Consider the following 133,473-nt stretch of genomic DNA (forward strand, 5'->3'; position numbering starts at 1 on the left):
GGGTTCTTAAGCATCATGGTGACAGCTGTTGGTCTCACTTGAATATGTAGCCTTGAAAAACTACTTGAAAATCTGCTCTGTGATTCATAAACAGCATGTTGAAATCACTGTCAGTGGAGTTGAAGAGCCAATGTGTGGATCACTGCAAGAAGAGTCAGGCTACAGAAAGGAAATTCCTGGTTTTGTAACTCCTGTAATAGCTTTGCCATTAATTACAACTCAAAAGAGTAATTGTTTTTGCCACTTTTAGAGACATAGGAAGTGTCTTCTCAAAGGAAAAGATGGTAATGCCACACTATGTTTAAAAGCTAAATAAGTTCTTGAAGCCTTGTTTCATGGATCACATGTTAGAAGTTTGTACACATTAAAAAAATACAGATGGTATCTTCTGATTCACAGCTGCATTAAAAAAAGCAAATACCCAATATTGTCAAAATAGTATTTTGTCTGTTAACAGTTCTTGATTCCATTACTGGAATGGTATAATTCTGTAACTGGGAGTTTATTATCCATGATGGTGAAAGGGGTGACAAATGTCACAAAGGGCTACATGAATCACACACCAAAAATCAAGGTAAGGCTGCAAAAGACACATTATGCAATGACTCACTCTTAAGGACTATGTTAATTAAATATTAGTCAGGGCCTGAAGTGTCACATTGAGAGCTCACTTCAATTTGTGGCCCCAGTTACAGCTACAAACAGTTGGAAATGAGCCCAGTGAGACACAAAACACACTGCTGAAGTACTTGGGCACAGCTCTTCAAGTTGTGCATGCTATTGCACGAAGGAAGAGAAAATGAGGAAGAAAAATAAGGGTGGAGAAAAACAGTAGAGCCAGAAGCATTTGTACCACAGAGAGATGCTGCTGAAAGAGGAATAGTGAGTTGCAGGTAGGTGTGGAGAAACAAGAGAGGAGGCCACTGTTATTAGGGAAGATGCCAAGAGAAATGGTGGGCTCAGGATGAAGGAAGCCCACCCCTGCCTTGCACTGCAGTAGTCTACCCTTGCCCCTACCCCAGTGCTCCCAATGCAGTGCCAGCCACTTAGATTGGATATCCTCCAGTGAGGCTGGGATTTGCTCTCAGCCTAAAGAGGAGTTCTAAACTAAGTCAGCTGTTGGAGTTGCAACTGGGAAGCTGAACCTAAGGATCTTCTCTGAAGTGGGGTGTTGTACTGATGCAGCTGTGGCTGCTTGGTGGGTGTTCAGGAAGTCCCGCCTGGGCTCTTTATCTCACCAGGGAAAGAAAGGTTTCATTTCTGATTCGCAATTCTCATTCTGTAAAATGAGATTGTCTCCCCTCCACCCTAAAGGATTTTGTGACAGTAAATACATGCCTGGATATTCTGGTTATAAAAAAAACACATGGAAAGTTGCAAAAGGAAATTAATATCTTTTTGTTTTCAGAGTAGGCTTTAAAATTTTAAAGCTATAAATAATATTGGTCATTCACTGAATGAGGGAAAAGTTGATGATAAAAGACAGCCTGCAGATAAAGTATTTGATAATGCATGTGATAATTAAAAACCATGAATTAATGCAGCTGGACAAGAAGTCTGACATAGAATTGTGCAGGGCTAACCTTGCAATTTTAATAACATTCATTTACTCCTGACTGGGTAGCACACATCAGAGATATCTCAGACCACCAAATGATAGAGCATTCACTCCTTAATTGCTCTAAAATATGCAGTAGGTCTTTGCATGTAGTAAGATGCGCTTTTTTGAAAGTATCTTTTTTCTAAGGTGCTATCAAATACTTCAGAGATTAGAATCTCAGAAAGCACATAAGGAACTGAAATTACTATTTGCTTCATTGTAGCTTTGTGCATTAGCTTGCTCACAAGCACAATGGTAAAGCTGATGAATCCATATTAACTTTTCTGATATGCTGTCATACATCTACAAATAGACACACACATGCACACCCCTACCTCTCTCATTATAAGTTTACATTTGTCTGAGTCTCTCTCATTGAGGGTATTTTAGAGTTTCAAAACAACCTGTTTTGTTCTCCTGCACTGTATTTTTCTTCAAAAATGTTTTCCAGTGTTTTCCATTTCCTCCTGGTTTGGTGGCCTCTGCAAATCTGACAAGAGGGCACATTCTCCAGACTGTTGGTAAGATGCTAAATGGGACAGGTCCCAGGACAGACCCATGCAGTATCCCATGTGTTAATGGTCTCCAAGGTAGAGTGTTACATTAAATGTGACCCTTTAAGCCAAATCATGCCACCATGATTTTCTGATTTTGTTTTATCCCCCTGCAGCTCACAGTGCCCTAACTTGAATAATGCTTTTTAAATCTATTTTCCTGTCCACATCCCCTGGTGGTACAAACATTGATAAGGTGTATAAAGGAATTCGTGTTCTCCTGGGAGACAAAGGAAGTTGCATCCTAATAAACATCCTTACAATAACACTAAGCAGTCTTATTAATGCAATGATTGTGAAAATGCTGCAAGACAGACAAAAATCCAGGTTCACATGGTGCAGGAACACAACAGTCATTAGTAGAGACATTGAAAAAAAGAAAATGCCTTAGGAAAAAGGCACTGGATGCTAATTCTCTGCTGCTTGTCATTATTTCAGGGAAACTGGACTCTTTCCAAAGTCAGGCACTTTGTGCATTGCTGTGCAACAATGAAAGAGCCATTTGGGGTCAGCAGTAACTGTAAAATGAATGGACAGCAAAGGAGTGCCTCATTACTCAGCTTGACTGAAGACAGAAGAATATTTGATGATCACTTTTATGTTCTGTCTCCGAAGCTGACCACAATTAAGCCGAGCCAAAATGTTGATGGCTAATGGGATGCCACTGAGATTCAAATGTTAAGTTGAATCCCATGGTATGTGAAGAGCCAGTAACATATTTCTGTGGTCTAATTGAAAACAATTACAGAAATGTAATGAACACCATGTTAGTGCAAAACATTGTCCTAACAAGAGAAGATGGGACACTTGTGAGAGCTGAAAAAAAAGCCCAGCTGGCTGAAGGATCAAAAGGTCAAACATATTTCACCATTGTTTGAAGTTTCCTGCAAGAATTATAAACAGAAGGATATTTGAGAAACTTAAGCGAGAAAAATAACAGCAGCACCTGAAACTACAGTGGGCAGAGGAATATCAATGGCATTCATTGTAGCCTGAAAGAAGAAATTGCTCACTTCACTGAGTGAAATGTATTAACCTCTAAAAGGCAGTGAGTCAATAAAAATGATTTAAGACTTCTTTCTGGTCTGAAATTCCATGAATCTATGAATACCAGATGACACCTGTGCAAAGGCAACTGCTTATCATTCGCACCATGATCTGCTTTGTTTCCTCAAGTATTAAAAGGACAATGTTCTTCTTCACTATCTGCCTACTTGCACATCTTAAAAGAGTTTGTAATCATATACCAGAGACTCTGACTTGTTGCTGCCCTTCATGTGACCTACTTGGAAGCTGTGAACTTGGGATACATGCACAGAATCACAGCTGTGCTGCCACCAGCATGTGATAAAAGTGAGAAAACGACTAGTCCCTGGTTCTTTTATTTTTACCAAATTCTTCATTCCAAACTATGGATTTCCCATAAATCCCATAGCTCTCACAACACTGCCAGGTCATAAACGGCAACAGTGACCTTAGATTGTGACCCCTGGTCTAGTCCTACCAAAGACACAGAAGAAGACAAGGGCATCTTTGAGTGGAACAATTCCTGAGCCATAAAGTTTTGAAAATATTTTCCATGAGCCAGGGAAGAAAATATGAGTGCCTCTTAGGAACTTGAGGAGACTTAGGGAGAATGAATGGTTTTCCAAATGTCAGATGGATGGGAAGAGTGGCAGGCAGAGAAGGGGTTGTTTGGGAATCCTCTCTTGGTGCTCAGACTTTGGTTTTATGGAAAGCACTGCATGCCTCTCCCTGGCTGCAACAATCAGCTGTTTCCCTGGAAGATCAGAGGAGATTTTATCACCCCGTGCCACAGCCCAATCAGAGGAGTCAGTCTGCACCTTGTGAAATGCCAAGAGTTTTCTGTTTTCAACTCTGCTGCTTTGCCCTCGCTTTTTACAGTACAATCTGACAGTCACCTTCCTGTGCAACTGTGCACCCTCATATCTCAAGGGTGCTGGGGTAGAGTTATGTACCCCTCTAACCAACGTGTTGTCATCCTCCCAGCTTTGCGCTCCGTACTCTGGACCACAGCCATAGTCATTGCATTGAATTTCTTATGAGAAGCAATTGCTACCACTGTGTGAATCACTCTTTTTGTCCTTCTCTTCCTCTTCACCATTTTGTTTTGTGGCTTTCAATGTATAACATTATGTTAGGGAACATGAATTGCCCAGTAGCTGCCAATAGGAGATAGCAGTGATTTAGGCAGCCAACCAACATTATCCAGCGATACATTTGCAAAAAGCTGAGGAGACCATTGGCATGGGCAATGTGTGTGTAATCAAACCATGCTCTGAGCAGTATGATTAGCACAAGAAATAAGGAAGATTAATAAAGAGGTGGAGTGAATCAGGATGAAACCATGTAGTTACTGTAGAAAGAATATCTGGGAGAGAGCAGACAGAGCACCAGAGACAACTCACAGGGAGTGCCCACCACTACCACCAGTACCAGAACTACCACTTCACCTCCCAGCTAGCTGCCATGGAAGATTCCCTTTTCTGTATCCCTTTCCCTTTTTTCTTTCTCATATTCAATTTCTCCTTTCTCTTTTTCCTTTCCCATAGCCTTTCTCCTTTCTTAAATTTGTGGATCTTTTAATCTTTCCTTGAAAATGGCTATTCCTGCCCAAGCTGATGTCCCTCAGCTTTTTTATATCATCAATGCTATTTTGCAGGAGGTTTCTAACATGGCACTCTTTCAGTTGCTCTCGAAATTGGTTACCTTAGTCTCCCACCGAGAGCAACCTTTCTACGTTATGCATGTGAGGTCGCATACCGACCTTCCAGGGTTCATTGCGGAGGGCAATCGGCGAGCCGATGCTCTAGCCGCACCGGTTGAAATGGCCCCACTCCCTGATGTCTTCCAACAGGCAAAGATCAGCCATCAACTTTTCCATCAAAACGCACCTGGCTTGGTCCGTCAATTCCATCTAACCAGAGACCAAGCCAAGGCAATTGTGGCCACATGTCCCCAGTGCCAGTCATTCCAACTTCCATCTATTAGCACTAGCGCCAATCCCCGCGGGTTGAACAGTTGTGAAGTGTGGCAGATGGATGTCACACACATCCCAAGCTTTGGCAGACTTCAGTTTGTACACGTTTCCGTGGATACTTTTTCTAGTGCCATTTATGCCTCCGCCCACACAGGGGAGAAGGCAGCAGACATCAAGAGACACCTCATGATGGCCTTCTCTGTTTTGGGCGTTCCAAAAGAAATAAAAACTGATAATGGGCCGGGGTACAAATCCAAGGAATTCAGGGCTTTCCTGCAGCAGTGGGGAATAGGACACAAAACTGGCATCCCATATTCCCCAACAGGCCAAGCCGTGGTGGAGAGGGCCCACCAGAGCCTCAAGAAAATTCTTCAGCGACAACAGGGGGTGACGAAGGTGGAATCCCCTCAGGTTCAGCTCTCAAGGGCACTTTTTACACTTAATTTTCTAAATTGTACGTTTGAGAGTTTGAACCCACCCATCACGAGGCATTTCCAGCAACATCAGGATCTGCAGCTGAAGGCAAGGCCACCCGTGCTAATCAAAGACCCAGAAACCTGGAAGGTCGAGGGCCCATTTGACCTGGTAACGTGGGGAAGGGGATACGCTTGCGTATCCACCCCCACGGGGTTGAAATGGGTCCCCTCGAAGTGGGTCAAGCCATTCCTTCCAGGTAAAGCACATGTGACAGGTGTTGTAGCACAGGTAGAGGAAGTAGCTTGGAGAAGGAAGAGGAAAGGTGTCTCACTGTCTGGTCCCCCTAGGCAGAACCAAGAACTTCCCCATTAATTTCTCTCTTATTCGTTTCTTTCAGTCAATACCGGCCTGAGAGTGTTCCACCTCCCCATCATGCTACTGTGCACGCTCATCCTGATTTCCCTGTTCCATCCCTCCACCTTGTGGATCGTTCCCCAACCAAAGGCCAACGTGTGGAAGACTCTTGCTCGAGCCCTCGGCCAAGACCACCTTTGCCTCACCACCGCATCAGCAGCAGACCCCTTGTCGACCTGTCTCGTGGGGATCCCATTCAAACCCGGTGATGTTCCCCCTTCCCTTGCTTCTCCCTTCAGATCATTCCTTCCCCGGAGTGTTGTCAATTCCCCCAGTTCCGACCCTAAAATCCTTTGGAGGGACACTTTAGCTGGCCTTCAGCCTGCTGATAAGGAACCCACAGAATTCGAATTGCTTGGCTCTGCTTTCCTTGAAAATGGCTATTCCTGCCCAAGCTGATGTCCCTCAGCTTTTTTATATCATCAGTCATATACAGACACACTCTGTAAACCATCTGTGTGGATGTTGTTGGATTAAACAGCTGGGTAATGAATCACTTCAGTGATTTATTGCTGCTGCCTGGGGTGCATAGGTTTTCCATTTAGAAGTTTTGTAACAATTTCCTATGAATTAATACAAATTAATACCTAACAAGCCTCTTGATTCTTCTGGTCTGGTCTTTCTGCATATAAAAACTCTTGTCCACAAAGTTCTGCATCTTTGTCTCTCAGCCAAACATTTCTTTCAAAGAACTGCGCTCTCTGCCTCTCTCGCTTTCCTCTAACAGCCTGGAAGAATTCCTGCTGGATAGTTACTGTCTCAAGAGTCCTACAGGTCATCTCTGAAAACTGTTTTGTTACTCATTTGTGGGAGGCAGCAGGCACAGTAGACAGGCAGTAGACAAGGCAGTATATAGAGACTCAAGTCTGCTGGGGTCTGTTTCTGTGCATGACTCCCTTTTCCATGTTTTTTGGCAAGCTATGCCACCTTTGGGCCTTAGTTTCATTATCTGTGGTAAACAGAGCATTGATACAAGGTTCTGACAGTTATCTGCAAAGTGCCTTGACTCTAAAGATGAGAAGGGGCTTAAATAAGTATAGGTGTTTTTTGCAAGATTGAGCATGTTGGCAATTTAATCTTTATGAACAAATAGGTCCTAAAATTAGACCATTGTGAGGTCAGCATATTTAATTTCACCAAATCTAGGAGCTTGATGACAAAGGAGAAAGGAAGCTCCTGGAAAATGCATGGAGAGGTCCTTGGTCTGGCTCTTCTTCTGTTCTTTTATACAACCTGTTCAAATGAAAAATCTCTCATTCACAGCTTATTATTAGAAGTGTGGCTTTTTTCACCTGATTTATCCATACAGAAAGTAGGAATCTAATTCAGACATCTAATTTCCCCGCTATAGTTGAGAGGGTGACACTCCCAGATGAGCAGTCCCTCCAGCTGTGAGGATACTACCCTGCACAATGGCTTCTTCATCTGGCATCTGCTTTTCTACTAAACCTACTGTAACTGCAATGCCCTGGCATTATTTGTAGTTTTGTAGTTGCATTTCTTTGGTTGCCCATAATCTTTTTGTGAAAAAGATACCTGCTGAAATCTCCCTTCTCAGTCTATTTTTCAAGACATGTCTTATTCAGTGACTCCAGAAATTCTTTTTACTATTCATCAAATTCATTATTTGACTTTTTTTTTCCACATATGTGGATTTTTTTTCCCATTTCAAGTTCTCTGAATCTGAAGATCACCTATTTATTGTTTGTGTGATAGCCTGAAATGCTTCTATATTAATCATGTCCCATAAGACAATGTCATAAGCAATTTCTGTCAGCATGTTTTCATTTAACCCTAAAAGCGTGAAAATAGTTAAGACATCAGTCACCGGACTACTCCTTAAGGAACTCCACTCCTGACTTTCCTCTGCATAGTGCATTCCCCTTCAAAGGGGACCTATTGCTGTCTCTCCTCCATCTAATTCCTATTCACCTGAAATTTCTTCCACTAATTTGCATATTTTCCAATTTCCCATATGGCTGGTAGGCCAGACAGATGACATTGATGCCATTTCTTTTGTCTAGAAAATAAGTTAGCAAAGAAGGATGTCAGGCTATTCAAATGCGATTCACATTCAGTAAACTCAAGCTGCAATTTATCTCATTCTCCATTTTTTCATTGTCTTTGGTTTCTTATTCCATGGAAATATGTGTCAGGGCCCTGAGGGCACTCAGAGCACTTAATTGCCTGATCAGCCTTGCCTGAGGCCTCCACCCACCCCTGCCAGCTCCTCCGAAACTGCCAGCCCTTCTTGTTCCCTGACAGTATTTTCTTAAACTTCTCATACCTTTGGGATCAGAATAATGGGCCTGTAGCTACACAAAGAACCATCCCTAAATAACATCACTGGGTTTTCATGCTTTCCCTGACCCGAGGTCTGTGGAGACACACTGCTATTTGACCAACAGCTTTGTGTATTCTCGGGTTTCTTTGTAGCGGAATCTGTAAAGATCACACTCTCCTGAACTCATCAATTTCACTGCCATTTTTGTGTTTGCCTCAGTTCTGGTAATTTTTACTCGTACATTTTTAATCACAGAGCTATCTTGCCTTTGCCCATATGTTGAGTATGATCATCTATCTTTACTTACAAGTGAGAAGTTGTTAGTAAACAATAACAATTAATGCTTCATCAGAAAACTTTGTGTAGGCCCTCCCTCAGACAGGTTGTTAGGTACATGCCAAACTTACAGGCTATTAAGAAAATTTGAATGCTTAAACACTTCAATCTACTGGAAACCTGCACCCAGTTGCCAAGGTTGCTGTCACAAGATTAGTGACATTCTGCACTTCAGCTCACATAATGCAGTCTTCAGGCATCTCAAGGAGCTGACACAGGTGTCAAGAGACAATTTCCAAGGCTAAATATTGGAGCTTGCATTTTAATACAGTACATTATTACCAGCAAATATTCTCATCTAGCAGCCATGCACCATATGGTTATCTAGTCTGAAGCAGACTGGTAACCCCAGACTGCCTTAATTCAAATAAATCATGGCATTCTCTTAATATATTGGAGACTGCATCTGTTATCCTGCACCTGTCACTCCTGCAGCAATAGAATGATTTATGGTTCTCAACTTCAGGGTGTTATGAAGTGGCAGATGGATAGATGCACGTGTCACCATCAGTTTGGGGACAGATGGAAGTGTAACAGGGTCATAAACTTCAGACATTTCCTGACAATATCAAAGCTCTCTTTTTTTTGGGGATACACACCTAGAAACTGGTTACTCGCCAACATTTCCATGATTGTTTGATAACTGGAAATGTGCTTAATATCTGGTTTAACTCGTCATATATTACATGAAGTTTGCTTAAAAAATTTGTCCACCCTGGAGAAATGAAGATCAGTACATAGCTTTGAAGTACAAACAAACAAAAAAAACAAACAACAACAACAACAACAACAACAAAAAACCCTCTGTAAATATTTGTTGTTTGCAGCTCAATTTAAAGGTGATTTTGGTGGAATTGAGCATGTGTGTGTGTGTGTGTATGTATTACATTACCTTAGAGAAAACAGACCTCCTACTTATTCAAAAACCAGCAATGAAAATATTCATAACTTGGCAAATAAAAACAACAGCAATCTTATTTTTTAAGTTGCTCTTTCTTAAAGATAGAATTAATTACACCTACCCTTAAAAATCTAATAAAACATATGTGTATGTTGTGGCCCAATGAAGAATGGAGGGCAGTTCCACTCAGGTTAATAATACATGCCAAAGAGAACTACCTTTTAAGTAAAAGCAGAATACTTTTTTTTTAATTGTACGCCGAAATTTCATCACTTAAAAGAAGATCAACCCCAAGACTTTTCTAAACCTTAAGATTAGGAATATATTAAGGTTAGGACATAGTGTGACTTGCTCAGTTTAAATTGCTAATTAATCTATTTACCATATTTTTTTTCACAAGGTCCTTGCCCTAGCTTTCATCTACCAGTTGATTGAATACTCATATATTATCAAGAACTTCTTGTTGATGTCTGCTCTTTTCAAGGTATTTAAAAATAGCTGTTAATATTTTTGATTACAGACTGTTTGAACACCATGAAAATAATTCCTGTAGCTTGAAGTATTTCCAAACATCTTGAAGACATTTACTTTGAAGAGTCTTGTTGTTTTTACTTTATTATTTCAGCTTTCATAATTATCCCATTGTATGCTTGGAGAGCAGCAGAGCATGGTTTTCTCCATTATCACATAAGCATAATACCTTGACAACAAGGTGAGGCAGATCAGAAATACATTTCTATATAGTCTTTCTTCTCTTTCATGACCAAATTAGAGCAACTGAATTTCACAGAATCACAGAAGCACTGAATCACTAGGCTGGAAGAGACCTTCAAGATTATCAAGTCCAACCCATGCCCTAACACCTCAACTAAATCAAGGCACCAAGTGCCACATCCAGTCTTTTATTTAACACATCCAGGGATGGTGACTCCACCACCTCCCTGGGCAGACCATTCCAGGACTTAATCACTCTTTCTGTAAAAAACTTATTCCTAGTATCCAACCTATATTTCCCTTGTCACAGCTTAGGATGTGCTTAAGATTAATTTCTAATGCCATGTAATGTTACATATTAGTACAGGCACATTATTTTTGATTGTGCTTTTCATTCATGCCAAGAATCTGTAAATGACACCTGAACTGGTCTGAAATTTTCTGTAACAAATGGTTATATGAGAGTCTTTCATTCACATTACTTTTTTGATGGTTGCTTACCTGGTTGGTTCCATGGTTGCTTACGTGCTTTCTCAGCAGCTACCAAGGGACCTAGAAAAATTTCAGATTCCTCAGCTTTTGAGCTCTGAGGATTCTGACTACAGAGGACTAAACATGATAGCTAAATTCATCGATTCTTCAGAAAAATATTGGCCGAATAATGAAAAAGCACTTGATAAGTTACCTCTACATTTTGGTTCTTAAGAGCTTCATAGTGTCCTAAACAAAAACCCCTGTTAGAGCTCCAACTGCAAAACTCCCAGACTCTTCTACAGGCCACCAGGCAGGATACTGTGGAACAGGAGACCTCTAGATTCCTGGAGTATATCTGCAGCTAAATATTGAGGAATTTTGACTCCATGAAAAGTTATGGAGTATTAATTACTCACCCCTGTTCTTGAAACTACTTTTTAAGATGCAGAATTTGCTTTTTCAGCAAGCTATGAACCAGACACCATGCACTAACAGATGTTACTAAACATCTCAGTAGATATCTCACAGCTCACTAGAGTTTTCTTATTTGTTTGATGCCATGCTGCAAGATTTTCAAGGTTTTTACAACGCAAATTTTCAGCTAGAGTACTTTAAAGGCTGTACAGAACGGCCTATAGACATCTCATTCCAGTGACTTCAAACGTGCTTTTGCATTCTCTGTAATGAAAACAAACATTTCTGAAGTTATCATTATTGCCTCTGTGGCAATTACTCTGCAACAGGAGACCATGTTCTGCAAAGTAGAAATTTCTCTATATATTATGAGAATTACTGATGTTCTACCATTGGGCTTTAGAGCCCAGAAGGTATTCAAAACACAAAACTATTGCCAAACTGTGAAGCCAATTAGCATTGTTTTCTAAAAATTGCATGTATGAATTTCCATTTCTGAATGGAAACTGGTCTTTAATATAACATAAATAAACTTTAGGACAGCTAGACAAATTCTGCCTTGACAGAAACACAGTAAATTCTCTGTATTTTCCTGACAATGACTAGATTGCAAATCAAGACAGATTTTCACCAGTACTGAGCAATGGAAAAGTACCAGTCTCGGAGGAGGTATAAGTTATTTTTTCTATTAAATTGAGCTGGCACAGAAAAACCACAATCCTCAGTCAACAGCTTTACCCATACGAGAAACAAAATACTATGCCAACCTTATGCTTTCAAGTGAAAATACATTCTCAATGTTATTAGTTATTTAAGGATGGATCCAAAACCTGTGGAAGCCTGCCATGTATTTTAATAGACTTTGGAAAAAGCCTTTCAGAATCATTAACAGATTAATAGTAAATAGAAAATACTACAGAAAGCAATCTCAATGATCGTTCATTATTTTAGAATGCCTATTGTTGGAAAACTACCTATAGAATGGAACTACCTATAGAAGTTATAAACATATTTCTGATTTATGAAACTACATGTGCAGAGAAACCTGCACACAGAAATAAACATTCTTCATGTTTTAGCTTTTCTTTTCTGCATTGTATACATAGGCTATTTGAACCTGAAACTCAGCAGCCTGAAGAAAGCTATATAGTTGGTAAAAATTTGAATAAAATAGAAAAGGCAAAGAAATCATATGTCTGAAATGCTGAGAGAAAGCTTTGTTGAAGTTAAAATGTTTCTGTAGATTACCAAAAATTATATACAAATGGCCTTATTTAAGAAATCAATGGCTGTCAGATTGATATTCTTGAATGAAATTACTAATGTCACCAATTTTCTAAATTTTCATGATTTTTTTTTTATATTTACTGCTATTCTAATAGTTCTGGATTCTTTGAATACAGTAATAATGTAGTAATTCCAGGCTTCATGAGAAGCTGAAAATTAAGTTTCTAATCCCTAGAGCTAAAGAGAAAGCAGCATGCCAAGGCACAAAACCAAATAACTGACAAAAGGATCAATTAAATCTACAGGGGCGTTTTATCCCAAATCATACTTCTTAGAACTACTAGGACTTAGCAGCTGTTAGGAACTACTGTTAAGAATACAAAAAAATGCTAATCTTGCATAACTTGGGGTCTTATATTCTCATTATATCATTATATGATTATATCCTCATTCAGGCTTTGTTAATCAATGTCATTTTGGGGCTGGAAGTAGGATTTTCTTAGTGAGCCAATTTTTCTTATGCTACTGCCAGTCCCTTTATTTCCCTCCTGAGATGTATACCTGTCTCAAAAGAAGACTAGAATCCCAGGCAGTGCCCCCAAAGGAGTTATTTGAGCAGAGTCAGTCAAAGAGAGAGCAGTAGCAAATGTTAATACTTATTTCAGAAAGTGTGACCAGCTGGGGGAAGTTGAAATAATCAGGATTGCTTAGACTAAATGAAAGAAAGGACACCATGTTTGTATGCTGTTACATAAAATAATGCCAAAAAGCAGAAAAGTCATCCTGCATTCCTCTGATGGACAGGATGAGTCACAGGATTAAGCTGCAAGAAGGCTCATTTAGGTTAGATATTTAGTGAATGTAATTTGACGTGGTTTTACAATAGCCCTTTAACGTGTCCCTCACAAACCCTATCACTGAACATGTGTTGGGGGAAAAGTAGACACAGAGAGGATATTCCTTGTATTACTGGTAACAGAAAAAAAATACAGCATTCAACTTTGAGATGAGTATCTTCCTAGGTTCTTTAAAATGTGGAAAGGAAAAAGACCAAGAAGGCTGAAGAGCAGAAATTAAGAGGTATCTTACAGATGCTTTTTCTGTACCCTTCAAGTGTACATTTTATCATAATGAATTCATAATTATAATTATAATAATGCAGGATTCCCCACATGCTAGAAGAATTGTCCCATCATTCCCATCCAATTAACAAAAACTAATCATTCTTTTCTTGAGCCACACTAATCCTGTCCCTTTTAAGACATTAAGATCTAATATATACACTCAATCACAAGTTTCATATAGCAAGTGTAGGACATAAAGGGCTCATTACGCCAGCCCCTGAAATTATAAATTAACTTCTGCCAATTGCAACTTCTTTTTTTAATCCACTAGAAAAATTAGGTAGTTACATATATTTACTCTTTTTACCTGGAGATATCAAACACTTGAGAAATTTTAATTATCCTCACAACAATCCAAGAAGATAGCAAAGTTTTAGTGTGACCTATGTAAATCATAAGAAAATTGAATGAAAAAGACTAAGTCATTTTCCTCAGATCATGCAGAAAATAAGTGGCTATCATTAGAGCATATTAAATAATTCTTCTGTTCTATTTACTAGATAGCACTTCCTCTCTAACCATGATAATGTCATGATTGCTTATTTATGGCAGAATCATGCAGAAGTAATTCCACTACATTGTAATAACTGATGGAAATAAAATGAGAATCTGGTCCATCAGGTATGGCATTTCTACTTCTGCTGTCATTTGGTCTTTCTGTCAATTTTAACATAGAAATTTGGTGTTCCATAACAGCATCTGAACAGATCAAGCTTTCAGAACATCCAATTCACTGAAGCTGAAAGTGGAATACTTCACAAGGGAGAACAGACTCAATGCAAGTGGTTAAAGGTCAGCTGCAAGGTATTCTGCTTTCTAAACTGCATGTGGAAATCGTATCACTTGTGCAGTACCATATTAGAATAGCTGTCCATTAGACAAAAGCAGCAATGCAGAAACCTCATTGTGATAACACTGTCTTTCAATAATTACTGTATTCAGTAATTACTTCATTTACCTTACAGCTTCATTTAGGTTGGAAAAGATCAAGTCCACCCATTAACCCAACACTGTAAGTTCACCACTAAGCATGTCCCTAAACTCCCCATCTACATATTTTACACAGCTCCAGCAATGGTGATTCTACTATTTCCCTGGGCAGCTTGTTCCAGTGCTTGACAACCCTTTCATTGAAGTCATTTTTCCTAACATTTAATCTAAAAGTCCCCTACTATGAGGCCATTTCTTCTGTTGTTTGTCACCTGGGACAAGAGACTGACCCCAACCTCTCTACAACCTCCTTTCAGGCAGTTGTAGAGAGCAATCAAGTCCCCCCGGAGCCTTTTTTCTCCAGGTTAAGCACCCCCCACTCCTCATTGAACTTGTGCTCCAGACCCTTATCCAGCTCCGTTGCTCTTCTCTGGACACCCTCCAGCCCCTCAATGTCTCTCTTGCAGTGAGGGGCCAGAACTGGACACAGGATTGGAGGTGTGGCCTCACCAGTGCTGAGTACAGGGGGACAGTCACTGCTGGCCACACCATTACATCTAGAATGCCATTGGCCTTCTTGGCCACCTAGACAACAAGCACAGCTCATGTTGAGCCACTGTTGACCAGCACCCCAGGTCTTTTTCCACCAGGCAGTTTTCCAGCCATTCTGACCCAAGCGTGCAGCGCTGCCTGTGGTTGTTGTGAGTCCAGTGCAGGACTCAGCACCTGGCCTTGTTGAACTTCATACAATTGGCCTCAGCCCATCAATCCAGTCTGTCCAGATCCCTCTACCGAGCCTTCCAGCCCTCCAGCAGACCAATGCCACGGCTGTCTGTAAACTGACCAAGGGTGCACTTAATCAAGATTTCATTTTGGTGAATCACAATGAATCAGTCTTTGCTAAGTTTACATTTAGTTGTCTTCAATATGTTTTTGTCTCTTGAAGAGTTTTAAAGCTATATTAAGTGCCTGAATTACTGTTTCTAGGCTTCATCCATACCTATTATAGCATAGAAACCAAAAAATAATAAATGCCTTACACTTCTAATTGACATTCAATAACTCTAATTTTTTCTTGTCATCCTGGAGTGATTCTTAGATGTTTCTGAATGCTTTGAGAACTCCAGTTCCAGATTACCCTAGCAATGAGTATATACCAACATACAACATCTTCAACTACACCAGATTTCTCAGAGCCCTGTCCAATCTCACCTTGAATGTTTCTAGGGATGGGGCATCAGCTCCAATCTGGGCAACCAGTTCCAATGTTTCACAGCTCTCATAAAAAATTGCTTTCTTTTACCTACTCTGACCTGACCTCTTCCAGTTTAAAAACATTACCCCTTGTCCTATTACTTTGTACAGGTCCTATTAAAAAGTGTCTCTCCATCTTTCTCCTTTCAAGTACTCAAAGGCCTCAATGAGTACTTCTCAGAGTACTCTCTGAGAAATGGCCTTCTCTTCTCCAGGCTGACCAACCCCAAGCTCTCTCACCCTGTCTTCATATGAGGGGTGCTTCACCCTCTGGTCATCTTCATGTCTCTCCTGTGCACTGGTCCTGACAGGTCCATGTCTTTCCCATACTAAGGACCCCAGAGCCAGGCACAACACTGCAGGTGGAGTCTCATCAGAGTGGAGAAGAGGGGCAGATTCATCTTCCTTGGCCTGGTGGCCAGGCTGCTTCTGATGGAGCCCAGGATACGCTTGGCTTTCTGGGATCCAAGCACACATTGCCACGTCATCTCCTTCTCATTCACCAGTAGCCCCAAGTCCCTCTCTTCAGGGCTGCTCTTGATCTGGTCATCCCCCAGCCTGAGCTGATACTTGGGCTTGCCCCAAACCAGGTGCAGCACCTTTTACTTGGCCTCTCGTGAGATTCCCTTGGGCACACTTGTTGAGCTTGTCCTGGTCCCTCCGACACACCTCTCAGGTGTGTCAGCTGCACCATGCAGCTTGATGTCTGCAAAATTCCTGAGGGTGCACTCGATCCTACTGTCTGTGTCCATCCATCAAATCCATATCTCTCTAATTTTGACAGAAGGATGTTGTGGGCGGCCATGTCAAAGGTTTAGCAGAAGTCCAGGTAGATTACACCAGCAGCTCTTCCCTTGTCCACTGATACACTCACTCCATTGTAGAAGGCCACTAGTTTACTCAGGTTCCTCCCTGTCCTCCATGTGCCCCTATGTGTCTTGCTGACACTTGAACCTTTATGCTTCATCCTATTAAGCCCTTCAGATTATTGCAGATAGAAACATATCTACAGCAGATGGGAACAGACTCCAGTTCTTCAAATGAATGGGTTTTGTCCACCTAGCAGAATGCATGCAGTTGATTTTGTCCAGCTCTGCTTTGCTTCTTCTGAAATACTGTGCAAAGTAGTTGTGTAGTGTTACATTAATAGCCCAGTGGCTTTCATTGAGTGCTCACTTAGCCATCTCTGCACTACTTCTCAGAGGCACACTTAATATGGTTAGGCAAATAATTCTAAAATGTCCTAAAATTCCTTCAGTGAAAAGCTTTCAACAAAAAACCATTATTATAAAATTCATAAATTTCTTTGCCAAAAACCACAACAAATCAAACAAAAGAACTGAGTTAGTTCTGTGATATTTTTCAAAAAAACTATATCTTTAAGAACACAAAGATGTTTGTTATTTTATTTCTGAGCTCTTCACAATGATTTTTTGATATTGAGGTGTCCATAACTGTTCATTGCTGTGACAGCCTCTAATATCTAATAGCCCTTTAACACCTCTGTGCAAGCCAGTCTCCCATATCTTTTCAAAGTAGAATCTATATATTCTCCCTGCCCCAAGGGCACTAACAAGTCTATAGTTCTCTTTTTCTCTTATTTTGCTTACTTTTTCTAGGAAGACAGTATGATTAATGTCTCCCTGGAAAATGTCAGGCAGCATTCCCTCCACTCTAAGTCAGCCAAACCAGTTCCCTTCTAGATTTATTAAACAAATCAGTCCTTCTATTACTACCAGCACTATTATTACTCATTAGTTGTACTGCAGGAACACTGCAGCACCACAGTTCATCTTGTTAAGGCACTCCAGCAACATATAGCAAATAACTGAACCTGCTCTCATGAAAAAAAAAAAAAAGGAGAAACAATGGATATGACTAATACACGAAAGGAAATGCAAACTTATCATAGGAAGTATTTAATACCAAATTGATTACAGAGGAGAAAACAGAAACAATGAATGTAATTTTGGTGACAGGTAGGCAAGCTACTCATTATATGTAATTACAAACAAATGCTGTCTTCTCCAAAATATGAACATGCCAGTCTGGAAAAGGCAGTGCATCCTGGAGGAAAGGGAGAGTTCTGTTTTTCTTCTCCAGGCAGGAAGGCTTATAGCAAAGCAGACACAGAACCTGCAACACATTTGTAAATTCCTTCCATCCTATATTGTGATTTTAATTACCAGATGTCCATGCTCTCCCAGCTCTTCATAACCAGCTTGGTATTTCGATACTGTGATCTCCTTAAGGGGATAAACAGACCCTTGAATCCTTAAAAGTCCCTGTTGAAAGAGAACTTCACTGATATTACTTCTTTTCAGGAGTTCTTATTTTTTTTGATATCCAATATCATCTGCCCTCTGGTGCATTCACATCCTGAACAGTGAGTATGGTCATAGTGCTCAAATGGCAGTGATATTCTGAAAAATAATATTCAGAAAAGAAACCTCAAATGGCACTGTATGGATGCAGCTTTCACTTTCTCCTTGGTGCTTCTAATGCAAGCTGTTTACTTTGGCATATTTGAAAGACCACGCTGTTATTTGTCCTAAAACTTGCTACAGATTGATTTGATAATCATTCCAAGTTTTTTCTGTTTCTTTCTGTCTTCAGTCCTAATAATTCAATTCATTTATCAATGGCAATGAAGGAATGCAATGCCTCTTGCTGTGCAGCACTTGCAGAAGTATGAGTCAAAGAACTTTATCAATTTACGTGTCCAGAAAGTGCTATGAAACACTCAGCATGGTTCCTATATGTTGTGTTTCTGAATTCACACAACTGTAACTACTCTATTTTGCCCACTTTTCTGACTTTCACTGTGTTTTTCAGAGCAGTCCTTGACACAGATGCATTCAGCCTCCTAAGGATACCCTGCCCTAATATCTGCACTGAAGAGCAGATCACCAGAAACAGAAAGGTTAGCTTCAATCCTTTGTCAATTATAAACTTATATTTTGTTGTTAAGAATTTAAGTTTGAGGAACACTCAGAACCGTGTGATCTAGATCTACCTGCACCTATTTCCTGCAACATTTAACTGAATTTTCAGGTGAAATCATCACAAATGTAAATTAAAAGGATCAGTGTTCATCTGGAAAAACTCTGCTCATTGGTTACCATTTTTATGCACTTTCAAACCTCATAGCTCCTTGAAGAATGACTCTTTATATTGCACTGGACACAATCGGAACCAGTGTGAGTCATTTGCCTGTGCTGGAGATCTTGACATATCACAACACAAAAGCTCCTAATCTCAGAGTCAATATACAGTTAATTCAGAATAGGAAATCAGTTTTCCATGCCACAAACTTAATGGGAGATGTGGATGAACTCTGAAGTGTCTGAAAGACCCACAGAAAATAGCACTTTATCAACAAGGGTGGGTGATCAGAAAGAAGGTGTGCAAAAATGAGCCACTAACACTGGAGTTTGTATTTCTGGAATTTGATGTCACAAGGACATCATTATTGTTTAAGTTAATCATAATAGAAAATATTTGGTTTAACACATGACAAATAAAGCAGCTAGCAAGGCAGCAAATGCTCTTCTATAATTTCGCTGCCTTTATATAGATACTGCATCTTACAAACCTGTGTAGCAACACAAATTCTGCTCTGCAGCTGTGGTAAAATCTACAGTAAATACATTTTTATTTTCTTTGCAGCTTCAACAAAACTAAAAAACTGAGAGAAAGATTGCAAATAATGCATAATTGTCTTTATTTTGTATCTTATCTTATAAATATCTTGTTTATTGAATAGAAGGAATGGATTTTTTTCTCTATTCCCTTTCAAGTCTGTATGTTCATTAAATTACAAAGTGGATACAAGTTTTACAATCCTCTTAATTTTACAGTGATTAGTATGCATTTCATTGTAAGTATTTGTTCATTTTTTCCTTCCAGTCCTACTTCAGTGCTGAAGAATCTCATGTACTGATATACTGTTGGGTCCACTACAAACCAGTTAACAGGGCACTCACATATTTTGATCCTTTTGGTCTCAGTGAAGCGAAAATATAAATGCATATGAAAGTTATGGGCTTGAGTTTAGATGTTTCAAAGGAAAGGGGAAAAAAGGGGCACTATCTTAGGCAGCAAGACAGCTGTTGTGTTAAAGTACAATGTCCCATAGGATAAGGATTGCCACAGCCTCTGGGTCCTTTGAGGAAGTTCTCTCTCTTTACAAGTTCAGACTGTGCCTATTAATGCTACAAATGCCCTGTTTTCATCCTTCCTGTTGCAGTCTGTTCATGCTTTCTGCAGCAAATAAAGCATACCCTGTAATCTTTTTCTTGAGCAGAAGTAAAGGCAATATATCCAAGCCCTGCAACATCCTAGTTTCTTTGATCACAGCTGGGTGGCAATATAGACTAGAAAGACTAATGACTTAGAATGAAAAAATATTCCCCACACATTCAAACACATTTACCTACCATTTGTACACCTTCCTCAAGTAACATGAAGACATTCAGACAGTCTTTTTGGATAAAACAGGAGTTAAAAGCAGTGGGTACCAGATATTCATGGTACTAATTAGCTGTGATTTTCTTTCAAGCCTTTGTCTACCTCAGCTATTTAGATTGCACTTAATCATTAGACTGCCTTTTCTTTTCATGGGTATACTTACATTGTGGGCTCTGTAAACCAATTGTAACAATGTTTTTGAAAGTCATTTAGTCTTTAAGTCTATTAGGTAACAAGGTCCAGGATACAAGACTCTTTTCCTGTTATCAAAGCATGTCCTCTTCCTACCAGTCTGTAGAATTCATCTCCCATTAGTTTTTCCCTCTGGTTTTGAATTCTTGTACGCACAGTAGCTTGGTTTAGCTCCCACAAAAGTGATAGAAAGTACACCCTAACAGAGACCCTCCAGACTTTGAGGGGTCAGTTTACCACAACTATTTTTTCTGAAGGTTTTTAACCTCAAGGCTATGATGCAAGAAATATCCCAAGTCTAAAAACTTTTTCTAAAGTTTTTTAGCCTCAAGGGTATGATGCAAGAAATATCTCACAGCATTAGTGACAAAGTCCAACATTTGGCCTTCTGATTTCTGAAAGACAGAGAAATCAGACATAAAAAAGATACACACTGTGGTAAAGCCAGGTTATGATTCAAAAATAGCTCTGCATCTTGTGTTTCCTATTGCTTTCTCCAGTTGGACCCTTCAATGTGATATGGAAAGTCAGAACACTGTCAATATAGTGTAAAGGTACAGTGTAAGAGAATTTTCATGTTAATACTTCTGGCAATGAACACAGGAAAGCAATAGCAACATTATGTAAACTGTAATAATTTCTAAATACTTATAAAATCCTTTAGTCATTATAACAGTCAGTCTTTTTGTACATAGAATTTGTTCATCAGAAAGAGCAATAAACTGAATCAAAAGCTTCAAAATGTACTTAAAATGTAGCAGCCATTGAATACAATGTGAGACAATGGGAGAGAAAAAGGGGTGCAGCAAAGTTGGTTGCTATTTAAGGATCACTTTCTCCAGGCTCAAAAAAGATCCACCCCAACAATTTAGAAGTAAAGCAAAGGTGGCAGCTGGCCAGTACAGGTGAGAAAGAAACTCAGACATAAAAAGAAGTGTACAAGTGGCGGAAGCAGGGGTGGGTTACGAATGCCAAGGCCAAGCCAGAGTTGAATCTGGTGAGGGATATGCAGAGCAACAAGAAAGGTTTCCACAAGTACATTTGCAGCACAAGAAAAACTAAGAAAAACTAGGAAAAAACATGGTCCCACTGCTGAATGGGGCAGAGGAACTGATGACAAATTACATGAGAAAGGATGAGGCTCTCAATTCCTGTGCCTCAGTCTCTACTGGTGAGTCTTCAGGAATCCCAGGCCAGATGAAAAGTCTGAGACTTGAGGGAAGACACCTTCAGAAGAGGAGGATCAGATGAGGAGCCATTGAACAAATTGGAAGTACAGAAGTCCATGGGGCCAATGGGCTGTCCCCACAACTACTGAAGGGGCCAGCTGATGTCACTGCAAGGCTACCCTTGGTTATCTCTGAAGGTGAAGGCAGCTGGAAGAGGTTCCTGAAGACAGGAATAGAACAAATGACACTTCACAAAGAGTACTGAGAGAGATTTGGAGAAATACAGGCCAGTCAGGCTGGCCTGAAATCCCAATAAGATGATGGAGCAAACAATCCTGAAGAACATTTCCAAACTCATGAAGGACAAGAAAGTGACTGGGACTAGTCAGCATGGATTTACAAAGGGGACGTCATGCTTAGCCTACCTGATAGTAACCTAACTTGATGGATGAGGCAAGAGAAGTGAATGTTGCTTAGCTTAACTTTCATATGGCTTTTGATGCTGTCTCCCTTAATATCCTCAACAACAACCTGACAAAGTACAAGTTATTCAAACAGACAGAAAGATGGATTAAAACCTGATTGAACAGCCAGGTCCAGAGTGTTGTGACCAGCTGCAAGAAGTCCAGCTGAAAGCAAGTCACTAGTGGTGTGCTCCAGAAATCAATACAGGGGCCTATGCTTCTTTAATGGCTGGGTGGTGGGACAGAGTGCACCTTCATAGAGTTTAAAAATAATATAAAACTGGGAGGACTGGCTGATAGTCCTGATTGGTGTGCTGTCAGAACAGATTGGATACATTGGATGAGAGTAACTTCCTGAAGTTCAGAAGAGGGAAAAGTCCTTCCCCTGGGGAGGAATAAGGCAGTGGCTCAGTTCGTGCTGACAGGGCAGACAAGGACCTGGGGGCTGCAGCAGACAACAGCTCTGACCGTGAGGCAGGAAATGTGTTGGGGCAAAAAAAGTCAGCAGCTTCTAGGGCTGCATTAGGAAAAGTGCTGCCAGCAGGTGGAGGTCCACTCAGGGCTGGTGAGGCCAGATCTGGAGTACCGAGTCCAGCGCTTCCCAGTACAAGACAGATACAAACTTACCAGAGTGAGTCAGAGTGGGGCCACAAAATTGATTAAGGGAATGGAACTTGTTTCATAACAGGAGAGACTGAGAGAGACGGACTGTTCAGCATGGAGAAGAGATGCCTCAGGGAAATCTCATCAATAAATAAATATAAATACCTGGTGAGAGGGAATGAAGAAGAGGCAGTCAGACTTTTCACACTTGTGCCCATTGAGAAGACAAGAGGCAATGGGCACAAATTAAAAAACATGAACTTCCATTTGCTTTTGTGCAGTCTGCTTGAATAGTGGGATTGGACTTGATAACTAAGGAGATTCTTTCCAGACTAAACAATTCTGTGATACTGTGACAAAACAACAATGAAAAATCAACTAATTTATCCTAAAGTGATGCTGTTCATAAATTAAGACACAGTAAAGCATGCGGAATGCCTCATTCTCAGGAAATAAAATAATAATTTGGTCTAACAGAAAACCTAGTATTGCAAATGACTGAAAGAAAAGCACAGTGTTTCTACAGAAACACTATGTAGCTCTGGAAACCAAAATCCTCTGTAGAATTATGAGTATCAGTCATTTTGAATTATATTAGAATACATTATTGTGAGGAAAGATAGCAGAATTCTAAATCAAAGGAAATACAAATTCTGCTCTCTTTTAAAAGCCCTGCTTTTCTCATTAAGACAGCCTTAAGAAAATTCAAAGCTTACAGAACTTACTATTATCGAAACACAAGATATCTAATGGTAACTGCCAAATTAAGATGGTCAGGTTGAACAATTCAGTAAAAAAGAATACATTTTTAATATATCATACCTCCTATGATGTTTGTCCTATTTAAGCAAAGGGAAAAAAAATCTGAATTTTGAACTGGGAATATAGTCCATGCCTTCTGGTTCTGTTTTCTCTGTTTCTTGATTTAAGTTTTAGAACAGGCATCCCTGTATAATGTCTGATAAATGAGGCTTGAGATCCTGTGTACATTCTTAGGAGTCACTACAATGCAAATAAATAGCACGGGGGGCACAAGGTGAAAAAGAGATAGAAAAAAAAAGAAATTAATTTAAAGCATAGTCCTTGTTTCTGGTTGGAAAAGGAATGTAAGGCTGTTGCCTGAGCTATGAGAGAGTCATAGCATGCTGGAAAATCTGGCTAATCCATGGGTTCCCAAAACCATGAATCAGAAAGCCAAAACTATCTTTTTCTCTCATTTCCAAAAGAGAAAAAAATCTGTTGGTTCTGAGGTCGGGCAGAAGAAGGCAGGGTTTGGCTGCCTCAGCACTGATGTCTGGTACTAGAGTAGACGCTGTAAGGTAACTAAAATACCCAGTATGTATGAAACATAAAGGAAAGTATTCAGGAAGCTCAGGAGACCATCCAGATGAGAAAGAAATAATTTAGGGGCACATACCGTTGCATTATTCACAGTTACAGGCCTTCAAAAGATAATACAAAGCTCCCTAGATTTCAGTATGCAGTCACAGAGAAATAATCATCTGAGAAAGCAGCATACACTCACATTAACTTTGTGCCCAAACTAAAAGCTAATCCATAGTAGTGCACAAGATAATGACTGTTCAAGATGTTAGAAAAATACTCACATGTAATCTATGGATTCTGGAAAAAAACCCTATGGATTAGGACAGAATTACTTAAGCCACTAATTATTGGTATGATTGAAACCTTCACAAAAGATCTGCCAATAATAGAACAGAAAAAGCCTGAGTTAGTGATCCTACTGGCAGAATTATTGTTGAAAATTCACAAGTTAAGACATATACATTACAGTGAACTGTAGAACTCTCAGATGGGTTTGTTTCCATACTTCCTTTCATCCAAAATTATAAAATAAGAATAAAACCTTCAGCTTCCAAAGCAAAGTATAATGAATAAAAAAGCCAAAAGTTATTTTTACTTGAAGAGGAAATATGCCTCTCCCAGAATGAAATCACTGTTCTCTGAGACTAAATTATATTCTAGAACCAGTGATGTCTGAGCATGATCTATACAATGCAAAGCAACCAAGTTTGTCAAACGCTTCAGAGCTAACTAGCTGCGAAGATTCTGAAAAGCATCAGAAAAGAGAATGAAAATAAGGGAATGTAACACCAAAAAGGTCACACAACCCTAACTACAGTACTATCTTCTTAATCAAAATTAGTTATGGGTAACTCATCTAAAAAGCCAGTAACTTCCAAGGGAGGAAACCTTCTCCTTCATTAACTGCTGTTTAGAAACACTCCATTTGGACCTCAAAATAAAATGTGCATAAATACACTGTCAATAATCTGGCTTTGGGGTTCTCTGAGAGGTTGCAGTTTTCTACTGGTAAACCAAATAAACAACACTTGAACAACTACTCTTAGAAAAATGTCATGCTTTTCAAACAGGTCTTAAGTACATATCACTTCCAGTTCCCCCACATTCAAAACTGTATTCAAAAAGCAGTCTTTTCAAAAAGAAAACAGCAAGTCAAGGAATCAAAATTCTATTAAATAACATCTTTCACTTTCTGAGACATTGTTTTGACAAGCTTCTCTATATCATTTCATTAGCAGAAGCATTTTAAAAGAAAGAAATGTCACATTAAGTAATAGGACTACATATTCAAGCCACCTGTGTATTTTCTTCTATAGTAATTTCTCTAGATGGTGGAAAGTATTACATTGATGTGAAAGGTGTTTCCTGACTTTAAGATTCAGTTCACTTAGCTTTAGACATATAATATACAGTTTTCTATGTAAACTAGGCATTGTAACTTTCCTTCATAGTCACTGGACAGAAATAAGGATTTTGAAGGCAATTTTCAACAATCTCATTTTAGTTATAAACATAGGAAGAGACTAATTGGGCCTAATAAGCCTTAAGAATGCTTATTTGTGTTCACAGACAGAAAGTCAAAAATTTCAGCAGTGGACAACACTGTAGATCTTTCCAGGTCTTGAAACTTAGTTTAACTTCATTAGACCAAAAATCATAGAAAAGCAGCATGATTTATTACAAATTTAGCAATTTAGCAATAGCAAATTTATAGATTTTGAGGAATTTGTTGCATACCTAAATGACATCTTCACAGAGTAGGTAGACAAAACAATTCCTTCTCTAGCTGAGGACCAAGGACAAATGATCCAGATTTCATGCCCAAGAACATAAACAATGGTGGACTGAAGAGAGAAAAGCAAGAAGGATGGGACTTCATGGGTTAAAGCTATTGGACAATTAACTCCAATATGCTAATGGTTCAGAACTTATAGAAGTGTGAGACCCCATGACCGGTCGTCCATTTTGTTTCTGGTATCCCAGGTGGGACACAAATCCACAATCCCTGGCTTAGGAAGCCAATGCCTTATCCGTTGGGCCACTGGGACCTGTCAGGTCTGAGCGTTCATGTCCCTTTGTGGTTGCCAGAAACTAGGCCTTGTGAAGGCTGACCTAGAACAGAGACTAGACGGAGTTAAAGAATAAAGCAGGTATTTATTAGGAGGCCTCAATGGATACACCTTGGGCAGCACAAGAGCCCAGGCTGGGCTATACCCAAGATAAACCCAAAATGGTCACAAAATGGACGACCTGTCACGAGGTCTCTCACTTTTATAAGTTCTGGTCCATTAGCATATTGGAACTAATTGTCCAATTATAACTTTAACCCATGAAGTCCCATCCTTCTTGTTTTTCTCTCTTCAGTCCACCATTGTTTATGCTCTTTGGCCTGAAATTTGGATCATTTGTCCTTGGTCCCCAGCTAGAGAAGGAATTGTTTTGTCTACCTACTCTGTGAAGAGACCTTACTATCCCCTAATATGAATCTCAGAACTACACACTAAAGCAGTACAGAATCTGAGAAACAAAAGCTAAAACCTGAGGCATCACTTTCCCCAAACTATGCACATACCAAACATATACCAACAATAACTGGCTTTGCAGACAGTGAGAAGGATGCAAAATTATAAGCCTGAGTGCACACTAAAAATGATAGAAGGTATTTCCAAATTCATCATTTGTATAACATCATGTCAAGTTTCATAACTAAGAAAAATAACCTACCAGACCCTGAAAAATTACAGAAGGCAGAAGCAGAAACATTCACAGGTTTGGCTCCATGTGGCAGGAACAGATGACTGGGGCCATGTGGCTCTTTGGGAAAAAAAAAAAAAGTAACATTCACTTCCCAAAACTCAAGGAAAGGACAGCAGTGTTGTGAATCTGTTTAGACAGCACTCTCTAATGCTGAAAATATGGTTACTCTCTTTGCACTGATAAAGAATTCAACACCTCACAAGGACACATGCTTTTTTTTTCCCCCAAAAGGTCTGAAAAAATACAAGAAGAACATAAAAAAAATCTTTATCAGCATGTCAGTTGGTGCTTTGATCTATGGAATTCTTTTCAGCAGAAAACTCGGTGGGAAAAATCCTTTGCACTCTATAACAAGAACCATCACAGCAGCTTAATTTTGAATTGTCAGAACTGTACGATGTTTAACACAAAGATGCTAAACTGCAACAAAGACGTTTACAATGTTTCTAAACAAATAAACTATTATTTCAATAAATATATTAAAAATTGTATTAAAGACCTAATTTTCAGACGTAGTAGTGCTTAAAAGCCATATAAAAAATTTTAATATCCCACTGATTCTGAAAATCTGAATGCAACTCCACTGATTTCAATGCAACCCTAACAGTCATTTTATAAAATAATCAATGATATGTGTTGAACCACACTGGAAAACAGGATGAAAATGCAAAACACTTTTTCATTACAACATATTAACAGCAACATTAGTTTGCTTAGATTTATTTTTCTCTGTCAAGAGAAGGCAAGATGAAATTGCATTAAACTACTTTTAGCTAAAGTGAGTAAGAAGAACAATCTCTGAATGAAGAATGTATATGAATAATTAATGTCATGGCCACTGAGTTATTGAATCCCAGACAAGAGAATTATTGGATGAGATGACTTTTTAACCAAGCCAAGACTGTTTCTTTCATATTCCAGGCACAACAAACAGGAAATGGTCATTGCTGCAACAGCTGAAGATAAAGGATAGATAAACAAATGAGAATATAATTAATAGTATATCAAATGTCTGTGTCTGGAAATTAACCCAAATAGTTTGCTGAAAAGTGTATGAAGCCTATGACAAATTTCAGAGTTGAGTCCAGAATTCATGAGTTCAAAGAACCACACTTTTTCTCTAATTGTTAAAAAGTTACCACCATAAATTTGGCCTAGATAGGTTCTTTTTTTTTTTTTTTTTGCAGTAACCATACATAAGATGGCCAAAAATCCATTGCTCTCAAGCATCCTCAGATATTTCAGGTGATCTGTTATCCTAGTGAGTAGCTACATTGACATAAGTGCATGGTTTCGGCGGGCAGCATGAAATGTTTCACAAAACTTGCCACCATGTAAGTGTGGCTAGCCCCATCTGACTGGTCTATATACTCCATAGAAATAGGAATTTTGGGGTTGGATAAATGAAACTAAGAAAATCTTGGGCACCACCACTGGTGATGTTCCAGATGGCTGGAAGCTGTCCCATGTGACACTCATTCACAAAAATGGTGGGAAGGAGGATCTTGGTGACTATAGGCCAGTTAGCCTGACCTCAGTACCCGGTAAGGTAATGGAACATTTTATATTGTGTGTCATCACACAGCACTTACAGGATGGCCAGGGTATCAGACCCAGCCAGCACGGGTTGAGGAGGGGGAGGTCATGTTTGACCAAGCTGATCCCCTTTTATGACCAGGTGACCCGCCTGGTGGATGTGGGAGAGGCTGGAGGTGTTGTGTACCTGGACTTCAGCACAGCCTTTGACACTGTCTCCCACAGCACAATCCTGCAAAAGCTGGCAGCCCATGGCTTGGGCAGGAGCACTCTTTGCTGCGTTCAGAACTGGCTGGATGGCCAGGCCCAGAGAGTGGTGGTGAACAGTGCTTGCATCCAGCTGGTGGCTGCTCACCAGTGGTGTCCCTCAAGGGTCTGTGCTGGCACCACTTGTGTTTAATATCTTTATTGATGACATGGATGAGGGGATTGGGTCTTTCATTAGTAAATTTGCAGACAACACTAAGCTAGGATAGTGTGTCAATCTGTTGGAAGGTAGGAGGGCTATGCAGAGAGACCTGGAATGGTTGGATGGATGGGCAGAGTCTAACAAGATGAAGTTTAATAAATCCAAGTGCCAAGTCCTGCATTTTGGCCACAATAACCCCCTGCAGCATTATAGGCTGGGGACGGTGTGGCTAGACAGTGCCCAGGCAGAAAGGGACCTGGGGCTACTGGTCAACAGCCAGCTGAACATGAGCCAGCAGTGTGCCCTGGTGGCCAAGAAGGCCAAGGGCATCCTGGCCTCCATCAGGAATAGTTTGGCCAGCAGGAGCAGGGAGGGCATTCTCCCCCAGTACTCAGCACTGGTGAGGCCACACCTTGAGTGCTGTGTCCATTTCTGGGCCTTCAGTGTGGAAAGGACATTGAGACACTCGAGCGTGTCGAATGGAGGAGGCAATGAGGCTGGAGAGGGACTTGGAACACAAGCCCTGTGAAGAACGACTGAAGGAGGTGGTGTTTAGCCTGGAGAAAAGGAGACTCAGGGGTGACCATATCACTCTCTACAACTCCCTGAAAGGTGGTTGTAGCCAGGTGGGGGTTGGTGTCTTTCTCCAGGCAGCAACTGACAGAACCAGAGGACACAGCCTCAAGCTGCACCAAGGGAAATATAGGTTGGATACTAGGAGAAAGTTTTTTATTGAAAGAGTGATAAAGTACTGGAATGGTTTGCCTGAGGAGGAGGTGTAGTCACCACCTCTGGATGTGCTTAAAAGAATATTGGATGTGGCACTGGTTCCATGGTTTAGTTGAGGTATTAGGACATGAGTTGGACTCAATGACCTTGAAGGTCTCTTCCAACTTAGGGATCCTGTGATTCTGTGAAATACCCAAATATCACATCAGTGAGGTCTATCTGCCTGTTGAAGAAACCCTCCTGAAGAGTGATACTGTTTCAGTCAGAAGAATCTAGACTGGATAAAAAGATGATTAGAACTGGCCTTTAAAGATCATTATGACTTTGAGAGAAGTAGGTAAGGTAGAAGGTTCTTAATAATACCATGAATTGAGTGGGGAAAGCTATTTTTAGTCCTCAATTTTATATTTGGGTTTCCAATTTAAACTACTGGGAATGTGGAGAGCTGAAAATATTGCTTTAATATCTCCCCAGCTGTGAACTTTCTCTGATAAGATGGAAAATACTAATATCACCTTATATGTATGCAGCTGCCTTTGTCCCAGAGGATCCTAGGACATCAACAAGCTATTCATGAAGGAAAGTATATTCACTCAATCATAGATTGCAGCAATCAGGTAATAGTCAGGAATACAAAACAAGTTAAAATAGGAGACTAAACAAGGACATTTTGAGCACTGATCTTTTACAAATCCCTATGCTTATAGCTCGTGATTAGACAACCCTATAAGATAATAACTTAATTACTCAACAGTTGAATTTGAAAAGTAAGCAGCATCAGAAAGGGAATAAAAATTGAGCCTTTGGGATGTAGAGGATGCAGAATATAGCATTTCTAGTCAAAGGTAATTTTTTAGCTCAGTGCTCCTAAACATGTGCAAAGATGTGCAAGATAACTGTGGAGCATATGGAAAGTTTAAAAGAGATGGAACAGAAATTGTTTTAAGGCAGAAGAAGAATATTCAAGATTGTGAAAGGATCACTATAGAACAAATCCATGGTGGCTCTAACATTACTAAATAACCATGTTATTTAACAACAAGGTAATAACCATGTTATTTAGTAGTTGGTAATAAGTAATTAGAAATTGATACCTAATAATAATTTAGTATTAGTAATAACCATGTTATTTATTTATTTAGAAAACAATTAACTTTTTAATGAACCAAGATCTTTTCTGCAGACCTTTGTTCACAGTATATCTGGTTTTATGCAACATTATGAGAGTAGCTAATGAAGTTCTGGAAATTCCATTCAAATCTTCTTCTTCATAACTGGTGCAAAACTTTGCAAGGATTGATTCTTGATTTAGTATTTGTTCACTTCTCTGTATCAGATAACCTGTAAGCCTTTCCTGCTCCAGTAGCACGACAGTGCTCCATGAATGGCAGTGTCCACAATGGACTTGACAATTAAGTAGCACGGGTACATCATAAAATTGCACCAAAAAGCATAAACATTGTGTAATGGATATGATTTCTCCTTTCAATTCTCCTTTGCCCAGCATCAGTGTATGTACAGCTAGCACCTAGCATCCCAAATAGCTCCCAATACACAAAGGTGATTTGGGTCCTTGATGGCAGAATATCATTCCTCTTACTTTAAAAACTGTTGTCCAACTCCCCTCCTCATGTGCTCCACACCTACCTTGTCCTTCATCTACCTAGTCCTTCCTCAGCCTCTCTCAGCTCCTCCCTTAATCCTGATGTTCCTCACGCACCACACTGATTGATATCTGTAACAACTTCTAAAGGACCATCTTCATCCTCAAGTCTTGTGTTTCAGATAGGAGGAAGCAAGCAGAAGAGAAATATCATTGATCAAAGGCCAGAGACATAATTCAAACCAGGGCTGATTTCTATCCTACTTTCCTGTTTACCACTTTACAGCAATGGTAGCAGCTGTAAAGGTCTACAGTATGCACACACACACATAAAAACACACAGGAAATCCTGATGTAATTGCTATTTCCTAGAAAGAGCAATGGAAAAGGTAACTTGTCAGAGGTTGAAGTTCATGACATTCAACAGTGATGTTTCCTGTTTCCTTGTTCCAAAAACAGGCTCAAACTCTGGCAAATTATTCATGAGAAAAACATAACATTTGAAAATGTCCAGTAGCCTGAGAAAAACATTCCCTGGATATACACTTTGCTGTTGGTACCTTCATTGCTTTGCCTTAAGACCTGATGGAGGTCAGGCTGAAGCTAGCAAGTAGCAGAAGAAGGCAGGTTTGAATGTACTAGTAAGGAAAAACACAGCCCCTACCCCAGCTGGCTCAGCCTAGTTGGGCAGGGAGGTCAGCAAGAGCAGCTGCTCTGAGGAGAACTCTGTCTTATGTCCTAAAAATGCCAATCAGAAACTTGGCCAAGCAACCCTTAAAGCCATGAAAGGGCAAAGGCCTGGGTCAGCTGTAGCATTCTTCTTGCCACACGCACTGTGTTGGAAGATGGAATACGTCAAGAATACCTCTCCAAGAATCTTCTGCTCTAGTCAGTCAAACACTCAAAACAAGTGTAGGATTCAGACATCTGTGTTTGTGCATGCTTCATACCCAAGTGTCTGTGTTTTTCTCCATGGGTCCTGCACATTTTTCCCCATTAATTTGATTAGCTACCCTAAATAAAAAACAAACTCACCATGGCTTATATCTGTCTGGCCAGTTAACTTTTTGGATAATAGCATAGTGCTTATAATATAATAATTAATTATGCCTGCAATAAAGTTGCAATGTAGTCTTATGAGATGGTGGTGTTCAGGTTGGGAGGGAAAGTCAAGGATTAAGGCTCCACTCTTAGAAGTAATTGGGTTACTGTGATGAACTATCCTCATTTTCACCTTGTAGAAAATGTAGATTATTTCTGTTAGCTCAAATTTTCTAGGAAAGCTTTGCTTGCTTTTGCTTTTTTTAACCAGGAAGGTGAAGCAAAATTTCCATTGCTGCTGGTGGTGTTATACATTTGGATGCAGTTGGCCCTGCAAGGAGCATTCACACTAACCCAAGTCTCATCACTGTGAGCTGCCAACTGTTGAGCAGAACAGGATGTTCAAGCAGATGCAGTATTTGCTCAGCCCAGACTCAGCCTTGAGCATATAAATGCTCAGAGCGAGTGTCTGCAGAAGGCAGAGACAGCAAGCAAATACTGTGCTACTGTTATTTGCACTCTGATTAGAATTATGGCTCTCAAGGTCAGAAGGGTGAGTTTAGATGTTAGGTTGATAAAAAGCTCTTTTCTGTTTCTAGAGAAAGCAAGATAATGACAAAGCCAGTATCCTATGCGCCTGCCTCTGAATCCCCAGCCAAATATCTCTTTACAGTCAAGTTAAATGGGGGCTTAACTTTTCCAGGCAAGCCAAATAGCTCAGGTGTCATAATGCACTTCTATAGAAGGTAACACAGCAATACTTTTTAATTGCTCTACCACTGTACCCAAATACTAATTATGAAAATGACATTCATTTAATTAGAAAACTAAACAGGGACTCCAAAGATAAAAGAAATAAAATTTGTTAAGGCAGAGCACCTGATCACCCAAGCATAACTTGAAAATATCATCTTAATATAACCAATATAGCACTATATTCCATATGAATACATTCTTATGCAAGTGAGAAATGTGCATGACATCTACTCAATTGCTGTCTCTGAAATCCCAAATGACAACTTAAATGTCAGCACTGTTAATTATTTCTCTACAAGGTATTTCAACAGAATATTCACTTAATGTGCTTGATTCAAAAAATAAAAACTTAAATCTATGCAACATTACAAAACTTCCAATTATCTACTCTTCCATCATTAAATGTCAATATGACCAAAAACAGCTTGTACAATTGTTAGCACATTTGTGCCGTTGAAAACTAAAACTGTCAAACAATCATAAAATAATTTACATTCAGGATGAAAACAAACCAGTTTGTTTCCTGTAATCCCCTCAGACAGTACAAAGTCAAAATTATGCTTATAGAGTGTTTGGGGTTTTTTTTCTATAACTCGCCTATCTTAACCAGAATTATTTTTAATAAATTATTATGCCACTATGGCACAAAGTAGAAACTGAGGCAACTGTGGCAGGATATAAAGCTACAGATGAAATGTACAGTCTCAAGTTTAACAGTCTTTTTTTTAACTACAGACAAGATCACAGACAAGATTTGATAATAAAAAACAAGTTAACCAAGAAGTATTTTTGTCTATAGAGCTAGAAAGCATCCACATGCTGCCAAACCATAAAATATTTTTATATTTTTGTGCTTCAGTAGGAATAACTACAAAGGAAAGACTATGCCATACTGAAAGATGTTGCAGTAATGCTAAGCACTATTATGAGTTTCCAGAAAAATATTAGCAGCAGGCTTTAAACAAGTGGTTGCTCTTCTGTGTGGAAAATATCTAGCACTACACAGATAAAATTCAACAAAGATCTTTGGTCAAAACAACCTCATGCAATGCTCCAGGCTAGGGTCGGAATGGCTGGGAAGCTGTCCAGTGGAAAAGGACCTGCAGGTGCTGGTCAATGAGTGGCTGAACATGAGCAGCACAGTGCCCAGGTGGCCAAGAAGGCCAGTGGCACCCCGGCCTGTATCAGCACTGGTGTGGCCAGCAGGACCAGGGCAGTGACCGTCCCTCTCTACTAGGCACTGGTGAGGTCACACCTCGAATGCCGTGCTCAGTTCTGGGCCCCTCACTGCAAGAAGGACATGGAGGGGCTGGAGCGTGTCCAGTTGGGGAAGGGTCTGGAGCTTCCCCAACAGAGCTGGGGAAGGGTCTGGAGCACAAAGCTGGTGAGGAACAGCTGAGGGAGCTGGGTTTGCTTAGACTGGAGAAAAGGAGGATCAGGAAGGACTTTATTGCTCTCTACAACCATCTGAAAGGAGGGCGTAGCCAGGTAGGGTTCAGTCTCTTTGCCCAAATGACAAAGGACAGGAGGAAATGGCCTCTAAGTTGCACCAGGTGAAGTTTACATCCTTCATTAGGAAAAATTTCCTGACTGAAAGGCTTGTCAAGTGTTGTAACAGGATGTCCAGGGAAGTGGTGGGGTCACCATCCCTGGAGAGATGTATGAGATGTGTAGATGTGGTGCTTGGTTTAGCGATGGACTTGGCAGTGCTGGGTTAGAGATTGGATTCCATGATCTTAAAGGGTCTTTTCCAGCCTATATGATTCTACCATTATTTTTTGTCATCCTAAGAGACTGACACAGAAAGACTAATTTGTAAATGTCACAAAAACAGGCCTAATGGCAACTTTATCTCCTGTCTGCATTCTCCCAGAGCACTACCCTTAATTTTCAGGCTTCCTCTTACAGGATAAATTCTTAAAATTCTCCACTCCAAGGTTTCAGCCAACAGTGTGACATATCAATTGGTTTACCTGGCAAATCCTACAAAATCCAAACTCCTTCTGTTCTTTCCTTCAGTGATTTCATAAGCAGCTTAAGAAAAGAGTAGTTTTCAGTTTAAACTAGAAACAAAATACTTAGAAGCACTGGTCTTCATCTATGTCTGTATTATGTCAGGATTTATCAGCTCCTGCCAGTAAATTAGTTAGGCACTTTCAGAATCTTCAGGCACATTTTATGCCTGTCTCATTTTCACCAGCAGAAATCCCTCTTGCAATGGTTCTTTTTTAAATGTCATTCTTCTGTTATTGCTTATGTCTTAAGGATCTTTTTCATAGATTTTATTGTCTCTCAGTGACTCCTGCATAGTTGGTGATGGATGACTTATACTCAGCTATTCCTTTTCTTTTCTGTAAATTAAGTTGCGGTGTCCATATGCATTCAAACTAACATGCAGAATGCAATTAATAAACTTTTATAGAGCTGCTATGAATCCATCATATAAATAACACTAAAATCGTGTGGTTTCTAAAGAAATGAGTCTGTTTCTTATGAGAATTATACTGAGCTTACTGGTACAAAATGTTCAATCAAATCTGTCATCTGAGATTGCAAAGTAAGTTGTGACTATATCCTGTAAATACAATCTGTATTTAAAGTTAAATACACAAATGCACTTAGGTTTTACATGTTATTACATATTGCACTACAAACCCAACACATATTGAAGAATTCAAGTGACAAATACATAGGAAGGATAACTGGTAGGTATATAATAATTTATCACTGAAATTATATATAAATTTTGTACTCCTTTAACACCACCACTTTTATTCTGCTCTGAAAACATCCTATATTGAATTGTGAATTATTGCTTTATTATTAGAAACTCTCACCTTCTAGGTATGGAATCCAACATTTTGACTTGTTAAATTCCATCCCATTAATCATTGCCCAATCTGAGATCCCTCTGCAAGGCAGCTTCCTAGGTAATGCCTAGCTCCCCTCGTTTTTGTAAATAGATCAGTGTTGCACCTTGTCTTGTTTGACATTTGTTCACACTCCGTTGTGCACCTGCCCTGATCTACTTTCTTTTTTTCTTGCTGAAATGCATTTATAGCTTTCCATGAATTTTAATCTGAAAGCTGATTTGAAATTAGCTTTTTTTTTGGCTGGCTGGCTGTCACAATTTGTAAGGCATGTTCTTTAAAGTCAACAAATAACAGTTTTGAGTCTCATAAGACAAGCTCTAGTCAAGAGATTATATGGATGAGCAAAAGCAAATAAAAAAGGTCAGAAATTTGAAATGGGACTTTTTTAATATAGTGGGGGAGGTATTTGGATATACATAAGAGAGTTAGAAACACAACTCTAGCTAGTGGCAGTGGACTTGTCCTCCTAAAAAGCTTTGAAAATGTAGAAAAGTAATTTTAAAATTATTCTTCTGTATTTTTTTAAGTTGCCCCCCTCCCAATTCCATTTAGGCATGACAGATGGAAGTTAAATTTCTGAATAACTGATTACCACTGAGAGAGGGTAAGACAGGGAAGAAATTAAAATATATGCACTGGGAATATGGCTGAAAAGTTCATCTCAATTGTGAGCAGATGAAAAAATGGAAATTTGCTGGCAGTTGTATTAAAATTACTTTTAGTATATAATACTTAAATAAACCCAAATTTCACTATTTAAAAAAATCTCAAAAGTATATAAGAAATCATATTTGAAACATTAACTCAATTACAATATGTAAATAATGAAGAAAAGTGTATAATAAGTGTATAATAAAATAATGAAGTATTAAAAGTGTAATGAAGAAAAAATTTTCAGGGCTCAGAGTGCAGCAACTGGTCCCACAGCTTTCTCCTGTCATCCTAACTGGCTTGGCTAAAGGGAAAGCTCTTATTTTCTAGAATGAACAGGCAAACCTTATCAGGGAGTTCCTGTCACCTGTGCTAGGTGACTCTGCCTTGGCCAGGGAGTTGGTCAAAAAGATCTACAGATAGATGATCTCCTGAAGTCCATTCCAGTCCTATTAATTGTCATTCAGTGACTTTCCTGAAACTCCACATATAATTTTATTTTAGTCTCTTAGTTAAAAAAAAAATTAAAAATCATTTCTCACAGCTTGAAACAGCATTTCTGCTGACACAAAAACCATTGGCCACAGCACAGTGTGTAGGAACCCAATGGAATAGATCATTCCTTAGAACTGGTACTAAAGCTTCTGTTCATTTGGTCAATTTCAGTGAACATACTAAGAAGAACAAAGCCAAAGCTGGACATTATCGCACAGAAATAGACTAGCAGGTCCTGAAACTGCGCCGTGAAATTTCAGGACAATACACACAAAGTGAATGGTACCATCCTGGTAGAAAACCTCACTGGTGTTTCAAATTATTACTGCAAACAGCTGAAATAGCTGTGATTCCTAAAAGCATTTTGTTGTTCAGTAAGACAGACTGAAGGCCACAAGAACCAAAAGGCATCAGGCCAAGGTCGTTTGCAAAATAATCTGAAAATCGTTTGATGCCCTTTGACAAAAGCATAGCTAGTCATTGAGGGAGGAAAGGGTAATGTTCAGCCTTTTCATTATCTAGTAATAACAGAGTTTTAAGGGGAAGAAAAAAAAAAACCAAACCCAAAAAAACAAAAAACGAAGAAAACACCTTGCCTACTGATTTCTTAAATCATGCTAAAGGAAAAGTACACGTTCTTCACCCCGGGTGAAATCTTCCCGTGGCGAAATTCACTCCAGCTTCCTTCGCTTCGAAGGAGGGACGCAGGGAGTAACCACGGCATGCCCGCGCCGCTCCCCCTGCGCCCGTCAGCCCCGGTGCCCGGCCCTGCCCCGACCCAGTCCCGGCCCTGTCCCGGCCCTGCCCCGGCCGCCTTCCCGCCTCTCCCGCCGCTCTCCGCGTTGCCGCGGCGACGGGCGGGAGGTGCGGCGGGACGGCGCCGGGCCTGGCCGGGCTGCGGGGCTCGTACCGCGGCCACAGCGCAGCGGGGGCGGCAGGAGCGGAGTGGGGAGCAGGTAACGGGAGGGGAGGGGGCGGCGGGGGAAGCCCGGGGGTGGTGTCCGTGCCCCGGTGTCCTTAGGTACCCGGCCCAGCCAGGGCTGTCCCTGTGCCGGCGTCACCTCAGCTGTCGGTCTCCTATGGCTGGTCCTGTGACAGCATCATCTCTGGGGCCTGGGTCCTTTTTCAGCCGGTGCCCCTCCGGCAGTGTCGCCTCCGGTGCGGGTCCCCTGTGGAGGCAGCGTCCCTTTGGCAATGTTCCCTCAAGTGCCTTGCTCCCTGTGGAGCCAAGGCTGCAGTGCCATGTGTCATTGCCCACACGTCTCTGGGTGCTGGTACCGTGCCCTTGAGAGCCCCACTGCTCTCCCCCACCAGGAATTAGGAATTAGGGCTGTTTCATGCTCCCCGGCACCCATTATGTTCTTGCATGCAGGCGGGCATTCCCCCGCATCCTTGTGTCCTGCTGGACCCACCGAACCGGGCTGGTCTCAGCAGTAGCATTGTTCCGATCGTCCTGCCGAGGTATCTGAGGGCTGCGTGTCTCAGACTGCATCTGCAGGCGAGGCAGTGACCAGTCAGGAGGAATCCGAAACCGTCTTTGAGAGCAGTTACAGCCATGGCGGAGGTTAATCACCGTGTGCAAAAGTACAAATGTTTGATGAGCGCAGCCATGGACCTATTGGAAATTAAGATTCATGTGTTTCAGAGTGTCTTCGCAAATCATTGACATCACACAATAGGGAACGATCCAAAAGAAATTTCCGTGTGGAGACTTAGGGCTAGGTTCAAGCTCAACACCACCTCAGGTATCTCAGTGGTGCAGCAAGTGCGAGAACTGCTGTCAGCTGAGCTAACGCTCAAAGTTTTTGTCTCACCCATTCCAGCCTGTAAGTAGAGCTGCACTCCCCTGCCCTTGTTGTTTTTAATGAGAAAATTGCATAATATGAAAGGAAAGCACAGAACTTTCCAGTTTGCACTACTTGGCTTTGTAAATAAATGCATTTAAGAATCTGAATTATTTGATTTTTGGTGTTTTAACAGGTTAAAACGACAATCAGTATTATGGAGGAGGACTTAGAAGTGTTCCAGGAGCAAGCTGTGACTAAGTACGTAATGACTTACTCTCTTGGGAGTTGAATATATCATGGAATTGAATTATGTATGTTTATTAAAAATGTGAAACACACAATATTAACGATTTTGGAAGCAAACTTATTTCAGTATTTCTTCTGTTTTCCATGCAAACTGAAGAAGTTGCTGATAATTAAGACATCTTATTGCTTTGGCTAGTACTCTACTCACTATTTCTGTTAGTTATTTTAATATTTTAAATATTCATACCTGAACCAGAGGTGGGGGGAGGATGAAAGCTATGTAAGGTTTTATTAAGATGTTAAGAAACGTTATTTCAAACTTTTTTTTTTGAAAGTACTTGAAGTTGCTAGGCTACAGCAATATAAACTTACATATCACAGCTCTTAAAGCATTAAGAATCTTGAAAACAAGATTCATTGCTAAAGCCCTAGCCTCATTTTGCGCAGATAATAACTACAACTGTTCTCCCCAAGTATTAAGTGCACTTTTCATAAGAACACATAATCATGTTTTATTTCTACATAATCCAAGTTTAGTTCTTTTAATGTTAATCTAAAGAATATATTAGTATTTAGTTAATCTAAAAAATATGTTGGCAGAGACTTTCTAAAGAAATGAGAACATGAGTAAGATTTGATGTAGGACCTAATCCCATTCAGCATCTTCAAGAAACACAGAAATATAAGAAGTATTTCCCCACTTAATGACTTAAAACAGAATATTTATCCATCATAATTTTGTAAATTGAGTTACTAACTACTTTTCGAATAAACCAGTTTATTCTGCCATTGTTACCAATAAAAAACACAATGTGAGATGACACATATTAAGTGTAAAAGTATTTCTTAAAATAAAAGAGGCATGATCTATCATACCTTACTCTGGCCCAAGAAAGTTTTTAATGGGATTTAAAAGTGTGCCTTGAGGGAATTCTTTTTTCATTTCATAGTTACATGATTTGTAAACGTTGCCATATAAAATCTTGAATTAGAAAACCCCAAAGGTATTGCTATTCTTTGGGTACAAGTCAGAAGCCTATTTCAAAAATTCAAGATTCTCCCTTGCCTTTATTTTAATCAATATATGAAATTTCAGGCTATTTGCAGATGCATCTAGAAGAATTTGTCCCATCATAAACCATAATTCTTGCTGGCTAGTTAGTTCCATTAACTATACAAAGATTCTGGGAGAGTAGTTTAGGATACATCTTCACTGAAAGGAAACAATTTCAGTCTATGCTCACAGTATTCCAGGGGTAATACTGTGCCTTTACAACTTGGGAAAATGGCTGAGTAATGGTGGTGAAAATTATGACAATTACATTCCAGCTGCAAGGACTCATAAAGCACAAATTGTCTATCCATAGATGTGTATGATTCGGTGTGGCCGACAGTTGTAGTTCTTATAATGGAACTTTAGGGTAGAAGACTCTATCACAACTGGTTTGTATATTTCCTATTTTTAGAGCAAGGTTTGCAATAATTAAATTAATTAATACTGACTGTAGAAGCTGTGGTAAATATCCAAACCTAATGAATATACTATGTAAGATTGAATAAGTTTTACTTTTGTTTGCATAAATACAGCCATACTTATTTTCCTGTTTGTGAGCAGATGTAAATAATATGGGAAGAAAGTATAAATTCAAGACAGACAGTATGAACCAAACATTTCTTAAATCATCTCTTTTTAAGTAACAACTATTCTAGAGTGTATGGACAATACCATTCCTTCTACCATTCATTTTTCTGTCTGTTAGGAAACAATCAGAAAAATGCAGACCTGTGCAGAACTCCAAAGCAAAAGATGGATAAGTAGAGCTAGAAAGGTCTAACCAGTTCAGAAATCATTTGTGATAAAGAAAAAGGCCTGGAGTTGGTAAAACTTTTTATCTGGATTTTTGCCTAAATCTGGAGACATTTTGTTTTACATGAAGATAAATAGTTATTAATGATGGTAGAATATGACTCATCTCTATTTTCGCTTATATGGAGACAGAATAAAAGAAGACTAAGAGCTTGCCTACACCACTTTAAAATGAGATAACTTTAAGTGTTTTGAGCTGTTTCAAAGTAAATGAACAAAAAAAAAAAAGTATCTGCCACTTGCTGAAGTACAAGTCATTACCTCCCTGTATGGCAAATCCATTCGATGTATGCATTCAGCAAACTGGGAATGCTGAATCCACATGGGTAAAAAAACCCATGCATACTTCTTTGCTTATGAGAAAATTTGTTCTTTGTGTGTTTGCTTACACACGTCTTACTAAACAAAAGAAACCATTGCATTCCACATCCAGTGATCAAAATAAATTCTCATGACTGTGGTGCCAAATAATTGGCCATATTCTGAGGGAGCTAATGAGCACTCTTTTCAAAACACTAGTGGACAAAAGCAATAGTTACTGCAGCAAGTAGCACCTCTCTCCTAGCAGGTGGGGATGACTGCAGATCTGTCTTCAGTACCAGAGCCTTGATACAGAGTAGTTTTGGTAGTAGAACAGCAGCGGTGATCTACAACTTCACATACAAATTTCCTTTTGCAGCTGCAAGTGTGCTTAGAGGATCCAGGTAAGGAATTAGAGAAAGTGAAGATAGACAGAGAAGCTCTTTCAGAAGGGGTTTTTCTTTCAACAGCTCCCTTTTAAATAATGATGGCTCTAGGTTCAAGAAGCATGCAAGAACTGTTAAGAGAAATTTTTAGTAGCAACTAATGCAGAATTTGCCATGTGCAGGAAGATCTGAAAGAGGCAGGTGAAATTTAAGAGTGAAAGGTGTCAGCCATGGTGAATCTGAAAGGGTAATCTGATGATCTAGGCTATAAGTTGCATTCTTACTTGCGTAACAATATTTAGATTATCCATGTGACGCACAATAAAGCAAGCACCTGTTTCTGAAGGCTAAAATAGTACAGCTGAGTCATTGCTAGTGGTTTCTCCAAAGTGTTGCCATGTGACATTAGAGGAGACTGGAAGTGCACAGATCTTTACAGCAGTATCAAGGAAAATGTAGTCCTGATGTAGCAGGAAGACCTGATAAAGCAGTATCGCTTTATCTTCTGTTTTCAAAATCCCATTTTATATTCCACCCAGAGGCAAAGTTTACCCATCATTAATGCTACTTTTGAGATGGGTTCCAGGCACTTAGGAGAGGGGTGGTTTTGTTTTGAGCTATATACATCCCTTGCTTGCACTTTGGTTATTGTCGTCCTATGATTTGTATTAAATTTCAAAACAGTATTACCAACAGTTTTAACATTAAAAAGTCATTAAGATTTATGTGTGCATTTAAAGAGCCCTTCCAAGCTTAACATGGATATCATTACAGTTTCAAGGATTTGTAGATGTAAAAGAAGTTTTAAAGAATTTAACTTCAAAAAATCATGCAAAGTTTTAATTATGATGTTGTAAATCTAACAAATTCACTCAAATTTCCTGTAATAATCATCAAAACAAGAGATGTGCACAGTTTAAGCACCAAATAAAATATTTGTGATATCCACATTAAGGAGCTGTATTTTTAGTTTAGTGCAGTCAAAAGTTGAGCATGCAGGCAAAGTCAAGATTGATGAGGTGAGGTTCCACCTATATTTGAGGGCATCATTTAACTTTCCCATTTCTTTCTTTCTGTTGTTGAAAAGTGGTTAGTTTGGTCACAATTAAAACAGAATTATAGCAATGTAAATAAAAAAAAAATTCTCCCTTATTCTTTATTTGAAAACATAAATCTCTTCATGTTTTTAGAGTTTCTCCATGTGAAGCTGAACTTCAGGAATTAGTGCATCAAATTGACATCATGGTAAACAGAAAGCAAGTAGAATGGGAAAGAAAGATGAGAGCTTTGGAAGCAAAGATGGATATCCAGGATCAAGAATTAGCAAGTGCCCAAAGCAAACTGGATCAAAAAGGTCAAGAGGTATTTAAGAATATCACATTCTATAAAGAAAGTATTTATTCTTGTAGTTTCTTATTAGCATGCTTTAAATTCTCCATAAGACCATTTGTTCTATCATGTAAAAATACCAAACACCCCTTAAAGGTCACTAATTATCCTTAGTGTTTTGTTTTAAAGTGTGCTTCTGTTCTGAAAAGTGATTGTAAAAATGTCATTGAAAATCTCATATTTCTTCTATTTCCCTAAAGTCTACATCAAATATGCTCGGGTTAGCTGTAAAAAGATAGTTCGATGTTTTTTCTAAATGCCAACACTTCTCATTTCATCAGAAAATTTAAATGGAAGAATGCAGTTCAAAAAGGTTCCCAAAATCATGTCTTTGTTACTCCTGTTTATTCCTGATTTTTAACATTTTACATTATATTACTGTCTTTGTATGATAATTAACTCATTGTGAAGACTTGAAACGTATTACTACTTCGACTTTCGTATGAAACTTAAAGCCCCAGTGTACCTGATGTTGTCTGTATTTCACAGTCTTCTCTTCTGAATAGTTATTCAGAAGCCTCCTTGAATAATTATTTCAGAAGAAATCCTTGCATAGCATTCAGTTCTAGTTCAAGCCAGCTGAATTTTGCACGAGGGCATCCTTGTGTGAGCTAGGTGACTAAATTGCCTGTGGGAGTTTTGAAAATGGAGTGACTCTCCCTAATGAGCAATTAGGAACTTGCCCTTAGTCCCTGCAGTCACAGGAACCAAAAGAAGAATTCAAGTAGCCCACCCTGAAAGCATCAATTTATTTGCTGTAGAGAGAAATTACCTGAAATACTTAAGCATATTCTACCAAGCTTCCAAGTGCCCCTCCAGAAAAGCACAGGTGCTATGTATGCTCTCTGTCGCATTTCTCAGGTCTCTGTGAAACTCAGTAAAAATTTATGATATTGCAAATGGCACTGCCCTTAGGGAGCTGAAATGAGTCCACAGTGTCTTCTGGTAATTTGTACATAAATACTGGGAGGTAATTTGTATCATTTTATAAGCCATGCAAGGAAAATTTTCACAACGGGGAACAGCGTTGTTGGATTAAAAAAGCTTTCAGGAATGGTCTTTCCTGACAGACTTGTACAATATTATGACTAAATCATAACATCAGCATGTAATGATATTTTTTTACTATAAAATCCCTAATTTGATGTTTACACAATCTAGGTCTGTGGTATGCAGTTCTATTATCAAGCTACTGGTTTAATACTTATTTTTAATACCACTTCTTAAAGCAGTGATCTTCTTTCAAAGTTTCAAATTACTTTTCCAAAAATTACATCTTTTGAAAAATGTCAGAAAAGGTACATTTGAATGCTTATTTTAACTTTAGGTGGGACTACTTCAACGAGAATTGGAAAACTTACAGAAAACTAAAAATGAAATGGCTCAGAGTTATGAAACTCAGCTTCAAGCACTGAAATCTCAAGTAAGAGAAATGTCAGTTTCATTATTTTGTGATTGCAGTATAAAAAACTTACACATGCTACATTGTATAGATGTGCCATCATGGATTTGGGAAAGATGAATCGTGTCATACAAATGATGATGACTACAGCTTCCTACCAGGCTCCATTATAATTTATGTACTGTTGTGTCTAAACTCTTTGGATGGTTTTTGATGTGGATGTGACATCTATTATGAATACAGATGCTTGATTTCCTAACTTCAGACTAATAAACTAAAGCCTTGGTGAATGAATAAAATAGGTAATTGGATTAATGCTAATGTGAGTCTGATGCACGTTAGGGATTTTAAGATTTATACTGTGCTTATCATGTCTTTGCTATATCTTTTTCTGGTTTTAGTTTCCCTGATTTACTTAACTGTTGAAGTGGCCTGATAGCTTTCCATAAGGTATAGATTTCCTTTGTATCAAAGCTGGAGTAACTCACATTAGTGATGTTGGGAATTTGTTCTGGCTTTATTTATTTCAGAGTGTTCATGCAGCCCAGAAAGCCAGTTGTGTCCTGGGCTGCATAAAAAGAAATGTGGCCAACAGATGGAGGGAGGTTGTTCTCCCCCTTTTCTGCTCTGGTGAGACCCCACCTGCTGTGCTGTGTCCAGCTCTGGGGTCCCCAGTACGAGAAAGATTTGGACCTGTTGGAGCAAGAGGAGGCCATGAAGAAGATCAGAGGGGTCTGGAACATCTCTCTGGTGAAGACAGGCCAAGAGAAAGGACAAGGGTTTTAAACTGAATGAGTGCAGATTTAGACTATACCTGAGGGACAATTTATTATTTTTTTTCAGTGAGTGTGATGAGACATTGGAACAGGTTGCCCAGAGGAGTTGTGGATACCCCATTCTTGGAAGTGTTCCAGGCCAGACTAGATGGGGCTTAGAGCAAGCTGGTCTAATGCAAGGTGTCCCTGTTTATGGCAGGAGAGTTGGACTAGATGATCTTTTAAAGGTCCCTTTCAACCCAAAGCATTCTATGGTTTTATGAGGCAGTTTGGCTGTATTTGCTCTGCACCTGTCTTTTTGTTTTTTCAGTATTTTCTACTTCAATCATGAATATAAATTTGTAGGAAACTTGAGTTGATTCTGCTTCTCAGATTTTAACATCTAAGGTACACAACTCTGCATTGTTTTTCCTGCCACTTTTCTGTTCCCTTCAATGGATTCTTTTACCAGAGATGTAGTGTTATAATTCAGAATTTCCAGTCACCATACTTATATAGTGATGTCAGATTGCATAAATTGAGTATCATTATTTTAATTTAGAAGTGATGGTACACCTGAGTCCATCAAATTAATAAATTTATTGCTTATTTTTAATGTTATGTTGTATTTAATTTATCTTTTCTTTTACAATTGAAAACTGATTTGGAAAACAGTTCTGTAAATAGGCAGTGAATGCTTTGGCTGTTTTGTAATTAGCACTTCTAATCATTTGGGAAAGTAGCTAGAAATAAAAGCTGGTTTATAATTTACACAAATTACAGAAAAGCATCATCTTAGCATGATTGTTGAGAAGATAAACATCACACAATGAAGAGAAGTGTGACATTTTATGCATAAGAAATAAGGTATCTTTTAGCAGTGCAGAACTATTCTGAAATATATAGTAAAGCTCTTTTTTCTATATAACATTTGTTGCAAAATTTTTCACTTCTTAATTTTTTTTTATCCCATGTTAAAAATGCTTGGGTTTATGTTACATGTTGTTGCTAATATCTTCACTGAAATTGAAAGTCCAGGCAATTTTTCATAAATACTTTATTTTGGAGTGTTTCATTACCCTACAAGTCCTTTCTGTGGACAAGTACAACCTATTTTCTCCTTTATTTTTTTAAGGAGCCTGACATTTTCTAACCTACAATCTTTTCTCTTTAAATCTGCTTATATTTCTTCCTCAAACTATCCTTTTTAGTTACCACTCAGATCACTTAAACTTTCTTTGGGTTTCTTGATTGCTTCTTCTTCTATCATTATGCAAGATAAACTTGATAGAACTTTGGATTTCTAGCTCTTAAGAACATAGGTCACTTTCCCAATCCATGTCTCCAAACATTTCATTCTCTCAGTCATCCTATTCCTCTTTCTAAAGGTTCCAGCCCTGATGGAATGCTGTTTGCATTTTATTTTCCAGTCCCTATTCCTCTCCTTTGACCAAACCATATTTCTTCATGGAATATCCACCTCATTCACCCCGACTGAAAAAGAAAACTGTAAAATACCTGTGTTAAGGGTCCTCCTTGATTCTTCATGTGATAAACAGAAGTCTGCCTGTCAGAACAATTCCTGGCACTTATGCTAGACAATAGCACTGTCCCACTCTGCTCCTCTAGCTTTTACCACATTTCCTTACGGAGTTTCTTTCCTGAATTACAGTGCTTCATTTTCTGCAATGGAATGGCTTTAATGTTCCCAGTTCTGAGCTACACAAACTCATATGTAAAATATAACTCATATCTAAAATATAGACCTTCTAAGACAATATTAATCTTTGCCTTATCTCCTTTGATTCCCTTCTTTCTTATTCTCACTTGGAAGTTATACCACCTTCTAAACTGTAGAATCTTAAGAGCTACAATTTAGTTTTGCACAAGTTGTGTGCTACTATTTACCAATAGCATTGTATCTTTCTGTACAGATGTATTCTTAAAATCCCACCCAAGATTTCTTCCTTCCTAATCGTGATAAAAATAGTAAGGATGACTTTTTCTAGCTGTCAGAATGCTAGACTATTCAGAACAAATTCTGTTTAATGAGCAGTATTCCCCCTGAATTGATTGTGTGCCTGTTGAATGCAGTAAAACCTATATTTTTCTTGTATTAGGGAAATAATTCCTAGTATGTAACCTGAAACTCCTAGGCTACACTGTTGTATTTATTCAAATATGCAGCATTTTGTCATAACCAAATAGCAAACATTTCTGAGGTTCATCTGCATGACTTTGATCCTTCTTTTTCTTTTTTTTTATATTAATGCCTAGTAAATATTCTGACTTTGAATGTGATGGAAATCTCTCAGCAAAAGAACAAGGATCCTTTCTTACTCTAAGAACTTTGCAACTGATTTCCTCACTTAGACATGTATAACCTACGTCTGAGCTATCCCAGGCTCCCTTTAGAATCAGCAGAAAGAAATGGACACCCCCAGAATACTATTTGTGTCAGTGTGTGACAAGAATTTAAGATAGCTGAAATGACTAAGCATTTATAAGCAGATTTTTCTGATGCAGAGTATCTCAGGCTTGTATGTCTAACTTTCAGAAAACTAAACTAAGACGGATTCTACCCCAGAACTCACTAAAATGCCTCTTTTTTTTTTTTTTTTTTAACATGCACAACATGCAAACAGAACAACTTGGGCCTTTTAAAGCAAATATCTGGCCTTAAATGAAAGGATTTTTGTCTTTCAGTCTGGTTTCCAGTCATCATAACATCCAGACAATAATTTGCCTTAAATATCCTATTGTCATTAAATATCTAAGATTCAAACTAAATATTCTCATTTTGGCCACTCTGTTCCATTTTGTACTGATTTACCAAACTGTTGGATACTATATTTCCTAGCCTTTTTAGCATAAGCATTCCAACACCTGTCTTATCTGAATTGAATCTTCCCAGGCAGTTCACGTATGCCATAATATATTCAAGAGCAAAACTCTTATTTGAAAAAGGATATCTTTCTTCCAAGGTCAATGAGTTCCATGTTGTTTGAGCCTGGGTACTCTGACTCATTTTAAATATTTTATCTTAACTCTGTTCTCTGACAAAGTCAATTTCAAATATAGGCAGCTTCACTGCAGGACTTTTGATTTGGGTTTAAAGGTGATAACTCAGCTCTGTTATGCCCATGTTACAGAATTGCTATTGAGACATTCCAAGTTGGTGAAATCTGTGCCTGGGCCTCTTCATATCATGAAACTTTCTAGTCCAGGACAATCTGTCTTCTCATCATCTTTTCAATTAGTTTTTGCATTCTCATACTATGATTCTCAAGTTCATCTCAAATGTGTCTAGGAAGTTTCCAGTTTATTTTTTAATTTGTTGCTGTTCTGTATCTTTTTCTAGACTTCTTTTGGCCATGTTTGTTATCTGAACAGACCTCAATTGCTCATTCAGTGTTGACTTAAAAGGATTCTATTCCATTTCTAAAGAGTAGTTCACTTTGAGCTGTTAACAAATATATGATATGTTATGGATTTTGTTTGGGTATAGAAAGAATTTTATGTGAGAGTCAGGTTTTCTTAAAGTCATATATATTTAAATGTAAAGGAACTAAGCAACAAGAGATATGATCAGTATTTATTGGAAGCTTCTTTTGCTTCTTTTCTGCATAATATTCTACCCCAAGTTCTTACACTCAACTTTCCACAGGACGGTATTTTTAGTGTTTCCTTTATGAATGTCCTTGGGTTTGCATATTTTTTCAAAACCAAATGTACATATTCCTAGCAAACATTATTGCTTTTCTGTATCAAATCTGTAAACAGGCACTAGACAGACCCATTTTTTTGTGCAGTGTAGTGAACTGACGTGAAAACTGGCTGTTTTTCTGGAGAGGCTGGTCCTTCTCTTTTCTTCTGTGCCTCTGACTCCTAAGCCAGGTGACATCAGTAGGCAGTGTCTGTTGTGTATTTAGTGAGGCCCACACCGTGGTACCAGAAGAGTGCAATCATCACACACATAACATTTCAACAATTTTCATCAGGAGAAAGAAACACTTTCTTTCTTTTCTGAAAGCAGATTTAGAGTACATTAATGATAATCTTTCATTCTGTCTAGTGAAGCACCCTTTAAATTGTCAACACAAGATGGCAGTAAACAAGTGTAGAACAATCCGTATGAACACTGTAGAGAAAATGACTCTGTGGGTAGCAATGCCACGGAGAGCTGCAGCAGAATTAAGTAGCTGTCAAATGAGCCCATTTCAACAGTTAGTTAACATTTATATGAGAGCTTAGTCTTGTTCATCTGTGATAACTTTACTAATTGATTTTTACTTTATTAATGGATTTTGTTACATTGATTAAACATTTAGAATGCTAAAGCTGCCGTTGGTGATTCTAGTCTAAAGAAAACTTTGGTCATGTGGTCCTCCTTGATAGATTCTGCATGTTCAGCTCTCCTTTTGTTTTTAGTTTTCAAAGTTGATACATAGGTATGAAAAGCTACAGTCACATCAGTTAAAACAAAAAAAGCTTGAAAGTAGAGAAGAATGTGAGGAAGACCTGGAGACATCATCTAACCCAAGGAATTTATATGTGAAACTTGAGGTAAGAACAGTTGACATTGTATTTTAAATTTAATATGCTTCAAGAACTAATCTTTGATTTAAAATCATATGCTTTATTTTTCTCATAGTTCTACAAAAATTATATAATTGTCTTGCTTTGGCAAGAATGGTTCTTTGTTTTAATATTATTTAATAGCAAAATTTTTGTTCATGTAACTATAAATAAGTTTTACTTTTTTTCCTGATGAATAGATGTGTACTATATAACACAATCTCTTGAGGCATGAGAGCTTGTGCATATGCAGGATACTGTCACATAATACCTATCATTAATTCAAGTTTTATAGACCTCAGGACAACCTTGAGCACATTGGACTACATAGAAAAAAAGGATTTAGGATTGGAAAACTTGCTTGTTAAACCTATATCATGTCAGCACCCGTATGCCTGAAGCAATCCATGACCTTGACCTCAGTGCCTCATTTCCCTAGGCAATGTATGAGGAAGGATTAGGCACTTCAAAATACACCCTGCAGAATCCAGCATACTGGCTGGGGGACTAGATAATAGATGATGAGGACAGGATTCACTCATGCTCCCTATCCGTTTGGACACAGGCTGGATTTTAGTGGACTTATTCTTGAATACAGGAAGACACTGATTTTTTGTTCATAATTCTCAGACTTCTCAGGTTACTTTATGATCTGTGGAATAATCGAATAATCAGGTATAATAATTGGAATAATAATTGGAATAATAATAATAATAATAATAATAATAATAATAATAATAATAATAATAATAATAATAATAATAATAATAATAATTGGACCAACAGGAAAGTTAGGCAAGATAGAGAGCTTGTAGAGAGTGTGCCCACAAGTGGTGTCTTCTCTCCAAATACTCCTCTGGTGGCATTCAGTGGGGCAGAAACTGATACCCGGTATTATTTCTTCCAACTGAGCAGTATCATCTCTAGGTATGCTAATTTTTGCTGCTTCTTTTTTATCTGATAAATTTCCTGATATCCTGAGCTAAATAAAACAACTTCAAAAGGAAGAATCTTGGAGCCTGTTGAAAAATAACATTTGTCTGTTATGTGGAAAACTTATATGGGAAGATTAGACTTCAGGTTCTGTCTTGAAAGGTTTTTACACTGAGTCCTCCACTTATGGGAAGAACAGTCTAAGCAGTAATCTGATGAAGCATAGGATGATCACAAAATCCATGTTTTCTCTGTCCATCCTTTGTGAAGAGCATAATAAAGAAGTGTGTGCTCCACATGCTTACTGGGCTGGGTGCTGTAGGCAAAGCAAGGAGAGTGGTACCAGTTGATATGGGAGCTGCTTGCCCAGCTCTAAGCATTGGGAGGACTTACACGTTTATGATGTAGATGATTTGGACACTTGGAGGACTTAGCAATCAAGAAATTCAGCACTAGTAGATTTTAAGTAATCTCCTACTTTTAACCCAAATTAAGCAGTCTTAGGATCTGTATTTTGGACTTGCCTTTTATGTAAGATACAGGACTAACTTCTGCGACCTCCAGGTTCCTGTATCCACATAGACACATCCCAACTCTGTATGATGTTGGGTGTCTCCTCCACATGGAAGTTCTTGCCATCAGAAAAGCTATGATGCTTTGGACTGCAGCATAGCTGCCAACATAGCTACTACAAGACTAATAAATGGGTTGTACATCTATCATTGATATATCACTACTGTCAGCTAATTTGAGAATAAACTTAGTGAAGATTAAAATTTGAAAATAATGTAAGACAGTGCTATAATTTGATTAATTATGCAGTATGAAAAATGAGTGCTTGGAATATATTCAGCAAATACAAGTATTCAGGAAATAATTATTGTGGTGAAAATCTACAAAGCTCAGCAGTGCTTTAGTAAGACCTTGAACCTGCAGTTATTAAGTAGTCTGAAACTCCGTTTGTATCATGTTTTAAAAAATAGGGAGATGTTTGTTGTTATAAATGCCAAAGCAGATATCAGGAAAGCTATGAAAGAAGATTTGTATTAATATGTGTTGAGAAATAGTCAGGTTTTTTTCAGTAGCGAAAAAAAACCCTTATTGTTTTAAATTTGGTGAATATGCCAGTTTAGCTTAATTATAAAATATCATCTGTCTTTTTGGAACAACATTTCCATTTGTTTTCAATATATAAATCAGTGCACTGTTATTTTGCTGAATTTTCAAACTAAAAGAGCAACAGTTCTAGTAACAGAAAATTTCCTTATTTTTAGGATACTGCCTTTAAAATATATTTGTGAACATACAAGGTCTGGCATGAGTTTAAAGCATATTCAAATACACTATAAATATGAATGTAAGTGCAAATACAAAACCAATATTAGATAAATCTAACATAATAGAATTTCTTAAACAGCTTTTTGTTTAAACTAGATGAACTCAGAACCTGAAGCAGCATTCTTAAAGAGAGCAAGAAGTAAAATTTATTCAATGTAGCTGCTGTCCCATTAAAAACCAAGGCAAAAAGTGAGCCCTTTGTGTCTGAATATTAAGAGTTTGATTCTCTGCTGATTACCCTGCTCAACACTGATACAGCTTTAAAGTCACAGGAACTACTATCCAATACAATTTGTGTATCATAGTAATAACTCTATTTTATTGTTTTTATTTAATTATTATGTTTACACTCATTGTTCTCAGATCAATAGCCCTTAAGACTGGTCTTTTTCTGGTGGGGGTGACTGGACAGATGGTTTATAGAATTGTTCTTATTTTTTAAACTTCTTTCCAAAATTATAGAAAGATTATGTGTTAATTAAAAAACTAGGTATTTCTTAGAACAATATAAATTACAAAATTCTTTAGATTGAGGAAAATAGATATTTCCTCTATGTTTACTAGCCTTGTTTTGCTGTCTTTCAGGAATTGAAGGCAAAATCACAAGAATGGGAGAATGGGATAACCTGTGTAAATAACCCTGCTTATGTAGATATGCAACCAAAATTATTGCCCGAGAAATGTAATTTATTTCAGGTAAAATTCCTACCTTCCTGCTCTAGGAAGAAAATGAACTCTTTACTCAGCTAGAGCTTACTTTAACCTAATTTTTTAAAAACTGAGCTTACAGTGAATCTTACAATGCATCTCTCTATTGGTAGTGAATATATGGTAAGGCAGGACCATACTGGAAGATCTAATGATACATGCAGCTATTTTAATTTTGTTTTTCTCATGAAAATAAGAAAATTAATAAGGATCAAGATGGAAATGTTAATATTTCTAAAAAAAACCTAAACAATTACAAAAACCATTGACTGTTCCTTTTTGCTTTTTAAGCATATTATAGATATACTTTTCCATGTTATTTGTTAATATGCAATTAATTTGACAAGTTATTTAAAAGTATCTTACTGAGTAAATAGTACATGCCATTAAGGTGTTGACACAAGTATAAAGTTCCTTCAAATCTGAGAGCCTTCTTTTTTTTGAAGATCATAAATACACAGTAGTATCATTTATGCAGAAAAATGAATTTTCATATGCTACTCCAGAATCATTCTTGGAGTTGTTTGTTGGATCACTTAGCCCTTTTTTCATATTTTTCAGCCTTTTAGTTACTATGCAGTTCCTTGGTTGACTTTATGATTATTTTTTACTTGCCAATTTGCTTATTGCTTTTTTTATATATAAACTATTGATGCTGCATATTTTTATTAATTCCTTCTAATCCAGAAAAAAAAAGTTAATTAATGATGTCATGATGACCTATCCTTCTCTAAAAAAAACCCACAGAAAATAACTTACAAATTGACTATGCCACAAGACAGCTTGAAGATTAAGTAAGGGGAAGCCAATTATGTTGCTCACTGGTAATTCCCTTTTCCACTGTTACTAAGCTCATTGGATCTTAATCTAGTGAAACACTTTCTTAACAATTCCTTAGAGACTCTTTACACATATCCAGAGTTTCCAAGGATGACAGTTGTGTTTTGGGTTTAGCTGCTGTGAGAGCATTATATTCCAGCAATTGAGCTTCCATACAAATGTGTTAAAAAAGCAAGTCTTTGACTAGACAAAACTATTGACTGATGACATGTTGATTGCACAGTTAGACAAGTCAAAATAGAGTACTGAGGGTGATGATTTACATTTTTCTGTTGAAGGTTTCATTGCCATCAGTGAACTTGCTTTGAAGACAATTTCCTTCACAAATGTAACATAACAACAACTATTTTTTAAAATCCAAGTCTGATGGACTGTTACCCTTAGCTGTTTCAAAAGTGTTAATTGTTCCTTCATCTTTGCCTCAAATTTATCTTTCATGGGATCTTTGATTTCCAGTTGCAGTCTTGCACTATATTTTTCACAGGATGTATTGACACTTGGATAAATCAGAATCCATAACTTGGATGTCAAAGGGACCTTAATTTTTTATCTATAGAAATGAAACTTAACCTGCAATTTTTTTTCTTTTTTTTTTATTTTTTTTCTTTTTTTTTTTTTTTCTTTTTATTTGATATGCAGCCAGTGGTCCATTCTGCTTAGGTTCTAAGCCAACACAAATTATGGAGACAAAGTCAATAACACAAAAACTGTCTAAAGTATGACTTTTCGCAGTCCTTGTCAGTGAAATACGATATTTTTAACCCTATTTATTTCTACTTTATATTTTCTTGCCCAACTTGTTCTCTGCACATGATATATGATTTCCAGGTCATATTTTGTTGTCATTTTTCAAGAAATTCTCAGTCTTCTGAAAGATTAGTGCTGCTTGTTAATCTCCCAGTAGTGAGATTCATGTGGACAATTTTTTTAACAGCAAAAACATTTGCCATAGTAATTACGTTTCTTCAGAATGCCTGTGGATTCAGAAATACTGGCAATACCAATTTTCTGAAGTTTTGTGTTTAGGATTTTAATTGGTACAAGAAGCTGCATGGGGTGTAGGACTCTGCCAAATGTACAAATGATTCTTTCCCAAGTTTAAGGATAATGATCTCAAAGAAGTGCAGTTCCTGTAGTAACTGAGCTGTTTGTTCATGACCTATGTAATGGTAGCCCTCTAGTCAAAGGTTAATACCTATCCTGAGGCGCACACACACACACACACACACAGCTCCTACCGAGTTCAGTGAATCAAAGATGAACATTTCTCTCAAATTATTTCTCACAGGTAACTGCTTTGAGTAGGTCATCATAATCACCTTTTTCACACTTGAGGCTCATTAACATTAAGTACTAGGAAAATACACAGCACAGGAGAAAAAAATCCTTGAAAAACTCCTGTGCCCTTGAAGGTTTTTGAAACTTTTTTTTTTTTACTGAGGGCAAGCAATTCAAACTGTTTGAATGGTGTCAACTTTTCTAAGCACATCCAGGTGAAGACAGAAATAGCCTTATGATTTTAGTAGTAATGATTTTGTCCAAGCAATTCACATACAATTATTGAGTTTAATTTAAAATATTTTCTTGTTTTTCTTGTTTTATAGACGCAGACCCATAATTATCAACTCCAAATATGCAATAAGAAACAAAACCAAGAAGAGCCAATTACCTGTACCCAGCCCAGAAGTGAAATTGATGATTTGATTATTGAAAAGCTAAAGGCAATTGTGAATGAAATAGGAAGAAACAAGAATAAACTGGTAGAGGAAAATATGAAACTCCGTGAGGATCTAAAAATGTACCAAAATCAGTGCCAGGTAGTAATGGTTTTTTATGGTGACTGTGGAATTAATGCTGGAAAATCAAGATGAGATGCCTACATAAATATACATTCGGTGTGTTCTGTGCATGAACATAGAATAATCTGGGAGCAGTATGGGTTTGGTTTCTTTAGTAAAACAGAAATAAGCTTGAATTGGAGCAGTATATTTTTTCTCTTGTCTATGTATCTAGGGTTTTATAACTCTCCTATATCCATAGCATCTACATGAGCTTCCCCTACTTTGGTTCCTTGTATATAAATGACTTCTGTGAAGTCTCTTTATCTGATTTACACCTTTTCGTTCATTATGCCATACAACTAGTAAATAAGTATATACAAACTTGTATGGTATATTTTGTTTGTTTTGAAAGGACATTATGCAGTCAAGTTTAAAAAATTTTAAAGTTTCTGGCTATTGTAAATAACCATCAGGTTTTATCCCTAGTTCACTATTTTTCAGGATAGCACTGATCTATGAAGACAGCCATTTGCTCCTCTTCTTTTGGTCATGGTATATGAGTTTTGACAAGATTGAGATAATACAAGATCTTTACAACCTTTTTTTATTATCTGTGTTTGAAACGCATCGGGAATGAGATTCTTAGATTCTTGTTGATTCTTTTTTCTGGTGACGTATACCAGTTATGCTTTTGCTTATTTATTTCAGCACTTCTAGGTTCAATAATATACTGAATGGTGTATAGTAATTTCAAGTCTTTTTGGAGAAAGATTTGTTTCTGTTTACAGAAACTCTTGCAGAGTGCTAACAGCATATACTTTATAGGAGTTAGCATGTATGTGGCAGAGGTTAATTTCATATTGTGTTGTCAGGTGTTGAGAGAAGAGCCATGTTTATACGTGCCATTTGCACATTAGTTCACTGGGTCTTTTGCCTGTATACAACTTATCAGTGTGCAAGCAAAACTTCTGTTTTGAGGCTTGTTAAAAAGGCTGCCATCAAAAGCAGTGGGACTAGAATATGCAGTGGAACAAGTCATGGCAGTCAGAGCAAGTGGATACAAGCTGTATGATGGAGAGATTGTGCTGTTTCCTTGGAGAATATCTTCAAGCAGGAAGAATTTTGGAATCATGTATTCAAGAGAATACAGGAGCTGTAGGAAACTTGAAGACATTTTAACTAGAAGTGAAGCTAGATGTACATAACAGTGTCATCTGAAGGGCAGAAAGTTGCAGAATAACTGTGTTGGTGGTGTGGAATGCTGTTATGTTAGTTAGAAAAGCTGCATTTGGAAATAGCTGCATAAGGGAAACACTGATGTCAATGTTTGGTGAAAAGGGGTAGCTCAGGGAAAATATTTTTTTTAGGAATGTCTGTACGAGAAAGAAGAAAGTACAAGGCCTGTTGTCAGCCAGAAAAAGTAAGCAGGTTTGCAAGAAGGAGAATTAGGTGGAGGATGGCAATAGTTGGACATTATGTGGGTAAAGGAGGAAGGAGTAGATGGGAATCTTGGTGTGGAGAACTCTGATGGCAATGAAAGCAAGAATTGTTGTGTCTTATGTATTCCTTTATGCCTATGATCATTTCAGTGTGCTTCTCATTATTTCACTTAAACTATTAATTTGCAAATAATGAAGTGAAATATATGGAAGAGCAGTTTGTTGACTTTACAGAAAATGCGAAGTTTAAAAGATCTAAATGGAGACTGCAGTCTATTTCTCTGCCCTCTGAATTATCTGACCAACTTACCTGCTGCCATAACATGAGAGGTAACCTCAAAACACACAAGGGGCTTGGTTCTTGAAAAGTCAGCATTAGGTCAGCTGCTGGATACTAATTTATGTAAAAATACACCATATAATTGTATTTCAAAGGTTGAATAGTGTATTGGGTTTGTGTTGGGAAGGTTTTGGTTATGGGGGCACTCCAGGGATAGCCTCTGTGGGAAGGTACTGGAAGCTTCCCCCATGTCTGACAGAGCCAATGCCAGCTGGTTCCATGATGGCCCACTCCTGGGCAAGGCTAAGCCCAACAGCAGTGATGGTGGCACCTTGGGGTTAATCTATTTAAGAGGAGGGGGGAAAAAAGCCCTGTGCAGTGGGGAGAGAAGAATGAGAATATGTCACTGGAACAGCCCTGCAGACACCAAGGGCAGGGCAGTAGGAGGGGCAGGAGATGCTCCAGGCACCAGAGCTGAGATCCCCCTGCAGCCCATGGTGAGGCAGCTGTGCCCGGCAGCCCATGGAGGACCATGGTGGAGCAGAGATCCACCTGCAGCCCCTCAAGGGACCTACTCCAGAGCAGGGGGATGTCTGAAGGAGGCAGTGGGAAGCCTGTGCTGGAGCAAGCTCATGACAAGACCTGTGGCCCTGTGGAGAGAAGAGCTCACGCTGGGGCAGGTTTGCTGGCAGGACTTGTGACCCCACTAGGGGCCCACAGTGGAGCAGCCTGTTCCTGAGGGACTGCACCCCATAGAATGAAGCCACACTGGAGGAGGTGATGAAGAACTTCAGCCTATGGGAAGGACTCACCATGAGTAAGTTCATGGAGGACCATCTTCCTTGGGAGGGACTCACACTGGAGCTGGGGAAGAGTGTGAGGAAGTCCCCCTGAGAAGGAAGGAGCAGCAGAGACAAGGTGTGATGAACTGACCACAGCCCCCATTCCTCATACCCTTACAGCCCTGGAGGGGAGGAGGTAGAGAACTGATGAGTGAAGTTGAGCCTGGGAAGAAAGGAGGCATGAGGAGAAGGTGTTCTAAGATTTAAATTTTGTTTCTCATTAACCTGGTCTAATTTAATTAGCAATAAATTAATTTCTCTGAGGTGAGTCTATTCTGCCCTTGGCAGTAACTGGTGAATGGTCTCTCCCTGTCCTTATCTCAAGAAACAAAGAGCATTTCTCTTGTTTCTCTGCCCTGTCCAGCTGGGAAAGGCAGTGACAGTGTGGCTGTTGTGGGTACCTGGCATCCAGTCAGGGTCGACCCACCACAAACAGCTTTGAGTAGAATTAGAGAAAGAGCTGATCAGGAAATTTTTGGGACTTTGTTTTGATTGGCAAACTAGTAGAAGCAAAACTTTTCACAGAAGGAAAGAAAAGATTTAATGATTCTTTTCAACTTGAAATAGACTTTTTATATGAGATATTTTCTAAACAAATCCTAAAGTTTTCTGCTTCAAATTAACTTTCATTTTAACCAGGTGCAATAGATATTTTCTAAAATAATAAGTGATGCATATCTAATTTTTTTAACTGATATGTGAAACTGTGAAACTCTTGACCTGAAGTTCTGTTTCAATTATTCTTGCAGCTGCTGCTGTGGCTGCTGTTGTTCCTGCTACTGTTTTAATTCATAAGAAAATACAATTTATGTAAATATGTGTGCTGACTGCAGTCTATCACAGAAAATATGACTTCTGCCACACAATTGTGTGGAATTCATTTCCCTTATCCCCCCCAGAATGAAGTCGTAGGAGTTAACCATCTCCCAAGTTCATATGTTATAAAACAATTGTAGCTCTTTCTTGAATGTTGGAGTCATGAAGATGAGAATAAGAAGTCTTGCCAACAACTTCAACAGTTTATTAAGCTTTATTTCGTTTGAATATACCCAGAATTGCATTTTGGTGTTTCAAAAAGCTCTCTTGGTCTTAATGTAACAAAGGATAAGATGAATGAGTCCATATATGCAATCCCACCCTAAAAAAACCCCAAAAATGCAAAAGCACTTCATATCTGTCTTCGGCAACCCTTTCAGCCAGAGGAAGACCACAGGCTTCTTGGGATGAGGGGCATTCTCACAGGAGCCTCTAAGGGAAATAAACCTTTGAAGTTCCTCCTTGCAGTGCAGTTTCTGGAATCCCATTCTCTTTTGAATTTTTAAAGGCTTTATTTTTGAGCTTAAAGATGGAAGCTATGTTCAAATAAAATGAAGAAATTATGAAAATGTGAATGCTTTTAGCATAATAGTTTGAATGTTAAAGGATCAATATCCTTGGAAAAATCTTGGGGTTTTCTGAATCTGAAACATGCTTTTGGATCTTAGATGAGAAGCAATACATATTCTCTGGATATTACTATTGCAAGGACTAATTGTTATTGTTACTTTTCGTATCTGTGGGTTATATTTCCAATTTCTTATATGTATTGTGTTTTCATATATTTTTTGTGAAATTCTGATATTTTTTGGAATTCATGTTTTATCATGCCAACTGTAATATGTGTCTTCAGGTTGTCTAACACGCTGTCAATCAGAAATAAAAGATAAAACAGAATAAGGTTTGTCAAGTCCCTAAGAAAAAATTTTTTTTTGATTGTTAGAAAGTTTGGTGATGTTCATTTAAATAAGCAATTAACTCCATGCAGATGGAACTAGTTTTTAAGAAGATTTGCGCAGCCTTGTAGTTTCTGAAGTTTATAAATTTGGAAATGAAGATTGGAAGCCACTTATGGCACCAATTCTGGTATGTGAAACATGTTCCAGGATGCAGAACCTGCTAAAACAAGCAAGCTATATATTTTAGATGCATTTAGTACAATAAAGAACTTCTGAATTATGTTTCCTATGATAATTTCAGAGGCAGATGCATTGGAACATTGCAAGGGCTAAAGAATATTCAGAATCTGATTTTTAGATGAGAGGAACTGACATGGAAGCAATATGTTTTTCAGAAATGAAAATCATGTATGTACAGGTATTAAATATGATGTGTTAAAAAACAGCGTTTTAAGCTTTATAGTTTTATTTAACTGTTTGTGCATTTGCTTGTTTCTTTAGAACATGGAGGCAGACATCTCAGACATGAGAAATGAGCTTCAGTCAAGGGATGGTCTCTGGAGAAGGATACAACTGGAATGCCAGAAGTTGTATACAGAATTATTGAAAATCAAAGAGTATAAAGAGATGCAGGAAATTCAAATAAAGTATGAATGGTGAAGACATATTTAAATTAACAAGTACTTCTGAGCTAATAACTTTTTTCTTACATTTGTTTTAAATTAAATCTGTTTCAAATGATACTCTGGATTCAAATGTCGGCTTCTAAATTTCAGACTAGATGTTTTCATTGACAATTACATCAGACAGTTTCAGGCAATAGATGCAGGCTCTGTTAAAAAGCTTTAATGATGCCTAGATTTTTACAAATCACCACATTTCAGATATTTCTACCTATATGTTTACATTCTTTCATTTTCTCAGCATTAATCATTTGGAAACAATGCAAATAAGATTCTCCCTAACCTCCTTTGAATAAAATCATCATGGTTTTATGGCTTATCTCATCTGCTGTAGCCATTTCAAATGATGTGAAATACCAGTCTATAAGAGCTTTCAGGAGTCTCTGTGCACATAGTTGTATTGTCCTTGATTCCTAGACATCTCCCAAAATCCAGCCTGGTTTAGGCCAAATGTACGAACATTATTTTTGGGATTTTTTTTTCATCAGCTAGCAGGTGTTCTACAGTTTTACACTGTGGAGAGGATACTACAAAGTAAAGTGTATTGAATGTTCTGGTTGTTTCATGTTTTGTTTATTTCTTACTTAAAGGCATCAATCATCTCATGTTCAGCTTACTGAGCAACTAGAAAATAAAAACCCCGAGCTATTGCTATTTGCAGAAAGTCAAGAACGCCAAGAAGAAGAGCTGAACAAGGTATTTCATATCATTTCCAGATCTTAACTGCAGTATAGGATTTTTAGGAGAGAGTACTGGCCTAGGGTATGTGCACATACTGTAGAGAGCAGGAGGATGCATTGTAGGTTCAGGAGAGCATGAAGTCTTTTATATGAAAAAGATTTCTTATATGGTTGCATTTAGTTGCGTAGCTGTAAAACTGACATTTTGATTCTGTGCCTACCTACTTCACTGAAATAGTGGAAGAGACCATGCCTACACATTACTGTTATTCAGGTAATACCATGCAACCAACAAAGCCTCCAAAGCTCTGATTAATTGATAACCCGTAGAGCTAAGCTGTAATTTGTAGGTGGTCTCAGAGGTAGGATATACAAACAGATCAACTGATACAAGTCACTGTGGCAGGTACTCACACAAGGCTGAGCTTAACCACGTACCTGCTGCACAGTCTAGGGCAGAGCTCTCTCTTTGGAACTCCATGTCACATTGTGTTGCACATTTCAGAAGTGCTGTGAGCAAGCAGCATTGGCATGTCACTGTGGAACGGTGTATGGCTTGGCAGGTGAAATGCTTTGGAAGTAGAGGATGCTCAGAACTCATCTTACAAGCATGTTGTGGTTTTGCCAAGTAGCAATGTAAGCAGAAATCTCAGAATCGTTAGGTTGGAATGGTCCAATCACACTGCCACTTATAGCGAGTTACAGGAATGCTTGCCAAGTGGGTTTTGAATGTCTCTATTTGCATGCATCTGGCTTGGGTTCATCAGTTTTGGCATGACAGTCATGATCTAGCTCTTAGGTTTTTTGCATCTATATCTATTTTTTTTATAATTCTGATATTTCTGTGCCGTTTGCATAAATAAAAATGGAATGCAGTCTGTTACTCATTGTGTATAGCACTGCAAAAAGTTGGTAAAATGGCTTTGAAGGTTGTTATGCTGTTTTTTGTTGTTCTGTTTCATATACAATAAAAAAATCGGTCAGTACTAAATTGTTGGTTACAGTAGAAAGATTAGGAAAACAATTTTTGTGTTGATACTTTGCAGAACTCTGCACAGGAGGTATTAAAGAAAGTTTGACCCTAAATTTTTACATGTAATGGCAGGAAAAATTCTCATAAAATGATTTTCCATATATACCCTTTATTTCTAACATAGTTTCTTATTAAAGGATCTCTAGATTGATGTATTTATATTGCTCCTAAGTTAATTTAAGCTTCCTCAAACTTTTTTAAAAACCTAAGTGCAGTATAAATAAATCATACTTAAATTTATGGAATGGATATTTCCTTGGATATTCTTTACCATGAATTCTAATTCTATACATGATTTTTATTACTTTGTTTTAAAAGGTTAATTTAAGTGTATTGTACTTTGTTCATGTCTAATATTAAATAGGCAAATGAAAGTACAAGAGAAGTGAAAAAAGATGTAAAAATAAACAAAGCTCTGTGCACTGACTTCCAAAGACATTTTATTTTACAATTTCAGAATCTCTGGTTCAGTTAGGAGAGTTGGTGTCTTGGAAGTAACAGCAGAAAAAGTCACTGATAAGTAGCAAGTGATGCAATCATATTTACTGCACAGCATTTTTTCTTTTTGAAATGTATTTACTACAGATAAGAAACCATGTTTATCGAGAGGAGCAGTCCCATTGCTCTGAGCAGGAAAGAATGAAGACAGAAATCTCTGACCTGACAGAGGAGCTTCATCAGAAGGAGATCACTATAGCAACTGTCATGGAGAAAGCTAGTCTCCTGGAAAGACAGTTAAAAATGGAGTTAGAGACAAAACACAAATTGTTAACAAAACAGCAGGTATGCAAGTGGGCAAAAGCAGCCCACATCATTTTGCTTCACTGTTGATAATGACATGCATTATCTGTGGAAAAAAAGACATCACATTTCTTGCTGTAGTTTTTATCAGTGTTGGTGTAATATCTGTGAAGTATTACAAAAGCAGCCAAATTGATACTGGAACAAGAAATCAACAGTAAATGTCAGCTGTAACTCTAAATAGAAATTTATTCTGACCATCGCATCTAGTTATCATTTTAACATGCAAAAGATCTTGAAGACTTCCAGTTCATGGTTATTACATATGCTTTAAGTTTCTAATTTTTCAGTGTTTGCCAAAGCTTTTTGAAGAATGGTACAAATCTGCATAGAAAATTCTAGTAATTTTATAGCTGGAAACTGTAATATACCAGTGGGGATTTCAATGACAAATTTTTGTTTTAAAAAAAAAGTCAGCTTCATCACCTAGTTTGTAAAACAAAAGAGCCATCATATTTAGAGGTTTCTGGGTATCGCTGCATTTTCTGAGAGGGTCACTACATGTGGAAAACTGTGATTGAAGTAATACTTTACTTTTGACAATACTGAAGTTAGTGTTTGGGGGAAATAAGAGCTATCTCCTGCTGTGTGGTGCTCTTTACCAAGTGTTTCCATATCACTAAAAGAATAGATATAATTTCTAGATGTCATGAATAGGATTTAATCTAGTTTCAGTAGCATGTGAAATCTGTCCTTTTTCTATGTGGTAACTGCATGTGAACTTGTTTTCCTAAGTCATTATTTCTTTCAAAAAGGTAAATAAATTCAGACGTATTGTATTTGTATATCTTTTATAGATGGTTTAATACTTCCTCCTACTTTGCTATTGCTGGATTTAAAAATAATATAGTAAGTTTTGTAGTTACTAATGTACATTTTGTAAAATTAACCTTAAATATATCTATACCCAGTGTTATTTGAAAGTAATATTCTTGTATTTAACTAAAAAATTAATCTTTTTCCTAGTTGTTGGAATTCCATTACCAAGTTATCAAATCTGAAAACACACATCTAAAAGAAATGGTGGAAAACCAGGAGTGTGAAAGTTGCACGGTAAATTTTTTTAACCTATGAACCTATGAAGAATAGTCGCTTATATTTATTGTAAATGTAGATTAAGATCTTGGCAGTTTTAGAGATTTCTGGCTTGCATACATTAAATTAAAAAATAAATAAAAATAAATAAATAAATAAATAAATGTTAGGTGTGCAACATAATCAAAACCAAGTGGTATTCACACACAGCCTGAATATGAGTATAGCTAAGAGTAATTTTTACCTTAATTGTATTAAACTACTAGTCAGTTAAATTTTTCAGTAACTGTCTAGACACAAAACAATTTCCGGGAGCTTATTTTTTTGTAAGTGATATCACTTATTTAAGTTTAAACAGTCATCATTCTCACAGACAAAAATATGCTCCTCTTTTAATATCTTACCCCTTTGTTCACATGGTATTTAAATAGCAGTGTAAAAAACTGACACATTTTGCTCCCACCCAGCTTATTTTCAGAGTTTAGTATTTATATCTCTCCAAACAGCAGGGCTTTAAAATTTAATTGATAAAAAGTGTGCCATAAGATTATCTAGAACTATGGTTTATGAAGGTATAATAAATAGTATATATGCTGTTTTCCACAAAAAGCTTCAAAAGATCCCCTGCTTACCGAACATCTGCAGTTACTGTATCCCTAAAAAAAATTCCCACTGGAATGTTGTTTGGAAATACTGATGTAAATACATTCTGGGGGGATTTGTAGCCTGTGAATTGCCATGAAAGAATGTTACATTTATCCACACCCTTAAAACAGCGTGGATGTCCATCAGCGACGTCTTACCTACACATACATGCACACTACTATGGATATCTGTGTGTGTGTATTTGATATATTATTGTGGAAGCATAGATGGATGTGTGTATGCACGTGTAACTCTTGTCTGCAGTGACACTTTTCTTGAAGATTGAGAAGAACTGTCTGACAAGGGTCCTTGAAGACATCACATGTTTGTTATATTTTAACAGTAAAATCCAGTTACTACATGTACCAAGGTCAATACATGTTTTAGAAGATTTGTGGACTTCAAAATTCTTTGCTGCTTTACTAATGTATTGTGAGGATCTTAACATTAGAGATTGTGATATATTTGATATTAAGATTCCAGGGATTGGAGAGATTTTTATGGACATGTTTGTGCTGTACCCTGGAGCACTACAAAGACCTCTGAGACCAGTGTCAGTATGGTGTAATGCATCATCAGGCAGGGTTACTTTCAGGGTTTAGATGTCAAAAGCAATGTAGCTGAGCCAGCTCAGTTTTGGGGTTCATGCCATTATAACTTTACTGCTGATTCTAGAGCTAGTAGTGGTAGGATGACTTAGTGCTCTCCTTCTCCCTTGGTTCTGCCACTCCTCCCACTTGTGAGACATAGCTAAGCCCCTGCTCCCCCATAGTTGCACAAAATATTAAGTTTTATTATACCTTCTGGCATTTCCATGCCAGCTTGGCTCATAAATTCATCCTAAAGCTGAGGAAGGCGAGGTTCACAGGAAGAGATGGCATCAAATCAGTGCAAGGAATAGACAAGCTTTCAAATGCAGGAGCACAGTTGTGCCAGCAGTGTACAAAGAACTAAATCTGAAATGAGTTACTGAGTTCCAAGAGAATAAGGTAAATCTAGGAATATATGAAAGCACAACTTAATGAAATGCAAGGGGTTTTAGTCTTTTGTGTGTAATCTGATAAACCTTTTGAAAATTTCCTGGTGATGACAGTATACTGTTATTGCAAATATATTACACAATGCAGTGCAGTACTCTGCAGAGAGATAGTTCCAAAATAGCTGGCTCAGGTGTGCAGCGTAGGCTTCATGGATTAAGTGATAGAAAAAAGGAACAGAGTATCCTGGCTAGACAACTTCCAGAGCTAATCTCCATCTTCCCTTCTTGACATCCTAGTGGATGGGGCTCTTTAGCCCCTGATCACAGTGCACCTGTGGCTTGCATTTCCAGTATTTTGCCTTGCACACCGTGTGGGCTAACCCAGCTGAGAAGCAGGGTTTAGTGACACGGACAGAAAGCACTGTGCTGATGTGGCTTTACTCACTGCTTCTGAAACTGAAGGTGACTGTCTCGACACGTATATTAAATTGTGCATGTACACATACTCTGTATCTAGTGTAGTAATGAACTCCTATAATTTTGCTTGTTATTTTTGGAGGAGTTGTTACTGGAGGGAGCAATACAGTCTGCAGCTATAGCTGTTATGGTCGCTTTTATATCATCAGTTTTACAAAGCAAGCGATAAATTTACAACAATAATATTTTGAATGCATGTTTGCTGAGAAATTTTAATTTGTTTTATTGTGTTATAGAGGCTGTTATCCCTTCTTTTCCATTTATCTACTGGGATTTTTTTTTTTCTGGAGGCAATTCTCTTGGTTTGCCCTAAATGTTGCATGATTATATATGGTAGCTAGGTCTTTTCTTTAGCATAGAACATTGTTTTGTGTTTGCTTGTTAAAAATATACCCATTTGCTGTGGAAAAAATAACTACTTAATGATGGTATTATCTCCTTTCACAGTGTATAGATTTATGTAACAAAGAACATGGAAATTTCACAGCTTCTGTTCACAAAATGAAACATGAGAATTTAAGACTACAAAATAGCCTTGTTAAACCACAAAATGACACAGAAACATCGATACTGGGTTGCATGGATACATATAGAGAAACAGAGCACAGCTGCCAAACCCATTCAAAGATGCAAGGAAAGGAAGAGAGGTAATATTTAGATTGTGCACATTTATGAAACTTCTTGTAAGTGTTTTGGAAGGTCTGACTAGGCCAAACTGTCAAGTTTTTGCTGTTTCTGTTCATTCAGAGATCCCACCAATATAAATATCAGATCTAGTTAGTATGTTTGTAAGAACTTCCTACATTTTTCTGGATGGCTAATGGAAACTGGCAATAAATGAAGTCCCAGAAATGTTTAATATATGTTTTAGTATTTTGCACATGAAACTTTAAAAACTTTTTGTGTGCTGCTCAAGCTATTCTCAGTTCCAGGTTTTGCAAGATAGAGCAGACTGTATTTTTACTACCAAATAAAAACAGGACAAGGAAAGGCTGGAAAAATCAACATGAGCGGTAAACTTCTCGATGGGAGATTTTCTTAATATGCAGTTTGAACTATAGGCCCTGCTGAAAAGCTTTGTGTCCTCCAGTTTCATTTGTTGGAAGTTTCATTAAATGTATTTTAATGCCTTGTCTGGTTTCAGTGTTCTTGGGTGACCTGATTTTTAACAGAAACGTAATTTCAGATGCCCTGAGTAAGTCATTGCTACAATAAACTCCTTGTTCAGGAAAAATAATGAGAATATTCAGACTCATAGAAAGCATTGTAGTGATGACTTTCTTCTTATTTCCCTGTATTCAGTGAGCCATTGAATTACTTTCAAACATATTATAATCATGGCATTGCAATTAAAAAAAAATAAACACCCTGCTAAACAGTATTTCACCGTACAGGAAAATAAAATTAATAGGAAGCTAAATATATTGATTGTTTGTAATAAAGAACTGACATGATAGCACTAACATGAAATAGTTCTGTGAAGTAAAGTTGAAATAGTTGGAGCCAAAATTGAACATGTTAAGATTTCAAACTCATACATTTAGGTTTTGGCAAAATTTAAAAATATTTTCTTTCTGCAAAATAGAGCAGCATCCCAGTAAATGTAGTTCCATTTTTGCCTAAAATTTCTTTTTAAAGAGTGTTGTTTTGTGTTGGAGATAGCATTCATGTGTATATAAAAATAAATAGATAGGTGTATTTATATATACATATGCATATACATAATGCATGAATATATATACACACACAGATACACCTGTCTTTGTAAGTGGCAGGTATGGCTCATTTCCTATGAAGTTTGCAATTATGTTGAAGATGTTGCTGAAACAAATACTTGTAAATCAAGATACAGATTATTCTGCACTAGTAGGTCTCATAACTTCACAAAATGGGTCAGTGCCATTTTTCCTCATGCTTCAACTCCTCTGAAGTGAGGAAAAACTATTTTTTCCCATTTTCTTAGGATTTATACTTGCTGTACATAAGAAACTGTGAAATTTAATTTATGAGTACATAAATATTTGATAAAATAGAATTATGCATGTAATTTGCAGGATTGTGATTTCATAGCCATTGGAAGATCAATCAAAACTGTGAGAGACACCTGTGAGAGTTGACCTTTCTCATAACAGAAATCTCAGCCACACTAGTGAACACAATATAAATTATTATTACTATTGTAGTTAATATGATGAAACAGATATATTGAGCCTAGATTTCAGGATCTAAATCATTCATTAGAAGTCCTAAATGTAAAGCTATTCAGATAAATAAATACACAGATTTTAAAACGTGCAAATTTGACATGCACTGTGTATGCACATCACCTAGCCAGTGTTTTTATGATTGGGCCCTCTCTGTACTATCAGTTCTCTGTTCCCAAGCAGGAAACTACCTCAGAATTTTTCCAGAAAACTAAAATTAAATTTTCAACCATCACATGTATGTAGATAAACTGGGAAATTGATGTTGGTTAAAATCTGGGGTATGTTTATTTTATTCTGAGCGTAAACCCTGTTATTTCTGGTTTAATTTGCAGTTCTGTTTCCATGGTAATTATGGCACTGGAGAAGGGGCATAAAAGACTTTTTTATATGGTAAAAAATTGAAAACATGGTGTTTGTGCAAGGGATGGGTGTATATTCTACAATATTTTTCAGTTGTGTCTCTCAGTACTGGAATCCTGGGCACAGGCACCATCATGTTTTAGGGAGGGGACCTCTAGAGAAAACACAGGAAATTGCAGGAAGTTATACTGGCAATCCAAAAAGCAGCATGATTTCTTCTTTCTTTCAGTATACAGTGAATTTCTAAATATTAGAAAGTAAGATATGCAGAAATAGCATCTTTTTGCTAAAAAAGGACTGTGCCCACATTCTACCTGTAACCACCTTAATTAATTAATGCTTTCTTATGGAATTATCTTACTTCTAATTGCCATTTACGTAAGCTTTCCCCACTCTCAAGATTTCAATCCTTTACTTAGATCTTGACCATATACAGTTGACTTAAATTTGGGCATGGTCAAAGAGAACTCTCTGATGAAGCTGATATGTTCAGTTTGTTTCTTCCAAAATTAAAACATGCCTGTGAGTTCCGAAATGAAAAGCTATTTATTTAGCACAAAAATATGCACAAAATATTGTGAGTGATCAAGCCAAAGTGCACTTTCGTCAAGGGGGGAAAATGTAGGGTAAATTCTAAGACTTAATGCCTGCTAAGGTAGCTGGGGATCACTTAATGGATGTGTGTTCACAGTGAGTATCTGTGTTCAGGAGCTTTTTGGAGATCATACAACTCTTAGTCACACCACTGTATCAGTTACTGCAGTAGATAAAGTGGAAACAGTGAACACAATTCTTCAGGAAAAGGCTTTTTATCCATTTTAAAATCAAGCTAGTCATTATACTTGCCAGGTAAAAGCAACAACACAAATTCTTGAAGACATTCTGATAATTACAGATCTGTAGTTTTCTTTCTCAATACTGGTTATGTCAACCAGCGAAGCTGAGGAGGGAATTTGGGGTTTTTGCATCACTGAAATCATTGACTGCACAGGGACCAGGCAGATTTTATATATGAGTCAGGAAAAGTAGATCCTGTTTAAATTCCCTTTGTGAGGACACTGTTCTTTCACTGCTTGTCCCCTATGTCACCATGTCAACAGTGATATTATTTGTGCGGCGTGTGTACATGTTAAATGCTCTATGACTAATCCCACCAAAAGCATAAGTTGTTCAGCTGCAGTAATAGTGTATTTGCATTGGTAGTGTTAACAAGTGGACAGCTTTTCACAAATTTGCAGATTGTATTTAAAGTAGATCTATGTTCTTAGATATTATTTTGCACATGAACGGGCAGAAGTTTAAACCACAACTGTGGAAACCATCCAAAGTAAAGGCCCAGTATCCCTATCAAAGCACCTTAATGTAGGTGTCATGTTTTTCCAAAATACCAAGCAGCCCCAGCAATCCTATGGATTACACTAGGAATGGGAGAATGGGAGTTCCTTTTAAAAAACCAGTCCTTTTAATTTTTTTTTTTTAGGTTTTTTTTTTGGGAGGGGAGGTGCAGTATCTGTTTTTATTATCTAAAGGTTCCCATAACCCAAGTCAAGTAGGCACTCAAGTCTGAAAATTCTGTTCTTAGAGTAATTATAACACAAGAAGTAATAATTTTTATTAAATACATAAAGAAGCAGTTCTGGTGGAAAAGAAAAAGAACACAGATCACATAGACTTTACAATGGGTTTAGAGAGAAAATTACTTCCAAAAAGGTCAGAACACGAGATTTAAAAATAAAAAAAAAAACAAACCTGTAATTTTATTATTCATGCCATAGATGGAATTGACTTTAAAATAGGGAGAAAAATAAAGAAAAAAAAAGTATTTTCCTGTGCCAAAAGAGCAGAGTATATTTATATAAAGAAAAGCATGAAAGAAGGGAGAAAATTCTGTGTCCATAAAGGTAAACATTTTAGGTGATTTAGAAAACTGGAAAGTTTGGTGAATAGTCTGAGAGAGTTTTATGTTAGCATGTATAATAATACTATTATTATTAAGGTAAAAATAAAATTATAGTAACAAATAATAATACAGCATCATGCATATAATTTGCTTTGCCATAGCATTCAGATTATCTTAATCACAGCTTCTTTTATAATCAGAGAAAAAAAATATGTTCTTCATTAGTTCTCTGAGTTGTTCTGCACAGTCCATGTACTGAATACTCAGTTTCCTGCTTTAGGGCTGTTGTGGTTTAACCTGGCAGGTAAACAGCACACAGTCGCTTTCTCACTCCCCCACTCACAAGGAAAGAATTGGAATTTTAAAAAAGTAACATTCATGTGTTGAAATACAGTTTAATAGGACATAAGAAGAAGGTAGGTGTAATAATAATAATAATAATAATAATAATAATAATAATAATAATAATAATAATAATAATAATAGAATATATGAAACAAGTGATGCCCAGTGATAATAGTGCAATTGCTCGCCACCTGTCATGTGATGCCCAGGCAGCCTTCCCCCAGCTTTTTATTGCTGATCATGCTCCTATATGGTCTGGAGTATCCCTGTGGTCAGCTGGGATCAACTGTCCCAGCTGTGTCCCCTCCTGACTCCTTGTGCACCCCCAGCCTCCTCTCTGATGGGGTGGGATGAGGAGCAGAAGAGGCCTTAGCCCTGTGTAAGCTCTGCTTAGCAGTGACTAAAGCATCCCTCTGTTACCAACACTATTTCCAGCACAAATCCAAAACACAGCCCCATACAAACTACTGTGAAGAAAATCAACTCTGTCCCTGTGAAAACCAGCAGAAGGGCTTCTGTAAAAGTAGGTCCATCAAGGCTCCACAGCCGCTCTCTCCCAACAACAAATATTTAAATTAAGATAAGAAAATGATGGTGTGATCTTTCTGCAGAAAACACTGTCTTTTCCCTGCACTTGGCAAGTTCTTTTTATTTAAAAAGAAAAAATAAAGTACTGACTAGCACTGCATACTCTTGAATATTTATTAAATTATATTTTAGTGGCAGAGAACATGCTCTTAAAAAGCTTTTATAGCTGTGTTTCAATCTACTAGAGTGTTTTAGGATATATGCAATGATAGAATCTGTTCAAACTGCTATCATGTTTTAGTAGTTACCTCCCAAGATTAAAATTTCATCATAAGCACAGACCTCAATACAATGGAAATTTTTATCTCAGCTAGAAATACTGTAACATAAAATTAATAGAATTTGAAAAAAGGGGTTTTTTTGCATGGTTTGGTATATAATACAAAGAATGATGCAATTGAAAATTAGTGTAATTTTGCAGACATCTGGGCAAGTGAGTCTCAAAATTGTCTGCTTTTATCACTACAGTATCAGAATTTTTCAGGTAACTATTTTGGGAATGGGAGGAAAATGGCTTTCTTTGTTTTAAGTTGCTATTAACCCTAATTGTTTTTGCATTACAGTAATACAAATGATTAGAAATATGTACTTGCACATCAATTCTGATCACTGAGATACAAGAGTTTTGGAAAATTATAACAATATGCTTAAAAATTATTTTTTAAGCTTGAAGAATTCATTTATTGTTACAAAAGCATGTTATTGTACAATTTTTCAGAGAGTGCATTTTAAAAATCTAATAATTTTTTATAATAATCTCCAAAGTGTTACCATTAAATCAGTGGCAAAACTATCCTTGCTGTAAAAATGCAGAATCAAAGGTTCCTGTGCTATTTTTTGTTTAAGTATTTATTCTAAATTCTAGTCACTTGAACATAGTTGTTTAAGATACTATTAGATCAAAATTGACTAATTATCCAACCAACCACTAATAATAGTTTTTTTCTCTCCTCTTGCACTTTCACATTTTATTTCCTTTATTTGTGTGGCTGAATTCATTCTGGTTCCTAGACATGGTCAAAGAGTGCTTGCATAGCTTTTCCCACTGGAAAAAGGAATGGTAGCCTTTAGCAAAGGATAGGTAACAAACACTTAAGGAGTACTGGCATCTTCAGTACCGGAGGTGAGTTTGTCTTTTAGCTCGTTCTGCCGCAGTTACACCAACCGAGGCAAGGTTCCTCAACCTAAGCTCCGGTGAAAGGGTTTAAATTAGGGTGGTGTAATTTACAGCTGAAGCAGACTGAGAAAGCACACTGAGAGTTTTACAGTAACCTAGGTGGAAATTGCTAAATTGCTGCAATTTGGTAATGCTGAATCTTATGCCCATGCAACTTCATGCATGAAGCAGTTTGAACAGCTAAGTAATCAAAACTGTGTAAACAAGTAAAATGAAAAATCCTTGGCTTTCCTGTGATAGTTTAAGAGTTTTAACTGGGTTTCATATGTAGATTTTTTTTTCTTTTAGATCCTTCCAAAATAAAGATTCATGGGATGTGGAATGTCAACAGAGTGCTATGCTCACTGCTGGTGGATACCACAGAAAGTGCAGTCCTGCTTTGTATGGCCAATGCAATATCACAGGTTCAAAAAGTGATAGCACTTTATCTTCTCATCCACTTCACAGAGGCCATGAAAAGAAAATAGATTATAAATGTCCATTACCATCAGTGGGGTATCCTTTGGTTCTTCCTGGGCCATTTCCTGAAGTGGGCAGAACTGGCAGCTTTCAGAGCCCTGCTTACAATGCAGAAGAAATCAAATTTTCGGTAAGTAACTATTTTCCCATAACACATATATTCTCAAAAATCCATCTGTGGACCAAATGCAGCCTTGGAGGAGCCAAAAATTAGATCACTCTTGTTGTCATTATTATTTATACAGTGCCAGCCCAGCAAAAATAGAAATAACTTATCCTAACAGATATGCTGTTTTTCTGGAGATTAAACATCCCCTACTGAGCCATACCTCTGTTCTAATAACAGTGGTGATAATTACCTGCCATTATGTGACTGTGAGAAAGATTTCTACATCTTACTGGCTTCTATACTGGGGCACTTTGCTTTGTATTGCCTATATCATAGCATTCTGCTTCAAGTGGATTTCAGTTATACCTGCAAGCTTACTGCCTTAAGTGCTGTTAGACAAATCAAGGTCCTATTTGATCTACATCTCTTTGATTGATGGATGAAATCAGAAAAATCATAGCAACTATTTTCCATATGTTAGCTATTGCATTTGAAAAGAAACAGAAATTATAAGTGCTGTGATCCTTGTTTTTCCTGAAGTGAAAGAGTAATAGGACAGCATTCTTTCTTTTTGTCTTCATAGTCTGGAGACTACCACCCTCCACGACAAGTGGGACAAATCCCACTTTACCTAGGACAACTTAAGAAAATCTTTCCATAATCATTTGGCTTTAGAGCTCCCTTTAAATTTGAGATTTATTCTCTTCCTTAGTATTTTCTCTTATTCCTTAAGCCTTCACTACAGGCCACTTAGTTTTGCACTTGACAGTTAGCACTCTCCTGACCTCAAACCACAAAACCATACCATCAGTAAGCAGTGAAACTAAGAATGTCGGTGAGGAATGAACTACCGGCCTCCCTCTGTCCAGCTGTGATACATGGATCTTTGTAACCAGGAGATTCTCAGCTGAGGGCTCTGGCTGAGAGGGAAGAGGAAAGCCTTCAGCATTTACTAGGGGGGATTGACAGGCAGTTGTACCTGTGGTTGTTGTACCCTGGTTCTGCTGTCCACTTTAGAAACAAATGCACAGCCTTTGCTATCAGAGATGTGGCTGCTGCTGAACTGTCTCCACAGTCTAGAGCCTCACTGTTGATAGGAGGAACCGTAATGATGGTGTGCTTGGGAAGCAGGGATTGCAGTGTGGCCCTTCACTGACTGTGTTCCCATCAGCTTCATCCCAGTAGTCTGAGAATGGTGAGAACCATGTAGTCCCAGGTGCTTGACTTCACTTCCATTTTTTGTTCGTATGTTTCACAGGAACTTTAAGGAAACAGCTTCTGGTTTCTTACGGCATGAGTGTTTTCCTCTTTAAACTGCTAACCATGAAAAGAGTAGTTTGGACTTTTCCAGATGAGTCTGATAAACACCAGTTCTTCTCTCTTCTGTCAGAAGTGTCAGACAAAGACACCAAATCACAAAGCTTCTGTTTCCAGACAGCCTGGGAAAAATGTCCCTTCTGAGACACATCTGCAAGCTGCAGGGAAACTATTTCCCAGCTGGCACTCAGGCCAGGGTCAATTGCCAAGACTTTCCAGCTAGTGTGTGGGCAAACACATAACAAAACTATTAAGCAAGAGATACTTCTCATGCAGAGTCTAGGTCCAAATCAGTGGCATTGAAGCAGGTACAAGTTCAGGCCACTGAAATTAAATCATCACTCAGGCTGACTTTGGATACCACAGTTTGAGTGCAGAAATCATTTAATAGTCTGTTACTCCAGAGTTCTGTGTTCAAATGCAAAGCTGTTCCATTGAGGAGAAAGAGGGGGGAAAATACACAATATGTTAGAGTTCGTTGACAGAGTTCTGAGGTCTTAGGGGTATAGAACACAGAGACAAGACCCATGTGAAATCTCCAGTACGTTCAAAACTTCAGAAAAATCTTATAAGGCACTAGTTTTCTGAAGAATATTTGTAGTACAAACTGCAAATATCAAATTTCCAGGTGATGTCCTGATACCTACCAAAATAACTCTTGGTATTGAGAGAAGAGAGAAAATAATCTATAGGGCTTTAGACAGTGACTTAGATCTCTCCTCCTGGTAAAGAATCTTCCAAGATTAGTAAACATCCAACTGCAACTTCTGCCCTTTCACATTCTTACTTCAAGGTGACATGTATAGAAAGAGTCATTCTTGCCTTAGAATAAACTAGAAAGTTCAGCTGGGATTCACTGGAAATTCCCATAACTCCAAAAATTCTTGTTTCAAGGGTTTCCAAATCTGGGGAAATACTTTTTCCTCTAAACAGTACTTTAGGCTGTGCTCTCTTTCTGAAATGAACAACTTCAAAAAATGATTGGCTGATCTTTTAGTCAAAAATCAACCAATAGTTTCTCATGTTTCTCTTCAGATGATAGACAATTGTTTGTTCTGGCTTTAAGGCTTGGAAATACAAGACTTAAGCTGTAATAATTAAAATTTAAATTAGGCATTAGGAAATTTTCTAACATTAGTATGGGAACTTGCTTAAGAAATAGACTGCAATGGAAAGTTGTGGAAATTCTACCACTGGACATCATTAGGAATTATTTTGACAGTCTTGACCCTACCCTGAGGCATGCTATAGTCCATGCCTCTCACTTCTAGGTATTACTATTTCCTAACTATGTAGGTTCTCTTAAAATCTTCCTATGTCACTCAGCAATTTTCTAGGCATCTCAAATTTAATTTTCATATATAAGCAGAAGCATGTTTAAGACAGCACCTGCTGCCTAAGATGTATTGCTGTGTAGGGTTAGAGGAAACTGCTCCCAAAACATCCCAAATTTAGTCACTATGAGACTGAATTTAGCCAGACCAATTTCTACTCTTTTTATTACAAGATCTTTCCTGGAAAGTAGAAGCAGCTAAACATGAGAAGACTCTAACATTGGGGTTTGGCCGCTCATGATTTGACCAGTAAATGCTAAAATATCCCACGTGTTAAAGCTTTCTTGCTGCCCTGCTGAAGGTGCATCCAAGAATGCTGGGACAACTCATGGGGCAAGTAAGAGATTACCTCTAGGCAAATTAATTAGGCACTTCTGTCTCTCTCTCTTTGAGAGAGCTAGCTTCCTGAAGGGCTCCTCCCCAGCAATCCAGAAGGAATTCTTAACCATTTAGGCTAGTTTTTGTTTAAGGAGAAGACATAGCACATATTTCATCTACAGAAATATGCATCTCTGTCAGGTGCATTCCTTCATTTCCAGCAAATGATGAGGCAAAATGATGAGGCAGAAAGGTGTTTCTCATCACTGGTATATACCAAAGAAATACAAGATCAGCTGGCACTGTAGAAATGAAAAAACAGAATCCTCCTTGCCTTATTACCCAAACAAGTTAGATGGAAAGCTTACGATGAACCCATCCCTATCCAGTTTCAGTTAGAAACCCAAAAGACATAAAAGCAGTAATATCTGAGAAAAAGAAATTCAAAACCAAGGACAATGAATCTTATCTGAGACATGGATTAAAGCACTTTCTTTGTGGTTTTTCTTCCTCAGAGGCCAAAAGTAAAGACAATAAAGAACATAATGAAAGAACAGACCAGAGGCTTGGAACGCAAAATGCTGCTACCAAGGAATGTTGCCTTTTAGACTTAGATAAAACCTTCTCTGAAAGTGCATGAAAAACAATGCATTAGGGACCTATCTAAAATCATAGTCTGTGATGTCTGACCCTCGGGTAAGGAGCTGTGGGGAGCCATGACCTGCTTATTCTAAGTGATAAACATTCTTCTCTCAGCTCTTAGGAAATTCAGAAATGTCTCATTCAGAGTTTACAGTGTATTTCAAGAAGAAACACATCAAAGCACCAGTTGAAGCAAAGGACATTTAACAGTTTGGGAAGATAGCTCGATTGTGGGGCCTGTCTGTTTCCAATGAGAAGTCAGTAATTCTAAGCATCGCTATCCTGAATCTCTGAGAATCTTTTCTAACTAGATTTAAAGTTTCTCAGACTGGCACTGTAAATCTGCAGTCCACAAGGAAAAGTCTTAACATGACATTTTTCTCTAGGTGATGACACCTATTAAATTTGTATTTCAGATTCAGATTTTCCCAGTTTCTCATGCTTCTCACTGAAAGTGTTTTATTTGCTCAGCATTGAATCAGTGATTTCATTTCTGGTATTTAGTAAGGGAAACACATGGTGATTCTTTAAGTAAATCCTCCAAATTCAATGTATTCTTCATAACACAAAAGCCTTCTTCAAATAAAATAGTACTAACAATTCTGTCACTGAATCTTGACATCAGGAGGAGATGTATTTGTGACCTAGCCCATGAAGGAATAAATGGCATGTAGCAGGAACAGTGATAATTTATGAATGGGAAATCATGCACGTGTTTATGAAGAAAATCAAAGGCAGGTGACGTCCCTCCATTTTCTTAAACTTTGGAGGATTGGTGTTCTTTCTTATTCTTGCTAGTACTAGGATTGAGAGACGGGTGTTATGGTAAAAAGTGACCCAATACTTTTAGGATTCTTATTCATACATGTCAAATTAAGTCACTTTATCTTGCCCATTATTTAAAAACATTGATTTGGAGGGATTGAGATTAGGAAGATTCTGCTTTTTCTGTGAATTTCATTTTAGGAGCCCTATACATCAGGAAGCCACTCTCACTCAAGAAAGATGGTATTAAACTCAGAATTTATTTCCAGCTATCACTCACTTGGCGTACTTTGAAAAGGGGGTTCCTATAGGAAATTTCTAAATTTCATCTCACAGTCTGCTGCAAAGGGTTTCAATGGATAGGTGCTGTAGAGCATTTTTCTAATTAATATATTTCAGCCTTAAAAGCTGCTAAAGAGCAGTTTTCAATGAATTTGAAGTCCAAATCTGTCCCTAGTTGCTGTGGAAATAGGGAATACCCCATTCTGATACAGTGGAGCCTGGAGTAAAAGCTTATGGATGTAATATAATTGGCCTTTTCCACAGTACATTTGAATATTTGAATTCCTATTTGATGTGATTACACATAAACGTCAAACATTTTTAAATTCCAGAAAAAAACCCTGAAATTCTAGATTAATAACTTAATGAGTAACGAAAACTATTTAAGATATGGTTTAACTAAGATTAAAGATGCCAATCACTTTTCCCAATATATGACAATAAAACATAGATTACCTGTCTTTTTATATTAAAGCCCCTATACTAAGTTTTTTTCCTCAGCCAAATCTTAAAAATTCATGTCATAAAATTGCATTTATCTCTAAAAAAAAAAGCGTTGAGTGTATTTAAACAGGCATAGTATCGTTAGTAAAAGAAAAATTATTTCATATTTCTTTTGATAAAGATATTCCAATGAATGCATCTTAGGTATTAGCTAGAAAATTAACAGAAATTGGTGCTTAAAAATTTAGAACTTGTTCCAGCAAAGATTCACACATGTCCTTTGCTTTATAGAACTCAGCATCCCATGACAACCATCTAAAGGCTGACTATTGGTATGGTTTCAGTCTGAGTCTACTAAATGCTCATTAAATGGAAAGAAGATTTTTCAGTGAATTACTTGCAGTGAACAAAAATTTAGTACATTTTCCAGAATGTCAAGGCTTGGAGTTAATAGTACTGAAATGAGCACAAGTTTTCTTCCTTTCCTCAGAAAGCATCATACCACAGAAGCAGAGAGCTAAAATTACAGAAGACAATCAGCAGTATCCAACATAATCATACTCTGTCATTCCAAAAAAGATTATTGTCCTCTGCCCTGGTCTACATTATACAAATAACTAACATGATAGTTGATAGATTTTGGAGGTTCTGCAGCAGCTTAATTCTGTCTAGCGGGATATTTAAATTTTTAATGGCCAAGCTACATCCTAAAGCTATGAATATCAGAGATAATCAAACATGATGTTCAGTTCATGTCATTTAGGCACATGGATGACTTAAAAAATGTATGCCTTTAAAAATGGTGCTTTCTTGAAGAGGTGTAAAGCATTATAGTGTTGTTATTAGCTGCTGTTGGTCAAGATATTGTTCACATCTAGAATTTGACAATGCAAACACGTTGTAGCACTTACTGGTTTTTCCTAACCATGATTTTCTATTCCTTGCTCAGTCTCCCCCTGAGATGTCCTTCCTTGCAACAACAGAAAAGTTCCGTCAAGAGGAAGAGAAACACGCAAGAGAATTTGAAGAACGTTTAAATTCACACCTTGAAGAGCTGCAAAGATATTCTGAAAATACTCTAAAAAAATATGCCAGGATGCAGCAAAGCAGGCATACTTAAACCAGTCACACAATTAAGAAAGGCAAACCGAGTAATCACTCATGAGTTTCTCAGAACTAAAATCTGCAACTAGCTGCTTAATGTATTTAGGCACATTGCCAATAGCATGTATTTGTAACACCAAGTTTTCAAGAAAATCATCATTCTCCTACAGATTTAAGTATATTGTAACTTGACTGTATGACAAAATAAACTTTGAACATATTCTAAAATATACAGATGGGTTTTGCACAGTTAAATTGTGTGCAGCAGAGACCCTGTTGCAGCACTGTAAATTAAGATGCTTAAAATTCTGTAATGTACAGAGGGCTAATAAGTGGAATTATTCCCTTGAAATTAGAATCAACTATGAGAAATTCTCTAGATTGTACAGAAAAATAATAAAGGCCTTTAACCATGTCTCAGCTGCTGGCATGAAAAGCTTATCTATGCTCTGGTGATTCTTGGCTGCCCTGGGCCTCTGGAAATGCTGCTCCGTGAGAAGAACATTAAAAGACCAAGCACATGTTTTGAAGCCACCCATATTTCCCCTTTTACCAGACCTATGGACTTCACTGGGGCAGAACCTGATCTCAGGCACTTTATATTTAGACTTTACAATTTTTAAAACCTTAGTTTAAAAGCAGCTATTTTGGATTGAAGCTTTGTTACCATGTTGGCTCGTTGTTTAACTGTATTGGAACAGTGAGGAAAAACTTTAACTTCAGACAACGTGATCAGTCTTAGGTAAGGCTCTAAATTCTTTACATTTTCCTACATCATAGGAAAACATTATATAACCAAGCAGAGTTATTTCAACTGCATGTGCCGAAAATCTGCATAATATTGAGATTCCTTTTATTTGCAATTCACACTGAATTCTATTGCTGTGCAAGCGAAACAGAAATTACAGACACTGTTGATGAACCACCAATTTCAGTGAATGAGATACTGAAGAACTGCTTTCCACCATATACTGTTGCCAACTTCCTGGGAAAATCTGGATAAAAATAATACCAGGCTGTCAAACTGCTCCAGTTTGTGAGTAGAAGTCTCATTAATATTCAGGACCATGGCTAAAATGTAAATTGTTTTTCGATGCTATATTTCCACTAAGACAAAATACACTACATCATACTTACACAAAATACCAAGATTTTAAATACCAGTTTGGCTCAGCTTGCAGTAAAATGAGCAATGAAGATGAGGACATCAAAGAACCTTTTACAGGAAAATTCAGGAAAATTACTAGACTCAGCTGGAGGAACAAGGACTGAATAAAAAGATGACGGAAGGACATCTGAACAAACTAAATATATACATACCCTCAGCTTAGGGGGAGGTGCAGTTTTAAAAGAATTAATGAAGAAATTCAGAAACCTCTGAAAATAAAGCTAAATTTTAAGCTGGGAAAGATCTGTATAAGCAAAAAGACAGCAAAATACTGCCTTTCAGAAGAGCAAAATAAATAGTCAGTTATCCAGAGTCTTTTGCCACTCTCAGATTCATACATACAAGATGACAGTCTGCTCCAGATCTTTAAAGAAATGTATGTGTCTGCCTCCAGTTCAGGCATGAGGACGCCACTCAAGGTATAGATCTGTGAGATGATGCAGAATGAGTGAATGAAATCATCAAAAAATGGGTACGATGGGTTTTTTCCTAAAGCTTTTTAAGATCTGGGCAAGCTACTAATTTTGGCTGATAAAATACCAGAGTTAGTTTCAGCCTGGCTTTTGTGCAATGCCGTATAATAATCTGCTTGTGAGAAGCACTGAAAACTGTGAAGTACCTGTATCTGAACAGCCTACTTGTTACTGTTACTGCCTGCTCAGAGAGCGTTGTGCCACAAATGTGCTGAGACATGATAGATCAAGGTGCCATTTTTTAAACACCTACTAACCAGAAAGGTTCTCCTTCTCTTTCTCAACCAAACAGCAAAAGTTGGTCATCTGACAACCCCAATTTAAATGAGCCCATTGCTACCATAGTATATAAACCATTGGTTTGAATACTTTAGTTACATTAAAAGGCAGTAACTCAACTGAGCAGGTGAGAGGTGTCTGAAGGAAGATAGATCTTCCTGATGTTATCATGCCAAAAAAACTTTTTAAAGAATGATGGAGACCTGAAATAATAAAGACTGAGAAATTACTCATTTATGGACAGGGGTTGGACATGGATGTATATTGTTATAACGGAAATAGTCAAAAGGGTCCAAGGCTATAAATTCCTCCAAACACCAAAAAAAATGGAAAAAAAAGTATTAATCATTGGGCTCATTTGACAGTACAAGGTGCAATCTTCAGGAGCTGCAAATTGCCCAAAAAATACAGAAAATGTCTATTCTACTTCGTGAATAGCAAGGCAATGGAAAATTTTTGTAAGCTGCTGGACTTTGATGATTTTTCAAAGCTGTACTGAAAAGCAATTTTTTGGCTCCCAGTTGAAAGACTTGTTTTAAATACAAAGAACAATGGTTCAAGCTGCCACCAGCTTTTTTTTTTTTCGGCTGAAGGAAAAACAGAGGTCAAATGCACGCAGTTGCCAACATGTTTCATCAAGATGTAATTTTAAAATAGTTGGTGGCATAAGAGCTGCCAGAGCATTGCTGTCCAAGTCACTTCCCAAAACTTTCTCAGAGGGGGCTGAAACAGCAGTTACTGAATACTAAATAGCCATTTAAAGTGGCTCACATGAAAGTTGGATATTTAGCGCATTTTCTTCCATTTCTTACGGTCTCCTTTTATGTATGGGAAATTTAGGAGTATAAGAATGGAAGAGTGTCAGAAAGGGGGTACTCTGAGCCAGTGTAGAGAGGAATGCAAACTGCAGCAGCAAAACACAGTGCCAAATGAGCCCAAAAATGAACAGTCAATCACAGGCATGGCTTTCTTGCTTTTCCGATGGGTAAGACTTAAACAACGGCCAATAAATCTGTGCTGTGGTCAGAGACAGTACAGGAAGTGCCTAACCCCCCAGTGTCACTGTTCTGGCTTTGTTGTAGTGGAACTGGTTCTAATTCCTGGTTTAACAGCGCTACAATAGTGCACAGAATCAAGCCCACCAGCACTTAATAATTCAAAGCTCAACTAAACACCATCGGCGGGAATGAGAAGGAAGCCGTCAACAGGGACTGCTGAATGCAAGAACCCCAGGTGACTTCACATCTACAATCTGTCCTGCCAGCCATCAAAGCCTGGATTACACAGCAGCTCAGGTATGTGCTGAACGCCTCTCTCTCCTGCTGCTCTCTCCTCCTGCGTCTGTCTCCCACAGACTCAACAGCTGGCAGAGTGCACTGGAGAGAAGGTCCTTGGCTTGTATCATTCCCCTCTGGCTTTACAACCTACAACAGCCAATTACGTCATTCACAATCTTCTATTTTCTCCATTTAATTCCACTCAAAATAGCTATCCACTAGATTTTACACACAAACTGCCTTGTGCTATGAAAATGTGGGGTTTTTCTCTTCACACACAGCTTCTGCTGAGAAAAAGCTAGGTTAAGCAGAGTTCATTTGAGTTGGGTAAACCAATGTGGGAACTGTGTTGTTTTTCCCTTGCTGTGGGGATCAGATCTCAAAGTTCTCTGTGTTGGAGCTACTCTTTAATCACATGGACATTCTCAAATCCATAAATAGGCTGTAATTTAATGTACTGCATCTAAGTTTCTGTTAGTGGATTGAACAATGCCCTAGACTGTGATATGCTGCATTCCTGTGTCCCTTCCTAAACCAACAGATCAATCTGTTTCTTTCACCTCTTCCACAGCTACAGGAGTGTTCAAAGCTGTACATGAACCATCTGGGCACTGGTCTGAAAAAAGAACAGTGCATCTTCTCCGGTGTGTGCATTTAAACTGAACATCAGTGAATAAGTAAATATTTTCTTGTAGATGGATTGAAACATGAGACCAGGAGCCAATCTATCAGAGCTCTTAAAATACGTGGTTCTTCCTTCAGAGCAGAGGCAGTGCCACAGGCTTCTCTCACCTGGCTTTGGGGAGCTGGGGTCACGTGTAACACAGCTGGGCATTTACCCACTGCAAGAATACTTGACACGATCGCTTTGTTTTCTTAGCACTTCACAGACATTTATAAAACACCATTCAAACCTTTATGTTTAAGTCTTTGACTCAGATTTGATTTATGCTTTGAAAAATCAGGTTTAAAAAAACTGCTTCTATAACTTGATTTATCAGAAGGCAATGGCAGGTTTTTAATGACTTCACCTGATAATGAGCACTCTTGGAAATCATAAGACGCTGCTGAAGAAGTGTCTCAGCATGAGTTTTCTGGAAAATGCTTGTAATAAATCATTCAATTTTGCCCACAAGCTACTGTATGCTGGGAAAAGGTTTGAAACCCTATTTCTAAGACATTTTTGAAGGCAACTGACAGTTGCAGCAATACATACAGTTAGAAAAACAGAGGCACAGTTACACCTTTGGCTGAGAAGCTCACAGAAGTTGACATTTGGGCAACCACCATTTATTTATTTCCCCATTATTACTCAGTGATTTTTGACAGTTTCTGTCTGCAGAGGCTTCATACCTTTTTTCCAACTCCAATTCTCATATTCAATATTAGTAAAAGGGAATTTGGTAGAAAATGTCAGAATCCAACTTTATTGTTTACTAGAGAAAAAAATACTTGTTTTTTTTAAGTTGAACTGTGAAATTAATTCCAGCTTCTACATGAGGAACTACATAAGGAACCATTCAGAAAGTGTAACACTATTTTCCTCTCAATTAGCACTCAATAAAATTGCACATTTCAGAGAATTGAAAAACACATCTTTAATTAGCTACAGGTTCATATTAATAGACATTTGTCTCTGAAATATTATTGTGACCTGAAGAATTTACAGATGACAAGAGATAAAGGAAGGACATAAGAGAAAAGCAGCAGAAATGTAACATCTCATTAGAGGAATCATCATAAATGTTATCTAACCCAACTGACCTTTTACCTCTTTAGTGTTATCAGCCAGTTCATCAGTTCATTGCTCTTATGTCACAGACTCCACTCTTGCAGAAAATGAAGGTGGGGCAAAACCACGTAGGGGCTCTGAACAATTTCAGGGAAGGCTCGCTGCAATACAAAATCATTGCCTGGGCTCATAAAAAAACCCTGCAGGTGGAAGGAACTGAAAGAAGCTACTACTCAGAGATGGGGAAGTCACATGAACTTCATTAGAGCCATCACAAAGTATTACAGAACAAGAAAGGTTAGAAATCCCTGGTTAAGAATCTATGGAAGAGGATGATGAGGAAGAATCTGTGCAAGAGGTTATCAAAAACTGCACTTCTATTCTAGACACCTGAGACAACATATACCCTACAGGACATGCATATTTAAATTACACACACTTTTGGTCACTTGCTCAGGCACAAATTTTATTCAAGCTGAACAGCTCAGTTGAAAAAGGTGCAAACTACCAGAGCTCCCCTGCAGCCATCCCTGAGTGAGGATAAAATAAAAATAGGACACGGATTTGGTGCCTAGGAGAACAGAAACAGCTGGGAGATGACAGACTAAGCAATTACCATTACAGATTCATCATTTCAGAGCTCCCCAGCTGAAGGAAGCGATTGTCAGTGCAAAGCACAGATAATTTCAGTGTCAGCACACGGCCCGCTGAGCACAGGGGTTTGCCAGCAGACTTCCCGCTGGCCGCTCCGCGGGTAAGCGCTCCTGCAGTCAGACCACGCTGGCCATGCTGTCTGTGCAGTTCCTTGTGCACATATCCCAACTATGATGCAAGCTGCGGGGGGGAACAACCTCACAGTTCATCCAAACTCTTTCTTTAGGTTTTAGTAAACTTTGTGTTTCAAAAATATCTTGATCTTCAGGGCCAGTTTTAGTCTAGACACTTCCAACAGTGGTAGCACCGCATCAGGAACCATGGCCATCCTCACACCATCAGGTATCTGCATCGTTCCCAGTGGAGCCAATTTATAGCTAGCCATAGGCTCACCCTGCTGTGGGAACATGGGCCTTAGGGCAAAGTACACTCCAAGGACCTGCATTTACTCACCTGAAGTGTTTTTTTTGGAAAGCAACTTTGGGTAGCAGTAGCATTCTGCACAGGAGCAGTACATAGGGGTGATGCAGGAAAAACAGCCCCCTCTTTCATTGGCACCTCAGTTAAGAGTCTCACTGACTTCACTGGGACTATGCCTGAGCCAAAGGACTACACATGAGGGAAAGACTCAAGGGATCTCTAACTTTGAGCATAGAAATATTTCCTGCCGTGCACCAGTGCACCATAGCATCAACGTTCTTCCTTGCCTGGCCTGCATTTAAGCAGCAGTGAAGAGTTCTCAATCTCCTTCCCCAAAATTTTCTGAAGGTTAATGCCTACTGAGTGCCTTAACATACTTACATGAAAATGGGCTGTAGTAGAATACAGGGTCATTCAGGCCTTTTGATGAGAAATTTCCTAGAATTAAACTGCCCAAGCTGTGCTCAGATGTTCCTTCCAATGAGGGGATGGGGGCATGCCACAGGACAGCAGCGCACTTCAGCAAACAGACACCAAAGTTACACTGTTACTTCTCCCTTCTTAATAAAAGAAATAATCAAGGGTTTGTATGCAGAACCACCTTTTTATTGTCACTTACACAGTTTCAAATATTGAACACTCAGATAAGCAACTGTCTGTGTTTATGTAGTTTGTTATTAGTTACTTCACCATAACCTGGCAGAATCTCCCTGTCCAGATTCTGTACGATTCCATCCAGCAGGTCCTGAAGTATTCACTTTGCATGTTGGCATCTCGCACCAAAAAGAAATTCTTTTTGAGTGAAGTATATAGTGGTTGATGAAAAAATTATTACACAATGTAGGCTCTCACAATGTCACATTTTTTTTTTGCAAAATAATTTGAAGATTCCAAGTAAGACTTCTTTTATTCAAAAAATAAATATATCCTTTCTGAATCAAAGCACTTCATATGACATTAAGTACAAAGAAGAAATGTACTTCTTTGGAAATTCTGAAATAGACATACAAGAGCTCATGGGAGCAACATTATCCGTTACAGTGATAAAAGCTGAAAGCTGATTTTTTACAAATTTATAGCAGAACACGATTTCCTTTTACAATATAGAGCTTCAAACAGCTTTAAGAAAAACACCATTTTTAAAAGTCTGAAAGGCACATAACTGGACCATAAAACGTACTGGCACATTCACTAATACGTTTTATGTTACATTCCTAAAGAGAATCTGTGGGACTCTAGCCAAGAGAAAGACTGAAAATACCAGCAAGATCCTTTGCAAAGTACTAAAAGAGTGGCAGAGAGTTCCTTTTGGCTCTTGGTAAAATTAATATCCCAAAGCTAGAGAGTCTGAAAAGCTGCATCATTCAGTTGTATTGGGACGAGTCGCTACATAGACAAACACAACAATCAGCAGTACTACGACAGCCAGTGTGGGAAGCACCACGGTGGTGATCTGTTGCCGGGCCTCCTGCATTGCCTGTTTTCTCTCCTTTTTATCTTTGGAGGTCTCTTTTTTGGGTTTTCCTCTAAGCTGCCTCATCCTCCTCTTTGGATCTTTTTTTTTTGCTGAAATGTGGGACCAAAGGGAGTGGAACAGCAGAAGATTGTCCGAGGTCTTTTGAAACAAGAGGCTGAAGAATTTATTTTCTGTTGAGTGGTTGGCTGTGCAAGAAACTGCAAAAGAAAGAAAACAATTCTTTTGAGCAAGCTCTACACATATTCCAGTCATTAGAAACATTTGCAGCTCCACTTGGTAAATCTTTCATCCAATGAACACCAATGCAGCTTCTTTCAAGGAAACAGAATAATGGAGTTCAGCTATCCACACAACACTTTCCCCATAAAAAGGAGAGCAGTTCATCATGGTGGGTATCAGTCCAAGAACCTGGAACTTGTATTGTACTCTGTTAAGCCAGAAACACAGCCCAGCACCATACATTTCATCCTCCAAGGCAGACAAGGTAATACAGCTAAAGACTTAATGAAAATAATCTGAACTAGTCTTGCATGAACACAGGGTTCCAGCTGCCCTTGGAGGAGGCAGGGAGGAGGCTCCCTGCTCAGGGGCTGTGGCTCCCACAAACCTGCAGAACAAGGAGGGGTAAGCACACACCCTGCCACTAGCATTTATCATCCACAACGGGTATTTATTGGCATAAAAGGGTACTCCAACAGGAAGAAATGGGGAGAAAGAGCTGCTTAATTTAGTACTTCTGGTTCTGCTGCCACACAACAAAGTCTAAATCATAACATGACTCAGTGCTGTCACACTTCTTGCAGCTGCCACTGACAATTGAAAAAAAGCCCAAGCGATAATGAGTGTGCTAACAAACCACTGGTGTAGACAAGAAGTCATCAATAAAGTAGAAGGTAGTTGTTCTGAAGTATCTCCTAGTCAATTTTTAAATACAGAAGTATCTACAAAGTGAGAGTAACAAAAACACAGCATGGTATGAAAGCCTCTCTGAAATTAGAGTTAGTAGGGGCTTAGTATTTTCATACCCAAAATGTTTTTGCCCCTGAGCTGCCTGGAGCTATGCAATTCCCTGACTGAACAGCAAGGGTGGATGCCAGCCATTGGTTATATTCTTCTCCACCACATCCCCCAGTTCTGCCATGGCACAACAGCTGGACACAGGCCACACATAAATAAACACAGATTTGGAGGGTAATAATTACTGGTATCAAATACTGAGTTGAAGTAAATTATGAACTCAGGTCTTTCCATTTCTGGAATATACTCAGAATAAAATGTGTGTAGAAATGAGTGGGTTACTGCAACTTCCTCTTTTCTTTCCCTCTTCTTTATATCAAAATGTAAAGATGATTTTAATGTGCTGCTGTAGGTGAGGAGCATATGTCAGCAAGCAAAGATACAAAGCTCAGTTCACCCTAGACACGATTTCCTCTTGATGTGTCATCTCTGGTTGATGCTATAACTTGTCTTATGACTACTTCTTTGAAAAACAAGAAGAGGTTTCACTGAGAGTGAGAAGCTTTCTTTTGGTGTTACCACTCAATCTCATTCGTCAGCCTGATCACAAAAGCAAAACGGAACTAAAAACACTCAAACGCTCACATACAAAACAAGAATCCTCACCTAGAGGTTATGTGAAGCTACAAAGGACTTTGCATCCTTTCTCACAGGTAACAACCTGCCTGCTGTGAATCTCATCCAGGCAATTACTTTGCATCATTTAAGGTACAATGTGGAATAACTCTGCTAAACTTGGACTGATAAAAGTGACCAGACTATCACAGCAAGCCTGTGGTACTAGAAAACCAGCAACAAGGCAAAGAATCAATACTTCTGGCTTTATATGGTCCATCCTGGATGCAATCTAAACAAAGAAACAAAACCAAAACAACCATAAAAACCTCCACTCCCAACAAAAAAAAAAAGGCTCAAGCATGACAAGATCTCAGTGTTCAGCTGGATTAATCAATTCTATATCCCTTGCCTATACATCTTTCAGGAAGTTGTTTTCTGATCTTAAACTTAGCAAATTCAGCTTGCAGTCTGAGGCAAACCTTTCATTTTTGTTTTGATAGAGCACAAAAGGGGAATTTTGGTGTCTAGGATATTTTTCAAAAGAGGAACCAATAAAATTCAAGTCTTAAAAATAATAAATTCCTTCTGCACGGTATAGCATTAGAATCAAAATATGTAACAGATTTAGAGACCAGAAGTGGTCAATGAACTTCACAATGGAGAGGTAAACAGGAGCTGGATGGCGCAACTACACACAACACCCTATTCCCAACCTTTAATCAAATGGGCTATGTAATTTCTAAACTTCCATAATTTTCTTCTCAGCAAATCTTCAACTATCTCTGACTCAGGGAGGAGCTTTTGATAGACACCACCTGCAAGCCATGGGTTTCTGGTTTGGTGGTGTTATCACTTCCCTAATTCTTGAATTTCCTCTGGCGCAAAACAAATTTTTTACCCCTTCCATTTCCATTCCCTCTCCTCCTCTGCTCTCAAGATTTATTACCAAACTCTAGAAAAACTACTACACGAAATACAGTTTTACCTTTGTCCTTTGGGATAATTAGCCAACCATAGCATTTCAGGCTGTATTTTCGTATTATTTGCTGTTTCCACTGTTAACGTATGTCTGTGGGTTTTGTATCTGGATCACCCACAAGACCAAGAAGTGATGGACAGTAAAAGCCTCTGGGACTTTCTGTCTACCACAGTAACAAAGAGGAGCTGCCATGAAACCAATCTCTCTCACAATAAATGTATGTCTTGCTCTGTGCAGCATCACTTACTACCCAGACACTAAAAATATCAGGATGGTTTTTTTAAGTCTCTTTAGAACGAATATTTCATTCTGAAGCAGAATTATACCAAGTTAATTACATACACTGGCTAACATCTGACAGCTTAGAACAGAAAGCCTTCCCGCAAACATCAGCACCACTTGAACTGCAAGCTGACACTCTCCCGTTTGGGAAGCTGGCATCAATCTTCAAATATGTATCTAGTAGACTGCGTTACTTGGCTTTGCTACTGGCAGAGATGGACTCGCACAGAAACTGACCCTGAGTTTTCAGAGAAATGAGCCTTAGGGTTCATCTTAACTGAACCATGGAAGTGGCAAAATGGAAGTGGTGAATGGAAGTGGCAAGTTCCTGCCAGGGTCCTGCTACCACCGGTGCCCAGCCATGACTGCCAGGATTGGACAGTCGCTGCAAGAAACAACACTTTCCCACAGGAAAAGTCCAGGATGTTGTAGATTCTGCTATGTTCATCCTGGAATGAAACAGCGCTGAAAAACCAGTGCTCAGCTGGATACAAATTAACTCTACAGCCCATGTTGTACAAGCACATTCAGAGTGCTTTACACTGCCAAGCCTCTTACCAGCCCCTGTGGACTTCACTGACTACTAAAAATTGTGGGAAGAAAGAAACAGATCCATAAAGCACATCAATGCAGTGACAGGGGCAGGATTACAACATTAGGGTCTTGTTCCCTGTGGCGTGAACAGTCCATGAGAACAAATTATCTGACATTACTAAGCTACATCCTCCCTCAGCCAGCAACCACCCTGCTTGTGCTCTGGGAAGGCTGAATGCCAGTGAAGAGAGGAAGGAAGTAATACAGCATTGGGATGGGTGTAATTAACAGTCTCATTAGCACTGCTCATTTAAACCATCTCAGAGCAAGCCACTATCAAAAGGTCAATGAGAAAGTGTTGTCCCACAGGTACTTCAATCTTGTGCAAACTCAAACCTTGCTGCAGAAGACCTGGAAGCTCACCTTTCCTCCTCAGACAGAAGCTGAGTCTCCTTTCCATGCCAGTCTCCCCTGAACAGGGGAGGGCTCTCTGCCACAGGCTGCACACATCCAATCCTCCTAAGGCTACTTCCCATCAGTATTAACTGCTCAACTGGCCCAAACATCTGGCAAGGGGGAAAGTGATCACCAAACTTGTACAACTACTGCCTTAACTGGAAAGGCAGCAACTCCCTCAGCTGGGACACAAGCAGAACATCAACAGAAGGGATTAGCACTCTAGCAAAAGTGGCATACCTGTAGTCCACAACACTATGACAGCAGCCTGGCACTAGCCAGACATGGTAACTTCACCTTACTTTTATCAATTTTGAAATTTAAAATTCAATAATAAAATTTCATGGGGTGATGAGGTTATTTTTAAGTTCACTATAGCAAAGTTTCCCCCAAAAGCACAAACCTGCTGGCTAGAAAGAAACAATCTTGATTGCCAAACCAAGAAAATGAGCATTGACTTAGTAAAGTTGTTTGAAATGCCCATCTCACAAAGCCTTCCCCAGCTTGATACTGAAAAGCTAATGTTTCCAGGAGAAAAAGACAGTAAAAAAATTCAGGCTACTGAGGAGAAACCTAAAGACAACCTAAAGTTCTTCATCGTTCCTCATCATTCATCGTTCTTCAACGCAATACAAATTCACTAATTTAGTATTCTGGGTTGCCTGCTAGAGCAATTACATGCCTCTTTGCCCATCATCAGCATTGCTTTTTATTTACAAAAGTTTTCTTCATTCTGTCTTCTGGGTTAAGTTACTCTGAACTGTTTCTGCAGAGCTAATGTCAAAACCTAAAAACATGAATTGGTGGACTGAGTCACTGAAGTCATTCATACCAATGCTGAAGTATTTGACAGCATCTTAGATCAAGTCAATTGTGGCTAAGCAGGGACAATTTTATACCAGAATGCTGTAGCGGAACCTGACTGATATCCTTCAAAATATACCAACAATCTTCCAACCACATCTATGCCAGTCTGTCATCTCCTTTTTTTTTAGTAAAATTAACCTTGAGCTTCAGTAATCTGCAGTTAAAAGCTCCTCACACCACACAAGGCTATTCCTGTGAGTCTTGAATGGCAGCCTCAACTCAGGCTAGACCACTGCTCATGGAGTATTGTAAATTTGCATATGCAACACATGCACAAAAGGTTTTGTTTATCTGCACTTAGGGTAATTGCATGTCTCGATATCTAAAGAATTTATTATCACCAACCTTACAGCATGAATGTATTAACCATGTTAAACTGACTAATTTTTCTTCAAATCCAAAATTACAAGTGTATGCAAGCCAATTTGGCTCAACCTCGCTTCATGATCCTGCTACCGACACTGCAACATTCCTGGAACAGCAAAACAACTTGAAATTCAACAAATAATCTGACAGGAATTAATTTTTATAATTTCAATTTTCCCTTAGGGGTATGGATGTTACTGAGACATTAAAAATAAAATCAAACAACAAACCAGCAGACAATCTGGACAAAGTATTCAGACTGCCTGCCAGCAACTGGAAAAAAAGGACACAAGACATCTAAGCAGACAGTACTCTTCAGATTATTTGAGCATTAAAATGCCCCCAAACTAGTAGTTCCCAATCACCAAGACACACCAGCATCAGAGTTGAGAAGAAGCCAAACCAACAAACTTATCAGCTTGTTACTTATGTTTGCTGCTGGGCTGATTACTTCAGGGTCATGCAGCCAGAACTGCTGCATGGAAGCTGGAAGAACCATTGGGCCCAAGAGCTGGAAAGAGGAGGTACAGACCCTACTCCAAGGGCAAGAGGAATCCTGGCCAGCAAAGAACCACTGCTCAGCACTGTGTGGTCATTTAAACAAGAAGCATTCCCCATCCTCATGACAAAGACCATCCCTCCCACCAGAGAAACAGGATTGTTCCTTGAGTGCTGCCGAAGCCTCAGGCCATGGCACAGCATCCTCTCCTTGCACAGCCCCAGCAGAACAGACACAGGGGCTCTGTGTAGCCAGAGCAGCAGTGCAGGGCCTCTAACACAAAGCTTTAATCCACCTTACCTCACGGAACTTCAGATCCCTGCAGCCGAGGCAGTGACTGCTGCAAAGGGACAGCAGCTTCTGACAGAGCAGAAGGAACCCTGACGTGCTGCCCCACCCAGCATGGGGAGCCCAAAACCCACAAGTTAGCTGAATATCAGTCTTATTTTCATCCTTAACAAAAGTGAAGTCTAAGCAACAGAGATGCTTTATTTCCTAGCTTTGAAACCAGGCAAATGTTTTGGGGTTTTTAATGAATGGCTGAACTGTATGTAACACTGTTACACAAATCATGAGTACTATTTAATAAAGGACAAGTCTTATTTTAGGTTACCCCACAGAATCACATAATTACACAATCAACTGGATTGGAAAAGGCCTGTGAGATGATCAAGTCCAACCTGTGACCAGACATCACCATGTCAAATAGACCATAGCACCAAGTGCCACATCCAGTCTTATCTTAAACACCTCCAGGGACACTGACTCCACCTCCCTGGGCAGCCCATTCTAATGTCTAATCACCCCTTCTGTGAAGAAACTCTTCCTACTGTCCAACCTGAACCTCCCCTGGTGCAGCTTAACACTGTGTCCTCTTGTCCTGTCACTGGATGTCTGGGAGAAGACTACAGCCTCTTTTTAGGTAGTTGTAGAGAGTGATAAGGTCATCCCTGAGCCTCTTCTTCCAGGCTTCTTCTCCATGGAACACAGATTTCTTTTTTTTAATGATTACTTCATAACTGATTTTACCTTGAGGTGACATACCACATTTTGGATGGGGAATTTTCCATCCTGAAACTCTAAGGTCTGGCCATTGCAGAACAGCATCAGCATGATCACCAGTTTCTAAGGTGATTTGGACAGATTAGACATGCAGCTAAGTGGGAATTTTGAAAAGTATTTCAGTTGGAGTCTGGAACACATGTACAAGCAGGAATGCTAGTGCATGGAGCTCTAGATGAGGTCTCTAGAGAGTACAGTTCTGTACACAGCCTTTCCATCCACCAAGGTCCAACTTTATTTCACGTCACATTTTAGTTCTGGCAGATAAGGAAAAAATAACAACCCTCACATCTTCTCTGGAGAACATGTTCATCACTTAATGTGGCTACTACCTAGGTAGAACTTGCAGCAGCACTTGGACCAGTTTGCAATTCATCTCCCACACAGAGACAGAAGCTAAAACTGCCCATGTTTGTGTCAGACCCAGTGCCTTGCAAGCTTGGCTCTATGAAGGAAGATTTTTGGGGAGGAAAAAAGGCAAAAAAGCTTGATTTTAACAGTTTTTTGGCAACTGCAGCGGTAAATGTCCAGCAGTATTTCCATCACATTCAAGCACAATTATCACGCTTCGTTTTTAAGACTGAAAGTAAAATTATAGTTGCTATAGTGCTATGTAATCACTTTTGTGAGTGACAGAGAAAAGATCTGTCAATTTGACTAAGAGTTCTGAACCTTAAAGGCTGGGCCTGCCCAAAGGATTAGCAAAATCCTTCAATCCTAGTCACATCCTCCATCCCTCTCCCAAACCTCCCCAGACAACCCACTCTTGAGCAACACAAAAGTGGTTCCATGACAAAGTGAATATTCCAGCTACAGGAGAGCTTCTTATGGTACTGGAACACAGCTCTGTGCAACCACTAAAGAGGGGAACTTATTATCAATTGCATTTTGAAAAACCCAATTTTTAATTTGTACAAGCCATCTCCTAATAAAACAAGCAATGACTGCAGCAACAGCCAAAAAATAACCTTCCTTCTCCATGATCAAAATGCTCTGGGTCACACATTCTTTCTAAACTGAAGCTGCACTGCAGAATTGATGCATACCTGAAGATAACACTTGCAATGCTAAATTTGGGATCCTGTCTTTCAGTGACACTGTCATGATTTCAGAGTCTGCTAAAAATGAAGAAAAGCATTAAGAGAAAAATTTTTGCTCTGTGAAAAATGGATTTTCATGTTACAGCATGAGGCCAATTCTTAATATCATAAAAATTTACCTCAGTCTATTTGACTGTAGCAAGGAATTACAATTAGCAAATAAAAAGAACCCTGTTTTCAAGGGTGAAAGCTTTTAATTATACACAGAGCAATATGGGACTATTAAGATTCTGTTTGAAGTCAGTTTAACATTATTTTTTTGTGAGAGGTGGTGGCTTTTTTTCTAAAGCTGAATTGACCCATCATTACTTCAAAACCACATTTACTGTAAATGCAGCTTTGAGAGTCTCCAAACTATTCACAGCATTTGGAAAATGAAAGCCATCACTGAATGCTGCCAGAAAGTCAGAGAGAGCAAGGCCACCAAAGCAGAAAGCTATTTCTGTATGATTCTCACAATTCTAAGGACTTGGGTAGGGCAAGCAATCTCCATTAGAAACAAAGAGCTGCAGATCTCTGCATTTGGGGAGGCATTGTTAAACAGAGGCCAGGTGACCTGCAGTGCCATCCTATCTACCCTGAATGCAGCAAAGAAACCGAGCAGAATGCAATTAAAATTAAATAAATAAATAGGCAAGTTCTTTTGCTCCATGAACAGGTGGATAAATAACCTGTATTTTTCCTGGTAGAGAACCAACATCAAAGTAACTTTTCCAACAGGCAGTCCAACGAAGAAATACAACTAATGTTTACTGAAAACACAAGAAAAATAAACATGTGATTTCTGCCACTGCATGAATTAAATTCCATGGGGAGGCTGTAAAAGAAGAGCTTGGCATTCTGCATCTCCACAGCTACAGATGATCTTGCACATAAATGCAGTACACCACAACGTCTACCATATGACTTGGTATTATGTGTTTGCTCAGCTGTTTCCATAAAAGGTAATTTTCTCAGCTGTTCCTGACAAGGCTCCTTTGGATACAAAACATTTATCTTCCCAGTGTATTTACACAAATTCAGTCAGTTTGTAAGCAGCTACACTAAATAAATAATAACTTAGCCACTGGTGTCAGAGCTCCTCAAAATTTAAGTGCTGCTTTCCCAGACCGACCTTTGGCATCTGCCAGAAGGGGCAGCAACAGGAATCCGGTGTGAAAACAATGTTTCTGTTTTCCAGTCCGGCTGTGTCAGCCCACCCAGATCTCGAGTGTCACTACTCACACCTCAAGGTGAACTGTCACCAGAGGGTAGCAGCGCTCATCTTCTGAAATGATGACGACCTGGATAGGAAACACACTTTTCCTACATGAGGTTTGGTTGTTGCTTCCCCTGTTCAAACTAGGGGGTTCCCAACACAGTCACTCTGTGAGACAGCATCACTATAAACGCCTTTGAGACAGACCCCCGAGGCATGTGCCAGGCACAATGCCACCAAGTCGAAAGCGTAATGCAAACAGGAGAGTTGAGGGACTGTTGCTGCTTTTTATTACAATTATTCTGTCTTTAAAACTCTGGCACTGAAAATTCAGTGCAGGCTAAAGATTAGCAGGCAGAAAACTCCTTGCCCACAGCAAGCAAGGATGGAATGTTAAATCTAAAACCACAGAAACCACAGAGGCAAGAGTGGGCGGCAGGTGTATGTGTGTGTACACACCTGTGTATGCACTGGAGAAGGGAAGGATGCAGCAGTGACTGACAGAAGATTAAAGCTGGAAGAACAGTCCAAGATAGCACAAATCTAGAACATCCAGAAATGTGTACTTCCACAAGATAATCTGCGTATGCTGGATCAGAACTATTTGTGAAACAGTTTGTTTCTTCAGAAGGCACAAAGAGAAATCTCACTCTTCTAGCTCAAACATACAGAACTATCTGGCACAGGAATATGCAAGATGGATGTGCATGCACCTGGGCTCCTGAAATCCCCCAGATATCCCACAGGGGAAAATGGACAGTGCTGCACTGACAAAAGCACTTACCATTTTATTCAGTATCTTAAAGGTATTCACAGATTTAAAGCAAGCCTGATGCAATGTCAAAACACACTGAATGAGGGATTCAGATCTCAAACTCATCCCCTTTGGGGCTTGTCTGAAGTTCTGGTTTTTCAAGCTTTTCTTGGCATTGATAGTTTTCCAGTAGGAGGCTGAGGAAAGACTGCTGGCAACATGCCTGTCTCTCCCTGCTTCTACATGTGACAGGGAAAGACTGCATGACACTGGAAAGTAACTAAATCACACAGAAATCAACCCAAATACAATCTATGAAGTGGGTACCTGTTACTCCCCTCCTTACTTGCTTTCCAAGCTTTATTTTAGAGCTTATGCAGTGCTGCCGTTTGGCAGATTTCATTCCCACCTCTACTGCTTTCTACACACTCATTTCATCTGGATAATCAAGTTACCAATAAATTAAATAAAAGCCTCCACCTTACACTGGACAAGCAGTACAGTTTTAGGCTAGAGCTCTTCCTCCAGCAGCCAGAAATCCACACCCATTCCCAAATTCCTTTCAGTTACAGAAATGTTCTCAACATCAGTGTGAAAACAATGCAATCAGGACACCTTTTTTTTGAAGGGGGGTGGGGGGAGGGAAGATAAGAACTGAGATTTGCAACACAGGATGGGTGGGGAAGTTTTTCTTCCTACTACTGGTCTCAGTAAAATCTCATTCTGTTTACTCCCCAGCTTAAACCTGAGGTCTTATTACATTTCACTAAACAATCCCACATTATAATAAAGCAGTAGGCTTTCCTGCCATGATTGATAGACTCTTTGCAATTATTTAAGGGGAAGGCACATAATTACATACAGCTGGATTAGGCTGATCAAATTCCTGTTAGGGTCTGTCAATATACACATAATAAGACAGTGTGACATTAATGTAAACTAATTTAAATACAGAAAGTTTAATTAAGACTTAATAAAATTACAAACAGAAAGAAGGTTTTGCACATTCTAACCAAAGGGAATTGCTCAGCAAAGCCACCCTATAAACACAAACCTGTTTTGCCTGATCAGCTCTGCAACACTGATTCTTGCACCACCTATTTATTTATATATTCTTACTTACAGTTCTACTGCCAAGACTTCCCCCCAGCTCAAAAACCTGGAAGCAAAAGCAAATGCTGCGGAGCCATGTGTGTAAGAGACTCCATTATGAACATGCCCAGGTAGTCAGAGAAGGATGTCTCAAAAGTTCCTCTACAACACTCAGCAAGCAACTATTGATCAGTACCACAGTTCAACACACTACAGTACAAGTGACCTCCTTTTAAAGCACTTACCAAGACCAAAACATTATGTCCCCCTATGCAACACTAGTCACATTCACCCTTCTCATTTAGTCCTGTACAGCCTCCTTTTCCTTTTTTGTTTTTAAAGCAATCTGCTACATTCACAGCGCTCTCAGTCACCAGTGAGTGACACAGGATACTGGATACTGCATTAACCCCAGTAAGCTTAGTGCAAGACTAAGCTTCACTCCCTGCTGCATTGTTCCAAAAGTAGTCACACTTGTGCGCTGCCTTAGTTGTCCTTTTCCTACAACTCCTAAGGACATGGTTACAATGATTTCCTAATGGTAGCTAAAATACACTGAATGCTTGGTATGGCACACCAGCCCTCCATGTAAGCCCATGCATGCAGGGCCAGGGAGATGTGGGTATGGATGCCAGAAGTCCAATTGTCTACAGATGTTCCCTTTCCCCCTTCACTCAGTGATAATGATTCGTTCTGCATATACACGTTATCACCATTTCCAACCCAGATGTCCTTGCTGTTTCTTTGCCAGGCATCTTCCAAGACCGTGACCCAACAGGAAGGGCGCAGGAGCAACTGTACCACTGCAGACCTTCTTTCCACCATCAAGGATGCCTGTGCTTTGTTACTAAAAAGTAGGATAGCAGATCTTACACAGAGCAATTCTCTCCTCCTCAACACACTTATTTTCCCATGCTAAGATTTCCTGGTATGCTCCCTGCCAAATTAAATCAATTTGAGTATCTTGTTAAAGAAAAAAAACATTGCAGATTTTGATCTATTTTTATTAGTCTGCCAGTTGAGCCTGTTGCTCTGATCTGGTTTACTTGACGATTCTTTAGCTGCTGTGCTCAGCCACTTCTCTGCAGAGGGCCTACAGTATTTCACTAATATTAGAAAGTTCTGAGTAAGATACGGGGTCCTCACCATGGCCTTATCCAAAAAGGCCGCAAAAATTCTGAACAACTCCATTTCACAAACATGAGTATTTCCTGTAGAATTAGGTCTTGTCAGCTGGGGGAAGAGGAAGAGGGAAACAAGGAAAAACCTGCGAAACAGAAGTGCTAGAAGGGATTACAGTGCAATCTCCTGAAAAATATATTAAAATTCAATGCTGTATTAAAACTGATGAAAAAAATTAAGCCCTCCTGTGTTCAATCACATCCCTCCAAAGCTCTAGGCCAACCTCTCCATGTTAGAGACAACTAATCACCGTTAGATAACCTTTTCTGAACAAGTCTATCACTTATTCCAGTTTATGTTCTATTTCCTTTGGCAGCACAGCTATTTAAGTCATCCTTCTAATCCAGAGCCCATGGTAATTTTTCTTTTCTGTTCTAGGGCAATTCTTCAAAGCATCATAAAGGCAAATTTAATAAGCGCCTCAATTTGTATTGCTTTCTATTTATAATACTGCAAGCACCTGCTGCTGCTGAGATCTTAGCACATATCTATCTTACTCTGCATAGACTGATTTGGATTAATCTTAATAGTTTCATATTTTAAAGCAATTTCAAGAAATACTGCTCCAAGCTGCTGGGTGGACTGGTTGTGGGGTTTTTCGCTCTTTGGGGAGTTACTTTAGTTACTTTTTTGTTTGGTTTGGCATTTTGTTTTTTTTTCCCTTCAGTGTTTTTGTTTGGGGTTTTTTAATTCATATTGTGGTACCCTAATCCTATTGTGGTACCCCCCTATTTTTATTAAGATACTGCTGAACAGCTCTTAAAAATACAACTCATTTTGCTTCCTTGTTTAAACCAGCCACATTTGATATGTGTATTATATTTATTTATTTATTTATTTATTTATCATTTTACTGAAGTAGTCAGTAGATCCCTCTTGTCAATTTAACAGCAGGCACTCAACAATCAAACCAAGTTACTCCTGGAACCCCAACAGTGGAAGTCAAGTCAGCACTGGAGCTCATGGATGGTTTTGGGAGCTGTGCACGTGCAGGGAATGGGTGTTTAAAGGTTCCTGCCATGATCCAGTCCGTGTAGGGTTTGAATCACGTATTATTTGACCTTCTCTCAAAAGAGGGATATATTAGTTTTTAATCTTATCCAAGTGCTTGCAAACACCAAGTGACAGCTAAGGCTACATAGTACAGGAGTTAAGTCCTGTGTCTGACCTTTCAAGAGGGGCTGAGGAATCATGTCCTTAGGCACCTCCTCAGAGCCTGTCTTCCACAGCTTACAGACAGAATATTAATGGCTGCACTCTGGGCTGTGGACATCCTGGTATCTACAACATCAACACCAACTGCTCTTGCTGTTATTGCCTTTGACAAGATGACAGATAGGAAGTTTAATGCAGTGGGGGGAGAGGAAGAAAAAAGTTATGATGCAGTGCAAGTAGGTGAGCAAGATAATGAAGACAGAAAGCACAGGAGAGCCCCCTTAGTGTGCAGAAAAAAGAAAAAAGAAACAAAATGAAAACAAAGACAAACTAGCGCACAGAAGAAAAGCTGCAGGGAATTAAAATAAAGACTGAAAGAAGTGGATGGAAGAGCCCATCCATCAAAGAAGACTGACATCAGTGATGGGTCTCACTTCTGCACTGTGTGTCTTTGCTTTTAGTGGCTGACAGCTGAGGTTCCTACTTCTCATCCATCCCCTGCCTACGTATTTAGGTGTGATGGAGCAGCCTCCTCCACAACCAGTTGGGAGACCTCATGGAAGACTTCACAGGATACTCTGCAGACAATTTATTCTCATTGCCATAAACTCCTACTCCAGAGGGGCTGAGCTATTTGACTCCCTGCAGTATATAATATGGGCTTTATAAGGTAGGAATTTAAGTATTCCCATTAAAAACACACCTCTTTATCAACAAAGTAGAGTCTGACTGCTGGTTTTATTCACCCCAATCCATGGCGAGATTGTTGTTAACTTCATGACAAAAGCATGCTCAGGAATATATACAACAAAGTTTCCAAAACTGCTTTTAACTGTGTTTTTGGAAAATTAGGCAAATGGAAAGGCTCAGAGACAGGAAACATGATTGTAAGACAATCAGTAGTATGCTCTCCTCTTACTTTTCAACAAAAGCCAATACAGACATTATCTTGGGAATCCATGGATTTTTAAATTTTCTCTTAACATGACAATACCAATTTCCTCAGAAAATAAACAGGCACAGGGAGACCTTGCATGTCATTTATAAAGAAGAGATGCCATTTATCCTTCAGCTTCTGGCTGTGGATTCCAAATTACTGTCCCAAAACATCTGTAACCTTCATGTGTTCTCATCTTCTTTCACAATTACTTCTTATCATGTGCGGAGGTCTTGAACTTTTGCAACAGCTATACTGAGTAAATCAGCTATAAACAGACATGCTATTGATACTCCAAGCCAACAGCTAATCATGATTTCTAGTCTTTCAAGCAAATAGGACAACTTAAAATGGCAAACATTGCTCTATCTACTCATCCATAAATTAGGAGTGACAATTGCAGATTATTACTCATTCACTCAGAGCGTTTGTTTGGCCCTGAGAGAACTGGCTTTATTCCAAGAGCTGGCAAACCCTGGTTAATATACATGTAAATGTTTTATTTCTCTTGGAGTAGGCAATTTCACAAAATGAAATACCGAATTAAAGATGACCTCAGTTCTTCTGCTGATGCCTGTCTCGGATGCAGTGCTGCTGGAAGCCTTTGCAAGCTTTTTTCCACACCAAGTCAACAGGGAAAAAGACACCTTTTCTTTTCAAAGTGAGACAATTTCACTGTGGAAACATGAAAGCTTTCATATAAATATTAATCACCACATTTGTCCTGGAGTTAAGTGGATGGAGACTGGCTTATGTAAGGTTGCAGTACCGACTTGGAAATAGTGAGTGAGATGTACTGAAATGGTTCTGCAAATACTGCTCCAAATAAGCTGTTCCCCTATACAAGAACTGTGGTGCAAGGAGTAGATTAGCGACCCCAATATTTAATCTGAGGGTACTATAAAATAGCACTTCACTCCTGAGAGTGAAGAAGGGGAATTTTGTCCTTTGAATTTCTGGTGTAAGTGTAAAGAAAAGGAAACTGTTCATTTCCTCCAAAACTGCAACTAATTTGAATGGGGAAGAATAGACAAGACTAAGAAAAGGAATGGAGGTTCAACACAGAGTGGGGAATAAACTAAATATCTGAGCAGAAAACCCAGCAGTGGTTTAAGAGAGCCTCTTACTAATCAGACCAAAACCTAAATATTCTAAATAATACCAAGTGCACTGTACCCATACTCCTGAGCATGGGTCTCCAAAAGCCAAGAGAATCAAGGAACATGTTCTGTGCACTTCAAGATGAGGACAGTATACAGCACCTCCAGTCTCAGATGGACTCTGAGAACCATCTTTTTCCTACAAAGGGCTGGACGTATCAGATCTGCTTACTCCTCCTATGATACAGGCCATCAGCCATTGCTTACCTCTCTTTCCCACAGAGAAGTGAGATTTCATTTCACAAATCAACTCAGATTTGAAACTAGAACTACAACTACAAAGCAGATTTCTGAGAAGGGGAAGAGAGAAGCATAACCTCTTATCTACCGTGCTGTACCATAGGTATCACCTCACTTTCCTTGAGGGCACATTGAAGTTTCAATCAGCAGAGGATGCTAAAAATAGTTCAAAATTCTGAACGGAAATGATACAGTATTAATATATTTCACAACAGCAAGTACAATATGAAATACAAAATAAGGTACAAAGCATGGCTAAGATCACGTAACTTGGTGGAACCCACAAGCAGAGAGCATACAACAATTAAGAAACCCCCAACTATCAAGACAGCTGCAGTCTAAATTCACGTCCTCTGAGTGAAAGGAATAGAAGATGAACAAATATTGATGGGAAGGAACTACCAACAGATGACACCTTTAAAATATTCAGGATTATATTTATGTGGCAAGAGCTGATGAAAAGTTCAGTTCCCATTTGGAAACTCATCCTGATTGCTATTTCAGTGTTCCACAGGTTTCAGCCAGGTCTCTCCATGGACACAAACACCTATGGATACGGAAGGTATCAGAAGACGGAAGATACGGAAGATACCAGACCTGTATTTTCTAGAGATAAATACATCAAAAACTGCAGACATTAGAATTGCTCTCTTTCACATTCTGCATTTTAACAGGAAAACAATTTAGACTTTACAGGCTCCTACATAAACTAAAGCTACTTTTGAAATATTTTCCATTATTTCTTCCCGAAATGGTATGTTTCTTTTTCTTTTCACCTGTAGAAAACTACTGCTGGAGCAAGCACACTAACTAGTACTTGACATTACTTTGAAACTTGAACCTAATGCTGCACTTTTCCATGCTGCTTTCACACAAAGCACACTCTCCTCGCTCTTGTGTGCTACTGCTTACACGGCACCCGGGGATCTCACAAGGAAACCTGCAGGAACAAAGGGCAACACAACAGAACACGACAGTGCTGGCCTCGGCTCTGAAGAGGATTTTAAAATTTATAACAGGGTCTCACTTGGCTGCTCAGTGTTCTACGTGGTTGAAATGAATACATAAGCCAGGTGGAACTGCAAGAGAGGCACCTATAAAAGGTGACAGCACTATTACCAGATAAGCCAGCAGTTAGACATCACTGATTACCACGCCGGACGGAGACTTTAACTCACCTAGAGAGCAGACAGCTAATCGGATTTCTTAATGGGCTTCTCTCAGTTTCACTGGGGCTGATGCATGCTGCATACAGGATTTGGAACCAGATTTTTCCCTGAATAGCACACACTGCTTTACTACAGCGTTCTGTTATCATCTTGGCTTACGCTTATATAAAATACCAGATGGAAGTTACATGAACAGTCATTAAGAGGTTGTTAATCATTAAATTCAAGCTATGCCAGGGCAGCAACAAAGCTGACCTCCTGAATAAATTGAGCTTGGATACAGGTAACATTGATTTTCCTAAAGAGGTTTCATTACTTAACTCTAGAATTGTGATTTCTTTTGAGAGTACAAAGTTAGGAGCTAATCCACTATTTACTATTTCTTTTCTACCAAAGAGAAACCAGCCCGTTTAAAATGCAGAAAATACGACAGATCTCCCTCCCTTTCGTTGTTCTCTCCCCTCTGAGACAAACTCAACTTCATAGGAATTCAAACCTCAAGGAGGAGGGGAGGAACGCAGGAAAAAAACCAAACCCTAAAAAACTTTAAAAAATCCCAGTTCATCTTTATTCTACAAGCTTTTCCTCCAGCACTGAAAACGCAATGTGTATTTTCTCCCAACTACTTTTATCCCTGTATTGTGCTCAATGCTTTCCTAGAAATTACGTTTTTTTAGCACCCAAGTGAAAAACTTTAATTTGATGAAGGGACTGTTTGGAGCCCAAAGTCAGTAAAAAGGCACAAGGTAAACATCTGGATGTGCTACACAATACTGAGCCTTTCTGCTGTATTTTCTCCTTTCCATCTCATCCTGTTTCTGTTTTTAAACAGGTATCAAAATCAACCAGGTGACTACTACAAGCTATACCATTAAATCGAAGAGTTTCCTCTTCACCTCCTTCAAGTATGATAAAGATCATCCATAAAAACAAAGTGATCTGAGTTCCCCATTTCCCACAGGCAGGCTTAAGTGCTTACTCAACCACGGCAGTTATGTCCATGACAAATGGAGTGTGTTACGGACTTGGGATTTTCTAACTTTCTGAAATTACCGTTTTGACTTATTCACATCTTTGGGAACACAAAACTTACTTAAATCTAAGAAAAAGATCTAGGAAAAAAAGCAAGGAAGAGACAAAGTTATTCAGAAAAGAAAAAATATGCAAAACATCCAGAACACACATCTTTTACAAAGGGCAATTTCTTACTCTCCTGTTTTAAGAGCCTTGCCTCTTTCATAATTAAGCAGTTTTCCCAAAGCAGGCATCACTGCTTGCATTCATTTGGAACTTTTATGTAAACAACATTGAAGTAATAAGTGGAAAGCCAAAAAAAGGATATTAAATCACATGATATATACATCCCGGAACTTGTATGTATCTTTTCCAAGCGAAGAATAACCAAAAAAAAAAAATATTGGACATGAAAAAGAAATAACAGGAGGCAAGAACGTGGAACATGAAAGGCTTTTTGCTTAAGGTCCCTCATGTCTTAAGAATTTATTAAAAGATGATGTTAGAGCACCTGAATTTCAGTGAATTGCTTCTGAGACAACTCCTGTTGCAGCAGCTTTTGCTGGATTATTTCACTCTGGCTGTCAGCCAAATCTTTGCCATGCTCATGCCAAATAAATGATACCTAATTTCAACGACAGATGCTGTTGTGTTGACACATAATTGATACGTTTATACTCAGGGCTCCCTGGAATTCTGAAACACTTTATTCACAAGAAATGTAACTGACAGCAGAATTCAAAGGAACTTGCACGTAGCTGGTGCCACTGCACTGATGGCATTGTTAGACTGGAAGGAAGAGATGCCAACTGTCCAGGGTAGTCAGGAATAGTGGAGACCAAAAATTTTCCAGGGCAAAGGAAAATATGGAGAGATATGGCTCAGCAGTAAAGGTTAACCTGCTCTGCTAGAAACCTACATGCCCAGAGAAACAGGAAATCTCAAAGTTTTCAATACAAGTCACATATCCCTTTCCTGCAGAGTTTCTAACTGCGCAGGAGATGGAAGTCGGAGAAACAACACAGCATTGAATAACAAATATGTCTATAATCTTCTTGTCTCTTTGACTTCCTTGGTTTCCTTGGCAGGAAACAGATTAGCAACTGTTAAAAATATATTTACCAAAGGTATGTTTCAAAGAAAACATTATATATCCTGATCCTTGCATGTTCACTCTCCTGTAGACAATTTGTAATAAACTTTCATAAAGAGCATTTATTTTGGAAAGCAACTGTATCTCTCCTCAAGCTAAACACACCTTTGCATCCACTGTCATTCATACAGGGAAAAAAATGACAAGGATATTACAATATATATAACCTGAGGGGTTTTTTTTGTTTTGGTAACAGCGTCATATTATTTTCACACAATGAACAAAAACATGGGTGGAAATATTCAGCAAACTGTTTGTACCCACTCATTTCACAAGAAAAAAAACCAGAAAAAAAATGAAATTTGGCATAAAGTAAAGGAGCAAATAAATGCCACATGGCAAAGTTTTCAGTCATTTGTCTAGGTAGTATATGCTGTTCAGCAAACATGCAATGAGGTATACTCTACCACTATGCCTTTTTCTAATTGAAATAAGGTTAAGCTTAAGAATACTTTTGAATTGCACTACATGGGGATTATCAAACATCTGAAGTTTGCAAATGACTGACTGAACATATATTCTGTTGACCATTCCTTAAACAGTATTTCAGAGCACTGATCACAGCCCAGAAAGCTTCTGCAGTGTGATACACTTCTGCTGCTTGTGAGGCCTTATCTAGGTCTCAGATATTGTCTGTACTTCTCTACCAGTACCACAGGAAAGATTTCTTCTTCCAGTCAACTCTTTTCTTTCCACTGTATGAAAAAAGGACTGATGTTAATTCTTCAGACTTTGCACACTGCAGCTCTTTCCTTTAATTCTTCCTCTCCTGTGCTTCTAAGGGTTGCTAAGGGCAAAACTGTCACAAGACCTCTCTTCACACTTCATTTCTCCTTCAGGAGTGCCCAGCATAGAGAATACAGATGAAGTTTTACAAGGGAAAAATGCATTTATCATCAAAGTTCCTATCTCTCAAAGCCCCGAATTTTCCAGTTAGTTCAGCAACACAGAATATATAAAATATCCAGGTTTATATCCTTGCAAAAGCACAAAGTACTTGAAAAGGTCAAGGAAGTGCATTAAGCAGAAAAGCTTTAGGGGTCAGGGGTTCTTTTTTCACTGTTCTGTGAGGCATTGGGAAAAAAAAAAAAAAAACAAAACAATTTTTGCCAAAACATATTCAGAAGTTGAAAGTTAAGCAGCAATTACTTTCTTTCCAAAACACCTCAAAACAACCAACTTAAAAAACCAAAAAAACCCACAGAACAAAAAATTTAAAAAGCCCACCTCAAAGAAATCACATCCCTCCCCAAACCATATAGAAATTTTGTCAGTCACAAAGGATAGTTGGGACTAACCTCCTACTGGCATTCGGGCATTTCAGGAACATATACAGAGAATCATAACATTGTTTGGTTTGGAAGGCACCTTAAAGATCATTTTGTTCCAAAGAGAACATGAAAAAAACAGCTAAGCCAGCTGTCAACAGCTTTGATTTACCAGAAACAGATATGGGGTATGACAGGGTGCTACACCACAGGCAGACCCAATCCTCCTCACTCCTGTTCAGAGGGGATCAGATGCAAAGCAGCTCCAGATGCTGTGCCTAAGCCAAAGAAGGCCAGTCTCAGCACTGCATTTTACACTGAGCACAGCACAGAAATAACAAAGCTCAAAGGCTTACACAGAAGATCCTGCTCCTGTCTAATTACTTGGAAGGGTGTGCAGAAAAGTGTAGATGAGGCTGCAAGGCAATGTATAGCTACATGGTGCGTGTGTTAGGAGGAGTGTGATTAGTTCAGGAGAAGATCAGTGCTAAGATGCACAAACCAACTCAAATATTTCTACTTGTTACTGAATTTGCTCCAAAGATTTATTCCTACAGCTCTTTTGGGGTGTTTGAAAACTTGCCCTGCTCCACCCTTAATAACTTTCTTTTTTAAAAAAAAAATACAACATCATATTAAATAGTAATAACCCATCCTGTTATCAACAAAGGGCAGACTTTAAAAAGTCAAATGGATTCTCACTCCTACTTCTACTATTGGCTTCTGCATTTTGTTTTGTTTGGACACAGAACAGTAAGGTTTCACTTTCTCCCAACTCAGGAAGACAGTGCTATAGCTGGAAGACATGGGGGAAAAAATAATTGTATACAAATATTTCTGTTTCTCTTCCTCAATCTATAATGCAATTTAAAAGAAAAGCAAAAGTTTGATGGACATTACTGTACAATGAGTTTAACATGCTAAGTGAATAATCAACAGAAAGAACTAAGTAATCTTCAACTTTTAAAAGTGTAAAAGACTTAGCAATTGTTCAGGCAATCAGACTTCAGATCAAATCTTACTTTTACAGACACCATTTCCTGTACTCTTAAGTATTTCTCTTACAACTGTGGGAAAGACCTAAACAATGCAGGGAAACCGTTTGCTCTGCAGACTGAAATAATAATTCAGCAGCAACAACCAGCATCAAGACTTTTGAGTAATGGTATCAAATCCTAAGATTAAAGCAAAAAGTTGGCATGCAGCCTTTTCCTCTATGCTGAAGTACCTCACCACAAGTAACTCTAAGACTCCAAGCCTGCAAATGTACTTCACAGGTTGTAACAGTATAAATACAAGCCTCTCGTGTAACAGTTATGAATTCAGAAAACTCAGGTTTTTCTGATGCTGTGCAGCATTAACACCTAAACCTCTCAAGCCACTTTGGACACACTTATCCTGCAGTTTTTGTCCTAAATTATGCTAGAGTTAAACCATATGTTTTTCCATTCAAAGTAGGCTGTGAAGGTTGAGTTGATGGCCAGACCCAGCACAGTAAGTCCACAGGTTTCTAAGCAGACCTAAATTTGCAAAGACAACTAACCGCAGATGAACTTCCTGAGCCTTTCTGTGGCATGACTGCAGGCTCAGAGCCATATTTGATACTGGCACCAGTAAGACTAATAAAAGGCTCTGGGATCTCTTATTTATATCATGACAGCCATGTACCTCATCTGAGTTTGAGGGTGCACTTTTATAACTAAAAAATCCATCCTGCAGCTTCCTTCCTTTTGCTATGCTTCTAGCTGGATGCCAAAGTCAAGTAAAAGATCTATCCTGATGCAATGATGCTACTGATTTGTAATTACCAGTGAGTAGCCATGCTAAGAACAAACATTTGAGAGGCAGAGCACTACAGTGAATTTTGGTAACAAATTTATGTAACATATCTCCCCCTCCAGACCTGACACTAAGCACTGTGCCATGGTCCCCTTTCCAAATATACAAGCAAAGCCAAGGTGTCAAACCAAAGTGACAGAGGGTGAAAAAGCAGTGAGACCAATTTATAAACTAAAAGTAGTCTGAGAAAGAAATGGGATATACACCCTGAGGTCTTGTACATCCAAACCCTGATTATCCATACCTCTAGCATGACACAAATCCCAAAATCAACATGACCTGAACACAAGGGTTTTATGCTTAGCAACTAATAAGGTTTGAGAAGCCTTATTAGAGACCATTCACAAAAGAACCTATCTGAAGGCAGATGGTACTTGGAGCATTAAAGCCTACCAAGCCATCTCCTCTCATTTAACATTTTTTCCCCCAAGTTTACTATCATGCAAACATAGCTCTTCAACTCTTTACTATAGTGCATCTTTATTCTTCACAAATTGCTTTAGTTCAGTTTATTAAAAAAAAAAAAAAAAAAAAAAAAAAAACCAAAAAAAAATCACAGCAGTGTCAAGACAGAACACAGTCACAATCAAAACGGATTGGGTTTCTCACTGCCAGAGTCTAAGGGGTGCCCATGTAAGTAAATATAAGGCCACATCATTCTGCACTCCTCCTCACCACACCAGCACATTTCAGCCTGAAAAAGTCATTTGTGCCTGCAGCAGGGCAGGCCACGTTTCTACTCTTCATGTGACAAAGGCACAAACACATTGGTTTAGGCAGAAGCAGCTTTTGCACTGATGTTGCTCTTTATTTTCCACTCTTTTTCTGAAATACAGAGACAATTTCTCAGCAAAGCCTTTCGGGAAAGAGCTTTACTCAAAATCACTAGTCCTCTGTCTAGCACAATAAGAGCAGAGAATGTAAATTAGTTTCAATAAAAGCAGCTGGCAATCAATAAGAAAGGGCTGGTCTCTTAAGAGTAAAGCTGGTTCCTCTAAGGATAAGAGTTAAAAGGACAAAAATGTAAGAATATGAATAAAGGAAGAATAAATGTAAACAACATAGGTCGTGCACAGGAGAAAAATCTAACAATGCAATTAAAAAAAATCAGAGAAATTGTCAAAGAACTGCTGGGGTAAATAGGAAAGAAAAATACCAGTGCAACTAAGAGGACCACAAGAAAAAGTCTAATGGAAAACATGTGCAATCCAAACAAGATAAAATAAAAATCATGAAAGGGATCAGAAAAGAGGTTAGCTGGCACTAAGGCTTAGGGCACCAGTCACGAGTTCACATTCTAGCCTGGTTCACCGGCTTTGGTAAGTCCAATAATGAGTTTCAGCATTCCTGCTTCCACGCATCAGGCTGTTTCACAAAACCTTGTAAACCTGTCTCTTCTGACCCTCTGCCGTAACACAGAAAGTCGATACCCACCTGAGCATATCAGAACCCAGCCACTCTGCATGCAGTCAGACTCCTCTGCTATGTCCCTTTACCTTCAGGTCCACAGGCACCTGCAGAGGACTGGGAAAAGCCCAGCATTATTGTTACTATCTATTTAAAGGAAAAAAAAAATCCAAACACTCAAGACTGACACTTTCACTGAATTTACATATTATTCTGTCTCATTTTTGTACGTTAGAGACTGCATTATAGTCACAAAAGCAGCTCTTACAGACAAGGGAAAATACAAGCATGGCTCTGTTAGCAACCTGCACTCAAGAGAAACCTAACAGTCAAGTGCTGTGCATGCTGCCAAAGTCAGTGTCACAAATCTCTTACCCTCCATCTGCCACCTACAAATCCAGCCCCAATTTCTGGTTTTATCAACATCTCCCACTGAACCTCGGTTAAGGTGGAAGTAAGGTTGCACACGCCTTAAATACAGCATATGAGCAAACAGGAAGGCAGGCAGGTACTTAGCAGCTTTTTATCCCCAAAGAATCTCACCACAAAATTACACAATGTAACTCCTCTGGCCGCAAGAATGCAGCCCCTATCAATGAAGTAGCTACTTAAACAGCACACATGAATTGCAAAAAAATGGTGTTTTCTACACTCACCAGAAACTGCGGTGGAAAGTTCACTGCACTGCACACTCTCACTTACATTAACTTTTGACCAGCATACTGCTGGACTCGAAAGATAACCCCTCTAACAAGATGCTCATATACTTAAAATTATGCTTGTACTTTCAGAACTTTAATGCAAAGTAATTTGATTGGGGTATGCCCTACCTTTTGAGAAATTCTACAAGATTTCTAATGACAACAGTGGTCAGAAAGTAATAGGTACACAGACACCCAAAAGCTCACAATATTAAGAAAGTAAGAAGTGACTAACTTCTTTCCATCTAAAATGGGTGTACAATACAACAAACAAAGAAGGATAAAGAAGACCGAAACTAAACTAGTGACAGGGCAAAAGACAATAGAGAGAATATTATCACACATTCTCATCCCCTCAAGGTACATATGCGCTCAAAGGGCTCACAAATATCTCATCTCTGGCTGCTTCCCCATTCATTAAACAAAGCCTGGTTCCTCTGTTACCTACAGTAATTATTTTATGGTTTGTCTTAACAAGTAAAAATATCTCTCTCAAAAAACCCAAACAAGCAACCAGAAGGGGAAAAAAAAAAAAGGGCTGGGGGAAGCGGTCTGCACTGATGTAGGATTTTACATCTACAACTTCATGGCCTGTAGCTACTGATAAAACAATTACAGCATTTTAACAGCACATTTCCCTAAGGTGGTGAGCAGTTAAAACCTTTATATACTGAAAGAGATGCCCTTCCATATTTGCATGGCCTATCAGCCACAAACAGGATTAAGAGCTCAGCAAATCCTCACACAGGCCACATCTGCCGACATAACTCTTTCCCATAATGAGCAGAAAGGAAGGTAACTCCTCAGCTGTATGAAGGACTTACTGGGAAGCTGTTACTACTATAATTTAAAAAAAAATTAAAAACCAACAAAAAAACAAAACAAACAAACAAAACAAAAACAAAACAAAACAAAAAAAAAAAAGCAGCAACCCAAAATGGCATCATGGACACCTCAGGATCTTTCACCCTCTAAAGAACAGTCTCACCTGGTTACAGAACTTGTGGACTTACAGCCCTGCCACTGCTCTGGTGGCCCTGTAAAGCCATCAGCCTTGCGGATCTCCAGAGAAGACACAGGCAAGATCTCTTTGCGGGATAATTTCTCCAAGCATTTTCATAATTCATCAAAAACTAGAGAAATCTATATTGGCATGCAGCACAAATTACTACTGCGTATCTTGGACATCAATCCACCCAGGGATGCTTCTTGCAGTTCACGATGCAGAGGTTAGTATGGAAACACAGATCATTTTATTCTGAAGCACCTGGACCTGAATGAGATGCCAGATCCATTTTTAAAGGGCTCAGATGGCTCTGGGAGCAGCTGAAGCACATCTGCAGCAGTAAAAGCAAAGCCCAGCCCAGTTCAGCAGAGAGAATTTGTGGTTAGTTCCCTCAAACCCCAATAGCACTGCAAAAGATCAATGTATCTCTCTGAGCACAGCTCCCATGACAGCAGGATTTCCTGCTGAACCAGCACCCATCTCCTGTGACTTCATGCAGTTCATTCAGCTTCTCCTCACCCCTGCTTCTTGGTGGAACACTACCACTGGGACAAGCCTTGCTGGTCTTCAAAGTAACAGGAAAGGGGGAAAGATGATGGAGAAGGAAAATTTGTGAAAACGAACAAGGAAACTGCATTACAATACACACTGCCATCATCAAATGTATCTACCATCCAATAAGATAGGTCGTATCACCTAACCAGAACATGTATCTTTTATATGTACACATATACATATACATATATATATGCAAAAGCATTTATGTGTTTATTTAATGCATAGAATATCATTATTAGATTTTTTTAAATATTGAAATTATTTTGCTAGCATACAGATCTAGTAGCACCAAGTGAGCACACAGTCCACTCTCTCGCTGCTACTGCACCCACACTCCTCTCCAAACAAGCAGCAATGAGCTAGGGAGCGTTACTGAGAGCTGTCACCTAACACAGGCCCATTTCCACCCCAGGCTCTGGGGTAGCTACAAACCTCAGATGGTGTTCCACAGACAGCAGGTGTGGGTATGCAGTCACTACTGAACATTTGATGTTCACTGGTTTGAACACAAACCAGTCCCATCAGACTGTGAACACCAGTCATATCCCAAAAAGGGGTAATGTGTGCTCAGGACTCCCTAGGAGAGCTTTGCAGTGCCCACCCTGGCAGCATCTGAAGCTGCCCAGCTCTGCACATCATGTCTTTATCTCTGTAAGTCTGTCAGTGCTGTCCATGCTCTTCTGTGCCACCCGGCATTTGTGGCCAACAGCTCTGCCACAACCCTCCCGAGGAGAAGAATGGAGACCTATGCAAGTCCAGGCTAGAAAATGCACTAAAGAAACAGGTAGTTCTCCCAAAATACTGGGCAGTATTTGATAGCTTCTCCTAAAATTCCTGTAGGTAGATGTCCCTTCCACGTTTCCCACAAAGCATTAGGGAAACCAGCAGCTAAAATTGCGGAGCAGTTCATTTATCTGACAAAAATCAGTGAAATCAACAAAGGTTGAGAATGGTTTTCTTCTTAGTTTCATCTTAGGAGGTCTGTATGTTATAAATAGGCTACTAAAAGGCAATTAAGAGAGAGAGGGAGAGCAAAAAGTTATTAAAAATGTACCAACAGAAACTCATTTCACTTTTTTTCAACAGGGCATAGGGGAATTCCTGTAAGACTTCGAGCTCATTTCAAGGAGGAAATTCTGAACGAAGCTAAAAATAACTGACAATCAAATTTTCAAAATTGAGAGGAACACGGAAGCCCCCAGAGGTTCGACCCAGGGTGGCACCACCCCACAGACAGATAAAAATATCATACAAATTTCAGGCAGGATAGAGACCACGGAAGAGAAACCACTCTGACAAGAGAACATTTAAAACAGTCGAAAAATAAGAGAAAGGGTTGAACTATTATCGGTTTAGAAACACAGCAAAAAAAAATTAAGATAATCACCAATAAGGAGAACCACAAAACTATGCACCGAACTCATGACAGCTCATCACAGGGACAAAACACGCACGAATTAGAGCACGGTGCTTTCAAAAACAGACGAACCCCACGTTTTTACATTCAGAACAGATTGTTTTCTTTCTTTCTTGGGTCACCTTTAATGCTTTCCTGAGATTTTTATTTTTTTTCCCAACAGGTGTCGGTCGTTTCCTGGCACAACTGTACTCGCGACTGGGAATCGAAATTCAGTAGATTAAAAAAAAGAAAAATCAACAACACAAAGACCCCAAAAGTCTTCTGCGAGTCTTCGGAGCAGTTATTTTCCTCGCCAGCCTCTCAGCGGAGCTTCCCGGGGGCTGCCACCCAGCCCCGGCAGCGTGGCCCGGCGGCGGCTCCCTCCCGCCGTCCCCGGCCGGCTCCCGGCTTCCCGCCCGCCCTCCGCCTTCCCAAACTTTCCGGGCTTATCCGCGGCACCCCGGCCGCGGGACGGAGCGCTCGGAGCCCAAGTCCGCAGGAAGTTGTCCCGCCCGGGAGCCGATCCCGCTGCCCCGCGGCTCCCCCGGGACACCGCGGGCTCGCCCCGTGCCCCGTCACCGCGCTCCCCGCCGCCCCCTTCCCAGCGCCTCCCGCACCCGCCGGCCTCTCCCGGGACAGCGGGCGGGAGCGGGGCCGCCGCGCGCCCTTACTTGGAGTTGCGTCCTCCCGAGGGACGGGAAGGGCCGGGCAGCGGCGGGAGAGGAGCAGGGTCCGCAGCGCCGGCCGCCGGCAACTTCCCCGCTCCGCCGCCACACGTGGGGCTGAGGCGCGGGCTGCGCTCCCCGCCCGCCGCTCGCCGCCGAGGACGTGGCAGCTCCGGCCCTCCCCCCGGCCCTCCCCGGCCGCGCCGGAGGCTCCTCCCGGCCCCGCTCTGCGGAACGCGGGGCGCCCTCTGCCGCCCGCCCGGGGACCGCCGGCCCCAGCCGCGCCCGGCCCCGCCGCCCCGGGGAGCCCCGGCCCGGTGCCGGTGCCGGTGCCGCCCGGAGGGTGCCCCGCGGGCCGGCGAGCTGCGTGCGGCGCGCCCGGCCCCCTCAGGTGTCGGCCCGCTGGCCGTGTGGGGCGAGCGCGCAGGACGGGGGGGAGAGGTTTGCAAAGGAGAGCGCCGAAATAGGTGGGATCAGGAGAGCAGGACGGAGCCGCCTGTTGAGTTGATCAAAGTCTGCGATAACGGGCCGAAAATAAACATGGAGGGCCGGCTCCGCGTCCTCCGGGAACAGGGGCTGTCTGGGCAGAGCGGCGGGACTGGGAGTGCTGAGGAGCCCTGTCACACGCAGCCTGAGCCGCTGTCATCTCTGCACCAGCGACACCCCGAAACACCTGCAGCTGCTACCCAGCTCCCATGGCTTAGGCTGACTGCCACAGCGACACTCTGCTCTCTTACTGCGGAGAAGGGACCTCTCACCGCGTTCCTAAACAGACAGTAGCTGTAACTGGTGAAAAATAGAAGACCTCAGACATCTATTTGTCTTTTCTTCTTGTCAGGATTACACATTTTGAAAATAAACACGTTTCTTGGGCTTGCATTGGTTGCAGTGCGCCTGACACACAGCTTTCTGCTGAAAAGGTTGGTTGGGAGGAATCTTGCCCTTCTTCCATGTTAATAACAGCTTGAGAACTCTTTCCAAGCTTAGTGGTTTCATTCCTTTTCTCATGCCTTTCTTAAAGTGTTTCCTGTGAGAGTGTTCATGACAGGCACCTTAGTGTAACCTTAATAAACCTTCTAATTGAGTGGTCTTAGACTGTCATGTTGTTACCTCCTGTTGCTCTTCTTTCTGCTGAAAACATCCATCTCTCAGAGTGCTGGGCACAGTTTTAATCTCGAGGTGCACTGCGAATTTGAGGTTAGGGTCTGACTTTGAAGTCATAAAGAAATGCTGTTGCTGATGCTCAAATAATGCTGAACCGCTTAGGGCTAAAGCAGAGAAGAAATAAAATTGTGCTTTTCTAAAACATCTCTCGCACTGTGGTTATCTCAAAGGGCTTTATTAAGTAATGTCAAGTAAAGGGGCACCTTTAAGCATAGCAGCAATTCCATGCACTAACGTACCTTTGAACGGGGAAAATTTTGGCATTAGAGTTATCTACTCATTTAGTAGGGCTATTATGTATGTTTAATGATCACTTGCAGTACCATGAGAAATATCCAATAATGGTCACCGCTTAAAACCATTAAGGAAAGATAAATTATGCGTGTATATTCAATTCCTCCTTGGGCTGACTCTAAGTAAGAAAATGCAGCCAAGTCGATTTAAGGTTAAAGTGAATGTGTGAATCTTTGCTACATATTCCAGGAAAGCTTAAACTTACAAAGTACATAATCTGGTGGTTATTAAGTTAGATATTTATGCTAAAGTACTCCGACAACAAACTATACTGGAACTTAAAAGTTTGAGCAGTAGATCCTGGCTGGCACATAGTTACTTGCTACTGTGATCACTCCAGCTGCAGCGGTGCCCAGCAACAGGATGTTGCCATTTAGGAAACACAGATTCCTGTCTAAGCTCTAGGCAGAAGACATTGTGTGGGACATACAGGTTTTCCAACCTGCATCTGTCCAAAACAGATATGATTAAGTGCATTTTTGTTTGGCTATTGATTTATTCACCTGGCTTCCTCATATATCGGATATATGTATGTTTCTTGTCCAAGAAAAATAGGGCTCTTCGGAGTATTGATTGCAGCAGTGGAGTCTGCAGTACAGCTCAGTAAAAGATTTGGTTCACATTTTAAGACATTGCACTGTTCTAGGTCGTAGGTAATAGTAGGCAATAAACCTACATGTCCTTTGGATGTAGGTGTAAAAATCTGCTGCCAGGATTATAATCTTTATTATTTATTCTTGAAGTAGAAAAAAAAAAATCTTTTCAGGTTGAGCTATCAGTGTGCAGTAATTTCCCCCTGAACCTGCTCAGAATTTATAGATTTGTTTTATGCAATACTGTAAAGCATGGGAAATGCTATTGCCAAATTCAGTATTTTGTCCCTTTGTTGTATCCTACTTCTGTGACAGTAGCAGCTTAGTCTTTTAATAAATACATATGGTTTTACATATGTGCATTTATGGAGAGAGCAAGAAAAATAATCACACATAAAGTGCAACTGAAGTGCAGAAACAGTGGTGTTCATTACAATTTCTATTACAAAATATAATCGAATGGGTTCATACACTTACAAGGACCTTTCCCTTAAATATCGTTTCCTTCTCTGGGAACTTACAGTGGCAAAAGCCTACAGATGATATCCTTCCCAAGTGGCAAAATATTTTGTGGCAAAAAGAAACAGATGTTGCTTCCCATGACTCTTTGGATTTGTGATTTTCACAGTCTCTGGCACAGTCTCTGGACTTTTTCTCCAACAAGTGGTGGAACCACAGCACAGATACTTTCCACCTCTGAGCAGTTGCACCCTTTGGTTTTTCTTCCTTCCAAGAACTCTTTTACCTTTCTTTTTATTTCTTTTTGGTTCCACGCTTTCTTCATATTTACTCTGGGTTCTTGTTTTCCTTATTTTCTGTTCATATCAATCTCCTGTGAGACTCCCCCTAAATCTCATCATCAGAGACTTCTTTCTCTGATAAGATTCAACAGGCAAATCTCACAGTTACCTCCAACACTCAGACTAGATGATCTGTCAAGCTTTGTGTGGGACAGAGGTGCCATGGAAGTGCCTATTTATCTCTTTCTGACCATGAAAAGTACATGAGAAGTAGATCAGATTTAGACATTTAAAGTGGGGTGAGATGAATTCCGTCTTATGATACTTCTCTGTTGCCAGTGAAGTCAAAGACAAACTGAGTCCTTTCAGTACCGAAGATAAGAAATATTTGTGTCCTGGTAACAGTGGTACCTGAGGGGATGGACAATGAATGCTTTCTTTTCTAACTCAGCAGCTACCTCAAAGCACAAGTGACCATTACTTATTTGTAAGTAGTTTGGTAGTCTTGGACAAATGAGAAATCCACATGGCTTTTAGTCTGTGTTTTCAGTGATTGCTTCATGATAGATGTCACTCACTGAACTGTTTCAGAGACCATAATGCTCCTTCTCCTCTTGAGAGGAGATCTTTGGACCTCATCTGTATTAGAACAAGGTGCTTTTAAGGAGCACAGCAGCCCAGGACTGGAAGTAACTATGTATGGAACAAGATCCTAGGAACAGACTGTTAACTAAAGTTAAAGCTCAACATTTTCACACTGAGATTAAAAACATAAAAGCAATGAAAAAGGGAAAGTAATATTCATCCTGTAAAATTGTCAATAATAATAATGTCTAAATTGAGGCAGGATGCTTTCCTGATTTGGGCCCAGAAATTATGATGACCTCCATATATATAGAAGGTCAAAGTAAATTATCACAGTGCTTTCTTCTGACTTTACAAATTACTGAAAAGCTCTTCAAACAGAAAGCTGGGCCATATTGACAAGGTAAGAGAAGCTGGTTTGTACTGTCACCATCCTGCAGAAAACATTTTTCTGAAACCTGAACAACATTTTCACAGTCACAACAATTTGCCCAGTGTAGAGCCTAAAATAACCTTTAGAAGATGTGAGTTTTGATACAAAAGAAAGGACTGCATTCATCTGTTGGTATTAACTTGGCATAGCTCCATTGAAGTCAGTGGAATTGTATTGATTTTCAAAAGGAGCAAATATGATCTATAAACATTTGAAGCTAAGACTAACACACACTAAGACACTATCCTTTTTCCCTAGTACTCCAGGTTGCAGCAGAACTCTTGGACTTTAAGATTCCTTTTTCAGCAGCACATGATGAACATGTAACATTCTGAAAGATATTATAGAAATGTGATGTCACCAGAACTTTGGCTGATCTTACCTGAAAACCATAAAAATATTCATCAGAAACTTCTGAGGGATAATTTATATTTTGTGTGTTGGATACACGCCAGTATATTTTGCAGGCTAATTCTGTAGTGCAAGTTTAGTCTTTTTATATTTCATCCACTGTCACAAGTGATCAAATGACAGATAAAAAATTTACTTGATAATAATTGAGTATGTCATCTGCTTTCAAAGGCTCACAATTCCAAAACTGGGAAAGACCGAACAAGGAGAAATGTATAGTGTCTCATTATACTTTATCTTTCAGGTAGCTAAATATTGTGACTAAAAGTCAGACTAGACAGTTACATCTGTACCACATTTTACAGAAGTGGAAAGATAAGTCACAGACATTGACAAGGCTTTCTTCAGTACATTCTATTGAAAAAAATGCTTTAGTTGATCTGCTTATAATTTTTCAAGCTGTGTCCTCTTTTGGCACTGAACTCTATGAAATTTACAAAAGCAACACCTGCAGCTCCCTAAATCACAGCCCTTTTGAAAGTTGATGTCTACATATAACACTCTCACATTCAATCAACCTAAATGTGTTAACAGCTATGTGACTTACAGTGAATCCCTGAAGACTTACGCTTGAGAAAGAATCTTCTTTGTTTGAAGATGTCTCTCTCTGAAGAACCTGTCATACCAACCAGACTTTCGAACTCTGCTTTATAAACACCATGGTGCAGTGCTGAGCAACTTCCTGCGAGTTACTAAGTGCTTTCAACTCTTACTGAACTTTTAGGAATTGTAGGAAGTTGACTATTTACAGGAAGAGCTGAGACTTTTAAAGAATGAAGTGCAAACTAATTTTATTAGCTTACATGCTTGTAGCTACTTTTAGCTATAGTTTGACATTTTCTATTTTTTCTTCTTGACATAAAAATATACTTAACTGGCAAAGTCTTGCTGTCACTTCAATTAAGATTCTCACACCAGCCATCAGCTTCTTCTGTTGCTGTTGATGTTAGAGGACAAAAAGTTTTGGAGGAATTTATGTGTAAAAAGCTTTAGATTTTAAAGCCAATATGTAGTGCCATGAATTTCAGCAGATAATTTGCTTTCCTTGTGTGTATAAATGCACTAATGCTGTGAGCTATTTTATATTTTTCTAAAATTATAGCAGCCAGATATCCAAAGGACCAATTTGGTTGTGGACTTTTCTCTAAACAATCAGTGTATTTCCAGACCAGAGCTGTTGACTGCTTAATGATCTGTTGAAAGATTCAGTAGCATTTGGCACATAGATATTGTTTACAGCATGCCCTTCATTCTCTCTGGCACATAACAATGCCTTCTGCTTCCTCTTGCTTCCCTGATGATCACCTTACAGTGACTCTGGAAGTAAAATAATATAATTAAAGGGAGTGTGGGTATCTCCAGATAACATTAGAAAATCACATAGCAGGATTATCCAGCTTTGTGCTTAGCAAGTTTAGCGGAAAGACGGGTTCTGTGCTTTTTGACATAGATGTCACTATAATTCTTTGTGATGGGCCTTCACATTTGATGATATTGCAAAAGCAGAGTGGGATAGATTTAACCTTGAAATAAATTGCAATCTGTAAGAATAATTAAACAGTAGGGTGCCTTCACAATGAAGCAGTGGATCCCTATAACTTTGCTTTTTTCAAAGAGTTGATATCTTTTTTTACAAAATATGCTTAAATCATCTGGAAGAAATTTACAGCCCCTGTACTGAGATTATGGGCTGGAGACATTATAGTTCCTTTTGATTTCTGGAACCATGAACCCGTGAAGTTTCTGTTCTTTGTGGATCGTGTAATTAAAAGTCTTCTCTCAGGAGTTCAGATGATTTCCTGAAGTGGTTAGGAAGTTTTCTCTACCTTGCCCCCTCACTTGCCTGGGCAAAACTGGCCAGATGTACTTTTATTTATCTTTCCCTCTACCAAAGCCATTAAAAGTGAGATGCTGGATAGCGTAGACTGGTGACTGGAGAGGGTGAAGATTTCACACTGACTGGCTGGAATTTCTTGTTCACGACCCAGCTTTGGGCCTAAAGAAGAGAGATCAGTCATAAGATGAATGTATGTTTCTGTCAGAAAGGAAGTGTTGGGGGTTTATGCTTACAGTTGGGTGGAGGAGTGGAGTAGATTCTGGCTGCAGATGGGTTCCAGTAATATCACTAATGATGTCACTCTAAAACATTTTCATACTTAACATGATTAAAAGAGAATGTGTGGTTCCTGTTGGCCTGCCTCTGAGAAGAAGTTTGTAACTCAGCTGTGAAGTCTGAGGGTTATATTGCTATGCAGATTGAACTAGGCAGTAAAGACCTGTTCCTCATAAAACTAGGCAGGTTTAATTCCAGCCCCAAACCCTTTTATTTAATAATATCAGACTTGGAGATTTTAGGAGTAGAATAAGGAAGTGTCTTATATCAGCTTTCTTTCTGGGCTCAATTCCAAAGTCTTTCTCCACATTGTATCCATGAATACATCTAATATTACATCTGTGGACATTCTTAATAACTCAGTTCCTTAGATCCCAGAGGCCAAATTCATAACTTTCTTTTTTTCTTCCCCTCAAGGTTCTACACTTTTAATGCAAAGATATATATTGCACTTTTTTTTTTTTCCAGTGTTGTGAGAAGTGGAGGGGGGAGATACTCTTGCCCTATTCTCCTTCAGGCCCCCTTCTCCTTCAGTCTAATAACTTCCATGAGTAGGTGCTACTCAGCACGAGGGACTATGAGAGCAATCTCACCGAGCTGGGCTGGGCATGAAATTCTATTTTGAAACTGGACCCACACAGAAGCCCACTGTCAGGGGTGGGGGTATTTGAAATAGTGCATTGCTGAGGGCTTCAGATTTGGAGTTCTGGCTTTGGATCTTTTCCCAGTGGAGGTAAACATGATTATACACCCTAGCAGGTGTTATATAATCTCTAGTTGCATTTGGATTCACTGCTACGTATGTTTGATACTTCCTCTCATACAAAATATTAGAGATTAGTTCTCTTCACCTCCATCTGTGTAGCTGGGATTTTTGTCCTATAAAATTCAATAACAAGGAAAAATCCAATGCATTTATACTCACAGAAAACCAGTCATGCAAAGCACTCGTTTATGAAAGAGAGATGGTTACACTGAGTCAATACTAATACAATTACCTACTTGAACAAGCTCAGTTACTCAATGCATTACCTAATTCTGTCTTTTGAGAGTCTTGCTAGGTTGTTTTTCTCTTAAGATACTCTTTCTGTATGCTTTTATTCTTGTGTTTTCAGGAACCACCAGTAGCTAGAAATGTAGAAGTACACACTGTTGTCATGGAAAACCTGACTTACCTACACAGATATCTTACCATCACTGTAAACAAAAAACAGATGCAAGATTTGCAAACTATATTTACAGCTCTGAGACACAGTAGGCTGTTTGGTAGAGCTGAGAAATATTTTTTTGTCTGTCAAAATCTTGAAATAACCTTTTCTTATTCCAAATGGGACCGAAGTTTTCTTATTCCAAGAGGGACAAAGGTTTTAAGGAGCAGGGAAATGAGTGGGATAAAAACTGTCTCTATTAAATTTTTTAATTAGAAAAAAATTCTAGATGACTTCTCATGTTTTACCTTACTCTATTCAAAATGTTTTGCTTGAATTTAATTTTCTTATGAGTATCATCACTAAATGGCAAACCATATTGAGGTTAAACATTTCTAATTTGGAGAATATGGAAAGAGGAAGATTTTTACTATTTCCTAGTGGAAACTGCTTTGAAATTGGTAATTTTACATAAACCGCCCTACTTCTGCAGAAATGGCGCTTTCCAAACAAAATATTTATGTTAAAAAGTGTGACTAGTCTAGTTTATCAACAATTCCTAAAAATGAAGATTGTTGGTTTGGGGTTACATCTGTGACCCTCTGAAATCAATGGGAATCTTCTAGTTTCTAGAGACTCCATTAATTATTTTTCCTAAGTGTTGTGTCAAGCTCATTAAAAAAACAACCATATGAAAGCCAAGCTCATATTAAAAAACAACTTTAAATAGATTTCATTTCATCTTAGGGACCTACTGAAGTTTACCATAGCCTGACATCGTTGCCCAGGAGCAATGAAACAGGAGCTGATTTAAACTCTGCATCCAAGGAGTGTGGAGATGCTAGTTCTTCCCCTTTACTTGTAGTTAGAGGAAGTTGCTCCATTGCACTACACCTGTATGGTTGCACTTGATCCTCCAAATTTGTGGATTAACCCGGAGTGTCGCATTGATCACAGTTTGAAGTCACTTCAGAAGGCACCGGAATCCAATTGTGATCCACATAGAAGTGACTGGTAAAGATGCTCCTCTACCACAGCTGTTCATCTCATAATGTAGTGTTATGAGCAATTTAAGTGTGTGCCATTTTGCATTGCCTGCTTAGCATTCATCTTAAGTTTTCCATAACACATTTGGTAAATTAAAACTCATATATTCCCTGGAGAACAGACAAGAAACCCCATTCCTTCTCTAGTCCCCACCTTAATCACTAAGTTACAAGTCATACTCTCTCAGGTCCCTGTGGATATCAGTTGCTCTACATAGAGTGGAACACCTTCAGCAAAGGTGGTGAGACAAACATTCAGAGTGCTCTACAACTTTGACATCATGGCACTTCCATGGGAAAACAAGCTCAAACCTTTAAGGCAAAGGAAGTAACTGGGCATGTCTGTCCTGGGCTGCATTCAAACTTGAATCCTTATCAGTGAGTTGTTAGGTAAAAGCACTTATCAGGAGCATCCAGCAGGCCCAGAAGAGCTCAGCCTTGAACCTAATCCAGAGCAGTTTGACAGCAGTACACTGGTCACAAGACTATGGCTGCTACTGTTGTGCCTTCTTCTGGAGTTAATCATTATTTAGAAATAATGGCTGCGGTGCTTTGTTTTTTGATCAAGCAGCAGGAATGACGGTAGAGCAGCCCTCGTATTTGCTGTGTCACAAGGGGAGCGTGAAGCAGTAGCTCTTTGGGAAGGCTACTGCTGGAAGTCTGCACCCACTCCAACGCTCTGCATGGGAAAGGGCCGGCTTTGCCAAGCTTGGCAGCAATGAGCATCACTCGGCTGACAACTCAGAAGGCTGGGGTTGGCTCACACACAGCCATTTCCAGATGATGAGCTGGGTCAGTTGATACATTCACTTTGGGAGTCATGGTAAGAATACTCTCAGTTTGAGCAAGGCTACACTGCATGAGTATCTCCCTCATCGGAAAGAGAGATGAAGGCTGTGTACAGGACAAGGCATGATTAGCACAAGGGAAAAGAAAGAGAGGCAGTGTATCTTTTGGAGAGAATAGTTTCATTCATTTTCCCTTGATCTTTTTGAAGGTTTGAGGTTTTTTCCTCTATTGTCATGTATCCCATTTGTAGCCAATGGGACTCTATGCTTCCACTCTTTTCCCCTTTTTCACATACACTGCATAGAGTGCACAGCTATGGGTGTAACTTAACAGTTGTGCCCAGACTGCATCCCTTCTCCAAGGAAGAGGGACCATTACTTCGCAAAAGACTCAGGAATTAGTGATTCTTTTTGAGAGTAGAAGAAGTGCAGCTAGACACAGGAGGGGACCAATCTCTATTGGGTTACAGGGTAAGAAGAACAGATTTCATGGATCAGATGCCTAGCAGTAAGCTTCCCTTCATTGCTTGGATTCTGAGCCGTCTGGAGCAGAGCAGGTTGTTTGGTTTTATTTTTTTTTATCAGGTTGTATGATATAGTATAAATAAGAACAATTCACAGTTCAATACTGCTGTTCTAGGCAGTACCTAATCTTTTTCGGTGCAGGGAAACAATGAGCTCTTGGCTTCTTTTTTTAATGTGTCACGCACAGAGGAATTCCTCATGTTTTATACAGTCAGTTGCTGCTAGATTTTTTTCTGCCACTGGCATTCAGTCTTTGTTGTTGCTGCATTTGCCACATCTCTAAGTGCATAAAAACAATACAATACACATTAGCAAAAATATAGTGACCTGTCACTATGTAACTCACTGCTATAGCTGCTGCAAGATTAGTTTTCTCTTCCTGTTTCTGCTGGGGGTGGGGAGGAAACCTTTCCTAAAAACCCTTAAATTAATCAAATATTCCCATTGTGCTCCTTTTACTGTCAAACTTTCCTGCTTTTAGGGCAGTGTGCAAGTGTGCAGGGCAGTGTTACAGCCTGTGAGTGTGCAGGACACTGTTGTGAGCATGGTATGTAATGGAGGAGCTGAGCCACTCCTCTGTCACAAAGGGCCACAGCTGACAGGAGCAGAACAGGCTGGAATCAGCCAGAACCAACTGGAACTGGCTGGTACCTGCAGGGTGCAGCCCTTACACTCCCAGACTTATGGCCTCTGGTCTATTTACTTCCCTTTGGGACAGCTCTTGGACTCTCCTATCCCCATTAGGGCAGCTCCTGGTATCTCTTATCTGCACACTGAGGCAGCTCTTGGTAACTCTCATCTTCCAGCTGGTATAGCTTTTCTACTGTCACATCTTCCCATTGGGACAACTCTTGGACTCTGCAGATCTTCTGCTTTGTATAGAAATGTGTCATTGGCAGCCTTACAATCCTGCAGTGTTAATCAAACCAAACAGTGGGCTTATTTTGTTTCTAATACAGATACAGAGCCTTAATTACTCCAGTATTATTGTTTTAACTACCTCAGCACGTTCTTATCTGTTTTACTGCACTTCATTTCATATTACATATTTCCAGTTGGAGGCTTGACAGGAGGCAGAAGCCATCAAACCATATTGTCTTGCAAAACAGTGGGGAAACTGCCATGTCTCTCATGCAAAGATTAATCATAGACTGTGTGCTGTCTTTGTTAAACAAAAACACGTCTCGCTTAAGCAGCTTAAAAGTTACGTCCTGCTGTCAGGGTGGGGGCCAAAAGTCAGGCGTCTAAGGAGCCGAATCTTTGAAGAAGCAGCTGCTTCCCCCCCACCCCTTGTAAATCATACCATAAATTGCTGCAGCTGATCTGGGAGCACGATGCTTACACGAGACTGCTGCTGCAGATAGAAGGGACAAACTGTTGCTGGGCAGATTAGTGGGGGGAAGCCGGGAGCACTTCAGGTGGAGAAGGAATAGCCTGCTATTGCCAGCCGAGGGAGCTGTTTAGGTGCAAGCTTGAATTTTAGATCCAGACATTATCTCTGGAATATAAGGAGCCTAATTGTGTAGCTGCTGCCCTAAAATACCCGTGAGGGCCAGGCACTTTATTTCTAGGTCTGACAACAGCTTGGAGAAACCTACATAGGTGCTGTCTCCCTCTTCACTGTGTTCAATCAGAGGAGGAAGGGCTACGTCCAGAATTATTAAACAGAAAAAACAGGAGTAGCAAGACTCGTGACTAGGCAACAAAAGTTTATTTGGAATTTTAACCCACCAATTTATTAAGAAATGCTTCAGAAATACATGAAATCGCTGTAGGGACTGATTTTCAGTCCAGGAGTGTAACTCCTCCATATTGTGTTTACTGTGATCCATCTTGTCCTAAATATCTGAATTGAAGGTAATGCAGCACAGAGCACTGCGTTTTTATTAATCTCACCAAAATACAGAGAAATGGTTAAACATAAAAAATTTGCAGGTGGTGGGGAGGAGGCAAATAGAAAGTCCTGGCACAGGGACTTATCCTCTGCTTGCAGAGAATGTGTCTAATCTTCATTTAAAAATTCAAAGCCTGCTTGGCATGGATCCTAGATGTGTAGCAGTTTGTTTAGTGATGATGGAAAGCTCACTCTACATTAATTCCTAATGGTTTATTGCAAAATGTTCTGTAATGATGACGTGCTTGAGCTGTTAATTGATTATGAAATGCCTTGACATCTTTATGAAAAGCATAAGATACAACTATTATTGGATCATGCTGCTCATTAACTTTAAAGAAAATAAATGTCCTGTAATTCCAACTGTCCAGTGAATCTCTTTTGTTTGGAAATTTTTTTATGTCATCCTTTTTTTTTCTGGTAGTATCAGTGTTTGCTGCTTGTTCAAATTCCAGTACATTCAGGGAGATTAAGGGCCTGAACCAATCTGTCTGAAGTCAACCTGAATTGTTTCCACTGAATACAGTGGGAGTTGGAGCAGTCCTTGTTTGCTCTGTCAAAGTCTGAAAAGAAAATCTCTGGAAGAGTGTGGCAGCCATGAGACTTTCCGAAGAGAGGGGATGTGAAAATTCTTTTGTCTGAACTGAGAGAACTACTTTATCGTAGAACTGTTCCAAGCTTCCTGCTGTCTTTTGTTGTCAAAAGAAATCTGCATAAAAGTTGAGGTGTAGGAGATAGGGACAGCGTTTGCTGTGATACTATTTCATCTGGAATACTCAAGATCTGGGTACAATTACCCCATAACCTGGTTTCAAGAGGAGTTTGAATTCTCAGGGTACCACTGAGATGTGCTTAGGTGACACTGGTGCATAAGGGCCAATCCAGGAAAGGAGATAAATGAGTGGGACTTTATCTTGTTCTGAATGGGGCTTAGGGAAGAAGCTTGGCAGTGAGCCTCTGTGTAGGGCTGAATTTCAGCTCCAGTTCTCACACTTGCAGCAAGTCCATCATAAATGGAGAGCTGAGAATTTTTATAATTGGTACATTAGAACTAATTTAACTGGAGACATGAAAGTTGTATTTTTAAGCATTTCTACCTTATACCATTTCAGAAATAATGCTGTTGCCACCAGTTATTTGGGAGTAAACATGTGTTGCAGAAATTAAGGAGACCCCTAATTTCAGCAGAGCATTCTGAGAAGTCAGCAGACTCCTGCATTACTCCAGGCCTCAAATGCTGGCAGGTAGCACTGGCACTCTAGAAGGTGAAAGTGAATTCTGGATAGTCATAAGTAAATTGAAGTAACTCATGTCCCATTGTTCTTTTGCTTTCAATTAAAAAATTAAGAGAGAGAAAATAAGAAAACCCCCCAAATGTAATGAAGTATTTGCATATAAAAAGACCTTTAACATACATTCTTTGCTCATTGGCAGTCTCTGGAAGCCCATAATTCTTTTCTGATGTTAAATTTACTCAGAAAAAAACATTCACATTTCTGGGGAAGTAGAAGTTTATTTTAAAACTTATTGTTGTTCATTTATTTTCACAGGATGCAGACCTTTCTAGACACAACAATTATTTCTAGACATGATCAGAAGAAAAATGTAAGATTTTGTGGGAGTGTGTTGTTTTGGTTTTTTTAAAAGTACTCTAGATAAAGGTTTATAGACGCTATATCAGTAGAAAATCTTACTATGGCAGCAAAGGAAATGTGAATGTTTTCAATTTCTCATCCTGAGTGTGCAGCTTTGTGACTAGATAACCATGAACAAATGACTTATTATATCAAGGACTAAAGTTAATGTTGTTTCTACTGGTGTAAATCTGGAATAACTCCACAGAAGTCAATGGAGTTACAATGCTAATCCAATATTGTTTCCTCATCTGTAAAAGAGGTTAATGACATTATCCTCTCCTGGGGAATATGTCAAGGATATTTAGTTAATGTTGACTCTGTAAAATGCTAATTAATTGTTAGTGCAAAATTTGTACTTTACAGGTGAAAGAAACAGCACACAAGGTACTCATGCTTAACCCACTCTGCTAAAGATAGATTGGCTTTCATTACAACATCTCAAACAATTTTCCCATTATCTCTTTCATTTGGGAGGCAAGACTGATCCATTCTATTAGGAAAGCAACCAGATGCATGTAAATAAATTAACACCAAAAGATTACCAAGCGTAGCATGTGCATATGTCCTACACTATGCAGCCTGCTTGTGTACCGGTCCAAGGAGAACATTGTAAATTTAAAATAAGCAGCTTTGATTCTGCTAACTAATTTGTTGTTATATATAGACTGAGAGAGAATAAAATACACACAGACAAAATGGTGGACAGATAAATAATTACTGCCAGAAGTGATCTGCAGCTTTCAGGCAATCCTTTTAACATTTTTCTGTCTCATTATTTCTGTATATAAATGAGAAGTGTCTTTGTAAGAAGCAGCATGAAAGCCCTGGTATATGTCTTTCCAATGCAAACAGAAACATGACTGTAATTCTTAGTAACCCAGAATTAGCAATTTATGAAGCACTCATGGGACACTGTCACAAAGCAAGTAGAAGCATGCAAAACTGCAATAGCAATAATTTCCACCCCTGTTCTGAGGTTCATGCTGGTAATTCTCAATGCATTTTTCACAAATGGGTGCATAATTCCTATTTTTCGGATGTGGAAAGGGATGGCCCTGGGGCAAATGCCTCGCCTGAACAAAACAGCCAGCGAAGGAGGTGCGAGGAAGCCATGCAGCTTCTTGCAGAGAAGAAAAGGGCAGGAGTGGAGGTCGCATTTCCAGCAGCAGGCATCCCACAGAGCCTCTCCTATACCCACTTTCTCACATGGAAAGAGAAACTTGGCCTACCAGCTCCCATCATCTATCCACTGACATTAGATTAAAGGTAGAGGACAGAAGGATACCACATAAATTAGCATCAAGGAGCTCAAGTGAGCTCAAGTGAATGATCAACTCAAGTATTGGGATCTTCTGGATTTTTTCAGGTGCTACTCTTCTCAGCAGTGTGTTAACACCAATGTTTTGCATCGCATCCTCTACTAACAACCTGCCAGTCTCCTTTTGTTATCCCCTCTACTAGTGCTGCAATGATGAGGAGGCTGATTGAACAGCTCTCATGTTGTAATCTTTCCAGGGGAAATCTTTCTCTTGAATCATGTCTGTAGGACACATCTTTCCAGCATAAACCAGCTCAGGTTTCCGTTCACTCTGCAAGGACTGGTGAAAACAGACAGTAATGATTAAAGCTTCCTTCTGTCTTAGCCATGTGACTGTGTCCAGTGAGATAATATTTCCAGAGAAAAACATTTTTAACCAGTTCTGCATTAACCAATAATATTTATACGTGGAACTCTAGAGCTGGCAGTGTAGTTGAGTGGCTTTGGGCACCAGCTGCCAAGTGTTTACATAGGATTTCAAGCTGGCTTGTTCCATTCATGCCATGAGAGCTACACTGCTGCTGGTTCCTCAGTCATCATGATACACAGCCTGGGTTTATTAACATGACATAAGAAGATGCTAGACTTACCTTTGTTGCCAAAACTTTTGCCAAGAAAAACCCAAAAATTCTACAACAATCATTGGAAATCACAGACTGAGAAAACATTTTATTTCCAAAATTAGGGGTTTGTATGTTCACATGCTAAAAGGAAAAGCAGCAACAATATTTCCTATGAAGTTTTAATTTAGAAAAGAAAATACTCAAGTAACTTTTTCCATAGCAGCTATAAATTAACAATAGCACTGGTTTGGCCAACTTGTCCTTAAAATGAGCTCATTAAATCTAATTGTACACACTGTATCGCAAAGAATCATGTGAAAAAAAAAATCTCTGAGTTTTATGTCCAATTAAAAGAATACTCTGTGGTGTTCAGCACTGATTCCAGTGGTGGATGTCTGCCAAGATACATTTAACTAAAATTAATACACTTCGAGATAGAATCAGCCCTGACAACAGGGAAGTAATCTATTAGAGGCAATAACTCAAAGATCACAGCAAAACTGCATGTTAAAAGAAATCATAAACTTGGGGAAATGTCGATTTTTATTAAAATTTATTATCTCTGATTTAAACAGATGGCTTAGTAGAAGAGATTAAGGTATTTTTAAGATTTTGTAACTTGACCGTAGTGAATCAAAATGAATGAACACATGCCTTGCAAGTAGAAAATAGGGCTAATATCCTCCCCTACGGTCAAAAGCAAAGGGAAAATGCACAACTAAATAATGTGAGGATGAGCTGCAGAGTGCCTATTTATGTATCACGAAGTCTGGGCTCAGCAGGGGAACCCAAATAACTAAATTATGCATGTCAGCTCCATATTCCCAGAGAAAATAATTAGACACCATGCAGGGTAATCCAGAATGCCACACAAGGGCTTAGTGGCTGGCCAGTATGAGATCCTCAGGATTACAGGTGTCTGAGCAGCCCCCTGTTCCTGCACCTTGGAGCTTCTTTCTGCTCAGGACACGCTGCACAGAGCCTTCCCCCCACTGCAGTGGCCTAGCTGAGCATGACTCATTCTTTCCAGGTGAATGGAATGGCTGAAGGACCAGCCTAACCTGGAGTCTCGACTCATTCATTCGCCTTGAAAGTTCATCTCCTGCAAATGTAAAATGCAATGATCATTCAGAGCACAGCAGAGAATTCAATCTTGGCCTGATTTCCAGAGCCCCTCACCTTTCTCTCTGGCACTGCCCTGTCTGCTTTCTCTGCAGTCTCATTCCTGGAAGTGCAGCAGCCCCTTTGGCACAGGATGTGCCCCTAAGAGACTTTTCTAGCCTGAGACAGGGCATTTTCAGGTTAAAGATTAACCCCAAATCTCCACTGCCCTGAGTAACTGCTTTGACCACTAAGCAGCAGGACTGAAGAAGCAAAAGCAGCATCATTTCTGTAAAGGGTAACTTGGCTGTCATGCTTTACACTGAAAAAAATACAGTCCTTATGTGATATGTATTTAAGTTTATAGCTCACACAGTCATTTCTGGTTGCATCATGGTGGACTTCTGTTTTCACCAAGCAGGCACCTACTTTCACAGAAAAGAGCAAGACACAGTAGTCTCATTTCAAGTGTTGAGAGAGCTTCCAAGTCAAGTAGGGGCATGCCATCTCCAAGAGTAGGTTTTCTGTTGAACATGGGATTTTGAAGATAAATTTCTTGTGTTCTTCCCAACTTCTTGTCTCTAGGCACTAAAGGGGTGTCCCTAGAATTGCTTCTGGCTGCAAAGCATGATACCAGCTATGGGGCAGTTGCAACCAAAGAACAAACTTGAGTTTCATACTTAAAACTTTACCTCCACAACTCTCATCACATTTTGTTAGCTCAGTTCCCAGTCTATATGGCCTGAAATGGACAATATGCTTCAATATACTTGTCAAATGCCTTCCCTCTGTGGATCAGGATTTCTCAGAACAAAACGTCATATTAAGTCTTTAGTATTTTAGAGCAGAGATTAAAAGACGACATGCAGTGGTAGCTAGCAAGCAAACAAGAAACTTATGTTTTCAGTAAATCTGCATATTTGTGTGTCTCCCATCACTGCAATACCTGAAGGATTCATTGTCTATATAGCATTAGTATTAATCTAATTTTATACTGGTCACTGAAGCTCAGCTTTTTTGAGTCACAGTCCAGTGTCTTCCAGTAGCTCAGGCATTCTGTTTTTAACTTGATTATTGTTTTTTCTGCTAGTGTTGCTTTTTCTAGAAATAAAATCAAGAACATAAACATTGTCTAATTCTGCCTCCTTCATTCTTAAACCAGTGTTCATTTCCATGGAATAAAATCTAACTTTTGGCAGAGGACTGAGCAGCAGACCTAAGCATATTGTCAAGCGCTGATTGGCCATGCATGCAAAGAATTCAACCTTGGTCAGTCTTTTTCATCCAAACAATCTCAGTGTCTTTCACTGATTTGTGCCTGGCTGTTCCCTGCCACCTGCACTGGAATGAGATGCCTGACCAGGCAACCCAGCCCATCTGAAAGGAAGTTAACAGATAATGTGCAATAAAGCTTTATTGTTTCCTCAGTATGTGTTTACTCTGCATCACAGAGAATCCATTTGTCAAATATTAATTGAATTCTCCAACATTTGGCATATTTGCATAAGTATTATGAAATAGAGCATTATCTCCCTTGGTATTATACCCATTTTCTTTAGATGGTCTCTCTTTGATCCATTAATCATGTTTCCTGTATCCTCCCACAGAAACTTAATTGCTCACATCCTGTAGAACCCACTCACAAAGAAAGAAATTAGCTCTATGTAAATCTAAGGTTATTACCTTGCCTCTATAAATGTAAAACAATTAAATTATCCTCTAAAAAGGACAGTGATAAAATTCCAGATGAGCACTGATCACTCAAAGAAGCAGATTGAGGCGATTTTATTGGACCAGTGGGGAAAAAAGTGGTTTTGCTCTACCAAGGACATTACTGGGGCAAATGATACTGCTGCCTATGTCTGTCTCTGCTACTGCTGCTGTCCCCTCTACTGACTTTGGTATTACTTTAATATCTGAAACAAAGGGTTAGATTCAATAGATGCCTCCAATTTTAGGGCTGATGTAGCCTCATACTGGTGGGTACATCACTTGGGCTTTGCTGGAATCTGGAGGTATAATCTAAAGATGTGAGCACACCGTTAGGGAACTATGTAAATTCTGTCCAGCTGCCTTATAGGAAATACTGAGAAAAGGAATAAGTCTTGAATTCCACCTCTCAGATCTATAGGGGTATGATTTTCAGAATATGTATCTTTAGCCTCAAACATCTACTAAATATTGGAATCCACATGAAAAACCAAAAAAGCTTTCTTGAGTACACTAGATGGTGATGTATATATATCTATATCTATATCTATTAAAAAGACATAATTCCTGAATCTTGTTTGACTTTAGATTATGAGCCTTTCAGTCCTGTCAACATCAGAAGAGCTTGGGCATATAAAGATCAGTAAATCTAGAAGCTCATGGATCTTTAGCACTGAAAAAAAGTTAACAGCTTCTAGACTTTAGTAGCTTAGCAAGGCTTTCAAGATCAGGATTCTGGGACAGTTCTATTTATCAGATCTATCCCAAAACACCTAAGCCAGCATTACAGGCACAAAAACCTATCATGTTTTAGGAAACAGAAGCCAAGACTTGAGTTTACTAAACTAGCATCTGAATCATCGATAGCCTCCTTACACATTTGTTTTCCTCAGACTTGAGTCTAAGTTTCATTTTTTACAATCACTAAAGACCCTTTGTTCTTTCACTCTTCCTAGGTTTTTATAATATTTAGCAAAATTATGACAGAAAATATCTCTGCATCTTTAGAGAGATTGGTTTCTGTTTAAGAGTAAAATGGGAGCAGTAAGAACCAGTATATCACTACTCCCTGTTCACTGCTTCTTCTGAACTCATTTGATCCCTTTTCAGCTTTTTCAAATTTCTTCTCTTGGTGCAAATTTATTCTCACTTGTAAATTTTTCTTCACCACCCATTCCTTTTGTAAGGTTCTCTTTGGATGAAACATATTTTATCCATAAAGCCTTTTAATGACTTCATCTGTATAATCAGTTTCTTTCTACTAAAGAAAAGATCAAAGTTAATCTGCAGTAGAAGTGTAATCTGCTATCTCACAAGTCTGTCTG

The 133,473-nt window shown here is 39.0% G+C and overlaps 2 protein-coding genes across 10 annotated transcripts; one reads left to right on the forward strand and one right to left on the reverse strand.

The window, feature by feature from the left end:
- The first annotated feature begins 37,515 nt into the window (after positions 1-37,515).
- On the forward strand, positions 37,516-79,380 carry DEUP1 (deuterosome assembly protein 1). Of its 6 annotated transcripts, none has more exons than XM_038158458.1 (13): positions 37,516-37,674; positions 38,699-38,763; positions 42,495-42,666; positions 44,021-44,116; positions 52,285-52,395; positions 54,852-55,064; positions 59,806-59,960; positions 60,578-60,683; positions 62,286-62,483; positions 63,468-63,554; positions 66,085-66,284; positions 72,503-72,803; positions 78,834-79,380. In XM_038158458.1, exons 2-13 carry the CDS (start codon positions 38,720-38,722, stop codon positions 79,002-79,004), a joined length of 1,854 nt encoding a protein of 617 aa, XP_038014386.1. In that variant the 5' UTR covers positions 37,516-37,674; positions 38,699-38,719; the 3' UTR covers positions 79,005-79,380. The 6 variants fall into 6 exon arrangements, with proteins under 6 accessions (XP_038014386.1, XP_038014407.1, XP_038014396.1 ...); XM_038158479.1 differs by having other exon boundaries at positions 72,662-72,803; XM_038158468.1 differs by having other exon boundaries at positions 59,806-59,951.
- A 4,383-nt stretch (positions 79,381-83,763) lies between these two features.
- SMCO4 (single-pass membrane protein with coiled-coil domains 4) lies at positions 83,764-114,293 on the reverse strand. Of its 4 annotated transcripts, XM_038142499.1 has the most exons (4): positions 114,092-114,165; positions 111,983-112,028; positions 109,784-109,873; positions 83,764-86,665 (listed from the first exon to the last, which is right to left on the reverse strand). In XM_038142499.1, the coding sequence occupies exons 3-4, from the start codon at positions 109,812-109,814 to the stop codon at positions 86,352-86,354; spliced, it is 345 nt and encodes a 114-aa protein (XP_037998427.1). In that variant the 5' UTR covers positions 109,815-109,873; positions 111,983-112,028; positions 114,092-114,165; the 3' UTR covers positions 83,764-86,351. The 4 variants fall into 4 exon arrangements, with proteins under 4 accessions (XP_037998427.1, XP_037998417.1, XP_037998438.1 ...); XM_038142489.1 differs by lacking the exon at positions 111,983-112,028 and having other exon boundaries at positions 114,092-114,230; XM_038142510.1 differs by lacking the exons at positions 109,784-109,873; positions 111,983-112,028 and having other exon boundaries at positions 114,092-114,293.
- Between the last annotated feature and the right edge of the window lie 19,180 nt (positions 114,294-133,473).

This window comes from Motacilla alba, chromosome 1 (assembly GCF_015832195.1).
Source record: "Motacilla alba alba isolate MOTALB_02 chromosome 1, Motacilla_alba_V1.0_pri, whole genome shotgun sequence".
In the NCBI taxonomy this organism is placed as follows: domain Eukaryota; kingdom Metazoa; phylum Chordata; class Aves; order Passeriformes; family Motacillidae; genus Motacilla; species Motacilla alba.

Excerpts from the sequence above, each read along its gene's own strand:
- SMCO4 (XM_038142489.1), bottom strand. The coding sequence starts at position 109,814 with ATGCAGAGTGGCTGGGTTCTGATATGCTCAG. Across the intron at positions 86,666-109,783 it reads CTGGGTTCTGATATGCTCAG|TTTCTTGCACAGCCAACCAC; the intron begins GTGGGTATCGAC and ends TTTCTTTTGCAG.
- DEUP1 (XM_038158458.1), top strand. The coding sequence starts at position 38,720 with ATGGAGGAGGACTTAGAAGTGTTCCAGGAGCAAGCTGTGACTAA. Across the intron at positions 63,555-66,084 it reads AGGAGTGTGAAAGTTGCACG|TGTATAGATTTATGTAACAA; the intron begins GTAAATTTTTTT and ends CTCCTTTCACAG. Across the intron at positions 66,285-72,502 it reads ATGCAAGGAAAGGAAGAGAG|ATCCTTCCAAAATAAAGATT; the intron begins GTAATATTTAGA and ends TTTTTCTTTTAG.